This window comes from Mesoplodon mirus, assembly GCF_964341445.2.
Source record: "Mesoplodon mirus genome assembly, chromosome: 13".
Lineage (NCBI taxonomy): Eukaryota > Metazoa > Chordata > Mammalia > Artiodactyla > Ziphiidae > Mesoplodon > Mesoplodon mirus.
The window spans coordinates 66,432,495-66,572,238 of record NC_138989.1 but is presented as its reverse complement, the minus strand read 5'-3'; the positions used below and the strand labels follow the sequence as shown (position 1 = coordinate 66,572,238).

The window sequence follows — 139,744 nt, the reverse complement described above, 5'->3', positions numbered from 1 at the left end:
TCACGATGTTCTTGGCTATGTCCCTCTTTATTTTCTACCTCAAGCATTTCCATTCATTTTTCAAAATGCAGCAAATAAATCCGCTTCTATCCGAAGCCTTCCTGAATCCCTTCATTTGGGTTAGGTTTCCTTGCAAATTTCCTCCAGCAATTCTGATTCAACTGATCTACGGATAAGGTTCATGATTAGAATTTTTTAAAAATTCCTCAGATAATTTTAATATGCATCAGGGTTAAACACTATTGAGGGAGAAGAAAAGGAAGAGGGGAAGAACCAAGGAGCTGAGGATTTGCAGGTACCAACCTGAGGCTAACTGGTCTCCTTCTGAAATGTAACATTGGGAGGTATTATGGGTTGAATTGTGTACCCCACCCCTCAAATTCATATGTTGAAGTCCTAACCCCTCTACCTCAGAATGTGACCTACTTAGAGATAGGGTCTTTCAGAGGTAATCAAGTTAACTGAGGTCATTAAGTGGGCACTAATCCAGTATGACTGATTTCTTTATTAAAAGGGGGAGATTTGGACACAGATCCCTTTAAAGGGAAGATGAAGTGAAGAGACACAGGTAGAAGATAGCCAGCCACAAGCCAAGGAGAGAAGCATGGAAGGAATCCTTTCCTCACAGACCTCGGAAGGAAGCAAACCTGCCAACACTTTGATTTTAGACTTCCAGCCTCCAGAACTGTGAGACAACAGATCTCTGTTGTTTAAGCCACCCAGCCTGGCACTTTGTTATGGCAGTTCTAGCAAACCAACACAGGGCGTAACTGTAAGAAACTGCTACCGCCATGCCCTGGATTTACTGATTAGCTACAACTAAGCCTGGGTTCTTCCTGATGATGGAGCTATGTATCATTTCAAAAGACCATGAACTCGAGGATAGGTTGTTGTGTCCAATATATTCAGTTTAAGAATTGAGTGAGAATGTTCATTTAATTTTTATGTAGTAGTGTAGAGTTAAGCTTTGAGTGGAAATCTGTATTCCCAGATGATGCAAAAAAGATGAGATATTATCACAAAACAGAATACTTTATCTGCGTTTGTTATCACTAAGGCTTCAACCAAATCAAAGTTTTACCTAGAACACAGTATATTTGTTGTCTTCTTCAAACTTGATAAAACAGACTTTGGCTTTACCGGAATGCTCGTTGGAAGGCTCCCTTGCCACATGGTCACTAGATGTCAGGGAACACCATTCTTTTGAGGGCACCAGCAAAACAAAATGCAAACTTAGGGAATCATGGCCACAGATGGGCAGTCAAACTGCTCTAAAAGTTTATGAAATTAAGCTTCACTATCTTCCTTTTTAGCACTCGCTTTTTCTACTATAAAAGGAGCACATGTTTTTAATTGAAAATTTGAAAAACACAGAAGAGTATAAAGAATATAATGAAAACTCTCATTATTCCACCTGTCAGAAACAAATGTAGGGTCCACGTGCTTACTCCTAGGATAAAATGCGTAAATGTGGACCATTTCCAGCATTCTCTGTAAACACCCTCTGCTCATGGTTTCCTCTTCTCTCACTTATTATGACTTTTACCCAAACCTAACCATAATCCAAACTCTGATCCAACGTTACCTAAACCATAACCTCCCTTTTAAAAGTATAATGGCTATTTTTTGAAATTTGTTGGCACTGTGGGTGAAAGGATACATTCACCATTCATAGTACTCACCATGGATACCAAATCTTGTGACAACAGCAGCAGTAGGTACCAAACGAGGAAAATACTTTTTTAATTTTAAAACAGTCATTTTAAAATACAGGTGAAACACTGACACCTGAGGAGATGTCACAGAGAAATTCAATTTTGGTGAAATGTTTGTTCAAATCTATTGCCTGTGTTTTAAGATTGGGTTGTTTAGGTTTTCTTACTTTTGAGTTTTGGAAGCTCCATATACATTTTAGATAGACATCTTTTTTGGATATGTGTTTTTAAAATATATTCTCCCAGCCCTTCTTGTGTTTTCATTCTCTGAACAATGTCATTCATGGAGCAAAAGTTTTTGAGTTTTGATGAAGTTCAGCTTATCTATATTTTTATTTAATGGATCTTAATTTGATGTCATGTCTAAGTACTCTTTGCATAACTCCAGGTCATAAAGATTTTCTCCTATGTTTCCTTCTAGATGTTTTATAGTTTCATGTTTTATATTTAGTTGTATGGTACATTTTCAGTAACTTTGCATAAGATGTGAGGTTTGGGCTGAGGTTCTTCTTTTTTTGCATGTGGATGTCCAATTGTTCCAACATCATTTGTTGAAAAATACTATCTTTTCTCCATAGAATTGCCTTTGCATCTTTGCAAAAAATCAGTTGGCTGTATTTGAGTGAGTCTATTTCTGGACTTTCTATTCTGTTGCATTGATGTATATGTCTATCCCTTCACTAATACCATCCTGTCTTGATTACTATAGTGTCATGTCTTAAAATGAAGTCGTGTGAACCCACCAAATTTCTTCTTTTAAAAATTGTTTTGGGGTTTCCCTGGTGGCGCAGTGGTTGAGAGTCCGCCTGCCAATGCAGGGGACACTGGTTTGAGCCCTGGTCCGGGAGGATCCCACATGCAGCAGAGCTGCTGGGCCCAAGTGCCACAGCTCCTGAGCCCATGTGCCACAACTACTTAAGCCTGAGCACCTAGATCCCGTGCTCTGCAGCGAGGGAGGCCACCGCAGTAAGAAGCTCGCACACCGCGCAGCAACGAAGACCCAATGCAACCAAAAATAAATAAATTTTAAAAAATTGTTTTGGCTATTCTAGTTCCTTTGTCTCCATAAAATTTTAAAATAAATTTGTGTATATATACACCAAAAATTCTGCTGATACTTTGACTGGAATTGTGTTAAATCTGTTGCTCAACTTGGGAATGACTGACATATTAAATATACTGAATTATCTAACCCACGTACCTGACATGTTTCTCCATTTAATTACATCTTCTTTTATTTTTCTCATTAGCACTTTGTAGATTTCAGCAAAGATACAGCACATATTTTGTTAGATTTACACTATGTGTTTCATTATTTTGGAGTTATTTATTTATTTTTTTAAAGGGCTTCAAATGCTTGGCTTTTTATTTATTTGTTTGTTTATTTATTTATTTTTGGCTGTGTTGGGTCTTCATTTCTGCGCGAGGGCTTTCTCTAGTTGTGGCAAGCGGGGGCCACTCTTCATCGCAATGCACAGGCCTCTCACTATCGCGGCCTCTCTTGTTGCGGAGCACAGGCTCCAGACGTGCAGGCTCAGTAGTTGTGGCTCACAGGCCTAGTTGCTCTGCGGTACGTGGGATCCTCCCAGACCAGGGCTCGAACCCGTGTCCCTTGCATTAGCAGGCAGATTCTCAATCACTGCGCCACCAGGGAAGCCCATTTTGGAGTTATTTAACTGGTATTATTTAAATTTTTTTGCTTTCAAGTTGGTATGATGTTCATATGTTCACATGATTAATTTTGTCTGTTGACCCTTTATCTTGTAGTGTTACTAAACTACTTATAAATTATGGAAGCCTTTTTTTAAAGTTTTTTTGGATTTCCTACGTAGAAAATCATGTTGTTTGAGAACAGGGGATGTTTTCTTTCTTTCTTTCCAATCTGTATGCCTTTGACTTCTTTTTATTTTCTCATTTTACTGACTAGGCTGTAAGTATAATGTGTAACAGGAATGGTAAGAGCAGATGTTGAGCAAGTAACACCTGTTGCCTAGCAGCAACAATCCCAGGGTGTCAACCCTTCATGGTTTGCAAATGTCAGGGTAGCAGAGAAAGACATGACTCGCATAGGCGCTGGATGGAACAATGCTTTCCTCACGTAGAGAAGAGACAGAGCAAGATCAGCTTCAATAGTAAGTGTCTGTCCCTCATGGCCAGCAGGGCTTGCCCAGCAGCTGACACAAGGAAATGGTCTGCATGCACCCCTCTTGTGCTGCAGGTAAAGGAATCCATTACCTCCCCTTCAAGAACAGATATAGCAATGGGGTTGGCCAGGTGCTATAGGACACACACCCATAAGCAGAACAAAGATGTATGCATTAAGCCTGGAACGGGGAAAGATATTCCCAAGCAAAGAGATATGCCTAGCTTGGGCTGTGAGGGCTCTTTATCTCTTTGCTAGGAAATGTTCCAGGTCAAAGGCCTCTCTTATACAACTATGCAAGGGGCAAGAAGCTGCATGTGACTGCGTTTCCCAACAGCAGACATCCTTGCGTTGTTCCCAGTCTTAAGGAAAAACCATTCAGTCTTTCACTATTTAAGTGTGGTATTAGCTATAGATTTTTTTTTATGGATGCACTTTATCAGGTTAAAAAGTTGATCCTGTACCTTGTACCTTGCAACTTTGTTTAATTTGTTTATTATATCTCATATTTTATTTTTGTGAATTCTTTGGTATTTTATATATATAACATTATATCATCAAAGAATAGAGATGGTTTTACTTCTTCCTTTCTAATCTGGATGGTTTTTTTTTCTTGCCTAATAACTCTGAACTTCCAGTAGAATGTTGAAAACAGTGGTGAGAGTGGCCATTTCTTGTCTTCTTCTTGATCTTAGGTGGAAAGCTTTCAGTCTTTCACCATTTAGTATGATACTAGTTGTGGATTTTTTCAAAGCTATGCCCTTTATCATATTGAGGAAGTTTCCTTCTATTCCTAGTTTTCTGGGTGTTTTTACCACGAAAAAGTGTTAGATTTTGTCAAATGTTTTTCTTCATTAATTGAGATGAGCATTTTTTCCCCTTCATTCTATTAATGTGGCATATTACATTGGTTGGTTTTCTTTTGTTGAACCACCCTTGCATTCCTGGAGTAAGTCCCACTAGATCATGGTGTATAATTCTTTTAATATGCTGTTTAATTTAGTTTGCTAGTATTTTGTTGAGGATTTTTTGCATCTATATTTTTAAGGGATATTGGTATGTAGTTTCTTTGTGATATCTTTTTCTGTTATACTTTGGTATCAGGACTGCTGGCCTCATAAAATGAGTTATGAAGTTGTTATAGACGGAATGTGTCCCTCCTAATGTTCATATCTTGAAACTTAATCCCCATTGTAACAATATTTGGAGATGAAGCCTTTGGGAGGTGATTAGATCAAGAGGTGGTGCCCGCACAAATGGGATTAGTGCCCTTAGGCTCCAGAGAGTGCCATTGCTCCTTCCACCATGTAAGGACACGGTGTGGTGACTGTCACCTATGAACAAGGAAGCAGGCTTTCACCAGACATAGAATCTCCTGGTGCCTTGATCTTAGACTTCTCAGTCTCCAGAACTGTAAGAAATAAATTTCTGTTGTTTATGAGCCACCTAGTCTATGGTATTCTGTTGTAGCAGCACAAATAACTAAGACAGTGTTCCCTCTTCTATTTTTTGGAAGAGTTAGAGAACAATTAGTGTTAATTCTTCTTCTTCTTTTTTTTTTTTTTTTTTTTTTTTTTTTTTTTTTGCGGTACGCGGGCCTCTCACTGTTGAGGCCTCTCCCGCTGCGGAGCACAGGCTCCGGACGTGCAGGCTCAGCAGCCGTGGCTCACGGGCCCAGCCGCTCCACAGCATGTGGGATCTACCCGGGCTGGGGCAAGAACCCGTGTCCCCTTCATCAAGAGGCGGACTCCCAACCACTCCCAACCATGGAAGCCCAATTCTTCTTTTAAGTTTGGTAAAGTTCACCACTGAAACTAAGCTATTTATCATCCAAAATGGAATGTCTGGAATATCTGGCCCATGATCTATTGTGCTGTTCTGGCCCTGACCAGCTCCTGGAGGTCCTGCCCTTTCATCTGGCCTGCCGCATAGATGTTCATGACAAATTTGGAATTGACAACAATATCCTCATCACACTCAGATTTGTTATTGATTAGAAAAACAGGGTCAGGGACTTCTCTGGCGGCGCAGTGGTTAAAAATCTGCCTGCCACTGCAGGGGACATGGGTTCGAGCCCTTGTCCAGGAAGATCCCACATAACGTGGAGCAACTAAGCCCCTGCGCCACAACTACTGAGACTGTGCTAGTGAGCCACAACTACTGAAGCCCATGCGCCTAGAGACCCTGCTCCATAACGAGAGAAGCCACTGCAATGAGAAGCCTGAGCACTGCAAGGAAGAGCAGCCCCTGCTCACCGCAACTGGAGAAAGCCCTCAGGCAGCAACGAAGACCCAATGCAGCCAAAAATAAATAAAATAAATAATTTTTTTTAAGTAAAAAGAAAGAAAAACAGGGTCAGAATTGGAGTTCAGCTGACAGGAGGGGAACCAGATCAGGAATGTCTGATACACAATGGTCATGGGTGAGCATGGTGATTGTGGCAGGACTCACATTTTTTTTCCCCCTGAAAAAAGTGCCTTCATGGCTCCCTATCATCTTCAAAGGAAAGCCCAGGTTCCTTGGCATGACATACCCGTTGCCCTGGCTCCTGCCTACCTCAGCAACCAGCCTCTCTAGCCAAGAAGTTAATCCCACCCAAACAGCTGTTTCTGGAGGTTGCCACTTCTGTGAGCCTCCAACCGCACCCTACCAGTACAAGCACGCTCTTTGACACCTCTGAGTTTCTGTTCATCACGTTCTTCTGTCCAGAATATCCTTCGGCCCACAAAATTTTTTTATCCTCTGTGAATAATTCGAATCATCTTTCAAATTTTAAGTCAATAATTACCTCTGCAGGGAATCTTCCTTGATCCGTTTAGACTAGGTCATATTTTTCTGAAATTTGCATTCCTTTATTACTGATGAGCTTTTAACAATTTTATATCGTCTCTCCAACTACATCGTGAGTTTCTCATGGGAAAGGACTGTTATGGTAGTTACCATAATCGATTTCCTGAGCGTCTGCACCTTTCCATCAGAACGTGTGAGCAAGCGAGGAACGGAGCCTATGGGCGTGACCAATGGTGAGGTGAGAACTGCGCAGACTCAGCCGTTCAACCCCATAGGAAGTCGCGAGTCCTGGAGTCTTCGGTTCCCATGGAGACAGAGCCCGCTTCCGGTCTCTTACTTGGAAAGTATCCCCTCTGAGCGCAGGGCGCTGATAGGCGTCCTGCAGCGAGAGGTGTAGGGCCCCACTCCCAATGGCTATCATGGTAAAACTCGGGAGTTGGCGGGAGTGTGCGAGACCCTTAGATTTCTCCGGCTTTCCCCATCCTTAGGCCCAACCTAGAGCACCAACTGGATCGCAGTCAGGGCTCCAGTTAAGAGGGGACTGTGCTCTGGTTTACTAGGGCGGTTTGGCAGGTGAGTTCACTATGTACCCTACTCCTAAGAAATATACCCCACTAGTCAGACTTAACATATAAATTATGTCTCTGGAAAATCATCATTTGAGGTCTTGAATGTCCTTCAGTCTCCAAGATACATCGGGGAGGGGGGTCGGGGATGCTGTCCACTTGTGATAGGTTATGTCCCAAGAGACACAGGGCTGAGAGGCAGGAGATCTGGGCTCTGAGCTGGCTGTTAACCACCTTGAGAGATGGAACTAGTTCTGCATCTCTTGGAGTGTGGTCTGTGGTATGTGATGGAGCTGTGGATTTCATGCCTATGTCCCTCAGCCTTCTATGACTGCTTTATGTGACCAGTTCTACCCTGAGAGATGCTTGGCGGAACTGACCCTGCAGACCTGGAAACTGGAGGAAGGACGGGCGCTGGAAGGACTATGGTTGTGGAAGAGACCAAGGGAATGCTGCTTGCCATAGAATATTGATAATTTCTGCACAGCACTGTAGAATTGTTGGTATAAGCACCCAAATTCCTTTGTTTCTGCCTAACCAGTACAACACTCTAGTAACCCCTCCATCTGCATTTATGCAATTACAGACCTACTGATTTAGCCCCCATACTGCAATGTGTACAGTATGATGGAAGACACAGGAGGTCACAATTATCCCATGCATTGCTGGTGGGAATGTAAAACGATGCAGCCACTTTGGAAAACAGCCTTGCAGTTCATCAGATGATTAAAGATAGAGTTACCATATGATCCAGCAATTCCATTCCCAGGTATATACCCAAGAGTAATGAAAACATATGTCTATGTAAAAACTTGTACACAAATGTGCATAGCAGCAGGGGTCATAACTGCTAAAAAAGTGGAAACAACCCAAATGTCCATCAACGAATGAGTGGTAAAATATGGTATATCCAAATAATGGAATATTATTTGGCTATAAAAAGGAATGAAGTACTAATACATGCTACCACATGAACGAACCTTGAAAGTTTGCTAAGAAACCAGTCACAAAAGTCTACATATTGTATGATTTTGCTAAATTTTGCTAAGAAACCAGTCTACATATGTAGACAAAAGTCTACATATTGTATGATTCCGTTAATATGAAATGTCCAGTCTAAGCAAATCTATAGAAACAAAAAGTAAGTTAGTGATTGCTTAGGGATGGAGAGGCTGCAGGGAAGTGGGGAATGTCTGGTAATGGGTACAGACTCTCTTTTTTGAGGTGATGAAAATGTTCTAAATTGATTTTGGTAATCGTTGTACAACTGTGAATATACAAAAAAACATTGAATTGTACACCGTAAACAGGTAAATTTTATGACAGGTGAATTATATCTTAATAAAGATGTTTTCAAAAAAACAATGAGATAAATAAAATACATTGCTCATGAGACTGGTACAGCCACTCTGGAAAAGTTGGCAGTTTTAAAAAACTTACCAAATCACCCTACAATTCCAAGTAGGTACTTACTCAAGAAAAATGAAAATTTATGTTCACATAAAAAATTGTATGCAAATATTTATAGCAAGTTTATTCATAACCACCAAAACCTGAAAACAACCTAAATGCCTTTCAGTAGATACATAAAATATGGTACATTCATACAAAGAATACTAACACAATTAAAAAGAAGGAACTATTGATACATGCAACAACTTGGATGGAGTTCAAAAGTATTAATCCAAGTGAAAGAGGCCCATGTAAAAAGTTTTCTTTTATATGACATTTTGGTAAAGGTGAAATTATAAATAGTATAATTATTAACATGTTGCAGCAAAGGAGTCCCAAAAGCCCTAAAAGGAAGGGTCTGGCCCAAAGATTCTTCCTGATGGATTGAAGAAGTTGCTTGTACAATGCTGAGACTAAAAACAGTTACCTTATCAAGGAAGAGTTGTAACTAATCTTAAAATACTATAATGGTAGAAAAAAAGTCAGTGACTTCCCTCCTCTCCCGTTTTTGTCAGGTCAAAGGAAAATATTTATGAAATGAAAACAGTAACCTTTGTATTTGCCATTCTTCTTTGTAGTATTACAAATGACTTTTCAAAAAATCCTTTATGTAATGAGCAAATATAAGCACATATATTGTAAATTCATAAAGATTACATAATACATTTAAGAACAAACAGTACAATGTTTTATAGCTACATTTGTTTTTTGAAATGCAAACAAAAACACTATCCATATTAAGCTAAAACACTACGGGCTTCCCTGGTGGCGCAGTGGTTGAGAGTCCGCCTGCCAATGCAGGGGACACGGGTTCGTTCCCCGGTCTGGGAGGACCCCACATGCCGTGGAGCATCTGGGCCCGTGAGCCATGGCCGCTGAGCCTGCGTGTCCGGAGCCTGTGCTCCGCAACGGGAGAGGCCACAACAGTGAGAGGCCCACGTACCGCAAAAAAAAAACCAAAAACAAAACAAAAAAAAAACACTAAAAACTGTTCCAAACTATTTTAAAGAAATTACACAAGAATTTTTTTTTTCTTTTTGGTTCTTTGTTTTGTTTTCACACAATTCCCTGTTATGCTTGAGATCAAAAGAATGTTGGGACAATTACACTTTTTGAAACAGCACAAAGCAGAGACATAACATGGTAGCCTAAAATAAACATTCTGAAACTTGCAAACATTTGTTTTATCTTCCTAAATCATCAAGAGAAGAAAAGGGTCAGTCGGGGACATAGGAGGGAAACAAAGTCATATCACAATACTAGAAAAAAAAAGACAATCTGGCAAGTGGTGATAGTAACTTTTAATTCAGTTGTGGTGTGAAAGGTGGTGCCTGGGAGAGAATAACAATTATCACACAGCGGCCTCCAGCAGATCTCCCACTGCTGATGGGATTCCTCTATCCTAGTACTCATGGCCCACAGAAGGTAGGGAGGATGGAGGCTGACAAATGCAATCAGATACCCAAGGAAGCAGCCTCAAGTCCCCTGTCCAGGTGACACCTATCCCTGATGGGCTGCAAACTCCAGCCAGCCAGTGATGCAGGTTTTCTGACTGCTGCTTCTCCTTGTGTCACGGTCCCCAGTGATGCACTTCCTGGCTTACTGAGGTCAACCCAGTTCCCAAGCCACATGCTTTTCATGCCGCCTGTCCCCGGATCTGAACTGGTTGGGCCAGGGCTCTGTGATCTGGCTCTCCCTAGGCAGCGGCAGAGGGGTGAGTCCTTGAGGGGGATGAGAGTGGCTTGATCATGGGCTTCCGTCTTATGCCACTGTCTTGTGACTTTGTTAAATTAACATTTGTTAAGTGAAGCATAGGGTGCAGGTTGGTGACAACAGGACCACAAGAATACTTAGAGAAGTTTATTACTCACAGGTCCTGGAGAAAGTACACTTCATCTCTACAGCAGCTGTCAGGTCAAGGCAGAGTGCAAGAAGGCAGGACATGGGGGCACATGCCCTTGCTAGGGTCCCTGGGTGGAGTGCTTTGGGCTTCCCAGGCTAGGACCTGATAGGTCAATTCAAACCAGAGTTTTGGTAAGCCTCAGGAGTTCTATCTAAGGGGTGCATAAGGCATACAGGCGCTGGGAAGCGGGGGAGACTGTTGATCAAAAGAGCCGTTGGGGAAGGCATACCAGGAACTTCGGTTTGCCTGTGACTCTGTGGCTGCCATGGAGGATGTGCGCTTGCATGAGGGGGCTAGTGTCAGTTTAAGGTCCCTGCAAGCCACTTGGCCAAACAAAATGGATGAGGAGGCAGCAATACCCAGGAGTAGTAGCTCAGTTAAACTCTCTGTATGTCGACATGGGTTTCTCCGTAAGAGCGAAGGGCGCCCGGCGGCCGGCTGCAGACCTGGCCAGGAAGACGCCCGGCTCCCACCCGGTTCCCGGGGCTCGGCTGAGAGCTACCCTGCCGGTGGGTAGTGTCTGGAGGAGTCTCCCCAGTAGAGTGCCGGGCTCGGGCACAGCCCGGGCCTCCTGTCGCTGAGCCGAGGCCCCTCCAGCTCCAGGTACGCGCTGATCGCCGGGGGATGCAGGATTTCCAATATGAAGACCCATGCTCCCAAGAGCGGTTACAGACGTTGGACAAACCTGCAGAGGGCGGACGGACCTCACGCGGGACTCGAGTTCCGGGGCTCCTTGGCGGGTTGCGGAGCTCTTGGAGTGCCCGGGGTCTCCGGTTGGGGCCCTCCCGCCGATGCCAAAGCCGAGGCACCCGCAGGCAGCGGAGGGGGCCCGGCGGGGGGCGGAGCCGCGGCTGCTGTGGGAGGCGGGGAAGGGATACCTTGACCGCTACCACGACCTTCGCTCTCCTCCGCCTGATCGGGGGGGGGGGCACTCCTGCCCGCCCACCCCCATTTTAAGCCAGTACAATAAACAACAAAATAACACAAATCTTCCCGACGTGCTAAGAAAGCCCGAACTGTGCACTCCTTGTACCAGGTGCGATCTAACCAAACCTTTATACCTATTATAAGACACAATTAGTTGTATAAATTGGAGTTGTATTTAGACCTTCGAATTTGCCAAGGGGAAAGACGTACTAGAACATGATTTGCCTCCGGGCAGAACCCCGAAAATATCCAGAGAGGTGGAGGAGAGAATCTCGAAGCCTAGAGCCAAGAGGAAGTAGCTGGTCTCGGCGTTCTAGGTTCCCATGGTCACGCTGCCCACTTCCGGCCAGGCGCAGACACAGCGCCACACACCTTCCTCTCGGAGTTGGTAGCCCGGGGCAACCAGGACGCCGAACTTGAAGCACTCCTCACTGGTCGCTGCAATTTGTGACATCCTGCCAGTATGGCGGCGGCTGACGGTACCAGGGGCTCTGAAAATGTAAAGACAACTTTTTGGCTTTCTGGGGCACAGGGAGGTGAAAGGCCTGACACTCCCTACTTGGCAAACCTGGCAATTGAGGAGTTGGAGGGCAGGGAGCTGGACATGGGAAGGGAAAGGGGAAAGAAGGGAGTTAATGACCTGGGCCCTAGACCCTAGAAAGTTGTCCAGCTGCCTCCAATTCCTGGGCCCAGACTAGCCCAGCTGGACCTGCAGTCAGGGCTAATGTTAAGAGGAAAGAATGACATCCCAAGTTTCTGGATGGAGAAACTGAATATTGTTACTATGATAGTACTGCCCCAAATTGATCTACAGATTCAACGCGACCCCTATCAAAATCCCAGCTCACTTCTTTGAAAAATTAAACAAGCTGATCATAAAATTTGTATGGAAATTTAAGGAACTCAGAATAGCCAAAACAATATTTTAAAAGAATAACAAGTTGGCGGACTCACACTTCCTGCTTTCAAAACTGTCAGAGGCAAATAATCAATAAACAATCTATAATAGTGAGACCATCACTTCAAATAAAACAGTTGATGGCATTTGTTGCCAGTGATAAAATTAGAGCTTTCATATGCATGATCATTGTCAACAATACCCACAACTGCTCACATTCGGGCAACATAGCCAACTGGTAAAGGAAGCACCAGATTTGAGTCCTCACCCACACCTTGCTCTTATTTGCCATGGTTAAATTCCACTAGCCCAGTTTCCCAGAGGTAAGCATGGAAAGTAAAAGAAGAGTGAGGAGGGTTAATAATGTGGTTTGGGTCTCTTAGAGCCAGCTTGGGTCTTTTATTCCCCTACCCAACCATGAGGCTGAGCATTCTATCAAATTGGAGGCGTGCTTCCTAGAATTTCCACATTACTGCCTATCTTATTGTGTGCTTTACTGGAAACTGAGTTTTGATTGCCCACTTATTTAGTTTTTCTTTTTAGAGTCCATTACACTCAAATCAACAACGTAGATTTTCAGATTAAAATAAATAGAAAAAGGAAAGCAAATTAAACCCATAGTGATCAGAAGGAAGGATAATAAAGATTAAAGTGTAAGTTAATAAAGATGCAAAATCAAAGAGCTAGGTCTTTGAAAAGACTTGTTGTTTTTTTTCACCACATGGCTTGTGGGATCTGAGTTCCCCAACCAGGGATTGAACCCAGGCCCTTGGCAGTGAGAGCGTGGGCTCCTAACCACTGGACTGTCAGGGAATTCCCATGAAAAGATTTCTTTAATGACAAATTAGCTAGAATGACCAAGAGAAAAGTGATTCAAATTACTAAAATCAGAAACGAAATAGGAACTTTACAGAAGTAAATGATTATTTAAAAAAATAGTATAAATGATTGCCAATAAATTAGATAACTCAGTTGAAATGGACAAAATCCTAGAAAGACACAAATAACTGTAACAGAAATAGAAAATCTGAGTAGACCTATAACAAGCAAAGAGACTTAGTAATTTTAAAACTTCTCACAAAGAATAGCCCAGCCCACATGACTCCACTGGTGAATTCTACCAAATGTTTAAGGATTAAGTAATGTCAATTCTTCACAAACTCTTCAAAAAAAAATACAAGAGGAGGTAACAGTTCTAACTCATCAAAAGAGGCTAGTATTACTCTGGTACCAAAACCAGACAAAAATATCACAAGAAAATAAAGTTATAGATCAAGATTTTTTATGAATATAAAACACAATATCCTCAATAAATGACTGGCAAGTCAAATCCAGCAACATATAAATAAGATCATACACAATGATCAAGTGGGTTGTATCCCAGGAATGCAAACATGGCTTAACATAAAAAATCAATCTTTATAAATCAATATTTATAGAACATTAATCTTCTCAATAGACACAGAAAAGCATTTGACAAAATTCAACAGCCTTTCATGATTCAAAAACAAAACACTCAACACATTAGGAATAGTAGGGAACTTCCTCAACCTGATAAAAGGCATCTACAAAAAACCCCACGGCTAACATCATATAGTAGGAAAAGACTGAATACTTTCCCTCAAGACTGGAAACAAAACAAAGATGTTTACTTTATGTCTCTATAGATTTGTCTATTCTGGACATTTCATATAAATGGAATCATACAATATGTGACCATTTGTGTTTGTTTCTTTTATTTAGCAATGTTTTCAAGGTTCATGCATGTTGTATTGATAGCATGGTGTATGAGTACTTCATTCTTTTATGTAATGGTATAATATTACATTGTATAGCTATAATACATTTTGTTTATCTATTCATCAGTTGATGGACATTTCGATTGTTCCCACTTTTTGTTTATTTGTTGCTATGAACATTCATCTACAAGTTTTTGTATGGACATATGTTTTTAATTATCTTGGATAATTAATTATCTTGAATGAGTGGAATTGCCAGATCAAATGGTAGTTCTACGTTGAACTTTTGAAGGAACTGCCAAAATCTTTTCCAAAGCAGCTGCACCATTTTACACTCCCACCAATGTATGAGGGTTCCAATTAATTCTTGGGCCAAATGGTATGGCTAGAGTTGGCTGATTAGACTGGAATCTCACTGTAAGCTGAAAAGTGGCAGGAGTGGTGGGTCATCCTTGGTATCCCTAAAGGCGAGTCAAGAGTTCTATGTAGTCAATCCATCAAGAGCAGATGGGGCCAAAGTCTTTTTCTTTGTGCCCATCCCAGATGGTGGATGCACTGCAACGTCTGGTGGTGATCTGAGCAGTGCAGTTTGATGAGCAGCTTGATTACAGTCAATCTCATCAGAGAATAATCCCTTACTGTGAGTATCTACATGAGTGACCAGAAGGTCTGATTAGCAGCTGCAGTTTGTTCATGGCCCCAGAGAAGAGTGTCTTACTCTGCCAGTCTGTACTCTTAAGTGGCAGACAAAACAGTCCAAGAATCAGTAAACAAAGCAAAACAAAATGGGTTCCTGAAGGGAAGTACTGGTTGCCACTATGAAAATGCCTTTTGAGTCCTTCCCATGGAGCACAGTGACGACATCTGCTTTTGATTCTACATAGCTGACAGGTTTAACAGCAGCTGTAGCATAGTTGCCAGGTTTTCATGCAAACCTGAGACTTTCTTGGCACTGAGACTTTGATTTGCCAAACAACAGGTTATCATCGATTAAGAGAAAGCTTTGGAATCGGGATGGAAGCGCTTGTGCTATATCCTGACCTTGCACTGGTGCCAATGGCAGGGGAATTTGTCCCATAATACTTCTCTACCTGTAGCTCTACCCCAAAGGGGAGAATGTTTCCTGGAGGTTTATGAGCATTTATAGTTCAGGCATATAACACATCAATTTTGTTGTATATTTGGCAGAGGAAGCTATAGCAACAGTAGATTAATTGGCCCGGAGCCCTCACCTATATGGTAACTTTAATTTCTTTCCCCTTTTCACTGTAAGTTTTGCCCAAATTCTATCAGGACATCATGTTACATTCTGGCTGAGAGCCTGAGGATTGCTGGAGGATGGTGGAGGCTAGGCAGTAGAGGTTGGCTGGAGCAACTGGGGAGCCTTTTTTATCCTTTGGCTCCTTGCCCACTGGATGCGTCCTCCACCCCTGTGTGTCTCCCAGTGTCTGGAGAGCACCTGGGTTCCGAGGCTTGCTCTTTCTTCCTCCTCACATGCCACAGCTTAGTCCTGCAGGCCTTGGTACAATCAGCTACCCCTGTGCCTCAACCACACCCACCCCCATCCACCATGGTAGGATGATGACTTGGGCACCTGTATCCAACAAATCCAACTCAGTAAAAATTTGAGTCCTTCCTCTACCCGGAATTCCCCAGTTTACTTGACATTTTTCCTTTTAAAGCAGCTAAGGACAGAGGAAAGCAGAGATCAGGGAGGGAGAGAGTAGCTCAGCACCAGTAAGGAAGGCTTTGCATATACTTGAAGCTTCTTGCAGCTGCCCACTAATGCTAAGCATACAAACTCATAACATTTTTCGTCTACCCAAAGCTCTATATCCTCATTGCTGACGTTATTTATTTTCAGTTTTTCAATCCCCTAATTCACTACCCATAGCCTACATTGCCTTTTGACCTAGGCAACAGGGTCTGCTGTCCCATTATCCTGATGACATTGCTTTCTTCTCTTGCACTGGAGGTGAGTGAACAACCACCAAAGCACAAGTCAGGTGACTTCTTTCAATCCTACTTCTTGCTGCCCAGTCTGTAAACATTCATTAACAGGTTGGATAATGGGGGACACTTAATCCCCTGTCACAGACCACTTAGGCAAGAGCATTTGTTACTGGATCCCAGGGAGTCTTAGTGTTCACTGCCCCAAACTGTCAAGTGGATGAGCGTTCCTTAAGCACTAGTGTGGTGGTTAATGAGGTTACATGAATCACTACTATAGCTGTTCAGTTGCTTATCATGCTTTCATAGACTCAGTTGGTTAGGAGACAACAAGCCCATACACATTCAGACAATTCATTGCAGTTAGCAAAAGAACAATCATCATGATATCAATTTCCTGCATCCCTAGTCCCATGGAAAACACTAAAACAGAGGAGCCATATAATAGGTAATTAGAATGGTGGTCATTCTTTCACTGAAGAGTCAGCTGTAAACTTAAGCCAAGTGCTTCTATAACCTGCAGCCATATCCAAAGAGGAGGTGAAATGAAGTCTTGAAGTCAACTGTAACTGAGAAGGTGGATGACAAATGGTCTTCTGGCTATTTCTGTTAAGGCTGCTTGTCTCCCTTGGTTTGGGGGAATGCAGGGCGTTCTACCAAGACTCATTTACACTGCAATTAAGCTTTGCTTACTTGGCCTGTATGGAGATGTATAAGGTAAACAAGGTGCCGTGGTGTAACTATTCCCCCAAGAGACTTCAAATCTTAAACCAATCTTGCATTCCTGGGATCATTCATGGCATAAATACAGTTGCTCATGGTGTGTTATCATTTTTATAAATTGCTGGATTCAATTTTCTTATATTTTGTTAATGACTTTTTCATCTATGTAGTAAAGAATTTAACCTTGGCCAAAGAGAGGTCTGCCCTTTGCCCTCCTTGGCTTAAGGTGGTAATATCTAACTAAGCCTGTCAATGTTATTCCTCACAGGAGTGTCTTTGTTTGTCTGTGGATCTTTAGTCACTTGACAGTCAATGTGATTTAGGGTTGTGGCTGGCCATAAGTCTAACAGTGTGATCTAGGGTGAGGACTTTGGGTCACATGGTATCAGCTTGACCTCCTGAGGGGCTAAAAACTGAGATCAGGCACACGGGCAGTCAACAGTGCCTATGTAATGGAACCCCAATAAAGATTCTGGGCACCAAGGCTCAGGTGAGCTTCCCTGGTTGACAGTTCTCCATGCATATTGTCATACGTCATCCCTGGGAGCAGCTAACCCTGTCCATGATTCCTCATGGAGAGGATAACTGGAAGCTCTGAATTTGGAGCCCTCCTGGACTCTGTCCTATGACTGATTTTAATCTGTATCTTCTTCCTGTGGTAACTGTGGATATAACAACTTTCAGTGAGTTCTGTAAGTCCTTCTAGCAAATTAGTTGGGGACCCCCAGACTTGCAGTTGGTGTCAGAAGTAAGCATGGTCTTGGAGGCCCTTTAAACTCTGCCATGATGTGAGAAGTAAAGATGGTCTCTTGGAGACCATTCCTCAAATTTTGCAGCATCTATATTCATGGGGTATATTGGTCTATCATTTTCTTTTCTTGTAATGTCTTTGTCTAGTTTGGTATTAGGGAAATGACTCCTAAAAGGAATTGGGGAGTATTCCTTCCTCCGCTATTTTCTGAATGACTTTATTTAGGATTGCTATTTTTTTTCCTCCTTAAATATTTGACAGAATTTACTAGTGAAGTAATCTGGACTTGGAGTTTTCTTTGTGGGATGGTTTTTAATCAGAAACTCAAATAATTTTATATCTATATGGCTACTCAAAGTTTCTGTTTCCTCATGTGTTATTTTGGTAAATTGTCTTACTAAAGACAAGGAATTTGTCCATTTTATCTAAGCAGTCAAATATATTACATTAAGTCAGTATAAATGTGTGAATAATATTCTCTAGTCAATATCCATAGGATCTGTACTGATGGCTTTTTTTCATTCATGATTTGGGTAATTTGTTTTGTCACTTTTTTCTTAATTAAATAAATCATATTTAATTTAATAAATTATATTTCAAAAATATAGTAATTAACTATAAATTTAGTTAACTCAGTGTAATTAATTACATAATAAAATTTTAGTTTAATGAATTAAGGTGAATTTGAATTAAAATCTAAATATGTAAAATTAAATGGAATGACCTAAATTAAACCATATGAAATAAAATGTAATATACTAAATTAAACCAAAATTAAATTGAAATTAAAAAATACACAAGACATTGAATTTAATACATTAAATTAATATTAAATTGTTTGAAACCAAATTAAATTTAATAAATCCAAATTCAATTATGTTAAATTAAATTTAATTTGAGTAATTAAATTTCAGTTAAACTTGAACTATATTGCCTTAAACTTACTTTCCTACATCAAACTGTAATTAAGTTAAAATTGAATTATATAAAATTCATTAATTGATGGTAATAAAATAAATTTATCTAAGTACCTTACCAACACATATTCAACTATACTAAAGTTAATTTAATACATTAAATGAAAAACTAAATTAAAATTAAATTATATTAATTAAAATGTTACAATCCAATTAAGATTAATTCTACATTAATAAATAAAAATGAGGCAACTCTTATGCTGGATCTGAAGGTCTCTGTTTAGTGGGTTAAAAACCCCTTTGGGGAGGAGGTCACAGAACCCATGTTGTAGCCTCTGTGTCTTGGTGTCTGTGACAGTGTGGAAGAGACCATGAGTAAAAATGTTTAGGAAAGGTGAAAAAAAAATCAAGTCTAAAGCACAAATAGCAAAAAAGTTGCTACTATGTCCAGAGCCAAGAAAGCCAGAAAAACTCTCAGCCAAGGGTGAAAAATCTCATTTTCCCCAGACCCTTCTCCTCAACCTGAAAGAAAGTCATTTTGACTTTGAACATAGACATGTGGACATTTATAATAACCACAACTTCCGTATCCAGTGTGTGTGTGGAGGGGGGCAGGTGTACTGACGTTTTGTACCCCATTTGATTTTCATGGTTGCCCAGGTTAGAGCATTACACTGAAGAGATGTCCAGCTCTCTGATCTGTACATATTTTTGATTATACGTAATATAATTTTTTTAAAAAAATTTAAAATTAACTTTATAGGAGAGAATACTAAATACATGTGAAACAAGAGAACCAAAGTGGACATCACCAGGAATTGAGGAAATCTACACTCCGGTAGTGGTGGGTGTCAGCTAGGCAGCAGTAGGGATGAGATGGGGTTAAACCAAAGTGTGCTTTGTTTTGCAGAAGCTAGCCATTAATTTGCAGAAAGCTGCAGACACCAGATGTTCCAAAAAGGTTACAGTGCATTCCAGTCAACAAAATACCACAGTGAGAACAAGTAACCAAGCACCTACTTACTTGCAGTTTTGGGAAACCTAGAGTAACCTTTGCCTCATTGTAATGATCATGCCTTCCCCAGGCTTAAAACTCCCCAGGGACACAGTGCTTTTTTTTTTTTTTTTTTGCCACACCGCGTGGCATGTGGGATCCTATTTCCCCCACCAGGGATTGAACCCATGACCCCTGCATTTGAAGCGCAGAGTCTTACCAGCAGGGAAGTCCTTTTTTTTTTTTTTTGACACAGTGCTTTGAGAGCTATCTCCCTGTCTCCTTACTTGTCGCTAGTAATAAACAAGTAATAAATGCTTCTGCTTTAATTGAAACTTCTTGGTGTGTTCATTGGCTAAGCACCCCAAGTGACAGACCCATTGTGTGTGGTCAGAGGACGACTTGGTGAAGCTGGTGGTCCCTGATTTCAAAGTCTACTTTGGTCCAGCCATTCTCACCAGAGATGGTCAGGTCACCATCATTTATGGCCATCAGTTGTTGCTCTGGACTAATTCTGATGGATGAATGCTGCTGTAGAGGCTCAGAGGCTGAATCATCTTGCGAGGCCTGGCTAAGGAACTGCTGGGAGGAGTGACAGCTGGAAAGAGTGGTGGGAGGTAGCAACACAGATCATCAATAAACTATCTATATTAAAGAATAGAAGAGAGTTTTATTTGCGCCAAGATGAGGACTGGCCCAGGAGTGCAGCCTCCACCGAGGAAAAAAACACTCCAGAGAAGCATGGTTTTCAGCAGTTTTATACCATGTCAGAACAAGGAACATGTATCAGACATGACAGAGGTACATTCCTTCAAGGTTTCAACAGAGGTGTATAGTTACAAATTATCAGATACACAGTGAGTGAGCATGACCTTGGCATCTGGGACGGGAACTTTATCTTCCAAGGAATACTGGCATCGGTGTCAGAGGAAGGGAAGCATTTCTCCCTATTGTCAGAGTGGGCATGCTTTACCGTAATGGTTAAAACAAATGTACAACATATATTTGACAGACCGTAAGTCAGGCTGTTCCAGTTTACATAAAGCTCAGGCCACATCAGGTATAAGCCTGACTGGCTTCCCCAGCCCCCAATATACAAAAATTTCCTCAGTCAGAGGTAATGTGGGAGGCATATGACAAAGGGACTGCTTTCCTTCCCAGCGTAAGGCACACAGTATGCCGGCGCCGATTAGTACGTGCAGAAGGGAAAAATGATTTTACGGTGATTAATCCAGGTACTGTTCCTAAAGCGGGCCCCTTTCCCTGTGAACATCTAGGCAGTACCAGCTGCTGGCGCCGGAATCGACCGCCAAGATGGCGGCGCCCTCTCGGAAGCCGATTAGCACGCTGCCATGTGTTGCCAGTGAACGTACGGACTACGCCATCTTACGGAATCAGACTCCAAGATGGAGGCGTCCAGAAATACAGGCGTGGCCATGTTTCCTGAGAATGTATGGACTCGCCGCCGTACGGTCTCAGTAGTCAAGATGGCGGCGCCTGAGAGACTGTCGGAGCTCTAGGCGGGCGACCGACTTGTTTGTCGCGAAGCCGACGCACTGGGCCTGCGCAGTAGTAGTACGGTGCCTGGGAGGCGCGACGAAAAGCGGAAGTGCTTGTAGGCGCTTTCGTCAACGGTCGGGGACGCCGTTGAGAGGGTCTGTGAAGGCTCGTGGGTCGCTGGCGGGGTTCGTGAAGGGGTGCGCTGGAAGCGGAGAGATGGTGAGTACGAGGTCCCAGGAGGGAGTCGGCGGTAGAGGTCAGTGGGGCGGGAAATGGTGGTGTCCATCGGCAGACTCATGGGGGTTTGTGGTGAACCATAACGGGAGTCAGTGGGCAGAATGGGGCGGGGGGCTGTTTCGAGCCTTAGAATGATGGGAGTCTGATGGTCAAAATTTTTTACTCGTGTGTGAACCATCTGAGAGTTCTGTGATGAGCCATTATGGGGGTCCGTAATGGAAGTTTAGTGGTATTTCCTTGGGGGTCCGAAGGGGGGATTCTTTGTGCGGAGTGCTGAGGGGTTTGAGAAGTGTCGTACTGGGCAGTCTGGAGTGAGCCGTGATGAGTCTGTATCGGGGGATCTAGGGGGGCGGGGCTGTCTGTGAGGTCAGTAACGGAGGATCTGAGGGGAACCGTGCTGTCTTGAGACCCGGTGATGGGGGTCTGTGAGGAGCCATGACGGGGGCAAAATGTGGTGAGTGATGCGGTGTTTGTAACGAGCGGCAGCTGGCTCAGTGGGTGAATAGAGTGATGGGGTGTCAGTGGGGTAAGCGATTGGAAGTTCTGAGGCCGAGTGATAGGGGTTTATAAGCAGGCTAAGGGGGTGTTACAGCGGTGAGTGAGGGGGGGTGGTCTGTGGGGACTGTGGTGGAGAGATTTATGAGGAGCCATGGTGGGAAGTCTATTGGCAGCCGTGATGGAGCTGTGCTGGAGGGAGGAGGCATCATGATGGGGATTCTCTAAGGAGCCATGATGGGGGCTCCCACAGGAGGCGGATGCTTCAGACCCAGAGCCTCCAGATGCCGGGGAGGACAGCAAGTCAGAGAACGGGGAAAACGCGCCCATCTACTGCATCTGCCGCAAACCAGACATCAACTGCTTCATGATGTGAGCCGGGGAGCGGTGGGCGGGCTGGACACCTGGCCGGGTGGGGAGAGGCCGATGGGTCCGGCCCCTCACATCTCCCTCACTCGCCCCATCCTCCGCAGCGGCTGTGACAACTGCAATGAGTGGTTTCATGGGGACTGCATCCGGATCACTGAGAAGATGGCCAAGGCCATCCGCGAGTGGTACTGCCGGGAGTGCCGAGGTGAGGGGCCAGAGTGGACAGGGCAGGCAGCTGGGGCTGCCAGGGAGGAGGAGGAGGAGGAGCCTTAATGGGAGGGTGGTTCACGGGGAGTAGTGAGCCGCGTCTGTGGGCAGAGTGATTGTTGGTCAGTGCTAAGCCGGGATGGAGGCTCCATCGTGAGCTGTGATAGAAAGCTCCACCGGAAGGGACAGCTCTGCCCTGGAGTAGGGAGACGGAGCAGGCGGGTGGGACCGAAGAGGAGAGAAGAGGAAGAAAGAGTTCTGGGGCCATCCAAATCCCCCGGTGCCAACCCACGCCGGCTCCACCCTCTACCCCGCAGAGAAGGACCCCAAGCTGGAGATCCGCTATCGGCACAAGAAGTCACGGGAGCGGGACAGCACGGAGCGAGACGGCAGTGAGCCCCGGGATGAGGGTGGAGGGCGCAAGAGGCCTGCCCCGGATCTGGACCTGCAGCGCCGGGCGGGGTCAGGGACAGGGGTTGGGGCCATGCTTGCTCGGGGCTCTGCGTCGCCCCACAAATCCTCTCCACAGCCCCTGGTGGCCACACCCAGCCAGGTGAGTGGCCGCGATGGCTGGGCTAGGGGAGGTGATCCCGTCTCAGGCCCTGCTCGGTTCCTGAGCTCTGTTGCGGGCGCCTCTCGCTAGCATCAGCAGCAGCAGATCAAACGGTCAGCCCGTATGTGTGGTGAGTGTGAGGCCTGCCGGCGCACCGAGGACTGCGGCCACTGTGACTTCTGCCGAGACATGAAGAAGTTCGGGGGCCCCAACAAGATCCGGCAGAAGTGCCGGCTGCGTCAGTGCCAGCTTCGGGCCCGGGTGAGCATGGGCAGAGCTGGGCAGGGTCAGGTGGGGGGCCAGGATGTCTGGGAAGAGCTGATTGAGGCTAGGATGGGTGGGCCGGGTGGGGTGGGGCCTACTCGCCTACAGACAGGTGGGGAGGGACCTGGCTGGTTCAGGCGAGTGGGTCGTGACCAGATGTGCTGGGCTAGCGGGAGAGCCCCCAACCCCAGACGCGCAGGGTAGGGCCAGGCGTTCCTAGGTGGTCAGGCGTGTCAGCGCAGCTGGGGCAGGGCCGAGCATGTCCTGGCGAGGGGGGGCGGGGGGCGCTGGTGTGTCTAGGGAGGCAAGGCGGGGCTAGTTGGGGGAGTCGGGCACTTGTGGGCAGGGCGAGGGCAGGGCCCCCTCCATCCACCTGGGGCTGACCTGGGCCTTCCTCCTGCCGGCACAGGAATCGTACAAGTACTTCCCTTCCTCGGTGAGTCCAGCCCCCCAGGGCGGGCAGGGCCTGCGGGCAGGGCGGGCAGGGCCAGTCCTGAGATTCTGCCCCGCAGCTCTCGCCGGTGATGCCCTCAGAGTCCCTGCCAAGGCCTCGCCGGCCACTGCCCACCCAGCAGCAGCCACAGCCGTCGCAGAAGCTGGGGCGCATCCGCGAGGACGAGGGGGCAGTGGCATCATCAGCAGTCAAGGAGCTGCCTGAGGCTACGGCTACACCCGAGCCGCTCTCGGACGAGGACCTCCCACTGGACCCTGACCTGTACCAGGACTTCTGTGCGGGAGCCTTCGATGACCACGGCCTGGTGAGCAGACAGAGCGTCCCGTGGTGGAAGGGTAGCAGGTACAGAAGCAGAGAGTGTCTGTAATGAGGAGAGAGGAGGCAGAGCGTGTGGAAGGCTGACGTGGGGACCGAGCGCGTGGTGGGGAAGTCACGAGTGGAGCAGGCGAATCAGCGTGTGCCTCACTCACAGCCCTGGATGAGTGACACGGAGGAGTCCCCGTTCCTGGACCCTGCGCTGCGGAAGAGGGCGGTGAAAGTGAAGCACGTGAAGCGTCGGGAGAAGAAGTCTGAGAAGAAGGTGACCAAGAGGCTGCAGTGGGTGTGGGGAGGGAGGGCGAAGGTCAGGGGCTGAAGGGCTGGGCTGCAGGGGGAGACGGGGGTCCGGGGCTGACTTCAGCTGCGCCCTGCCCTGGCCCGTCGTGTCCCACAGAAGGAAGAAAGATACAAGCGGCACCGGCAGAAGCAGAAGCACAAGGACAAATGGAAACACCCAGAGCGCGCTGACGCCAAGGACCCTGCGTCGCTGCCGCAGTGCCTGGGCCCTGGCTGTGTGCGCGCTGCCCAGCCCGGCTCCAAGTATTGCTCAGACGACTGCGGCATGAAGCTGGCAGCCAAGTGAGTCATTGCTGGAGGGTTCAGGGGAGTCAGGGAGTACAGGGAGGGGCATGACCAGAGCCCTCTGTGTGTCTGCCAGTCAGTCACCATTCAGTCAACCGAGCACCCACCGGGCCATCCACCTGCTCCCCCATCCGTCTGTCTGTCCGCCCAGCCAGCTGCCCTTCAGTCACCTGGTTCCTTGTCCTTTCACCACTGAGTCACCCATCTGCTCTGTACCCTTGGGTCACACCGCTCATCTTACTGCCTTGCCTCCTTCTCTGCTCACCCACTTCACTGCCTCCCTGCAGCCGCATCTACGAGATCCTCCCCCAGCGCATCCAGCAGTGGCAGCAGAGCCCCTGCATTGCCGAGGAGCATGGCAAGAAGCTGCTCGAACGCATCCGCCGGGAGCAGCAGAGCGCCCGCACCCGCCTTCAGGAAATGGAGCGCCGATTCCACGAGCTCGAGGCCATTATCCTGCGGGCCAAACAGCAGGCCGTGCGTGAGGACGAGGAGGTGAGCGGGCGCGGGCGCAGCAGCGGCGCAGGGCCCAGTACCCGCTCTCGCCTGGCCTCATCGTCCCCTCCACCCCGTGCAGAGCAATGAGGGTGACAGCGATGACACGGACCTGCAGATCTTCTGCGTCTCCTGCGGGCACCCCATCAACCCACGTGTTGCCTTGCGCCACATGGAGCGCTGCTACGCCAAGGTCAGGGTGTCGGCCTGAGGGGGCGGACGGTGTGGGGACATCCCTGGGTCCCTGGGGGCGGGGGTGCCGTGTCGCGAGGGCATGCGGCGCACATCCACAGTCCCTCCGTTTGTGCTCACCCCTCCAGTACGAGAGCCAGACGTCCTTTGGGTCCATGTACCCGACCCGCATCGAGGGGTGAGTGTGGGCGCTGCGGGGGTTAGCGGGGCCGGGCCTGGGCGCCACCCTCCGCTTCCTCTGCTACCTTCTCTGCTCCACACCCCCAGGGCCACACGACTCTTCTGCGACGTCTACAATCCTCAGAGCAAGACATACTGCAAGCGGCTCCAGGTGCTGTGCCCCGAGCACTCCCGGGACCCCAAAGTAAGCTTTTCCCTCAGCTCTCCCCATTCCGTCCCCCTCCCTTCCCACCGGCCACACTTCTCCCTTCCTCCCTCTCCCGCTTCCCTCCTTCCTGCCGGCCCACTTGCCCTGCCTCCTCGCCCTCCGTGCCTCTCCCTGCCCTGTTGCATCCCCTCCTATTTCCCCCCGCCCGCCTCTCCTCCTCCCCTCGCCTTTCCTTCCCACCCCCCGGCCCCCACTCCTGTCCTCCTCCCAGCCTCGCCACCCCACACTCACGCCCACCCTGGTCTCCCCGCAGGTGCCAGCTGACGAGGTATGCGGGTGCCCCCTTGTACGTGACGTCTTCGAGCTCACGGGTGAGTTCTGCCGCCTGCCCAAGCGCCAGTGCAACCGCCACTACTGCTGGGAGAAGCTGCGGCGTGCCGAAGTGGACCTGGAGCGCGTGCGCGTGGTAGGTCTCGGCGCCGGATGTGTCGGGGGAGGTGGCTCGGGGAGCCCCTTGTCACTGCTCCCCCTGCTCCCCCGGCAGTGGTACAAGCTGGACGAGCTGTTTGAGCAGGAGCGCAACGTCCGCACCGCCATGACCAACCGGGCGGGCTTACTGGCCCTGATGCTGCACCAAACCATCCAGCACGACCCGCTCACGACCGACCTGCGCTCCAGCGCTGACCGCTGAGCCCCAGCGGTCCAGACGCCCTCCTGCCCTGTGGCGCGGGCGGGAGCGGCCCCGGAGCCCCCATTTGTCTGGTCTGCCATTCATGTTCCTCCCACGCTCCCTGAGTTTGTCCCTGTGCCCGTCCACCGTTTGACCGCCTGTTTGCCCTTACCCCAGGGCCTCGGAACTTCCTCACGTTCTTGTCGGTTCCTCTGCCTCTCCGTTCTCTGTGCCTGGGAGGGGCTGCAGAGTCTGCGCACCCTTGCCTCCCCCACTCTGGTTTTGTTAATAAAACTTTGATGCACCAAGAAAACTAACTATGGACAGTCTCCCAACTTTTTTCCGTTGCAGTTGCGTTCCCGCGCCCCCAGAGTGGAGTGGCATACCTGTACTCTGGAGAGGCTGCAATACAGGTGTAGGCTGCACTTATCCAGTTGGCGCCCGCTCTGTGCTCTGCAGGCTCCGCCTTGGTATGTGGGGATATGAGGTGCTGAGGGAGAGTCCAGGGACCTGCACTGTCAACCTGTCCTCTCACTGTGTGACAGTGGGTATACAGTCAGTGCTCAGTCCGTGTATGGCTGATTCATCCTTCCTGTGTGAGCTGGAGTTTTCTTATTTACTCTTATTGATGGTCTCCAGACCAGAGTTGTATGAAATGATGGACACAAGGCCCTCCTCCTTCCCCAGAAACCCCTCTCTCGGGACGTGGGTACAGCAGGAGCCCACTGGGTTTCGGTCGGGAGCACCAGCCTGTCCTCTCATTGTCAGGTGCAGTCAGCCACACAACACTACCTTTCTAGCATAGGCCTGCCCTCGCAGGCCTCCTGTTTACCTGCAGAGCAGCGCCAGCCTTCCCCTAGTGGAAGAAGCTCTGGCCATCGCCAGGCATGACTTGCCCCTAGGCGCTCTAGTGACTCCAGCGGGGAAGAGAGAACGGGACACAATAGCCCTGGGGGAGATCTTATGTTTTAAGGCAGTATAAGAAAATTTAAGCATAACATACTCCCTACCTGTATTGGGCCCTCCCCAGTGGGCAATGTGCATCTGCATTATACATTAACCAGACCTCCTCAAAGGCAGGAATGTCTTTTCAACCATAAAGATCAATTTTTTCCTTCTCGACGCCAGCAATGTTACTCCTTAGACGATAACTTTCTTAATTCTTTCCTAATTTTGTAAGGGGTCATGGTGACCTGGTGCTGCTTCCTATGTGCAGATCTGGACTATGTATCTTTGGTGAACTTTATGTAAGATGTCAGTGTGTCATTTTGATGTACGACCCTTTGTCTCAAAAACGTATATAACTTCTAACAGGCGGAATAGTCCTCAGAGTTTTCTGAACAACTCCTGTGGTTCTAATCCTCAGGTTGACTCGAATAAAATTCTCTATTTCTCCTTTAGATTGACTGTTGATTAATTTTTCATCACCATAGGTCTTATTCTGTTCAGCACCTCTAGTTGAAGTAGATATTGTTGAATATTAGGCAGAGGCTTGGAGTTGTCAACAGTCCTTTAAATAGGAGTGGCTGACACAAAGGTATATAGTGACAGGGAAACATTTTATAGGCTATACATGTTATCAATCATATTGACTTGTCGCACAAACATTGTACGTGTACTTTTAGCAGTAGAATTTAAGCGAGCAGTGATACACGCCATGCGTAGCTTGATAGCTAGGAAAAGGATAATAATGCATACAGTGAAAATAATAATCATCTGTAAAACAGCAAAGAAATTACCTAATCCTGAGGAGAGCCAAGTAAACAGATCATTAAAAGGGTCGGTTTTTTTTTTTTAATGTCATAACCATTTTGCCTCTTAAACATTTTATCCAGGAGCATCTCTACTTCTGCACAGGTATTGATATAAGTGCCTCAAGTAGTGTGAGCAATAGCACAACTCCTTGTTTAGCCAGTAGAAAATCAAAGGTAGGGACTTCCCTGGCGGTCCAGTAGTCAGGACTCCGTGCTTCCACTGCAGGGGGCACGGGTTCGATCCCCAGTCAAGGAACTAAGATCCTGCAAGTGGTGAGGCCAAACAAACAAACAAAAAAGATTAGAAAAAGAAAAGAATATCGAAGGTAACTATTATCCAATGCTACTTAGGTTAAGGAATTGAGGGATGTCTCTTGTGCTGCACTGCTTTTTGTAGTCTCTTCGGCTATTTGACCAACGGGTGGCTGACAGATTTCTGACCATATCTCTCTTTCCATGTACTCCTTCACCAGGAATCAAGATTCTCAAAAGACTTTGCCACCAAGTATCTTGGTATCCTAATAACATTGATCTCTTCTGTAATGGAGAGAGAAAGGAGATTTATCTGTCTCTTTTATATAGACAATGGGATACCATAACATCCCAATAAGCATAAATCTTCTACCTGTCAGCTCTTAAGATATTTATGTGCCCATTCTTGGGAAGGTGGGTCAATTCCAATGCCGTATATGAAGACAAAACCTGAGAATGCAAGTGACCCCAAAGTTGCAAGTCCAACCATCGGTTAAATGGCCCCCAGTAGCTATACTCTGTGACAACTTTACTAAAGAATTTTCTTTCCATCCTAAACACTGGGTCAAAAGTATAGCCAGAAGTGAAACAATAACTCTCAATGTTGACAGAGAGACAGACAGGTGGTAAATAGTACAACTGAACCAGTAGGATGGGTCTTACAGGGCTGATCTGGACTCTTGGGTTAGCTGTCTGCTACTGTTGTCGACTTCTTCTCATCCCAGCTTGGTGAAGCTTGTCTTAGTCGAAGTCAGGTGTCAGGAAGAGGGGTCACGGTCCATTTAGGAGCAGAAGCCTTTTTAAAAAATGAGAGATAGGAACCTAGGAGTTTACTCCTTTAAGCTTTGCAGCACAGGGGTTAGTACGGATACCTGATATGGCCCTTTCCAACGCAGCTGCAAAGCATCTTGTATTTATGCCTTTTCCAATGGACAAAATCTCCAGGTTGCAGTCCATGATCCATAAGGTCTTCATCTCCTGGGAGCTCACAGTGAAAGGAATGTTACCAGCTTTTCATGTTCTTTAAGTGCCTTAACGAGTCCCTGACGATAATGCAACATATCACACCCTTATGCAATGCTGGTTCATACATGCCTTCATCTGGGCACATAGGTCGTCCAGTGGTTATTTCAAAAGGACTCAGTTGCTGCTTACTAAAAGGAGTGGACCTAAGGTTGAGAAGCACCAATGGGAGAGCTTCTGGTCATGAAAGATGAAAAGCCCCTGAGAGTTTTGTCAGTTGAGTTTTGTGTTTGTTTGTGTGTGTGTTTGTTTGCGGTACGCGGGCCTCTCCCTGTTGTGGCCTCTCGCGCCGTGGAACACAGGCTCCGGACGCGCAGGCCCAGCGGCCATGGCTCACGGGCCCAGCCGTTCCGTGGCATGTGGGATCCTCCTGGACCGGGGCACGAACCCGTGTCCCCCGCATCAGCAGATGGACTCAACCGCCGCGCCACCAGGGAAGCCCGTCAATTGAGTTTTGATAGTGTTGTTAGTTCTAACAGTCCTGAAGATTGGAGGGGGGTGATAGGTGCATTAAAGATGCTGCATTATTGGCTAAATGTCCTAAATAGATTTAATTATTTATCTGGCAAAGTGAGTCCCTGGTCACTATGTAACTCAGAAGGAATTCCCCAAACAGGAATTATTATTTCCAATAGTGATTTACCTACTGTTATACCCATTGCTCTCCTGCAGGGAAAAGCTTCAACCCAGTGTGAAAACATACAGATCATCACCAAGATTATTTATATCCTCGAGGTGGTGGCATTTGGACAAAGTCCAATTGCCATACCTCAAAGGGTCCTTTAGGAAGAAGAACGTGGCCTTGTGCCCCATGAAGTGGTTTTCTGGGATTATATTTAGGACACAGAGTACAGTGAGTACATACTTTATAAGCCACCATGGGAGAATGTTTCCAAAACTATAGTTTTCCCCATAAAACCATCTTTCAGGTGCCTAATGAGTTAAAGAATATACATGCTGGAGTAACAGCCATTGTGCTCTAACAGACACTATAGGTTTTTAAAATCATGTCCAAAGCATATTTGTGTGATGGGTTCAAAAATTCCCCCTTTTTGTAGCCACATGTGTTTATCTTCTTTAGTGGCGATTTCTTGAGCCTGTGGAAGGAAATCTTTTACTGGGTTAGCAGGATTCACAGAGAGCAGTGGAAGTTCTCAAAGCTGAACAGGATGAATTTTTAAAGTTGTCTGTTTGTCTGCAGCATCAGCAAGCTCATTTCCTTTAGCTTCCTTAATGTCAGATTTGGGATGCCCCAGTGTTTTAATACTTGCCAACTGTTTTGGTAGTGGTATAGAACTACAACCTGCAGTTAAGAACTCTGCAACCTGTTTCCATTTTTCATAGGCTGCCCTGAAGTGGTTCAAAACCCTTGTTTCCATAGCATTCCAAAGTCGTGTGCCACGCCAAAGGCATAACAACTGCCAGTATATATATGGACTATCTGGGCTTTGCCTAGCTGACAAGCCTGGGTTGAGGTGATTCATTAGGCTTGCTGTGTGGACTTTGTTTCTGGTAAATAGGAGCTTTCTCTTATGTCCACTGTGGATGTTATTGCCTATCCAGCTCAGTAATGTCCCTGTTCATCCCTTAAACAGGGTCCTTCTGTGAACCTAATTAAATCAACATTATCAATAGAAATTTCTTATAAATCATACCTGGAACAAGAAGATAATCTGTTTCGTGGTTGTTTTCTTCCTGTGGTGCTGGAAGCAAAGTTGCAGGGTTAAGATTATTACATTGCTGTTCATGCCCACCCAGGGACGCTAAGAAAAAAAAAGATTATTACATTGAACTAAGGTAATATTAGGTACAGAAAGCAACAATACTTCATAAGAAGCTAGTCACCTTATAGAATAGTGCTGAGTGTGGTAAGAGTTTAGAAAAGACTCGACTGAGTGTGGGACATAAATCATTAAAGGAGACCCCATTATTATTTCTCCAATAGCCTTACATAAGAAAGCCTTTGCTGAAATAGCCCTCATACAAGGTGGAAGTCCTTTTCCTACTGAATCTAATTGCTGACTATAATATCCTATGGGTCGCGGTTTATCACCATGCTCTTGAGTCATACACCTAAAGCAGTTCCTTTAACTTCAAGTACAAAGAGAAAAAAGAGCAAGTTATAATTAGTGTGACCCAAAGCCAGTGCCTGAGTTAAGATGGATTTTAAGGTGTTTATGGCCTCTTTTCCTTTTGGCATCCACTCAATCAGATCAAGCTGGTCAGACTTAAGTAATGCATATAAAGGTTGAGAAATAAGTGGAAAATTAGGTACCCAATTGCTACAATATTCAGTCAGACCCAGAAATCCCCTCAATTGTTTCTCTTTTTGGAGAAGTGAGAAAGCTAAAATCTCTTTAATTCTTTTAGAGTTGATTAATAGTCCTTCCTTAGATATAAAGCGGCCCAAATATTTTACAACAGGTCAGCAAATTGGAGTTTATCTTTAGGCAACTTGTGTCCCTTAGAAGCTAGTTGTTGTAACAGATGGCTGGTGTCTTTCTGAGAATCCAATTCATTTCTAGAACATAAAAGCAGGGGCTTCCCGGGTGGCACAGTGGTTAAGAATCCTCCTGCCAATGCAGGGGACACTGGTTCAAGCCCTGGTCCGGGAAGATTCCCACATGCTGCGGAGCAACTCAGACCGTGTGCCACAACTACTGAAGCCCACGCACCTAAAGCCCGTGCTCCGCCACAAGAGAAGCCACCGCAATAAGAAGCCCGCGCACTGCAAAGAAGAACAGCCCCCGCTCGCCGCAACTAGAGAAAGTCCACGCACAGCAACGAAGACCCAACGCAGCCAAAAATAAATACATAAAATGAATAAATTTATTTAAAAAAAAAGAACATGAAAGCAAATCATCTACACATTGAATTAAAGTGGAGCCACCAGGAAAGTTTACGTCAGCTAAATCAGCTTTAAGCACTTGAGAAAAGTAAGTGGGGTTCTCACTATAGCCCTGTGGCATGGCAGTCCAGGTATATTGATGATTTTCCCATGTGAAGGCAAAAACGTACTGACTGTCCTTCTTTACTAGGATACTAAGGAAGGCATAAATCAATTACTGAAAAATAGCAGCTATCGGCTGGAATGACTGAGAGCAGAGTGTGTGGATTTGGGACCACAGGACAACGAGGAATCACAATGTTATTTATAGCTTTTAGATCTTGAACAAATCTCCAACCTTTCCCATTTGCCTTTCTCACCAGTAAGATAGGTGTGTGTGACAAGGACTGGTACAAGGAATTATAAGTCCCTTCTTAAGAAAGTCCTGAATAACAGGGTTTATTCCATTTAATGTCTCTGGTTTAAGTGATATTGTCAAATATTAGGTAGAGGCTTGGAGTTGTCAACAGTCCCCTTAACAGGAGTAACCAATTTAATTTTTTCAATATCTGAAGAAGAAGACGACCGTAATTCTTTAGGAACTGGCGATAACAGGTCATTCATTTTTTTCTTGGTCTGTATGAACCACTGATTTTATAACCATCTATTTTTCAGTAACTAGATTTTGCTCAGCACTAAATTTTCTAAACCTAGAAGCATTTCACCTTTTTGTGAAAAGGCAATATGAGCATTGCTGGCTTCTGAAAGGTCTCTTCCTATCAGATGAATTGGGGCACATTTTACTAGGAGAAACACAAGTTTCCCTGTGATAGTTCCTAACTGAAAGGTTAGCGACTCTGATTTTAAAATTTGCAAAGGTAAATTAGAAACCCCTACTATTTGAATTGACCTTATACTTCCAGGGAGAGGGCAATGAATAAGGGTAGGGTAAAGACCAGAGATTGTAGCCCCAGCATCTACAGTGGCCTTTGAAGTTTCCCCTCTGATTACTGTCTCAATTTCCCCTAAGGTGTTGTTGAGGAGCTGGGGGAAATGCCCTCTCATAATTGTCAGAGCACTCCTATTCCTTTTTAGTTTTGCCATGTTCCAAATTCCATTTAAATGTATGGCACTCTCATTTGAAGAGACCGTGGCTTTTGCACTAAAAACAAGTGAGGGCATTTCGTTTGGGGCCAGGGTTAGAAGAAAAGTGTTTTAATAAGGCCTCTAAGTTGCTGTAGTTGTACATTCATGACTTTAGTGACTCTTTCTTCTTTCTTTGGAAGGTTTTGGAGAGCTTCTCTGCAATAGTGACAAGCACGTTAGAATGTATTATGGCCCAGTCCAATTCATGTCTTTTAATTAGCTTTGTTATTTTTTCATCTAATCCCTCTTAAAGATTGAATTTAGAATTGGATCATTTTGATGATTTTGAAAACATTCAGGGGCCATTCCAGGGTGCTATTTGAAGGTTTTCTCAAACCTCTCAAAAAAAAAAAAAAAAGGTTCTCTGCGCTTTTAGCTTGCATTGGTGGATCATTGTTCACTCTGTTTTCTCAGGAAAAATTTGGGGGATGGCTTGGTACAAGTTACGAGCAAGTTCTCGACACCTGTGAACATCTGCATGCTCGTGCTTATGAAAATCTTCCATAGGTGTCTTCCATTCTCCCTTTTGTAGCCATACTTGGCTTTACTTTTGGATACCAGCAATTGCTCAAGCTATTACAAATCTGAGTATCCTGGCTCATGTATCCTTACAGAATGAATTCTCTAAAAAACCCTAAAGGATCTTGTAAAGGGCCTGGAAAATCCTTAGTTAAATTTTTAAGTTCAGCTCTAGTCCAGGGAGTATATATTAGTTCAGGCTCACCTCTTCCAGTAGGTTTCTCTTTAAAGGGACCTGCAATGATTTTAGGGCTCTCATTTATTCCCTGGGGTCCAGTTAATTTTTCCTTTGGAGGTGGAGGAGGAGGTAGAACAGACAAGTTGAGATATGGACAGTCAGAAAGGAGAAGGTATAAAGTTCAGAAAGGAGAGGAAGGAGGAGGGGAAAGGGATAGGGTAGCTTCTGAGCTTTTCTCCCATTTAGCAACAGTTTCTAATAATTTTCAGTTAGTTTCCTGTAAAGGTGTCATTTTATCATTACCATGCTTCAAAGCTTCTAAGTACCAAGTGAAATATGCTTCCCATCCTGTCTATGTTTTTTTTTGGGGGGGGTGTGGTACGCGGGCCTCTCACTGCTGTGGCCTCTCCCGTTGCGGAGCACAGGCTCCGGATGCGCAGGCTCAGCGGCCATGGCTCACGGGCCCAGCCGCTCTGCGGCATGTGGGATCTTCCCGGACCGGGGCATGAACCCGCGTCCCCTACATCGGCAGGCGGACTCTCAACCACTGTGTCACCAGGGAAGCCCAGTGTCTATGTAATTTTATAGCTGGCATTTTCCAATTTTGCACGCAAGTAAACTAATTTTGGTAAGTCGAATGTTCCCCGTTTTGGCCATTTAAGAGTTAAGTTAGAGCCTCGCATTTTACGAAGTTCTTGCAAGTATCGGCTCCGTACATACTGTACATGAAGCCAGCCGAAGTTCCAGTGGGTGGCTATCCATCTGGGAACTGGTCGGCTTTAGAAGCACGATTTCCCATTTTCCTTTTGTTTAATTTGTATTATGAGGTCACAATTTCTAAGGGCGCTGCAGGGTCAGAAGTGTGCTGCTTGTGAGCTTAGCTCCTCAAGGTGTCACCCTTGAGTCAGTTCAGATCTTCTGTGTCTCCGTTTCTCCTGTAAGCTGTCCAAAGTCACCATGGGGGCTTGGAGCACCATAAATTACCTAAAGTGTTAAAAGGGCGTTTCCTATGGGACTGCTACTCATTATAATGATTAATCCTCAGACACTTCCCCTAGGTTCTCAGTCACCAGAGAAGGCCTGGTGGCTGGAAGGAGCAAATGTCCGTTTTCTTCAGAGCTGAATAGGTTCAGTCTCTTGTTCTGCTATCAAACAGTTTGTTCAAACCATTTATACACAATCTTTCCAACTTGAGCCAAATTAAAAAAGACCAGCCAACCGTGTTCACTCCAGAGTTCCTTCTTGGCTTTCCCCTTCTAGGAACCTCCATCTAGCCCATTGCCTAGGAAATTCCCTCTCGGTCCCTTTTACCTGGAAATGTACCGGTACCCTGTTAAGACTATAAATCCTAAAATTTTAACAGATTGGATAAAATTCAGGATCATCATGCAAAGCAAAGAGGTCCAGATATCAGGAGAACTCACCAAAGCAACTGAGGAATACCAAAAAGCTGGTGGGGCTCAAAGGGCCAGTGCTGGTACGGAGCGCTGGTTTAGAGTAGACCCCAGGTGTCCTCTGGTGGGTGTCTCTGATATCCTGCTAACTACGCCAAGCAAATATCAACAAAAAAGTAATCAGTATCGATCTAAAGTAGAAATAGAGAATTTTATTTGAGCCAACCTGAGGATTATAACCCAGGAGACAGTCTTTCAGAAAACACTGAGGATTGTTCCACCTGTTAGAAGTTGAAGGCACAATTATATACATTTTAAGACAAAGGATCATACATTAAAATGACACACTGACATTTTATATAAGGTTCACCAAAGATACATAGAGCAGATCTCCACATACAAGGCAAGCAGTCACCATGACCCCTAACAGGATTAGGAAAGGAAAAATTAATCTTCTCTGCAGGTACACTGCTGGTGTCAGAAGAAGGAAAAAATGATTTTGCAATTAAACAGACATTCCTGCCTTTGAGGAACGCTGGTTAATGTATAATACAGATGCACATTGCCCATTAGGGAGGGCCCAACATGGACAGGGAGTATGATACACTTAAATTTTCTTATCCTACCTCAAAACATAAATTTTATTCCATCACCTGTTATTCAGGAATTTCTTTTAAAAAGGCTTATAGGGCTTCCCTAGTGGCACAGTGGTTGAGAGTCTGCCTGCCGATGCAGGGGACATGGGTTCGTGCCCCGGTCCGGGAAGATCCCACATGCCGCGGAGCGGCTGGGCCCGTGAGCCATGGCCGCGGAGCCTGCGCGTCCGGAGGCCTGTGCTCCGCAACGGGAGAGGCCACAGCAGTGAGAGGCCCGCGTACCGCAAAAAAAAAATAAATAAATAAAATAAATATATATATATATTTATTTATTTATTTATTTATTTTTAGCTGCATTGGGTCTTCGTTGCTGTGCATGGGCTTCCTCTAGCTGCGGCAAGCGGGGGCTACTCTTCATTGCGGTGCATGGACTTCTCATTGTGGTGGCTTCTCTTGTTGCAGAGCATGGCTCTAGGCACACGGGTTTCAGTAGTTGTGACATGTGGGCTCAGTAGTTGTGGATCACAGGCGCTAGAGCTCAGGCTCAGTAGTTGTGGCGCATGGGCTTAGTTGCTCCGTGGCATGTGGGATCTTCCTGGACCAGAGCTCGAACCAGTGTCCCCTGCATCAACAGGCAGATTCCTAACCACTACGCCACCAGGGAAGTCCCTAACAAATATCTTGAAGAGAAAAAGAAAAGTTGTACCAGCAACTCCCTTATGTCAAATACCATATAGATGGCTCTTGGAAAACCTGCAAGAGAAGTGACCATGTTTAATACCATGTTAGCAAAATTTCCAATTGATGAGGCTATCAATGAGAGCTCTCTTGGAAGGATCACTTGCACTCTCTCAGGTCTGTCTTCATATGTGATATTGGAATTGACCCACCTTCCCAAGAATGGACACATAAATATCTTAATAGCTGGCAGGTAGAAGGTTTATATTTATTGGGATGTTATGTTACCCCACTGTCTATATAAAAGAGACAGATGGACCTCCTTTCTCTCTCCATTATGGAATCAAGAGATCCATGTTATTAGGACACCAAGATACCTGGTAGCAAAGTCTTTTGAGAATCTTGATTCCTAGTGCAAGAGTACATGTAAAGAGAGATATGGTCAGAAATCTATCAGCCACCTCTGGTCAAATACCTGGAGTGACTGCAAAATGCATTGCAGCACAACAGACATCCCTCAGTTCCTTACCCCAAGTAGTATTGGATAATTAGAGTCACCTTCGATTTTCTACTGGCTAGCCAAGGAGGTGTTTGTGTTATTGCTCACACTACTTCTTGCACTTATATCAATACCTCTGCAGGAGTAGAAATGCTCCTGGATAAAATTTCCAAAAGGCAAAATTGTTGTAAGACTGAAAAAAAAAAAACCTTAAAAAATCTGTTTTGGTCACTCCCTACAGGACTAGGTAATTTTTAATTTTTTTCCTTGTTTTACAGATGATTATTATTTTCATTGTATGTATGATTATTCTTTTCATAGCTATACGTTACTCATGGTATGTATCATTGCTCACTTAAATTCTATTGCTAAAAGTACACGTACAATGTTTGTGCAACAAGTCAATATGATTGATAACATGTATAGCCTATAAAATGTTTCCCTGTTAGCATATATCTCTGTGTTGTTCACTACATTCAATTAACTAATTTCTCCTTTAGTTTGCTTAATTCTGAAGTTTTTGTGATAAGGAAATCAGTGTTGCCAAACCAAATGGATCTTGACATTTTAACTGCTTGGCAAGGAAGAATGCGTGCTATAATCCAGACTGAACGTTGTGTTTTCATGCCAGATCTGTCCTCTAATATAACTCATCTAATGAATCACATTAAAAATTAAATCTCTGCATTAGGGGATACCATTCCTAGTCTAGGTTACATCTTGGATAAATGGTTCAGCTCTGGGGGTTCATGGTTTAAATCTCTGCTTATGACTTTATTATTGTTGTTGGCTATGTTGATTGTGCTCTGTATCGTTTATAGAGTAATAATCTATTGTGCTTTCTGTTGCATATACGAACCTGCAAGTAAGATAATGATGTCTATAAGACTTGAAACTATTGATCATATGTATAGCTCTCTATAAAATACTGGACATACACAACGCACATAGGAGGATGACTGGACAATAATTGGCATGAGTTCTATTGAACAGCATGAGATTAGCTATGAGTCCTTGCCTGGTACTTTACTGACACATAAACCCCTGAAAGATAGAGGAAACTGGCTTATTGGGACCTGGTATTGCAGGACTGGATAGATCCAGGGCAGGTAAGACACCACCTTGGTGTCGAGGGACCAAGTATTTCATAACCTAATACTTCCTATCGAAAGATTAATGATCAAAAGTGGGAAACGATGGAATAAAATGTATGTTTTGAGGCAGGACAAGAAAATTTAAGAGTAACATACTCCCCGCCTATATTGGTCCCTCCCTAATGGGCAATGTGTATCTGCATTATACATTAACCAGACCTCCTGAAAGGCAAGAATGTCTGCTCAACCATAAAGATCATTTTTTCCTTCTTCTAATGCCAGAAATGTAACTCCTTAGAAGATTAATCTTTCTTTTCCTAATCCTGTAAGGGGTCATGATGACTTACCAATCTGGGAGCATTTGCAGCTGCACTCTGTGCTGCTAAAAGGAGTACAGGGGCATTTAGTGGGGCCAAAGCTAAAGACAGAATCTGAATACTAAGTGAGAAACACATCCACATAACGGGAACTGGTGTTTTCCCTCCCCCTGGGGTTCTCGTGACCGTCATTCCTCATGGACCATTAACCATCTGTGTCAGCAAACAGACAAACAAACAAACAAACTAAACAACATTCTTTCACTTTTCATATAAGATGAAGGCAAGGGTAAAAGTTGACAGGGAACTTATCTGGCTTGGGCACATTCCTTGTGAGTAGGCTAAAGCTCAGTCACACGGAAAGGGGAGGGGATAGGACTGCAGGCTTAAGATGGAGCTGAGAAAAATGGAGTCAGTGTGTTCAGCCACACATTTCACCCCCAACATCTATATGGCCCACACAATCTTATCTGCCATTCTTCCTTGAATACCCTAGGGCCAGATATTGGGAGGTAACCTGCATGCCTAACCCACAACAGCAATATACACAACAGCAAGCACAAAGAATCCCTGCTAGACAAGGAAGGATGCCTAACAGGGCCATGCCCCATATGCCAGGTAAGCAGGTCAACCAACGGATGAAGTCATCTGCAAAAGAAATATTCCCTACATGGTTAATAGCCTTTTTCATATGGGACGATAAATCAGTGATGTTAGATTCATAAGAGGGGCTGTAAGTGCAGCATTGTTGTTGAATTAGGACATGTTTCCCCTTGTGCCTCTGTCAACGTGTCCAGAGTCATATGGTTTTGTAAAACTACTTTCCTCATTTGTGCAGTTTCCTGATTTAGTAGAAAAATGCTTTATCTAGAATTATTTAATACAGAAGCAGTGAACTTGGCTAGGGCTTGCATTTCTAATTCAGCATGAATGCCTACATATTGAGGGAGAAAGATAGAGACCAGCCATTCACATCAGGAGAGACTATGGTTCCACCTAGTTTTGAGAGCCAGCAAGTTTGAGAGTATCTGGCAATGAGGAATAGATCTTTCTTGACAAAGAGGGAAAAGCAAGGGTATAGTGGCCAGTCCACCCATATGGGAGATAAGGCCAAAGATTGGTGCCACATATCCAGATGCACCTTTGGGTGATAAGAAAGCCCCTGCCTTAAGAATCTTATTTTCTTGACCTGTCCATTCAGTTTGTAAAACCAGGTGGACAAAAGAACAAGAGGTTGGTGGTAGCCACTCGATATGTTTATGTCTGGTGAACCAGGTGTGATTTTGTCCCTCTTTACAAAAAGGAGCAGTATGTCCCAGTTGACTGTGTTTAGCACATAACCTCCCCAAACCATCTCAGACATGATAGGCAGTGTCAAGTTTAGAGGAGTTGGGTTCAAGAACAAGCCAAGGAGAAAATACTTTTTACTATCATTACAGTCAAAGGGGGAAATGTGAGCCATGGTGACATCTAGTGTCCCCAACAGGTGTTTACCTGACATGCCCACCCATTGTCCTCATGCAATGAGGTTGAAAGGCAAAATGACCCATGCATTCCTTCAGTGCTAGACATTGGCAGCAATCGGTACACCCAACAGTCAGAGCAGTTATGGACTTCAGCATAGGTGGTGGCCCAGGACGGAAACACATTGTTGGAGGTAGGTGGCATGAATCCCAGAAGGAAAAGGCTAAGAATGATAAGCATTTGAAAGGTGTCAAGAAAGGCAAATGTTCATTCAGAAACAACACCATAGAAGTTTGGTCTCCATGTACCAGGATCACCCCAGGCTTTGGCACTTTTCCCAGAGGACAATACCAGACATTTTTTCCCTTTATATCAGAAGTGAGCAGGGAGATATTATATGTGGGACTTTTGGTAGAGCCCATAAGAGGAGCCCTACTTCAGTCCCCCATCTAATTTCAAGGAGGGGATCAACTTGTTTATGGGTAGGCCTTCTCTTAGAAAGGTTGGGGAAATACTATACCAGGGGCTACCCCTTTCCACAAAGATATAAGGATGCCAAGCCACCTGGGAGGGGGATACCATTAAAGTCTCCAATGTGGGAGGTCTTGTGACACTCTTAGGACAATATCTGTATCCTTCTAGATGGGTCGCAGTCCTCCTTCCAAGACTTGTACTTTTAAGGCCCTAGCTGATAGAGCAGGTGCAGTCAGTGTCTTATTAATAGGTGTATAGCCTGCCATAGGTTGCAGTGTTTAATAGCTGGATGGCCTCTAACAGTCGTGAAGACCATCCTCTTAAAGACCTGTCCAGAGAAATCTTCTTCAATGTCTCTTTCAGTAACCCATTAACTCTTTCTACCCACCTTGCTGCTGTTGGGTTATACAGCAGATGGAAAGTTCATAAAATCTCACAGGCTTCTGCCCATTCTTGTACATCATGTCCAGTGAAAAGGGTCCTTTGGTTGCTATCTATGTGAGTGGGGTCTCTTATACACTTTCCAACTTGGTCAAACCCCTTGACCTGTCCATTCAGTTTGTAAAGCCAGGTGGACAAAGAACAAGAGGATGGTGGTAGCCACACCGTATGCTTATGTCTGGCCAACCAGGTATGCTTTTTGTCCCTCTTTACAAAAAGGAGCAGTACGTCCCAGTTGATTATGTTTAGCACATAACCATCCCAGATTTGCTCTTTTACTAGCAAAGGATTGCATCAGACCGGAGGCGGTAATGTGTGTGTCTCTCTGATAAGGGTAGCAGGTCGATATAGTGCACTTTCCGGTGACTGGGTCAGTGGCTCCTTCACTGTGACCAGGGGTATGTCTCAGGGGTTGTTGCCGCAGGTTTCAGTGGGGGCAGTCCCAATCCCATTTTTGTCTCTTTTTAACTAGAGAGTATAGAGGTTGTATTACTAGTGCCAGATGAGGTATGAACAGATGCCAATAACCTAGTAAGACCCCCCCTCCAAAGGTTGTAATTCCTTGACCAACTGTGGAGTGGGAAAGGCTTGGATTTTATCAATAACTTCAGCCAGCATAACTTTTGTCTTACCCAACCAGACAATTCTGAAGAACTTTGCTGATTGCTCAGGTCCCTGGATCTTGTCAGCGTTTATTTCCCATCCTTGATTTTGGTTTGTGTAAATGTGTCTGTAAAGGGGCAGCTGCTTAGGAGAGGAGAGACAAGTCATCACAGGTTAACATAATGTCATCAATATAAAATAATTCCAACTCAGAGTGGGGCTTTTGCCAGATCTCCAGGTCCTGGGAGACCATACCATGACAAATTGTGGGACTATGTAAACAACCCTGAGGCAAGACCTGAAAGGTCCATTGCCTCCTGTCCCAGGTGAAGGCAAATTGATCTTGAGGGCTAGCATCCAAAGGAATTCTGAAAAATGCATTAGACACGTCAAGCATACAATAAAACATTTTCATCACAGAGATATTCTAAAATAGTAGCCTTATTGGGAACTGCCATATGGATGGGAGGGACCACCTTATTTAATTGGCTATCATCAAAGGTCATCCTCCAAGTCCTGTTGGGCTTCTTTAGCAGCCACACTGGGCTATTATAATTACTGTGGGAGTGTCTGATAACTCTCACCCTTTCTAGTTCTTTAACAGCAGCAGTAATCTCGTCATAGCCCCTAGGCAGCCTATACTGTTTGACATTAACAATACAGTGGGGTGTGGGTAAACGGACATGCATGGCCTACCAACATTGGTGTCACCACTCTGGTGTGAAGGCGACACTCTCCAGTGGTGGTGGTCAAATCTAGGTCTTGTAAAACATCAACACCTAGGATATATTCTGGTACCAGGGAAATATATATGTGGAATTGTCGGTTTGGCAAACAGACAATTTGGAAATAAAATCTGAGTTGTCTTATTTGAATAGGTTGACCCCCGTGTCTGTCTGTAGCCCATATTTCTCCCTGAAATTTAGAGGGTTTGCCATACAGCAATGTACACTCAGCTCCAGTATCTACCAATGCTAAGACTGTTTGTTTATGTGGGACCAATAAACTGTCAATTCTACATGAAGCCTCCAGTCACTCCCACACTGCATGCACTACAGGGCAACGTTGGCCCTACACCTAGTTCCTCAGTGAGAGGACAATCCACCCCTGGGGTTCTACTTTTAGCAGGGGACACTGGGATGCATTGTCACATGTTTATTGTCAGTAGAAAGAGGAGTAATTTGTTTGTCTTCTGCTAGGGACTTCCACAAAGATAACAAGACTGAATTAGGTTTTCTGTTCTTTGGTTTTGCTGTTGTTGTCATTGTTTTATCACTGTTTTCCTTTGGAGTCCCTGCTAACACTAAATCCTGCCAAAGTTGTTTGTGTGAGACCTGGGTTGGTCCTTTCCCTGCTTATTCTCCACCCTTTGTTTGTTTCCCTTTTATCTCTTTATTTTTGTCCACTTTTCTATTTCCTCCATGGAGGACTCTTTCTGTTTCACTGAGATCTGCTATAATGGCATCTACCAGAGCTATCACTTTACTGAATATAGGTGCCAGAACTGATACTAAGGTGTCATACCAAACTCCAGGAGCAGACTGTAAGATGCAGCCCTTCATACCTGAGATAAATTATTCTTCATCTGGCCCCATAAAGTTGTCTGGATATATAGCATGTCTCATTCCCAGTTCTCTAATGATGTCTTGTAGTTTTTCCATGGAGTTCCAGTGTAATGGAGGAGATGGGACTTCTCCTTTGTTAGGCCAGGCCAGCTTTACCCCAGCCCTAATCCAAGTAACCAAATCAGCTGCCATCCTCAGTTCCCTCCCATTCCAGCAGCATCTAACCTTTGTCTCAGGGCTGGCTGAGCTGTCACCAAATCCAGTTTAGGTATCTCCAGGCCATTTAGCACGATACTATCTGTTCTTCTGTCCCACAGGCAGAGTAACCATGCAGTGACTCCTTCCCTGGTCTTTTGTTTGAACCTGGCTGTCAACTCAACTACTTCTGCAGAAGAATACTCCCTCATAGTTATCTTTTGGCTAGTTGGTATCACTTCTTGGTCATCTCTGGGCTCACGGGTTGCCTGAGTGTTTGTTTGAATGAGGGGGCAAGCCCTTAGGTCATCTTCCCCTTCAACAACTATATTTCCCTTCTCAGAGAAATCATTACACCATAGATCCCATCGTTTGGGATTCCAATTTTCCTGTGAGATAATGGTCCTTACCCTGTTGGATGGTGCTACCCTTGCATTTTTGCCACTTTGCATACTATGACCTCTAGGTGTTCCTCCTGTTGTTGTACCTTTTTGGTTAGTAGGTCTGAATTAGAGAAACAAACACTCTTAGATCCTTTTCTAATGCCAGGGCCTCTTTAGTTTTCCCCTAGTTCCTGCCTGAGTCGGAGTTCTTTTTCTGCACTCAGTCACAGGGCCCAAAGCAGCAGCCATACTACTGCGGCTATAACATGTTCAATTTCCTACCTTAGCTTCTCTTTACCTACTGCTTTGGTTAGAATCTCCAGCAACCCTTATAGCATTTTGGGGGTGTCCCTGTACTCACACACCAGTCTGAAGAATTCCAAAAACTTGGCTAAGTCTACCCACATGGAAGAGGCTGGCCATCCTGGGATTTCCCCCACTGACAACAGGCTGTCTCCCAACATGGTCCCCTTACCCATGCCTATTTCATTTTTGGTCTCCTGGCTGGCTCGCCAATCCTTTGAAGGCAGGGATATTGAATAAATCCCCTGAACTGAGAAGAAACTTTGAGACTGAAGAACAAAGCAGGCCACTCCATAAAGTACAATTATGAAGTTTATTGTGGGTAAGTTACATACAGGTAGGATCTGGCAGATTTCAATCCAGAATCATTCACAGCTGCACTATATACCTCCGAATGTGGTACAGGATTATTTAAAGGGGCCAAAGCTAAGGATAGAATCTGACTAGATTGTTGGTAGTCTCAACCGGTCTGAATCGGGAAAGAAGTAGCTCCAAGTTCCTGAAAAACAACTTAAGCAACCATTACTACAGTGACCCATATGTCAGGGGTGTTATATATAAGGAAGCTAGTGGGAGTTTAGTTTAAAATCAACTAAAAGCAAACTAAAAGCAAGTGAGGCAGGTTAAATTTGGTGGGCCTACTCAGGTTAGCCCTCCGTTTCACTACTAAGGGAGAAGCATGTCCATGCCAATGGGAACCAGGGTTTTTTCTCTCCCCAGGGGTCTCATGACTATTATTCCTCACAAATCATTAACCATCTGCGTCAGCAAAAGGCATTTTTCGAATTTTCATATCAGATGAAGGCAAGGGTAAAAGTTGATAACTTCTCTGGTGCCGGTGCATTCCTTCTGAGTAGGCTAAAGCTCTGTCACAGAGAAAGGGGAGGAGGGTAGGACTGTGGGCCTATGATGGAACTGAAAAAATGGAGTCAGTGTGGTTCAGCCGCACAGCATCTTTCGCTAACTTAATGTAAAATGTCAGTGCCATTTTGATGTTTGATCCTTTGTCTCAAAGATGTACATAACTGTGCCTTCCATTTCTAATAGATGGAACAGTCCTCAGAGTTTTCCAAAACACTGTCTTTCAGATTATAATCCTCAAAATGGCTAAAATAAAATTTTCTATTTCTTCTTTAGATCGACTACTGATTAATTTTTCCGTGACAGGAGGAACGGTAGAGCACAGGTGCGACCAAGGTAACAGGTGCGAAAGGAGTGTTCTGGCACGACCCCAGCCTTCTCCGCTCCTCCCTCCCAGTTACTCCTTGTGGAGATCGCCAACCAAACGGAGACCAGGGCCAACCCCAATCCCCCTCCTCCCCTTAGGTTGGGACTGGAGAGCGCAGGCGAGAACGAGATGGACGGAGGGGCGCGAAGCGAGGTGCGCAGGCGCTGCAAGTCTCCGATGAGGCGCGAGCCTGAGTGGGACGTCGGCGCGCAAGCGCAGCAGGTCCCCTCAAAAGTGGCACGCTCCTCCACCGGACTCAACACGCAGGCGTGGAGTCTTCCCCGCTAAGCGTTCGCGCAGGCGGGGTATTAGCGCGCAGGCGTCCCGCCAGGGGGCAGAGCTCGAGCGTTGGACTCGAGCGGATATCCGGTTACTGGAGCAACGAACGGCCGCGGCGGCGGCTGCGACGGAGACAGCTATAGCTTCTGAGGAAGCGGCTACGGAGGAGGAAGAAGAGGAGCTGAGCAAGGCGAGAGCCACAGGCGGGACCCCCGCCATGGGTCAGCGGACCTAGAGCGGTGGAAGGTACCGGCCGGGAGCCGAGCTGGTGAGACAGTCGTGGGGGTGGAAATGGAGACCGCTCAGGCGGAGAATGGGGAAGAATTGAGGTTCAGAACGCTGACGGAGAGCAATGAAGGGCCCTCAGGCCGATGAGTGGGAGGAATGGCGGCGTCGGAATATTGAAGGGGAGTAATGGGGGGATTTAGGGGGAGGAAGGGGAGGAATGGGCTCAGAAGACTGACAGGTGGAAGTGTCGGGATCTTGGACGAGGACGGAGAGGAATAGGGGAGGATCCGAACGCTGAGGGCAGATATCGGGGCCTCTCAGGTTAAGGAGAGAGAAACGGGGGTTCAGAACGCTCAAGGGGAGAAATTAGGGGCTCTCAGGCTGATGACGGGGAGAAACGCGTTGGAGTGCTGACAGGGAGGCACGGGGGTCTCATATGGAGGACGAAGAAAAATAGGGGGTCAGAGCGCTGACAGTTAGGGATGGCATGGTCCTGGCCCGAGAGGAGAGGAATGGGGTGGGGGAGTTCAAACGCGGAAGGGAGAAATCAGGGTGTCTCAAGCTGATGGGAGGATGAGGACACTGAAGGGAACTTTTTAGCTGCAGAAGAGCGGAATAGGGAGGTCTGGGGGCTTGGGAAGAAATTGTGGCTTAGAGCACCGACAGAGGGAAAATAAGGTGGGCGAGGCTGTCAGCGATATGGAGGAGCTGGGGGCTCTGTGGCAGAGGACACAGAGGAAGCCGAGGCAATACTACTGAGATAGCAGGATAAGAGGACAGCAGACAGGGAAGGAATGGGAGAGTTAAAAGACTGAAAGAGAGAAATTAGTGACTCCTGGGTCAAGGAAGGGAATGAATGGGAGGTTAGGATACTGAGGGCGAGTTTGGGACCTGGGTCTGAGGACGAGTCGTATGGGGGCCTCTTGCGCTGAGGATGGGAGGACTGAGGTCTCTCAAGCTGAGGCTGGGGGGGAATCGGGGATTAGGACGCTGAGAATGAGGAATGCATTGAGGATGGGGACCCTTAGGTTGAGGATGGGGCTACCAGGTTAAGAAGCGGGGGGACTGACAAGTTCCTGGGCCCAGGACGGGGAAGAATGGAGTGGGGATGGGGGTTTTCTCTTCCTTATATTGGCCAGTTGCTTGTGGCAGGTCCTAGATCTTAAGCATTAACAGACCCGTGGGTTTGTGTGGCCTGGGGCACAACATGTTCCTCCCTAGAGCCTCAGTTTCTCCCACCGCCCCCTCCATGTTGCAGGCCGCTGCTCCTTCTTGTGGCCCCATGGCTGAGGACTGGCTGGACTGCCCGGCCCTGGGCCCTGGCTGGAAGCGCCGTGAGGTCTTTCGCAAGTCAGGTGCCACCTGTGGACGCTCAGACACCTATTACCAGAGGTACTGGGTGGGTTGTGGACAGAGTCAGGGCTTAGGGCTGAGCCTGGTTAGGCAGGGTGAAATCAGGGGGTGGGGTTAAATTATGCGTATACAGTTGATCCTTATTATTTGCAAATTCCATATTTGCAAATTTGCTTACTAAAATTTGTACCCCCAAAGTCATACTCACTGTGCTTTCATGGTCATTTGTGGATATGCACAGAGCAGCAAAAAATAAGTCGCCTGATGCGTGTGTTCCCAGCCGAGGTTGTACGAGGCTTTCTTATTTTAGCTCTTGTACTGTAAACAAGTATCCTTTTTGAGGTCTATTTAGTGTCTGTTTTTTGCATTTTTGTACTTTTTAATGGTGATTTTGCTCTTTGTAGTTGCCCTCAAGTGTAGTGTTGAAGTGCTGTCCAGTGTTCTAAGTGCAAGAAGTCGGGGATGTGCAATATGCAGAAAATACATATTAAATAAGCTTTGTTCAGGCATGAGTTGCAGTGCTGTTGGCTGTGAGTTCAATGTTAATAAATCAAAAAGGCAGTATATCTGGAAAAAGAAGAGGAAGTTTGCCAATTAGTACATGAGGCTGCTCCAGAAAGTGCTGAAGTAACATCTATAGTATCTGATGAAGCTAAGGAAAAGGTGGGAAAGTGGCTAAATTCGCGGAACCATGAGATGATGATTAAAGTGTAGTGGACAGCGTTGTGAGGCTGAAAACAAAGGACATTGACAGTTATGTTACCCAGGGTTATGAAAATGTTAAGCCTGTCTCAGCTAGTGCTGGCTGGCTCACACGTTTCAGAAGGTGATACATCGTGAAAAGTGTTAAATTTGCAAGTGAGGCAGGTTCTGCAGATAAGAGACTGTGGAAGAATTTAAAAAACACCTGATAAGTGTTATAGAGGAAAAGGGTTATGTAGAAGAGTAGGTTTTCAGTGCTGATGAGACTGGCTTGTTTTACATCGACAAAGGAACCTATATAACACAGATGGCTTCCAAAGCTCCTGGCTTTAAATCATTCAAAGGCCATGCAGTTAATTATTTGTAAGAGGACTGTATTAAGCAGGGTGTCTTTAAACAGAAACACACATAAAACAAGGTTACATACTGATCAGTTGACAGAATGTGACCAGAGGCTTACAGGAACCTAACCTGTAGTTCCATTAGGAGCAGTGGTTCTGTACTCACTAATTCAGTGTTCAAGGTGACTTTATAGAACAGATTACTGTGAATAATGAGAATTGACTGTAAATACATGAAAATACATTTTTATAAACAAGTTACATTTAAGGATTTAAGGTCTTTTAGAATATGCTAGTGATATAGTTATTAAATTTTCTGAACATTTTTTGTATGTAAGTTGTTTCCTTGGAGGAATATAGTAAAATTATACTTACAATTACATTTATTTATATGTTTATAAATAAACATATGGTGTTTTTAAAATGTTTATATGTTTATTTATATTAGTTGTACGTTTATCCACATATTTACAATTTTTATAAAACTTTCAAAATTTATAAATATAAGTGCAATGATCAAGAACTGAGAAGGCCAGAGATTTTACCCTAATTAAGGCAAGATAGCAGGTGAATGTGTCGCACTTTTGTGGATGCCTAGTAGGAGATAGGAGGCTTCCGGTTCAGAGATGAAAGACCGTTTATTACTCACAGCATTAGCAGTATCCAGTATGTCATCGTTATTGTGCCAGTTCCCCAAATGCCAGTTCCCACAGGGTGACATGAAGAGGGTAATTAATTAGCACCTACACACGCACTGGGTTGTATTGTAGGAAGGGAACCTTGAGCTTAAGGAATCCAGTCTTTTATAATGTTAGGACAGTAAGGATGCCTTCCCTTTGCTCTGGAAGGACACCCTGTCTCTTATCTTCCAAGGCTGATGCTGTACACACATCCTTGAAAAGATAGTTCATAACAAAGGATAGTCAGTGCTGCTCTTGAAAGACATGTAGAAATGTGAGAGACCTGTGGAATATTGTCTCCCAACATCAGTTACTTATACTTCGTTTTGTATGTAGTTGCATTTATTTGTTTACATATGTATTTGTATGTATAGCTATATGTACACTTATTTATATGTGTACAGTTGACCCTTGAACAATGTAGGGATTAGGGGTGCCAATCCCCTGTGCAGTCGAAAATCCACATACAACTTTTGATTCCTTAAGAACTTAACTACTGGGGACTTCCCTGGCGGTCCAGTGGTTAAGACTGCACTTCCACTGCAGGGGCATGGGTTCGATCCCTGGTGGGGGAAACTAAGATCCTGAGTGCCATGTGGCGCAGCAAAACAAACAAAAAAATTAACTAATAGCCTACTGTTGACTGGAAGCCTTACCGATAGCATAAATAGTTAACACGCATTTTGTATGTTGTATATATTATATACTGTATTCTTACAGTAAAATAAGCTAGAGAAGAGATTAAGAAAATCATAAGGGAGTTCCCTGGTGGCCTAGTGGTTAGGATTCTGGGCTTTCACTGCTGTGGCCTGGGTTCAATCCCTGGTCGGGGAACTGAGATCCTGCAAGCCGTGTGGTGCAGCCAAAATAAAAGAAAATCATAAGGAAGAAAAAGTTCATTTACAGTACTGTACTGTATTTATCAATACCATAAGTTTACATCATCTGTTTACAAGATGAATTGCTTGTCTGTCAGTACCTACATCAATATTGTCTTATATGATACAAAACATTGTAGATATTATACATATTACTAATACCAGACATCAAAAATGAAAAGATAATTGAAAAATTTACGTTTATTTACAGGTATAACAATTCATGCATTGATAACTAAGAAGGAGCAATATGATTGCTTTATGGTAGGGTACTATAATTGATACAGTTGCTTCATGGTGGCCTCACCTGTACACTAATGAATGAATTGTAAAATTTTTATGGCATACAGTATTATAATCATATTCATAATGCAGTATTGGGAACATAGTTACATTTTTAAAAACCACTTACTTGTGATGATAGGCAGTTTCCCTGATTGCCAGAGAGAGAGGCATACCATATGGTAATGTAATTCTTTGAAAGCAAAGTTATAAAACAGTAAGAAAACTAACATGTTAAGTTTATATTAAATATCACTCACCTTATGCCTGTGTAAGTATAGGCAATCCACTTCAAGTCTCACACCGATGAATACTTGGGTGATGAAATGTCTCATACAGTTCTTGCCGTACCGTTGTTAGGTTTTCACACAAAGATACTCACGCACAAACACGACAGGTAAGTATTAACGGTACAGCCTGATGATGATTTACTGTTCGTTAAGTGGAAGTGGAGCATCATAAAGGTCTTCATCTTTGTTATAAAGGTCTTCATCTTTGTTGTCTTCACATTGAGCAGGCTGAGGAGGAAGAGAAGGAGGAGGGGTTTGGCCTTGCTGAGGAGGGTGGCGGAGGTGGCAGGGAAGGCAGGAGGGCCAGGACACTCGGTGTAACTCTACAGAAGTACATTGTAATTTCTGTCCGACTTTTTTGCCTTTTCACTTTTCCAAAAATGTTTCTACACAGTACCACTCTTTCTTCCACTGTTTGCTTTAGTTTCAGTGTCCATATCATAGAAGGGTCCGTGCTGTGAAATAAGCCAAAGTGTTCTTGAATATCGGAACCCTTCTCCTAGATTGTCTAATGTCAGGTTTTTTTCTGGCACTCCTTTTTCTGCGTCCTCTTCCTCATCGTCCGGCACTGGTTCGGCAGCATTCATCTCCATCAAGTCGTCTTGTGTTAATTCCTCTGGTGTGGTGTCTGATAGCTCTTGAATCCAAGATCCATGTCTTGAAACCCTTCATCCCCTCCCCCCTTTTTGCCATATCCATAATCTCTTTCATGATATCCTTGATTGACTTGGTCGTAAATTCTGGGAAGTCATGCACGACATCTGGCCGCAGTTTTCTCCAGCAGCAGTTATTGTTTTGGGCTTGATGACTTTCACAGCTTTTTCTATAACGATGGCATCTTCAGTGGTGTAATCTTTCCAGACTTTCATGATGCTCTGTCTATGAAGGTTCTCTTCCATAGTGTTGACCGTCTTTTCTATAGAGTACTGTGTGTAATGAGCCTTAAAGGTCCTTATGACCCCCTGATCTAGAGGCTGAATTAGAGACATTGTGTTTGGGGGCAGGTGGACCACTTCGACGCCTTGGGTGTTGAATTCCTGGGGTTCTGGATGGGCAGGGGCGTGGTCCAATATCAAAAGAACTTTAACGGCTGTCCCTTACTGGCAGGGTACTTCCTGACTTCAGGGACAGAGCATCAATGGAACCAATAACAAAAAGGGTTGTCGCTGTCCAGGCCTTCTTGTACAACCAAAAGACTGGCAGCTGGGGTCTGTCTTTTCCCTTCAAGGCTCTAGGGTTAGCAACTTTATAGATAAGGGCAGTCCTGATCATAAACCTGACTGCATTTGCACAAAACAGTGGGGTTAGCCTGTCCCTTCCAGCCTTAAATCGTGTTGCTCACTTCTCTTTCTTACTAATAAATGTCGTTTCTGGCATTTTTGTGTGTGTGTGTGCAGAATAGGGCACTTTGATCTGCATTAAAAACTTGTTCAGGCACGTATCCTTTCTCCTCAGTGATTTTGTTAATGGCGTCTGGGAACTTGTCTGCTGCCCCTTGGTTGGCAGAACCCACTTCTCCTGTTATCTTGACACTTTCAAAGCCAAACCTCTTTCTACAATTATCAAACCATCCTTTGCTGGCATTAGACTCTCCGGCTTTAGAGACTTCACCTTCCTTTTGCTTTAAGCTGTCATTACAATGACTTCATTTTTTCTTGAGTTATATTGGAATTTATAGGTATGGCTTTCTTACAGCAATCCTGCCTCCACATAAGAGCTGCATTTTCAGTGCGAGATAAAAAGGTGTTTTGCAAAAAATACAAGGTTTTCGAGCTGCTGGTGTAGCTCCAGCGACGGCTTTGTGAATTTCCTTTTTTTTTTTTTTTTTTTTTTACAATAGTCCTTACAACCGGATTCATTAATCTTGAGTTGGAGGGCAACCACAGCTGCAGATCTCAGTCTATGGTTCATGTCACGCAATTCAGCTTTTTCTTGTCATGTCATGACTTTTCTCTGCTTCTTGGGCGCACTTCCAGCATCAGTGGTTACACTTTGTTATGGTCCCATGGTGTTACTCAGGGTTTATGGTATTGCGCTAAACGCGATGAAAATGACATGAGAACCACCGCAAGGGGTCGCTTTCTACTGTGATGTGCAATTTACTGGAGAAGCAGACTGCTCACTCGCCTTCCATGGCATTTTAAGCAGATACTCGCAACACCTGAGCTCACTGCAGTAGCAACAGGAGGTGGCTGTTAGATGATTATAGTGGTACAATATGAACTACCGTTAATTTTATGCAGTTATGGTATAATACTGCATCTTCATGTTTGTTTACATGTCTCTTGACTGCGAATGGGACCACATACGGTCTTTAAGTGTGTGATGAATAAGTTTAAACTTTTTATAATAGACATATGTATATTTTACGGTGGTAAAAGATAAAATAGACTAGTATCTACATATAGTTTATGCATTCATGACACACCTAACTTTTTCTTAATTTTTTCAATATTTCTAGGCTACATGGTTCATTGAGTTTTTTTAAATAGTCACAAATCTCCAAAAAATTTTCCAGTATAATTATTGAAAACAATCTCTATATAAGTGGACCTGCACAGTTTAAGCCTGTGTTATTCAAGGGCCAGCTATATTTAAAACATTGGTTTGTGTCTTATATAAGTTTTCTTGATTTGTCTATGTATTTCGTATGTAATGCTAACACAGTTACATTATGTAATGTATCTGTGTTCCTATTTGTGTTTATTTTCACTTACATAGAATACCACTATTAGCACACATTATAAATACATGCATATCTGTTTACATTTATATTACTTATTACTGTTTGTATACTTGCTGGTATTTATATGCCTTTTATCTTCCTGCTGTTCAGGGTTATTTGGGGTAGTTACTTGGTCGGGGCTCATAGGCTGATCCCAGGCTGCCTCCTGTATCCCACCAGCTCTGCAGGCCTATTCACCAGCCCAGTGGGAAGGTTGTGTGGGTGGAGTGGCAGTGGCTCCGCCTAGGTACCAACCCGTTCTGGCCCACCCCCAGCCCCACAGGAGACAGGATCCGAAGCAAAGTTGAGCTGACCCGATACCTGGGCCCTGCGTGCGATCTCACTCTCTTCGACTTCAAACAAGGCATCCTGTGCCATCCGGCTCCCAAGGTACTGTACAGTGTGGGATACCCAGGCAGGAGTGGCTGAGCCACCTAACACCCACCCGCTGACTTACATCTTCCTGCCCTTGCTCTTATCTCCAGGCCCATTCCTTGGCCATCCCCAGCAGGAAGCGGAAGAGGCCTTCGAGGCCAGCCAAGGCTCAGAAACGTGAGGTTGGACCTCCGAAGAGTGAAGTCAGGAAGGAGGCCCCAAGGGATGAGACCAAGGCTGATGCTGACACAGTCCCAGCCTCACTTCCTGCACCTGGGTGAGTGTTGGCCTCAAGTGAGCCAGGTCCACGAGGGCTGTGGTTGGGCGTGCACTCGGCCCCATGCCCATGTTTCCCATCCCAGGTGCTGTGAGAACTGTGGCATCAGCTTTTCAGGGGATGGAACCCGACGGCAGCGGCTCAAGACTCTGTGCAAGGACTGCCGAGGTGAGTGGCCCCTGGGGCACTGGGAGGTAGAGCCGGAGCAGGCTTGGCGTCAGGCTAGGACACAGGTGTCTGGCTGGAGATTGAATGGTAGATGTCAGGACGGAAGCAGTCATGAGGTCAGGTATCTGATGCTCCCTTTACATTTCTCTTCCACTCTCTCCCTCCCTGCAGCACAGAGAATTGCTTTCAACCGGGAGCAGAGGATGTTTAAGGTAAGCACGACCTGCTTCCTCCTCACAAGTGTGCAGTGGGAACAGGATGTGATAGGGGCTGGTGAGGGTCCGAAGGGACAGTGATGGGTCCACAGGGTGTCAGAGTCATTTTGTAGGGAGCCGACAGTAATGGGAGTTAATCAGTAGACACAGTGACGAGGTTCACAGGGGAGCAGTAGACATCGTTACGGCCTCAATGATGGTGGCTAATCAGTAGTTATCAGACAGCGATGAGACAAATGGGGGACGAGCAGACATGATGATGAGGGCCAGTGTGGGGTCAGCAGGCACACGAGGGGCAGTGCTCCTGGAGCCACTCTGCCTGGACCTGAGACCTTGCCCCGCCCATTCCTGGCAGCGTGTGGGCTGCGGGGAGTGTGCGGCCTGCCAGGTAACAGAAGACTGTGGGGCCTGCTCCACCTGCCTCCTGCAGTTGCCCCACGATGTGGCCTCGGGGCTGTTCTGCAAGTGTGAGCGAAGACGGTGCCTCCGGATCGTGGAAAGGGTGAGTCGGGCAGGTGGGGTGGGCCCGAGACTCACCTGCACTCCTGACCCTCAGAGCCCTGGCCCCATGCGTCACACCTCCGGCCCTCCACAGAGCCGAGGGTGTGGAGTGTGCCGGGGCTGTCAGACCCGAGAGGACTGTGGCCGTTGTCGAGTCTGCCTTCGCCCTCCCCGCCCTGGTCTCAGGCGCCAGTGGAGGTGCGTCCAGCGGCGTTGCCTGCGGGTGAGTCAGGCTGGAGGGGCCGGCGCTGGTGGGCCGCGGCAGAGCTCACTGTACCGTTACAGCTGCCGCTGCTTCCTCCCCACCTGGCCTTGCGCACCTCATGTCTTCTTTTCTCCCCCGTCCCGTGCTCACCTCCTCGGCCCCGCCTGCCTCTGTCTGCCAGCACCTTGCACACCGCCTCCGCCGCCACCATCAGCGATGTCAACGACGCCCTCCCCTAGCTGTGGCTCCCCCTGCTGTGAGTGCCCCGGCCCACCCTCTGCCTGCCTGTCCCACATGCATGCTTTCTGCACACCTCGGGGGAGGCAGGTGGTCCTGTGTCTGCCTGGTGCCACCAAGCCTAAACTGTCCTTCTGGCTTTCTCTCAGGGTAAACACGGCCGCCGCAGGGGAGGCTGCGACTCCAAGGTGGCTCCTCGGCGGCGCCCCCCCCGAACCCAGCCACTGCCTGCACTTCCGCCCTCACAGCCTCCAGAGTCTCCAGAGCTGGTGAGGCCCTGGTGGGCAGGGGGAAGGCACAACTGTAACCTCACCCACTACCTGCCCTGACCCCACCCCATTTGCCTCTGCAGCACCCCAGAGCCCTGGCCCCCTCGCCACCTGCTGAATTCATCTATTACTGTGTAGACGAGGACGAGCTAGTGAGTGGCCTCGCCCTACCTGGACAAGCCTAGACTCTCCCAGGGCACTTGGTTAACCACAAAGAAGCAGATGCTGCCATGGGCCTAATAAGGGAATAGTAAGGCACAGTGATGGGTGCTAGTGTGGGATGAGCAGACAGTGGGGTAGGCACTACTACGGGATCAACAGGTGCATTGACAGTACCTAATGTCGGATGAACCAGCACTCTAGTGGGACGAATAGAGGAAAAGCTGGCACGGTGACTGAAGTTCACGCAGGATGAGCAGACGTTGCAGGTGCAGTGATGGGAGCTAAAAGGGTGTCAGCAAAATCCTGCTGGAGACGGGGGTCAAAGACATTGTCTTGGTAGCTACTGGGGGACTAGCAGATAGAACGATGGACCCCGTGCCGGAGCAGCCACAGTCCTTGTGGTATCAAGGGCCATCCGGTGCAGTGATACTGCCTGGTGCTCGACTAGCAGACGCTGAGGTGTGACTAGTGGGGAGTCAGGCTAAGGCCAGTGTCCAGCCAGTTCCCTCCAGTGGGGCTAGTGGAGGAGTAACAGGAGCAGCCCTGTAACTGTCCTAGTGACAGCATCCCCGCCCTCTGCTCCCCAGCAGCCTTACACGAACCGTCGGCAGAACCGCAAGTGTGGGGCCTGTGCGGCCTGCCTGCGGCGGATGGACTGTGGCCACTGCGACTTCTGCTGTGATAAGCCCAAGTTCGGGGGCAGCAACCAGAAGCGCCAGAAGTGTCGTTGGCGCCAGTGCCTGCAGTTTGCTATGGTGGGTGCGGCAGGATGGGTCGGGTGGGTGGGATGAACAGTGCCAGGCCCCCTGGTGCCTGAGAGGGATGGGCCGGCCTGGTAGGTGGGTGGGGCCCGGCCAGATGGGTCTTGCAGCTTCGGAGCGGTGGGTGGGGCAAGGGGTTCGGCCAGCAATTAGCAGACCTTGTGCTGGGATAAATGAGGAATCTGGGTGGCGCTGGCATTGCCAACAGGAGACTAGCAGGCTCGGTGGCAAGGGGCTCATACCTGAGGAGGCTCTGTGCTGGGATTAACGGGGGCGGGGGAAGCGGAGTCACAGGCACATTGATCGGGGCAGGGTAGTGTGGTTGGCCATTGTACCCAGCGGCCATAACACCCCATCTCTCCTCACAGAAGCGGCTGCTGCCAAGTGTCTGGGCAGGGTCCGAGGATGGCGCCGGGCCACCCGCAACTTACCCGCGTCGAAAGAGGCCTGGCTGTGCTCGAAGGCCCCGTCTGGGTCAGACCCTGAAGCCTCCCTTGGCCACGCCCATGGCCCAGCCAGCCCGTGCCCAGACTCCAGTGAAGCAGGAAGCAGGCAGTGGCTTTGTGCTGCCCCCGCCTGGCACCGACCTCGTGTTCTTACGGGAGGGTGCAAGCAGTCCCGTGCAGGTGCCTGGCCCGGCTCCAGCCTCCACAGCAGCTCTGTTACAGGTGAGGGTCCCACCTTATCCTGCCCTTCCCGGCCCCACCCAGCCTCATGTGGGGAAGCTGGGACCAAGTCTGCTGCCATCCTCCTTCACGCAGGAGGCCCAGTGCCCTGGCCTGAGTTGGGTCGTGGCCTTACCCCAGGTGAAGCAAGAGAAGGCGGATGCCCAGGAAGACTGGACACCGGGCACAGCCATCCTGACTTCTCCTGTATTGCTGCCTGGCTGCCCCAGCAAGGTGGGGGTCAGTGATGGGTGGTCTGTGAGCAGAGTGATGGTGAGCCATGATGGTGGTTCTTTGAGCAAAGTAATAGTGTGCTGATGACAGCCTCTCACAGAATCATCCCGCCTGTCCGACAGATGCCCCACCCTCCCCAGGCACCTAGTTTTGCCTGCTTTGCTGCCCAGCTAACAGAAGAATGGAAATCTGTGAGGAATGGGAAAGGTCTGTAGGCAGAGACATGGTTTTTCTGTGCTCAAGTGTGACAGAAGTGGGATTGTCAGCGCAGTGACAGGTTGGCTGATAGAGACGCTTTCCTCAGGCCAGCCCTACCCTTCTGACCACTGCCCGTTTTCCACCTCCCCCAGGCAGTAGACCCAGGCCTGCCACCTGTGAAGCAAGAGCCACCTGACCCTGAGGAGGACAAGGAGGAGGAGAACAAGGATGACCCCACCTCTGACTTGGCCCCAGAGGAGGAGGCAGGAGGGGCTGGCACGCCCGTGGTCAGTGCTGGGGGACACCTCACTCTTCCTGACCCTGCTTTAGCCCCACCAGCCATGTTGACCCTGATGTTAATTCTTCCCCAGATCACGGAGATTTTCAGCCTGGGTGGAACCCGTCTCCGGGACACAGCAGTCTGGTTGCCAAGGTGTGCCCTCCACAGGGAGGGGTGGGGATGGGATGGGGTGGGATGCCGGTCAGATGTGGGCCCTGAGTTTTGAAAGTACACTCAGCGTTTTGGCATGGTGTAGTGGGAGGTAAAGGCCCCACACCACTGCTCTGGTCACAGTCAGCGACGGGGTATGTATAGGACCTTAGAGATTTCTCCTGAGGTCCAGGTCAGGGCTGTTCTTGAGAAGGGTTACGGGAGGTGATGGGGGGAGAGGATTTGGTGACCTGTGATGAGATTTGAAGAAAAGAAAAGGAAAGCCTTGCCCCTATATCCCTAAGAAAATCCACAGAGGTCAGGCTTAATATATAAATTCTTATTCAGAGAATCATCATTCGGGGTCTTGAAGGCCTGTGGAGTCTCCAAAAGATGAATGGGTGGGCTGGGCAGTGGTGGGTGGGCAGGAGATCTGGGTCCTAAGATGGCTTTGTGATCTGGGTCCACATACAACTGGAGTATCCTCTGTGGAAGGGGTTAGGCTGTGTTTCTTCGGCCTTTCCAGAGCCCGTTGAGGTCATTTACTGTTTCAGCTGCTGCACAGGACTGTCCCTGCAGGCGTGGCAGTGGAAGGCAGGATAGGTGCCTTTAAGGACTGGGACGGTGGGAGGAGGACAGGGGGATGCTGCCTCCTGCAGAACTGCTGACAGCCCTGAACAGAGCCCCAGACACAGGCAACATAAACCTGTTGGCCTCAACTCCTGGATTCCTTTGTTCCTGCAAACTAGTGTCTGCAGGCCAGAGACTCCTCCACCTGCACCTGGGCAAGTACTGAGGTACTGATTGCGGCCCTTCTGGGTACACTGCAGTGTGGCAGATACATCGGTGAATCAATGACCCTGGAAGGCTTATCCTTCAGGAGACACAGGATTTCTGCCTTCAGGGAGCTTATAATCCAACTGGGGCGACTTATTTCCCCTATGCGTGAAGTCATTACATGTGACCAGAGAAGGTAGTGATGTGCTTGGTGTGCTACACTGTCTGTAATGGAAGATTGTAGAAGAGAGAAAGGAAAAGTAAGGGGAAATGGAAGAGTAGGGAATGGTTTGTGATGCTCCATTTTGCACATAGGGAACCTCATTCAACATACAGACCTGCTCCCTCTTCTCTAGGTCCAAGGACCTTAAAAAACCTGGAGCTAGAAAGCAGTAGACTGGAGGCTTCTGCAGACTGTAGGACTCAAGGTGATATTTACAGACCGACTTTATGAGAGACAACACTGATCTGCTCAGAGGCTGGACCATAGATGGATTGCCAGGGCTTGTGTGGGAGTCAGTGGGAACTGGGAAAACCTACCACCAAACCAGAGGAGCAGGCCTGTTCAGTACTTTGAGCTTATAGAGGAAGTAAACAGAAAAGGAAGGAAAAGAGTAGGAAGTTGGTGCATCTGCTCCAACCAGTGCAAATCCCAAGAGCCTGAGTGTGATAAGAAGTGTGGGTATGAAGGATGGGGGAGTTGGGATGGGAGAGCGGATGTAATTAAAGCCACCTTCAGCCTAAACAAGCCATCATCATAAATAACTTTAAATACAGTTGGATGAGACCTGGCCGTGTCTCTAAACAGTACTGTGAATAAATGAGGAAAGGAACTGCTATTTGGTGAGTTCCTCCCGTGGACCTGGTTTAGTCCTCAGAAACATCTTTCTAGAAGGGCATTGGTTTTGCCCATTTTTGCAGACAGGAAAACTGAGATGCAGAGAAACTACATAACTTGTCCAGTGTCGAACAGCTAATATTGATAGAGCCTAGAATCAGACCCAGGTTGTAAAAGCCTTGTCCTAAGTTAAGCCACTAAACTGTAAACTATAACCTGTATCCAATAGTGTGTAATAACGTTATATTAACGGAAGTTTCCAGTGACCTTGAAAACAAGGTGGATTACTCTAAGCTTTATAACAAACCCCTTAACACTGCTGCCCTTAGGGTGGTTTAGGGAGCACCAAGGCATTGTGGATTGTGCCACCTTATCAGAGCACCCGTGCCTCCTGAGACTGGGTTCTTCCCAGGCCTCAGGTGCTGCATAGGATCCCTCAAACCCAAAAGGGCATCTTTCCGCATTGGCGCTGCTTGTTACCGTCACTCCCCGTCCTCAGCCAAAGCAATCTTCAGAGGTAAAGCTCCTGGCCTGGCTCATCGTTCCTCACAACTCGAATCCCCTGTCCCTTGGTGACTTTTGTGCTTGGTTTCTGCTCTCAGCCCCTATCTACTAGGAGTCTGAGTTTCACCTGCTTCAAGTCCTGCCTAAGGGCCAGTCTTGGCTCAGCCCGGCCTCACTTTCCAATTTTGCATAAAGTGCCAAGAAGATTAGCCCTTGATTCATTACTTAGTTAGCTTTACAGTGCCAGGACAGAGTGCATGCCTCCCTCCTTAAATTTTGTAGCCTATGTGCTTCGCTTGCCTTACTCTAATCCCAGCCCTGCAGCTTTAGATAATTCAGATGTAGATTAAACTTTTCTCTAGTTTAACTCGTTATATAGCCCTCTGCCACCCTCCTGTGCTTCTTCCGTTGCCTCACCCTGCCTACATCAGCCAGAGGCAAGACTGGATAATTTTATTGATACTGTTTTGCTCCCCGCCCAGGATCCAACCACTCAACCCTAGTATTCTAGTGGTATTTTGACAGTGATGTCCTAAGTGAAATTTATTTGAATAGCATTCTGATTCATGAGATAAGAATCTGGTTATTGTGTGTATGAGGATACAGTCAGAAAAGCAGCACCACTTAATATAAAGATTTTATGTGTATATGTCCATATAAATATGTATATTATGTTAAAAGATTTATTGTAGGGATTTGACCTTAGGCAGTTGTGGGAGCTGGTTGAACAGTCTCTGTAAGGCTGTTGTTTTTACATCTAATGCTGGAGCTTGAAGTCTGCAGGGCAGGCAATCGGGAAGGGAAGATGGATGTAAAGAGTGGGAGACCGAGGAGACACTGGCGCCCACGAGCACGAGCCGGAAACCACGCGGATGGCCCGGAACCCATGTCAGCCTCTCACCACCTGCAACTTCGATGATGTGGGTTTCCTGCAGAAGAAGCTGGTGCCCTTCATCACAGAGTTAAATATGCATCTGGGCCAGGAATTAGAGAAGCCGAAGGAAGATCCTGGGGAAGGTGGAGCAGCTGCGGGCCTGGCTGCAGGCCTGACTGCTGCTCCATACCAACGAGGTGAGCCAGCAGATAAATGACATGCGTGAACTGCAACAGTGCCTGGTGCCCCTGCACCAACCTTCCGAGTGCGCGGCTGCTTCACTTCTGCCCTCCAGATATCACGCAAAATGTCTCTTGTGGCCCATCCTAACCGGAAGCGTACGGGGAAGGGAGTACTGGGAAACGTAGCCTAGTCAAGGTGACACGTTACAAAGCCACCCTGCCAGGAATCAGCTCCCAAGGGTCTCACTACTCACCTGAGGATAAAGGATAACTTGATAAAGCTGCGTTGCTGAAAATGCAAAGCTGAAGACCATGGATTTCATGGTGACCCCAGCAAGTACAGAAATTCTGTCAAGCCCACCCAGAAAAAACTTGCTGGTCTCGGCTATTTTTGTGTCATTCAAGTATTGAGAACCTGGCCCATGGTAGGCACTGTATTTAATACTGGGATTCAGGAATGAAAAAGATATAGTCCATGCAGTTTTATTAAATACATCAATATGTATTTACAAATGGTGAATGGATTTCCAACTTTATCATGGAATTTAATGGTGAAAACGCAGAATTCAGGAAACTGTTGGGAGGACAGCCCTTGCGTGAACCTTGTTGGGGCACAATAGGCATTGGAAATAATATAAATAGTTTCTATCTCTATGCTGTTCTATTTTAAAATTATTTTTAAATGATTTTTATTGTCCGGTTTACTGATTTATACACTTCGTGTTTCTTTTGGAGAGTCTTGATGGTGCTTAAGTGTTGATTGACTGCCTCTGAGAAAGTGGTATAGTGGGTGGCAAGAGCAAGGTCAGGTTCTGTCCGTGGACCTTGGGTGAATCACTTCTCTTAGGCCTCCCAGGAGGTTGAGACTTGGTTGAAAGCCTCGTCTCACCGGGCTTGGCGCCTGGCCCGGCCCCTCCACCCACTGCATAGGCCCTCCAGGGGGCTCCGGCGCCCGGACCGCGGTCCTCCCACCAGGGCTCGGGAGACGCTGCCCCTCACCCGCCTGCCTGGGCGGCCCTGGGGCGTGGGCGTGGCCTCCGCTGGGTCCAGGCTTCTGTTCCCAAGCCGAGCCAGCACGGTGGGAAGCGGAATCCCCTCTTCACAAAGTGGCTCAACAGGTAAAACCGAAGCGGAATTAAATTACGGGACACGCCCAGGGTGAGGGCGCGGCAAGACGAGCTCAGGACCAACGCTGGGATGTTCAGGGCAGCCGGGTATTGCCAAGGGTCCGCTTCCCCTGTCTGTCGCTGAAAACTCCAGGCTGTAGACCTAGGAGGTTACCGACGGGCGCCCAAGGATCTCAGTGGCTTTTACCAAACCCCGCTCCTAGGCCGAGGGCGTTTTCGTCGCCTCTCTTGCCCAAGGGTGTGGTGTCAGGGTGCCTCCACCCAGACCAGCCGGCGGGCCAGGCACCCTTGGGAATCGAAGATCAAGGAACTGGCCCTCAGGACCCCGTCCAGGGAACGGAGACAACCATCTAATTTCTTTCTTTTTTTGTTTGTTTCAGGCTACGTAAACTCTTAGCAGTAAATGAAAATGAGTATTTTACCGAACTGCAATTGAAGGAAGAAGCTTTATAGGACATAAAAGACAAAATGAGAGAATTATTAAAAGAAATTTTGAAAGAGAAGAGAGACTCTGTTTTGTGGCTGAAAGCCTGAACCAGCAATTCAGGAAATGGAGTCCAAACCTAGAAACATTCTGCCTACAAAATCTGAAGTGGGCGGATTACAGATGATCAAGCAATACTAATTTACCGTAAATTGCGATCTTAAGATGGGATGCACAGTACTAGTTGTACTTTGGTTATTACACGTCAGTGACCGACTAGGTGCTGATTTTTTCTGTGTTGTGATAGTTCTATGTTCACCCCCACTATAGAAAGAGTACCAAAGTGTTATTTGGCTTTTAGCTATTAACTACCACCTTGCTCTTGACCAGAAGTACAGCTGTGGTCTCCACCTGTGCTGAGGGCCCCTTCTAGGTTTCCTGACCTGTGTTGTTTTCCTGCCTGGGATCTGGAATCTCAGAGCCCGATCACCTGCAATTCTAATCCACATCCTACCCCTGGCCCTAGTTCTTATTGTGCCCAGCCAGGTCGTGTCACTGGCGTACCAGCCCATCTGATTGCCCCCCATCCTAGGGTACCTCAAGTCTAAGCCCCGGTTTCCTGATTTTATTAACAGATTTGTCATTACTGGTTGAGTTGGCTGACAAAACAGGCTCTCTCAGCTTTAATTGTTTAGCTGTAAAATGAGGATAATACCTGCTGTTGCATCAATTTTGTAAGATATTTGTGAGGCTCAGAGGTTTTATATGTGAAAATACCTTGTAAATTCCTGTAAAGAACTACGCGACTAAGGTTGTCTTGTGATGATTTATGTCATGAAGATTAACTTAGAGATGGCCTCAAAATTTAACCTACCAACAAAATGCCCACTAACCTTTCTCATGCTTTTAGACCGATTACAAGATATAAATAGAAAAGTCAATTGGAATGTAGCTAGGTCTTCGACTTCACTTCGGGTTAAGGAGGCTCTTTTTCTGCTATTTGGTGAACCCTGGAATAAGGGAGCGAGGTCGGCGGGAGGCCTGGCCAAGGGCGGGGTGAGGACTGCGCAGACTCAGCTTTTCCACTGCCAGAGGAAGTCGTGAGTGCTGGCGTCTATGGTCACCATGGTGACAGGACCAACTTCCGCCCCACTCACCTGCCCCGATCCCCGCGAGGCGCACCATGGCAACCAGATTTCTGCTTGGCGGAATCTGGTCTCTCAGGTCGCTGTGGTTGGGGAACCGCGGCGGGCACCGCCCCCACCCTGAGGGGACTCGAAAATGTACAGCCAGCGATTTGGCATCGTACAGCGGGAGGTTAAGGGCCCCACTCCCAAAGTGGTGATCGTGGTAAGCACGGGATGTGTGTGCGGGACCGCTTTCTGCATCTCCCCCAACTCAGCGCCCAGCGCAGCCCACCCTGGCCCCCAGCAGGGGCTCTCTCGAGGGAAGCAGGTGCTTGATGCAGCAGCTTGAATTTTGAAAGAGGGAAGGATAAGGTCTCTTACCTAGCTCTCGTACTCCGTCCCTCCCTACCCCCCAACCCCCCGCGTCATATGTTTACTTTCTGTATTTGGAGAAACACCACTTTAGATCTTGAGGGTTTTCAGTCTTCCAAGACTGCTGAAAGAGGTCGTCCCCTTGCAATGCGGAGGGTGTGTCAAGGAAACGGTGCTGGGTCAGGCGGCAGGAAATCTGGGGTCTGGGCTGGCAGTGATGGAGCTGTACAGTCTTGGGCTAGTTCTACACGCCTAGGAAAATCGTCTGTGGAAGGAGTATTGGGCTGTGAGGGGTTGTGAGTGGTTATAGAGCCCTTTCTCTGCTGACTCAACCATAATAGAAGCGTCCCTGCAGGCCTGGGAATAGGAGGTTGGTTGCCTTTAAGGCAGGGGAGGTGGTAGGAGGCCAGGGGAATGCTGCGTGCTGCAGAGTTTGATAGGTCCTGCTCAGAACCCCAGACACTTGGTCCATGCACCTTTGTTTCTACACACTGGTTTCTACAGGCTAGAAAACCACGTGTAGGTAGGCAATTATAGAGGTGTTACTTGAGCCCCTGCTGGGTGCACAGCTCTGTGGAAAATACAGGGGTGAATACAGTGACCCTGGGAGGTTTACCCTTCTTTAGAAGTCTGATCCCTGCCTTCACGTTGCTTATCATCTAACTGCAGAAACAACTTGCTCATGCACAAAACCATCAAAGGTTAACACAGTAGATAATGATGTGCTATATTATCTGTGTTGGAACATTGTGGAAGAAATATCAGGGATAATGAAGGGTGCAGTTTTATTATGCTCCATAGTGCACATAGCAGTTGTCAATGCTCCCTCTTCTTTAGGTCCAGGAACTGTAGGATCTGGGTTTGGAAATCAGTAGAGTGGAGTCTTTTACAGTCTGTGCGGTTCAAGGTGATCATTATAGACAGACTGTGAGGGACAGAAATTGATGTACTTTGGGTTCTGTAGGCGAACACTGAGCTCAGGGGCTGGGCCATTGGTCAGGTGATATTACTTGTGTTGGGAACCAATAAGGATTTCTGTTCCACCAAATTACCACCAAACTGGAGAAGCAGGCCTATTGAATACTTTGTTTATAGAAGAATAAAGAGGAAAAGGAAGAGGTCAGAGCTCGTGTATCTCAGATGTCAGAGTGTGATAAGAAGTGTGGATGTTAGAGGTTGCAGAGTTGTGGTGGGAGAAGAATTAAAGCCACCAGAGATGAGACTTGGATGCTAAACAATTCCTCCAGGAGAAGGTGGTGAAAGATGAAATGTCTGAAGTAATGGAGAAGCAAAAGGAGCGGCTATTTGGTGAGTGCCTCCTAGGGACCCAGTTATTTACTTCTTGAAATAATTTTTTAGGAGGACATTTATTTTGCTCATTTTGACAGGTGAGAAAACTGAGACTTAAAAAGATTAAGTAACTTGCTCAAGATCACACAATTAGTAATCAATAGAGACCAGAATCAAACCTAGGCTGTAAGACATCATTCTTTAAGACATTAAACTGTAAACTGTAATAGTAGAAACTAATTTGAGATGTTGCAGTAACAAAAGCCTTCAGTGACCTTGAAAGTACAGAGTAGTTATTAAACCCTTTGTTCTGAATTTAGCATGGTTTAAGAGTTGCAGTGTCCTTTATGGTGGCCACTAGCCACAAATGGCTTTTGAGCACTTGAACTATGCGTAGAGTCACATATTGAAATGAGAATATTTTGGATATATTGGTTAAATAAAAATATATTATTAAAATTAATTTCCCCTGTTTCTTTTTACTTTTTAAAATACAGCTACTAGAAAATGTTATTAAATTACATATCTGGTTTATATTATATTTCTGTTAAACAGGACAGGTTTTGATTACATAATGCTAAGACTCTGCATGGATTGGCACCACCTTGTTAGAGAACTCCAGATCATACCTGTTCATCCAGAGATAAGGTCCTTCCTGACCACAAAGTCCTACACAGGATGCCCAAGCCTTAAAGGGCTTCCTAATCCCCAGCTACTGCTCAGGCTGTTTCTCACCACCCTCCACCCCCATCCCCCTCTTCAGTCAAAATGTACCTCAGAACCTGGTTCTTGCCCTGACAATCTGACAATTGATTCCTTGTGACCTTGGTGCTTGGTTCCTGTTCTCAGCCCATCTGTCTACTGGGAGCGTGAGTTCCTATGTATATCCTGCCCAGGGTGCAGTCTTGACCCAGCTCTGCTTTGTTGTCACTGAATCCGCATTCATAAAATGTTTTATGTATTAAAGAACAGTAGTTTGTTAACTAAATCTAGGCTCTAAATAATTTGAATATGAATTAGCTACTTCCCATGATGTAACCCTCAACATCGTCTTTTGTCTCCAACCTACCTCAGCTTTGTATTATCTTGTTCAGTTAATCTAGGTATATATATATATATACCCTGAGCCCTGAATCTTTTCATGAAGCTGTCTTCAAATGTTGATTTTCTTTCCCTAGGAGATTCCCTTACCAAGTCCCAGTGCCAGTATTCTGGTAATCCTGACAGTACTGTTCTAAGTGTAAATGATCAGATTGACTCTGCCACAGGAGTTAAAAGTTTTGTTACTGTGAATCAGCACACCAGAGTCTCACTACTCACCTAAGGATGATTTGATAAAACTGGCCGAAAATACAAAGCTCAAGACCATGGATTTCATGGTGGCCCAGGAGGAGCAGGAATAACATCAAGCCCACCCATAAACATTGTTTCATTCATTCATCTTTCCCATTCATATTGAGAACCTGATGCTGGTAGGCATGTTCATTGCTAGGAATACAGAAATGAAAAAGATATAGTCCATATGATTTTATTAAATGTGTCAATATGTATTCACAATGATGTATGCATTTCCAGCTTCCTGGTGGAAGTTTGTATAAAATGAACATATTTACAGAAATTCAATTTACCCCAAAATGTCAGGAGCACAGCTCTTAGATTAAACTTCTGGGCACAATAGAAATAGGAAAAAAGTTCTACCACTAGGGTTTTTTTTTTCCCCCTTTTCCTTCTTTCCCTCCCTCCCTTTCTATCTTCCTTACTTCCTTCTTAGTAAAGGGTTTTTCATTGTCACAACTCATTATATATTGATATATCCTTATACTTAGATAGTAGTCTCTTAATTGAAAGAATTTTTATGTTGGTAACTATGTTGTCCACCCCTGAGAAACAATGTGGGATAGTTGGTGGCAAGATCAAGGTCAGGAATTAGAAGACCTCTAATTCTTGTTCTATCCAGGCCTGCCCTAACTATTTAAAGCACTTTGAGCAAATAACTTATCTATTGTTAAGTTATAACTTATCTAGATAATCCAGAGATTATCTAGTCAATTATCTATTGACTAGATAATCTCTGGAGCCCTGTTCAAATTTTTAACTTTATAATTCCATGAACTTTTACTCAAATGGCATTTGAGAAATACTTGAGACTGATTTGATGACATCTTAGGTATAGGTTCAAAGAATCAAACAAATTACATCTTAGGTACCTAAGTTGTTTGCAGTTGTAGAAGGATGTATTAGTTTTATATACCAAGTTTTGATTAATATGAGTATTGGTGGAGGTCATGATTAATTGAAAATATGCAATTGATTTTGGGTCTGTCATAAGTGATAGTTGCTATTTGTTTTCAGAGAGCCAAGCCTCCCAAAGGCCAAGGGGCTGAGCATCATCTGGAAAGACTCCGACGCAGCCATCAGAAGCATCATGCTGTTTTGGCTTCCATTAAGTCAAACGAGCGGGATCGCTTGAAAGCTGAGTGGGACCAGCACAATGACCGCAAGTTTGTGGACAGTCTTGTGAAAGCAAGAGTCAAGGATGCCATGCAAGGGTTTATCATCAATACTGAAGAAAGACGAAATAAGTAAGGCTCATAAACCAGCTGATCCAGACTCTGAAACATTCCTAAAACCGCAGTTTGAGATTGATCAGTCAAAAATCAAGTGAATTTTTACAGTAAGGATCATGGCTGAACTATGCATATTCCTACCAAACCAATAGCTATTGCTTGTTTCTATTTTCACTTGTGATAACCTATGTTTGATAGAAAGCAAAAGAACATATTGTTTCAAATTTCTTTATTTTTAATTAAAATCTGCTCATTTTGCTTTTTTGTTGAAGATATACATTACGTATCTCATCTGTATGTGATCAGATAAAACATGGAATAGATTACTATCTTTATTGCTTTAAATGGCAACTAGTCTTATTTTATGGAATACTGTAATGATATTTCCTTCTTACAAAATTTATGACTGAACGTGTACTTCTGAAATCAGATTTAACAAAATAAAAATCAGTTAGTGAAATGGTACATGTGGCATGATAGTTTTAATTTCCTTTTCTGTTGTCATTTTGTTTTGTGAACTTAGGTTACGTGAACTTTTAGCATCAGAAGAAAATGAATATTTTATTGAAATGCAATTGAAAGAAGAAACAATTGAGGAGAAAAAAGATAGAATGAGAGATAAAATCAGATTATTAAGAGAGAAGAAAGAAAAAGAGAGACAGGATTTTGTGGCTGAAAAGCTAGACCAGCAATTCAGGTAATGATATCAGAAAAACACACACACAGAATCTGAAGTTGGTATATTAAAAATTATTTAGGAAAACTATCTAAAGTGTAGCCTTAAGAGGGTATACACAGTAGTTGTACCTTTAAGTCTTGTTAATTATATATACATCATTGCATAATGCAGATACTGAGGAGTTTTGTTTGTTTTGAGGTGAGAATGCATAAGATTCACTCTCTTAGCGTATTTCAAGTATATAATACAGTATTATTGCCTGTAGTCACCATACTGTACATTAGATCCCCAAAACTTATTCATTCATTTTATAACGGAAAATTTATATCCTTTGACCAATATGTTCAGATTTCTCCCACCCTATAACCCCTGAGAACCAGCTTTCTACTCTCTGTTTCTATATGTTCAACTTTTTTTTGTTAGATTCCACATTTAGTGAGATCATACAGTACTTGTCTTTGTCTGGCTTATTTCACTTAGTATTATATCCTCCAGGTTCATCCATGTTGTCTCAAATGGCAGAATTTTCTTTTTTTTTTTTTTTTTTTGCTACACGGGCCTCTCATTGTTGTGGCCTCTCCCGTTGCGGGGCACAGGCTCCGGACGCGCAGGCCCAGCAGCCACGGCTCACGGGCCCAGCCGCTCCACAGCATGTGGGATCTTCCCAGACCGGGGCACGAACCCGCGTCCCCTGCATCGACAGGCAGACTCCTAACCACTGCGCCACCAGGGAAGCCCAGAATTTTCTTTTTTATGCTGAATAATATTCCATTTCGTACTTTCTTTATCCATTCATATGTCAATGGACACTTAGTTTGTTTCCATATGGTAGTTCTGGTTTTAATTTTTTGAGGGATCTCCATACTGTTTTTCAGAACGGTGATACCAATTTATACTCCCACCAACAGTGTACAAAGGTGTCCTTTTCTCTACATCCTTGCTGACACTTTTCACCTCTTTTTTATAATGGCCATCTGAACAGGTGTGGGGTGATATCTCATTGTGGTTCTGATTTGCATTTTTCTGGTGATTAGTGATGTTTTCACATACTTGTTGGCTATTTGTATGTCTTCTTGGAAAAATGTCTATTCAGGACTTTGGCTCATTTTTTTTAGTCAGATTATTTGGTTTTTTTTTTTTTTGCTATTGAGTTAAATGAGTTTCTTATGTATTTTAGATATTAACCCTTTAACAGATATATGGTTTGAAAATATCCTCTCCCATTCTGTAGGTTGCCTTTTAATTTTGTTGATTGTTTCCATTGCTTTGCAGAAGCTTTTTAATTGGATATAGTCCTACTGGTTTATTTTTCATTTTGTTGCCTTTGCTTTTAGTGTCATATCCGAAAAATCTTTGTCAAGACCAGTGTCAAGGAGCTTTTTCCCTATGTTTTCTTCTATGTGTTTTACAGTTTCAGGTCTTATGTTTAAATTTTTAATCCATTTTGAGTTAATTTTTTTTTTTTTTTTTTTTTTTTTTGCGGTACGCGGGCCTCTCACTGTTGTGGCCTCTCCCATTGCGGAGCACAGGCTCTGGACGTACAGGCTCAGCAGCCATGGCTCACGGGCCTAGCCTCTCCGCGGCATGTGGGATCTTCCCAGACCGGGGCACGAACCCGTGTCCCCTGCATCGGCAGGCGGACTCTCAACCACTGCACCACCAGGGAAGCCCTTGAGTTAATTTTTTTGAATGGTGTCTATAGGGATGCAATTTCATTCTTTTGCATGTAGATATCCAGTTTTACCAAGACTGTTTATTGAAGAGACTATCCTTTCCTCATTGTGTGTTCTTGGTCTCCTTGTAAAAGATTGGTTGACCATATATGCCTGGATTTATTTCTGGGCCCTCTATTCTGTTCCACTGGTCTATGCATCTGTATTTATGCAGCTACCATACTGTTTTGATTAGGATAGCTTTGTAATATAGTTGGAAATCAAGTGTGTGATGCTTCCAGCTTTGTTCTTCTTTCTCAAGATTGCTTTGGCTATTCAGGGTCTTTTGTAATTCAGTCCGAATTTGGGGATTTTTCTTTTTCTGTTTCTGTGAAAATGCCATTGGAATTTGAATAAAGATTGCATTGAACCTGTAGATCACTTGGCATAGTATGGACTTTTAAAAAAAATTAATTAATTAATTAATTTAATTTTGTTTATTTATCTTTAGCTGCGTTGGGTCTTCGTTGCTGCGTGCGGGCTTTCTCTAGTTGCGGTGAGCGGGGGCTACTCTTCATTGTGGTGTGCAGGCTTCTCATTGTGGTGGCTTCTCTTGTTGCGGAGCATGGGCTCTAGGGTGGACGGGCTTCAGTAATTGTGGCTCACGGGCTTAGTTGCTCCACGGCATGTGGGATCTTCCCAGACCAGGGCTCGAACCCGTCTCCTGCATTGGCAGGTGGATTCTTAACCACTGTGCCACCAGGGAAGCCCCAGTATGGACATTTTTAAAATATTAATTCTTCCAACCCAAGGGTCAAAGGATATCTTTCCATTTATTTGAGTCTTCAGTTTCTTTCATCAGTGTCTTATAATTTTCAGTGTACGGATCTTTAACCTCCTTGGTTAAATTTATTCTTTCATATTTTATTGCTTTTGAAGCTATTGCAAAAGGGATTGTTTTCTTAATTTCTCTTTCAGGTAGTTCATTATTAGTGTAAAAAATGCAACTGATTTTGTTTGTTGATTTCAAATCCTATAGCTTTACTGAATTCGTTGATTAGTTCTAACAGTTTTTGATGGAATCTTTAGGGTTTTCTATATGCAAGATCATGTCATCTGCAAACAGATAATTTTACTTCTTCCTTTTCATTTTGGATGTCTTTTATTTCTTTTTCTTGCCTAATTGCTCTGGCTAGGATTTCCAGTACTGTGTTGAATACAAATGGCAAGAGTGGGCACCCTTGTCTTATCCCTGATTTTAGAGGAAAAGCCTTCAGTTTTCTATTTTTGAGCATGATGTTAGCTGTGCACTTGTTATACATGGCCTTTATTGTGTTGAGCTACATTCCTTCTATACATAATTTGTTGAGAGTTTCTTTTTATCGTGAATTTGTCAAACCTTTTTCTGTATTAAGATGATCATATAATTTTTATCCTTCATTCTGTTAATGTGGTATATCACATTTATTGATTTGCATATGTTGAACCATCCTTGCATCCCAAGGATAAATTCCTCTTGATCATGGTATCTGCTTCTTTTAATGTGCTGTTAAATTTGCCGTGCTAGTATTATATTGAGGATTTTTGCATCTGTGTTATTCAGGGATATTGGAAGCGTTTTCTCTTCTTCAATTTTTTTGGAGGATTTGAGAAAGATGGGTATTAATTCTTCTTTAAATATTTGGTAGAACTCACCAGTGAAAGCATCTGGTCCTGGACTTTTCTTTATTGGTAGATTTTTGATTACTGATTCAATCTCCTTACTCATTATTGGTCTTTTCAGATTTTCTATTTCGTCATGATTTAGCCTTGGTAGTTTATATGTGTCTAGGAATTTATCCATTTTTTAGATTATCTAATTTGTTTGCATATAATTGTTCATAACAGTCTCTCATGATCCCTTGTATTACTGCAGTATCAGTTGTAATGTTTCCTCTTTCATTTCTGATTTTATTTATTCAAACCTTCTCTCTTTTTTCCTTAGCTAGTCCAGCTAAATGTTGTCAATTTTGTTTATCTTTTCAAAAAACCAGCTTTAGTTTCATTGATATGTTTTATCATTTTTCTAGTCTCTATTTCATTTATTTCTGCCCTCATCTTTGTTATTTTCTTCCTTCTGCTTACTTTGGGCTTAGTTTGTTCTTTTTATAGTTCCTTGAGGTTTAAAGTCAGGTTGTTTATTTGAGATCTTTCTTTTCTCTTAATATAGGTGTTTATTGCTATAAACTTCCCTCTTAAAGCTGCTTTTGTTGCATCCCATAAGTTTGGGTATGTTGTATTTCTGTTTTCATTTAAGATATTTTTTGATTTCCGTTTTCATTTCTTCTTTGACCCATTGGTTATTCAGGAGTGTGTTGTTTAATTTCCACTATTTGTTGATTTTCCAGCTTTCTTCTGGTGTTTGGTTTCTAGTTTTATGCCGTTGTGGTCAGAAAAGATACTTATATGATTTTAATCTTTTTAAATCTGTTAAGACCTTTTTGTGACCTAGCATGTGATCTGTCCTGGAGAATGTTCCATGTGTACTTGAGGAGATCGTGTATTCTGCTGCTATTAGATGGAATGTTCTGTGTATGTCTGTTAGGTGCATTTGATCTAAAGTATGGTTCAATCCAGTGTTTCCTTACTGATTTTCTGTCTGGATGATCTATGCACTGTTGAAAGTGGAGTATTGAAGTTCCCTACTATTACTGCACTGCTGTCTGTTTCTACTTTGATATCTGTTAATATTTGCTTAACATATTTGAGTGCTCTCATGTTGGGTGCATATATAGCTGACCCCTTGAACAACACAGATATGAACTGTGCAGGTCCACTTAAATGTAGTTTTTTCAATAAATGCAGTACTACATGATCTGGGATTAGTTGAATTCGCAGATGTGGAACCAGGGATGTGGAGAGCTGACTACAGGACTTGAGCATCTGTGGGTTTTGGTATCTGTAGCAGGTCCTCAAACAAATCCCCTGCGGATACCAAGGGATGAATCTATATTTATAATTGTTATATCCTCTTGATGAATTGACCCTTTTATCATTATATAATGACTTTCTTTCTCTCTTATTACAGCTTTTGAGTTAAAGTGTATTTTGTCTAACATAAGTGTAGCTACCTCTGCTCTCTTTTGGTTTCTACTTGCATGAAATATCTTTTTCGATCCCTTCACCTTAAAGATATGTGTATCCTTAAAGCTGAAGCAAGTCTCTTGGAAGCAGCATATTGTTGGATCTTGTTTTTTTATCCATTCGGACATGCTGACTAGATAATTTCAAATTGCCTGGCTTTGAGTTCTCAGGTTTCATCCTCTGTTTTGTTTGTTCACGCCTGATGTTGATGCTGTCTCTTGGATTTTTCATTTCATTCATTGTATTCTTCAGCTCTGGAACTTCTGTTTGGTTCTTTTTGATGATTCTATCTCTGTTGAATTTCTCATTTTGTTCCTGTGTTGTTTTCCTGATTTTGTTGCATTGTCTATCTGTGTTCTCTTGTAGCTTGCCAGCCTTCCTTAAAACAATTGTTTGGAATTCTTCATCAGGTAACTTGTAGAACTTTATTTCTTTAGGATTGGTTATTAGAAAATCATCATGTTCCTTTGTTGGTGTATGTTTCCTTGATTTTTCATATGCTTCGAAGTCTTGTGTTGCTGTCTTTGCATTTAAAGAAGTATTTACCTCCTCCAGTTTTTACTAGCTGGCCTCAGGAAAGAAATACTGTCACCAATCAGCCCAGCTAGGGATTCTGAGACCTTTCTCAGACCTTTTCTATAGATGCACCTGCTCCACACTTCTTGTTCTCTCGAGTGTATGTAAAACATAGCCTCACATCCTGTCTTTGGCAGGATCTGGATTCTCCCTACTGGCTGCTAGAGGAGAAGATGCTGTAAGGGGCAAAGGGGACACTGGGAAGTGAATTTCAATGGACCATTAATATATTTTCCACTCTCTAGTAAATGTTTTTTGACACAGTAATAAAAATGAGGTTTCATAAGTGGTTTGTGCTCTTAAAATGCATATTAATTTGGTAACAATTTTTACAGATTTCATAGAGATCTTATATAACTAAGTATACAACTTCAAGTTGTATAACTTGCTAGTTAGAATTTTTGAAGAAACAGTTATATCCTGCAACAATATACACTAGCCCCCCTTATCCATCCCCAGTAAATGTCTGAAACCGGGGCGAGTACCAAATTCTGTATATACTATGTTTTTTCCAGTACATACAGACCTGTGATAAAGTTTAATTTATAAATTAGACACAGTCAGAGATTAACAACAATAATGAAATGGAACAGTTGTAACAATATACTGTAATAAAATTCGTGAATGTGGTCTATCTCTCTGTCTCAAAATATCTTATTGTACTGTACTCACCCTTCTTGTGATGATGTGAGATGATAAAATGTCTATGTGATAAGTAAGATGAAGTGAAGTGAATGATGTAGACGTTGTGATGTAGCATTAGGCTACTGGCCTTCTGACCACACGTCAGAAGCAGGATCACCTGCTTCGAGTGATCTTGGATCATTGATCAATGACGATGTTGATGGTTGATGTCAGGAGCAGAAAATGTTGACGGTTGGAGATCCCAAGTGGGTGCCAAATTTCATTACGCTACTTAGAACAGAGTACAATTGAAAAACTTATGAATTGTTTATTTCTGGAGTTTTCCATTTAATGTTTTCAGACCACAGTTGATTGTGTGTAATAGAAACTGTAGAAAGTGAAATGGTGGATAAGGGAGACTACCATAATTCATTTGAAATCCAACTGTTTTCAGTGTTTTTAATGTAATACCACCAACTCTTTAATACAGAACAGCAAATATAGTTTTAATTCATTATAAGGGTGAAGGGGCGGTGTTAAATTTTGATCAAGGATGCTAAATCAGGCCCCATTACTGAAAATATAATTGAGGCTTTAATGTATACATAAAGTGAGATGAAATTTTTCCTCTTCCTCTCCTTTCCCCTCCTCTTCCTTTTAGTATTCCATTGTGTGAATATACCACAGTTTATTCATCTTCCAGGTTATAGGCATTTCAGTCACTTCCAGTTTATTCTTTTTTTTTCCAGCCAACAATTATTTATTGAACACCTACTGTGTGCTGGGCACTGGGGATACAACAGGGCATAATAAGCTAGACAGCATTACCGGCTCCTGGGGCAAACAGTCAGTCTAAGGGGGAAGCCAAGCTTAAGGTCAGCCAACGGCAGCACAGAATGCTAAAGGCCCAGATGGGGGCACACAGGGTACTGTGGGTACCAGGCAAGGACAAGGCAGGGAAGACTTCCCAGGGGAGGTGACACCTCAGCTCAGCCCTGAGGGATAAGTAGAAATTAGGTAGGAAAAAGAAGAAACAAGGGAAGGTAATTCCAAGTAGAGAAATGAGTTTGGAAAGATCTAGAAGGGAAAGAAAGTTTATATTTCAGGAAATATAAGAAGGTGGGTATGCTGGAGTACATTCTCATTTAAAGGAGAATGGGGGAGAGGCAAGAAATGAGTCTAGAGCGAGCAGGGCCAGAACATGACCTTGGTACATCGGATCTCCTATTTGGTCTCATTTCTTCATTCATAAGACCTTGAGCTGGCCAGAGCTAAGTGAGAACACAGAAGAGAAGAAAGTCTTTGGAAGCTGCAATACTCTAGACAGATGGACACTGTCCTAACTTGGAAAACGATCATGATAATTAAAGACTCATGGCTACATTGGGCATAGAATCGATAAGCTGTGAGATTGGATGTGAGGGGTTCACAGGCAGGAAGGAAGCAAGAACAACATGCTGGTTTCTAACTTGTAGGCTTGGGTGGCTGGTGGTGCCATGTGGCGGGGGGCAGGGTGTGTGTGGCAAGTTTGTGGGGCGATGATGTTCATGGACAGTGGAGCCTCTGGGACATCCCAGTGGCGATGTACAATGGACAATCACATGAACAGGCCTGGAGTCTAAGACAGAGGTCCAGGCCAGAGACAGATTTGCGGCCAACAGCATGCAGAGGTGGTTGAAAGCCCAGGAAACTGAAACTGCCCCGGGGGAGGGTGTACAGAGGGAAAAGCTGTAGAAGGATATGCCCAAGGAGCCCTGGGACCTCCCCCCCGCACTGTACACTGGGTGGGTGGGCAGAGCTCAGCAGGGGGTCTGGACTGGGCCAGGGTTCCTGAAGGGCACATTACGGTTCCTGAGGAGGTGGCCTTATCCTTGTCTGCTGTGATCCTCAGTCAGCCAAGGCCAAGTTTGTGGCCTGCAGTCCCTCCGTCTCCTGGCAGAGGCTGTGCTCCACTGTATCACATGCAGCATCTTGTTCACCAAACCCTTCCTTTTCATTCGACTGTCTTTGAAATTTTCGGGCAGAACGAGTGTGTCAATCTCTTCCAAGATCTTCATAAACTGCTCGATTGTGGCTTTTACTCTCCTGTCGAGTTTGCAGAGAGCTTCAGCTTGCAAATCCTTGGCCAGAAAACCCTGCTGGATTCCAGTACGCTCTTTACTCAACTCTTCCAGTTGGTCAGCTATCTTCTCCACAGACTTCTCCAAATCTTTCAACTTCTTTATTTCAACTTCTTCCTCTGGACTGTTCTTTTTCCCAATTAACGTGACCCGGCAACCATTTTGTATTCCAAGTGCTGACAATGGCGTCTCCATTTCCTTCAGAGATTTTCCCTTAAATATGAGTTTCTGAAAAGGCAGCGGGACCCCTGTGGCCTTTTCAACAACCTGGGCCAGGTTTTGGACAATTGGTTCACTACAGCCCTCTTGCGGGATAACTTGAAGATCGTGCTTCTCATTGCTGTGGGTGACGGTTACACTGAGCCCGGCTGCCGCCATTCCCTCGCTCCGGGCCACCTCTTCGCTCCGGGCCGAGCGAGGCCGTGCTTTCTTCTTCACCCGCGGCCTGCAAGCGCAGGCGGCGGCGCCCCTGGTGGATCCGGCCTGCCCTCTGGTCACACTCCGGACGGCTGATCGCTGGGAGGGAGGCGGACCGCGCTCGCCTGGGGGCACCGACTGACGCGGCTCCCGGCCCAGCCGAGGGGCGCGCCGCCGGGGGCCCAGCCGCTCCCGGTCGCCTCGCGATCTCCGAGCGCCGCCGCGCTCCGCCAGACCTGCACTAGTTGCCCACCCCCCAGTTTATTCTTATAAATAACGCTGCTGTGGACATTCTTGTATGTGTCTTCTGGTGGACAAGCACATTCATTTCTTTTAGGTATATTCAGTGGCATACCTAGAATATTTGACACCCTCGAACGGGTCATTTTTATTGCTCCAAGTCTTCTAAACAGCAAAATTATTTTCAGTAATAATAATGAAATGAAATGAAATGAATAACAGTGACAAGATAACCAGTGATTTAAAATTTTTTTATTTTTAAATAATTATATATTCACAGAAATTGCAAAGATAGTACAAAAATCTCATGTATTCTTACAGTCCCAGTTTCCCCCAATGGTTATATCTTATGTAACTCTAACACAATATCCTACAAGGAAACTGACATTGGTATAATGTATGTATATAATTCTGTGCCATTTTATCACATGTGTAGATCCATCTACTCCCCCACCATAGTCGAGATACAGAACTGTTCCATCACCTTAAAGGTCTCCCTTGTGCTCCCCTTTATAGTCACAGCCACCACTGTCACCCCCATCATTCCTAACCTCAGGCAACTTCTAATCCCTTTTCCGTCTCCATAATTTCATCATTTCAAGAATTTTATATAAATGGAATCATACAATATGTGATCTTTCGAAATTGGCTCTTTTCAGTTAATGAATTGCCTTTGAGGTTCATCCAAACTGCTGCATGTATCAGTAGTTTGTCCTTTTTATTGCTGAGTAGTATTCCATTGCATGGATGTACTTAAGTTTCTATAAACCATTCACTTATTGATTGTTTCTAGTTTTTAACTATTATAAATGAATCTGATATGAACATTTGTGTGAACATAAGTTTTCCTTTCTCTAGGATAATTGCCATATGCTGGGTCTTATATGTATGCTTAATTTTGTAAGAAACTGACAAATTTTTTCCAGTGTGGCTGTACGATTTTATATTTCTACCAGTAATGTGTAAAAGATGAAGTTTTTCCATATCTTTGCCAGCTTTTCATACTGTCACTGTTAGAGCACAGGTGTGTAATGATATCTCATTGCCACCTTTATTGGCATTTCCCTAATGGGTGGTATTGTTGTACAACTTTTCATATGCTTATTTGCCATGTGTACATTCAATTCGGTGAAGTGTCTCTTCATATCTTTTCCCGCTTTCTAATTGGATTAGCTGTTAAGTTTTGAAAATTCTTTGTATATTCCAGATATGAGTCCTTTGTAGGATATGTGGTTTAGAAATATTTTTTCCTAGTCTATAGCTTGTTTTTTTTTTTTTTCCTCTTAGGGGTGTCTTTCACAGAGAAAAAGTTGGTACATCATGAAAAAAACTTTTTTAATCCCCTACCCCTGTATTGCCTTTCCCCCCTTCCCTCTCCCCACTGGGAACCAATAGTTTGTTCTCTATATCTGTGAGTCTGCTTCTTTTTTGTTATATTCATTAGTTTCTTGTATTTTTTTGGATTCCACATGTAAGTGATATCATACGGTATTTGTATTTCTCTATTTGACATATTTCACTTAGCATAATGCTCTCCAAGTCCATCCATGTTGCTGCAAATGGCAAAATTTCATTCTTTTTTATGGCTGAGTAGTATTCCATTGTATATATATATATACCATATTTTCTTTATCCATTCATCTGTTAATGGACACTTAGGTTGCTTCCATATCTTGACAGTTATAAATACTGTTACTATGAACGTTGTGGTGTGTGTGTCTTTTTGAATTAGTGTTTGTTTTTTGTTTTTGGATATGTACCCAGGACTGGAATTGCTGGGTCATATGGTAGTTCTATTTTTACTTTTTAGAGAAACCTTCATGCTGTTTTCCACAGTGGCTGCACTAATTTACATTGCTACCAATAATGCAACATTGTTGCCAACATTGTTATTTATGTTCTTTTTGATGATAGCCATTCTTTTTTTTTAAACATCTTTATTGGAGTGTAATTGCTTTACAATGTTGTGTGAGTTTCTGCTGTATAAGAAAGTGAATCAGCTATACGTATACATATATCCCTATATCCCCCCCCCTTGCATCTCCCTCCCACCCTCGGTATCCCACCCATCTAGGTGGTCACAAAGCACTGAGCTGATCTCCCTGTGCTATGCAGCTGCTTCCCACTAGCTATCTATTTTACATTTGGTAGTGTATATATGTCCATGCCCTTCTCTCATTTCGTCCCAGCTTACCCTTCCCCCTCCCTGTGTCCTCAAGTCCATTCTCTACGTCTACGTCTTTATTCCTGTCCTGCCACTAGTTTCTTCAGAACCTTTTTTTTTTAGATTCCATATATATGTGTTAGCATACAGTACTTGTTTTTCTCTTTCTGACTTACTTCACTCTGTATGACAGACTCTAGGTCCATCCACCTCACTACAAATAACTCAATTTCATTTCTTTTTATAGCTAATATTCCACTGTATATATGTGCCACCTCTTCTTTATCCATTCATCTGTCGATGGACACTTAGGTTGCTTCCATGTCCTGGCTATTCTAAACAGTGCTGCAGTGAACATTGTGGTACATGACCCTTTTGGAATTATGGTTTTCTCTGGGTATATGCCCAGTAGTGGGATTGCTGGGTCATATGGTAGTTCTATTTGTAGTTTTTTAAGGAACCTCCATACTGTTCTCCATAGTGGCTGTATCCATTTACATTCCCAACAACAGTGCAAGAGGGTTCCCTTTTCTCCACACCCTCTCCAGCATTTATTGTTTGTAGATTTTTTGATGATGTCCATTCTGACCGGTGTGAGGTGATACCTCATTGTAGTTATGATTTACATTTCTCTAATGATTAGTGATGTTGAGCATTCTTTCATGTGTTTGTTGGCAATCTGTATATCTTCTTTGGAAAATGTCTATTTAGGTCTTCTGCCCATTTTTGCATTGGTTGTTTCTTTTTTTGATATTGAGCTGCTTGTAAATTGTGGAGATTAATCCTTTGTCAGTTGCTGCATTCGCAAATATTTTCTCCCATTCTGAGGGTTGTCTTTTGGTCTTGTTTATGGTTTCCTTTGCTGTGCAAAAGTTTTTAAGTTTCATTAGGTACCATTTCTTTATTTTTGTTTTTATTTCCATTTCTCTAGGAGGTGGGTCAAAAAGGATCTTGCTGCGATTTATGTCATGGAGTGTTCTGCCTGTGTTTTCCTCTAAGAGTTTGATAGTGTCTGGCCTTACATTTAGGTCTTTAATCCATTTTGAGCTTACTTTTGTGTATGGTGTTAGGGAGTGTTCTAATATCATACTTTTACATGTAGCTGTCCAGTTTTCCCAGCGCCACTTATTGAAGAGGCTGTCTTTTCTCCTCTGTATATTCTTGCCTCCTTTATCAAAGATAAGGTGACCATATGTGCGTGGGTTTATCTCTGGGCTTTCTATCCTGTTCCATTGATCTATATTTCTGTTTTTGTGCCAGTACCATACTGTCTTGATTACTGCAGCTTTGTCGTATAGTCTGAAGTCAGGGAGCCTGATTCCTCCAGCTCCATTTTTTGTTCTCAAGATTGCTTTGGCTATTCGGGGTCTTTTGTGTTTCCATACAAATTGTGAAATTTTTTGTTCTAGTTCTGTGAAAAATGCCAGTGGTAGTTTGATAGGGATTGCATTGAATCTGCAGATTGCTTTGGGTAGTAGGGTCATTTTCACAATGTTGATTCTTCCAATCCAAAAACATGGTGTATCTCTCCATCTATTTGTATCATCTTTAATTTCTTTCATCAGTGTCTTATAATTTTCTGCATACAGGTCTTTTGTCTCCTTAGGTAGGTTTATTCCTAGATATTTTATTCTTTTTGTTGCAATGGTAAATGGGAGTGTTTTCTTAATTTCACTTTCAGATTTTTCATCATTAGTGTATAGGAATGCCAGAGATTTCTGTGCATTAATTTTGTATCCTGCTACTTTACCAAATTCGTTGATTAGCTCTAGTAGTTTCCTGGTAGCATCTTTAGGGTTCTCTATATAGAGTATCATGTCATCTGCAAACAGTGACAGCTTTACTTCTTCTTTTCCAATTTGGATTCCTTTTATTTGTTTCTCTTCGCTGATTCCTGTGGCTAAAACTTCCAAAACTATATTGAATAATAGTGGTGAGAATGGACAACCTTGTCTTGTTCCTGATCTTGGAGAAAATGCTTTCAGTTTTTCACCATTGAGAACAATGTTGGCTGTGGGTTTGTCATTCGTGGCCTTTATTATGTTGAGGTAAGTTCCCTCTATGCCGACTTTCTGGAGGGTTTTTATCATAAATGGGTGTTGAATTTTGTTGAAAGCTTTTCCTGCATCTATTGAGAGGATCATTTGGTTTTTTTCCTTCAATTTGTTAATATGGTGTATCACATTGATTGATTTGAGTATATTGAAGAATACTTGCATTCCTGGGATAAACCCCACTTGATCATGATGTATGATCCTTTTAATGTGCTTTTGGATTCTGTTTGCTAGTATTTTTTTAACATCTTTATTGGAGTATAATTGCTTTACAATGGTGTGTTACTTTCTGCTTTACAACAAAGTGAATCAGTTATACATATACATATGTTCCCATATCTCTTCCCTCTTGAGTCTCCCTCCCTCCCACCCTCCCTATTGCACCCCTCTAGGTCGTCACAAACCAGCTAGCTGATCTCCCTGTGCCATGCGGCTGCTTCCCACTAGCTATCCACCCTACGTTTGGTAGTGTATATATGTCCATGCCACTCTTTCACTTTGTCACAGCTTACCCTTCCCCCTCCCCATATCCTCAAGTCCATGCTCTATTCCCATCCTACCCCTATGCTCTTCATGATATTTTTTTTCTTAGATTCTATATATATGTGTAAGCATACAGTATTTGTTTTTCTCCTTCTGACTTACTTCAATCTGTATGACAGACTCTAGGTCCATCCAACTCACTACAGATAACTCAATTTCATTTCTTTTTATGGCTGAGTAATATGCCATTGTATATATGTGCCACATCTTCTTTATCCATTCATCTGTTGATGGACAGTTAGGCTGCTTCCATGTCCTGGCTATCGTAAACAGAGCTGCAGTGAACATTGTGGTACATGACTCTTTTTGAATTATGGTTTTCTCAGGGTATATGCCCAGTAGTGGGATTGCTGGGTCATATGGTAGTTCTATTTGTAGTTTTTTAGGGAACCTGCATACTGTTCTCCGTAGTGGCTGTATCCATTTACATTCCCAACAACAGTGCAAGAGGGTTCCCTTTTCTCCACACCCTCTCCAGCATTTATTGTTTGTAGATATTTTCATGATGGCCATTCTGACCGGTATGAGATGATATCTCCTTGTAGTTTTGATTTGCTTTTCTCTAATGATTAATGATGTTGAGCATTCTTTCATGTGTTTCTTGGCAATCTGTATATCTTCTTTGGAGAAATGTCTATTTAGGTCTTCTGCCAATTTTTGGATTGGGTTGTTTGTTTTTTGTTATTGAGCTGCATGTGCTTCTTGTAAATTTTGGAGATTAATCCTTTGTCAGTTGCTGCATTTGCAAATATTTTCTCCCATTCTGAGGGTTGTCTTTCATCTTGTTTACGGTTTCCTTTGTTGTGCAAAAGCTTTTAAGTTTCATTAGGTCCCATTTGTTTGTTATTGTTTTTATTTCCATTTCTCAAGGCAGTGGGTCAAAAAGGATCTTGCTGCAATTTATGTCATGGAGTGTTCTGCCTATGTTTTCCTCTAAGAGTTTGATAGTGTCTGGCCTTTCATTTAGGTCTTTAATCCATTTTGAGCTTACTTTTGTGTATGGTGTTAGGGAGTGTTCTAATATCATACTTTTACATGTAGCTGTCCAGTTTTCCCATTGCCACTTATTGAAGAGGCTGTCTTTTCTCCGCTGTATATTCTTGCCTCCTTTATCAAAGATAAGGTGACCATATGTGCGTGGGTTTATCTCTGGGCTTTCTGTCCTGTTCCATTGATCTATATTTCTGTTTTTGTGCCAGTACCATACTGTCTTGATTACTGTAGCTTTGTCATATAGTCTGAGGTCAGGGAGCCTGATTCCTCCAGCTCCTTTTTTTGTTCTCAAGATTGCTTTGGTTATTTGGGGTCTTTTGTGTTTCCATACAAATTGTGAAATTTTTTTCTTGTAGTTCTGTAAAAAATGCCAGTGGTAGTTTGATAGGGATTGCATTGAATCTGTAGATTGCTTTGAGTAGTAGAGTCATTTTCACAATGTTGATTCTTCCAATCCAAAAACATGGTATATCTCTCCATCTATTTGTATCATCTTTAATTTCTTTCATCAGTGTCTTATAATTTTCTGCATACAGGTCTTTTGTCTCCTTAGGTAGGTTTATTCCTAGATATTTTATTCTTTTTGTTGCAGTGGTAAATGCGCGTGTTTTCTTAATTTCGCTTTCAGATTTTTCATCATTAGTGTATAAGAATGCCAGAGATTCCTGTGCATTAATTTTGTATCCTGGGGCTTCCCTGGTTGCACAGTGTTTGGGAGTCCGCCTGCCAATGCAGGGGACACGGTTCGTGCCCCGGTCTGGGAAGATCCCACATGCCATGGAGCGGCTAGGCCCATGAGCCATGGCTGCTGAGCCTGCGCGTCCAGAGCCTGTGCTCCACAATGGCAGAGGCCACACAGTGAGAGGCCCGCATACTGCAAACAAACAAACAAACACTTTGTATCCTGCTACTTTACCAAATTCATTGATTAGCTCTAGTAGTTTTCTGGTAGCATCTTTAGGATGCTGTATGTATAGTATCATGTCATCTGCAAACAGTGACAGCTTTACTACTTCTTTTCCAATTTCGATTCCTTTTATTTCTTTTTCTTCTCTGATTGCTGTGGCTAGAACTTCCAAAACTATGTTGAATAAGAGTGGTGAGAGTGGGCAACCTTGTCTTCTTCCTGATCTTAGTGGAAAAGGTTTCAGTTTTTCACCATTGAGGACACTGTAGGCTGTGGGTTTGTCATATATGGCCTTTATTATGTTGAGGAAAGTTCCCTCTATGCCTACTTTCTGCAGGGTTTTTATAATAAATGGGTGTTGAATTTTGTCGAAAGCTTTCTCTGCATCTATTGAGATGATCATATGGTTTTTCTCCTTCCTTTTGTTAATATGGTGTATCACGTTGATTGATTTGCATATATTGAAGAATCCTTGCATTCCTGAGATAAACCCCACTTGATCATGGTGTATGATCCTCTTAATGTTCCGTTGGAATTTGTTTGCTAGTATTTTGTTGAGGATTTTTGCATCTATGTTCATCAGTGATATTGGCCTGTAGTTTTCTTTCTTTGTGACATCTTTGTCTGGTTTTGGTATCAGGGTGATGGTGGCCTCGTAGAATGAGTTTGGGAGTGTTCCTCCCTCTGCTATATTTTGGAGGAGTTTGAGAAGGATCAGTGTTAGCTCTTCTCTAAATGTTTGATAGAATTCACCTGTGAAGCCATCTGGTCCTGGGCTTTTGTTTTTTGGAAGATTTTTAATCACAGTTTCAATTTCAGTGCTTGTGATTGGTCTGTTCATATTTTCTATTTCTTCCTGGTTCAGTCTCGGAAGGTTGTGGTTTTCTAAGAATTTGTCCATAATTCCATGTTGTCCATATTATCATCATATAGTTGCTTGTCGTAATCTCTCATGATCCTTTGCATTTCTGCAGTGTCAGTTGTTACTTCTCCTTTTTCATTTCTAATTGTGTTTATTTGAGTCTTCTCCCTTTTTTTGTTGATGAGTCTGGCTAATATTTTATCAATTTTGTTTATCTTCTCAAAGAACCAGCTTTTAGTTTTATTGATCTTGAGATCATCTCCTTCTTTTCTATTTCGTTTATTTCTGTTCTGATCTTTATGATTTCTTTCTTTCTGCTGACTTTGGGGTTTTATTGTTCTTCTTTCTCTCATTGCTTTAAGTGTAAAGTTACGTTGTTTATTTGAGGTGTTTCTTGTTTCTTAAGGTAGGATTGTATTACTATAAACTTCCCTCTTAGAATAGATTTTGCTGCATCCCATAAGTTTTGGGTCATCGTGTTTTCATTGTAATTTGTTTCCAGGTATTTTTTATTTCCTCTTTGATTTCTTCAGTGATCTCTTGGTTTTTTAGTAGTGTATTGTTTAGCCTCCATGTGTTTGTATTTTTTACAGATATTTTCCTGTAATTGATATCTAGTCTCATAGCGTTGTGGTCAGAAATGATACTTGATACTATTTCAATTTTTTAAAATTTACCAAGGATTGATTTGTGACCCAAGATATAATCTATCCTGGAGAATGTTCCATGAATACTTGAGAAGAGAGTGTATGCTGTTGTTTTTGGCTGGAATGTCCTATAAAATATCAATTAAGTCCATCTGTTTAATGTATCATTTCAAGCTTGTGTTTCCTTATTTATTTTCATTTTGGCTGATCTGTCCATTGGTGAAAGTGGGGTGTTAAAATCCCCTACTATGATTGTGTTACTGTTGATTTCCCCTTTTATGGCTGTTAACATTTGCCTTGTGTATTAAGGTGCTCCTATGTTGGGTCCACAAATATTTACAATTGTTATATCTTCTTCTTGGATGGATCCCTTGATCATTATGTAGTGTCCTTCTTTGTCTCTTGTAATAGTCTTTATTTTAAAGTCTATTTTTTCTGATATGAGAATTGCTACTCCAGCTTTCTTTTGATTTCCTTTTGCATGGAATATCTTTATCCATCCTCTCACTTTCAGTCTGTGTGTGTCGCTAGGTTTTAAGTGAGTCTCTTGTAGACAATATATATATGGGTCTTGTTTGGTATCCATTCAGCCAGTCTATGTCTTTTGGTTGGAGCATTTAATCCATTTACATTTAAGTTAGTTATTGATATGTATGTTCCTGTTACCATTTTGTTAATTGTTTTGGGTTTGTTATTTTAGATCTTTTCCTTCTCTTGTGTTTCCTGCCTAGAGAAGTTCCTTTAGCATTTGTTGTAAAGCTGGTTTGATGGTGCTGAATTCTCTTGGTGTTTGCTTGTCTGTAAATGTTTTAATTTCTCCGTTGAATCTGAGTGAGGTCCTGGCCGGATAGAGTAATCTTAGTTGTAGGTTTTTCCCTTTCATCACTTTGAATATGTCCTGCGTGTCCCTTCTGGCTTGCAGAGTTTCTGCTGAAAGATCAGGTGTTATCCTTATAGGGATTCCCTTGTATGTTATTTGTTGCTTTTCCCTTGCTGCTTTTTTTTTTTTTTTTTTTGCAGTACGCGGGCCTCTCACTGTTGTGGCCTCTCCCGTCGTGGAGCACAGGCTCCAGACGTGCAGGCTCAGCAGCCATGGCTCACGGGCCTAGCCGCTCTGCAGCATGTGGGATCTTCCCGGAGCGGGGCACGAACCTGTTTCCCCTGCATCAGCAGGTGGACTCTCAACCACTGCGCCACCGGGGAAGCCCCCCTTACTGCTTTTAATGTTTTTTCTTTTATTTAATTTTTGATAGTTTGATTAATATGTGTCTTGGCATGTTTCTCCTTGGAATTATCCCATATGGGACTCTGTGCTTCCTGGACTTGATTAACTATTTCCTTTCCCATATAGGGAAGTTTTCAACTATAATCTCTTCAAATAGTTTCTCTGTCCCTTTCTTCTTCTCTTCTTCTTCTGGATCCCCTCTAATTTGAATGTTGGTGTATTTAGTGTTGTCCCAGAGGTCTCTGAGACTGTCCTCAGTTGTTTTCATTCTTTTTTCTTTATTCTGCTCTGCAGTAGTTATTTCCACTATTTTATCTTCCAGGTTACTTATCCATTCTTCTGCCTCAATTATTCTGCTACTGATTCTTTCTAGAGAATTTTTAATTTCATTTATTGTGTTGTTCATCATTGTTTGTTTGGTCTTTATTTCTTCTAGGTCCTTCTTATACGTTTCTTGTATTTTCTCCTTCTATTTCCAAGATTTTGGATCATCTTTATTATCATTACTGTGAATTCTTTTTCAGGTAGACTGCCCATTTTCTCTTCATTTGTTTGGCCTGGTGGATTTTTACCTTGCTCCTTCCTCTGCTGTGTGTTTCTCTGTCTTCTTATTTTGCTTGACTTACTGTGTTTTGGTGTCTCCTTTACACAGGCTGCAGGTTCGTAGTTCCTGTTGTTTTTGTTGTCTGCCCCCAGTGGCTAAGGTTGGTTCAGTCGGTTTTGTAGGCTTCGTGGTGGAGGGGACTAGTGCCTGTGTTCTGGTGGATGAGCCTGGATCTTGTCTTTCTGGTGGGCAGGACTGCATCCGGTTGTGTGTTTTGCGTCATCTGTGAACTTAGTATGATTTTAGGCAGCCTCTCTGCTAATGGGTGTGGTTGTGTTCCTGTCTTGCTAGTTGTTTGGCATAAGGTGTCTAGCACTGTTGCTTCCTGGTCATTGAGTGACGCTGGGTCTTAGCATTGAGATGGAGATCTCTGGGAGAGCTTTTGCTGTTTGATATTATGTGAAGCCAGGAGGTCTCTGGTGGACCAACGTCCTGAACTCGGCTCTCCCACTTCAGAGGCACAGGCCTCACACCTGGCCGGAGCTCCAAGACCCTGTGAACCACATGGCTTAGATGAAAAGGGAGAAAAGAAAGAAAGAAAGAAGGATGGAAGGAAGGAAGGAAGGAAGGAAGGAAGGAAAGGAAGGAAGGAAGGAAGGGAGGAAGAAAGAAAGAAAATAAAGTTATTAAAATAAATTTTTTAATTATTAAAAATTAAAAAGTAATTTAAAAAAGAAATAAATACAGAAGAGAGCAACCAAACTAAAAAACAAATCCACCAATGATAAAAGTGCTAAAAACTATACTAAAAGAAAAAAAAGGACAGACAGAACCCTAGGACAAATGGTAAAAGCAAAGCTATACAGATGAAATCATACAAAGAATCATACACATACACACTCACAAAAAGAGAAAAAGGAAATATATATATATATATATATATATATATATATATATATGAAGAAAAGGAAGCGAGCCACCAAATCAATCAACAAACCTACCAATGATAATAAACTCTAAATACTAAACTAACGTAAACATAAAACCAGATACGAATTACATGCAGGAAGCAAACTCCAAGTCTACAGTTGCTCCCAAAGTCCACCGCCTCAATTTTGGGATGGTTCATTGTCTGTTCAGGTATTCCACAGATGCAGGGTACATCAAGTTGATTGTGGAGGTTTAATCCGCTGCTCCTGAGGCTGCTGGGAGAAATTTCCCTTTCTCTATTTCGTTCGCACAGCTCCTGGGGTTCAGCTTTGGATTTGGCCCCGCCTCTGTGTGTAGGGTGCCTGAGGGCGTCTTTTCTTTACCCAGACAGGACAGGGTTGAAGTAGCAGCTGATTCGGGGGCTCTTGCTCACTGAGGCCGGGGAGAGGGAGGGGTATGGAATGCGGGGCAAGCCTGCGGCGGCAGAGGCTGTCATGACGTTGCAGCAGCCTGAGGTGCACCGTGTGCTTTCCCGGGGAAGTTGTCCCTGGATCACGGGACCCTGGCTGTGGTGGGCTGCACAGGCTCCCGGGATGGGAGGTGTGGATAGTGACCTGTGCTTGCACACAGGCTTCTTGGTGGCTGCAGCAGCAGCCTTAGCATTTTATGCCTGTCTCTGGGGTCCATGCTGATAGCCACAGCTTGCGCCCGTCTGTGGAACTCGTTTAGGCGGTGCTCTAAATCCCCTCTCCTCATGCACCCCGAAACAATGGTCTCTTGCCTCTTAGGAAGTTTCAGACTTTTTCCCGGACTCCCTCCCAGCTAGCTGTGGTGCACTAGCCCCTTCAGACTGTGTTCACGCAGCCAACCCCAGTTATCTCCCTGGGATCCGACCTCCAAAGCCCGAGCCTCAGCTCCCAGCCCGCACCTACCCTGGCAAGTGAGCAGACAAGACTCTCAGACTGTTGAATGCTAGTCAGCACCCATCCTCTGTGCTGGAATCTCTCTGCTTTGCCCTCTGCACCCCTGTTGCTGTGCTCTTCTCCGTGGCTCTGAAGCTTCCCGCCTCTGCCACCTGTCTCCGCCAGTGAAGGGGCTTCCTAGTGTGTGGAAACTTTTCCCCCTTCACAGCTCCCTCCCAGAGGTGCAGGTCCTGTCCCTATTCTTTTGTCTGTTTTTTCTTCTTTCTTTTGCCCTACCCAGGTACGTGGGGAGCTTCTTGCCTTTGCGGAGGTCTGAGGTCTTCTGCCAGCATTCAGTACATGTTCTGTAGAAGTTGTTCCACATGTAGATGTATTTCTGATGTATTTGTGGGGAGGAAGGTGATCTCCACGTCTTACTCCTCTGCCAGCTTGAAGGTCTCCCCTGATGATAGCCATTCTGACAGGTGCAAGGTGATATCTCATTGTGGTTTTGTTTCTTTCTTTCTTTTTTTTTTTTTTGGCCATGCCTCATGCCTTGTGGGATCTTAATTCTCCGACCAGGGATTGAACCTGGGCCCTTGGCAGTGAAAGCATGGAGTGCTAACCACTGGACCACCAGGGAATCCCCTCATTGTGGTTTTGATTTGCATTTCCCTGATGATTAACCATGCTGAGCATCTTTTCATATGCTTTTTGGCCATTTGCATATCCTCTTTGGAGAAATGTCTTCAGTTCTTCTGCCCATTTTTTAATCGGGCTTTTTTTTTCTTTTCTTTTGATGTTGAATTTTATGAACTGTTTATATATGTTGGATATTAACCCCTTATCAGTCATATCATTTGCAAATATTTTCTCCTGTTCAGTAGGTTGTCTTTTCATTTTGTTGATGGTTTATTTTGCTGTGCAAAAGCTTTTAAGTTTAATTGGGTCCCGTTTGTTTATTTTTGCTTTTATTTCCCTTGTTTTAGGAGACAGATCCAAATAAATATTGGTATGGTTTATGTCAAGGAGTCTTTTGTCTATGTTTTCCTCTAGGAGTTTTATGGTATCCACTCTTACATTTAGATCTTTAATCCATTTTGAGCTTACTTTTATATATGATGTTAGAGAATGTTCTGATTTCATTATTCTACATGTAGCTGTCCAGTTTTCCCAATACTTATTGAAGAGACTGTATTTTCTCCATTGTATATTCTTGCCTCCTTTGTCATAGATTAATTTACCATAAGTTCATGGGTTTATTTCTGGGCTCTCTATTCTGTTCCATTGATCTGTGTGTCTGTTTTTGTGCCAGTACCATACTGTTGTGATTACTGTAGCTTTGTGGTATAGTTTGAAGTCAGGGAGCATGGTTTCTCCAGCTGTATTCTTCTTTCTCAAGATTGCTTTAGTTATTTGGGGTCTTTTGTGTTTCCATACAGATTTTAAAATTATTTGTTCTATTTCTGTGAAAGATGCCATTGGTATTTTGATAGGGGTTGCATTGAATTTGTAGATTGCCTTGGGTGTGGTATGATCCTTTTTTAACAATATTAATTATTCCAATCCAAGAACACCGTGTATCTTTCCATTTCATTGTGTCATCTTCAATTCCATTCATTAGAGTCTTTTAGCATTCCAAGTACAGGTCTTTTACCTCCTTAGGTAGGTTTATTCCTAGGTATTTTATTCTTTTTGATGTGATGGTAAATGGGATTGTTTCCTTAATTTCTCTTTATGATAATTTGTTGTTAGTGTATAGAAATGCAACATATTTCTGATATTAATTTTGTATCCTGCAACTTTACCAAATTCACCAATGAGCTCTAGTAGTTTTCTGGTGGTGTCTGTAGGATTTTTCTATGTATAGTATCATGTCATCTGCAAACAGTTTTACTTCTTTGTTTCCAATTAGAATTTCTTTTATTTCTTTTTCTTCTCTGATTGCTGTGCCTAGGACTTCCAAACTGTTGAATAAAAGTGGTGAGAGTGGGCATTCTTGTCTTATTCCTGAACTTAGTGGAAATGCTTTCAGTTTTTCACTGTTGAGTATGATGTTAGCTGTGGGTTTGTCATACATGGCCTTTATCATGTTGAGGTATGTTCCCTCTGTGCCCCAGATTTCTTTTTAAATGTACACAGTGATTGGACCCCAGATTAAGGAAGGAATTTTTTTGGCTTTTTAGTATTTTGTGGTGTTTTTATTAAATGAATATCCTAGGTTGTGTGGTCAGAACACTTGATGATATAATGAAGTACCAAGGAACTCCAGGACCAGACTGCCAGGTCTTCAGTCCCTGCTTTACTACATATTGAATGTATGAAATTACGTAAGATACTTAACAGCTCTGTGCCTTCATTTCCTCATCTGTAAACTGGGGATAAAATAATAATAATAATTAGCTTACAATAGTGTTTGTTGCAACATTTGTTGTTATGAAGATCATAAGAGTTCAGACATGTAAAGTGCTTAGAACAGTGCCTGGTAAATAGTAAGCACTTAATAACTGTTGCTAATAATATTACTACTCCTGGCTCTGTGGCTTGGAAAGATACTTAGGCTCCCTGAGTTTCTACTTCTTTCTTTCTTTTCTTTTATTATTATTTTTTATTTAATTATTTTTGGCTGCGTTTGGTCTTCGTTGCTGTGCGTGGGCTTTCTCTAGTTGCGGTGAGCAAGGGCTACTCTTCATTACAATGTGCGTGCTTCTCATTGCAGTGGCTTATCTTGTGCTGGAGCATGGGCTTTGGGTCCACGGGCTTCAGTAGTTATGGCACATGGGCTCAGTAGTTGTGGCTCAAGGCTCTAGAGTGCAGGCTCAATAGTTGTGGCACATGGGCTTAGTTGATCCACAGCATGTAGGATCTTCCCAGACCAGGGCTCGAACCCGTGTCCCCTGAATTGGCAGGAGGGTTCTTAACCACTGCACCACCAGGGAAGTCCCTCTTTTTTAAAAATATTTATTTATTTACTTGGCTGCACCGGGTCTTAGTTGTGGCATGTGGTATCTTCATTGCCACATGCAGCATCTTTAGTTGCAGCACATGGGATCTTTTAGTTGTGGCATGCAGGACCTAGTTCCCTGACCAGGGATTGAACCCAGATCCCCTGCATTGGGAGTGTGGAGTCTTAACCCCTGGACCACCAGGGAAGTGCCAGGTTTCGATTTCTTTAACTCTAAAATTGGGATAATACTTGTTGCCCCATCTAAGTTATAAGGCACTTATGAGGATGAAATAAGATTTTATGTGTGAAAGTACCATGTGAAGCACTGACAAAAAGTTTTCCTCTTATTAATGATTATTATCATTAAAATAGATAGATATTCTATTTGATGTTTTTAGCTCATCTATTTTAATTTTAATTTTTGCATATAAATAATTTATATGATATAGTTACATATTAATAACCTCATATAATTTATAAGCAATGTTGTGGGTGCTTAGAAGTTTTTTTACTGAAAGACATACGTAATCAAAAAAGCTTGAAGACCTACTGATCTAAAGGAATGTTTATGATATGAGCTCATTCATGTAGTGTTAACACATTATTGACTGGGGAATTTTTGCATAAACTAATGCCTGTGGCCAAAGATTTGTTTTGTAAGTGAATATTGAAACACCCACGTTTGAGTAAATATCAACAACTTTTTTTGCACTTAATGTATTTATTTGAAACTTTGTACATGTCTTACGAAAGCATTCTAATATTTCGTTAGAGTGTGATAGGCCCTAGCAGGCACCTCGGTGCAGGGGAACAGAACATCTATTACAAATATACCATGTTTCACTGCACTTTCCCCTGGAAGAGCAGACTCTACACTTTCTGGTGACATTTTTTTTTTTTTTTAGTCCTGTGGATATTATTTCCTCTAGAATATGTTATTTTATTTTACTTGACAGTTGACAAGGTAGATCTTTGCAGGGGGCTCTTTTAGAAATTCCACAAGAAGGACCAGGTGTGGGACTACCACTACATTCACCAGAATGCTCAGTTACCAATTCTCTAGCTACTGCTAACAAATATTGCTTGTAAGTCATTTTATTCTGTGCATTAAAGCTACAATAAAATTTAAACACATTGAATAAACTGCAATTACTCAAATAGAAACCCACTTTCTTATACCATTTTTGAGTTTTTCAGAGGATATTGAAGTTTTCCAGGCATTGATTGGATCGATCAACTCCTTATATATTTATTATACTCTATTAGACAAGTGGGCTTAGTTATCTGATGGCCACTCCTCCTGTCTTCCTTTCCTGTAGATGCTATGGAGTCGTCATGAATAGCTGTCACCATGCGGACTAACCTCTTGTCTTTCCATATAAGAAGGATCACTCCTCCCTTCCATAAGAATGTCATTTCTCCCCTCTGTAGATTTTTAGATTTATCCTTTAATTGGTTTGGTAGACCACGATTATCTCTTATAGTCACACAAACTCTGGTTTTATTTTTCAACGATATTTCAGATGTGGACACAGTGTTGTAATAATTGTTTTGGTAAATATGGTGCCATGAACTAAGATAAGGTTGTAGGACTGAAACTGTTTCTTGAAGTTTCTTTTCTTCACCCATGTAAATCTCAAGGTTGCATATATATCCAGTTTCACTTTTGCTAACCATCCTGACCAAAATTCCATATTTTGTAAGTTTTCCGGGATTATAGGTTTTGAATCTGAGTCGTCCTCTCCACTTTATCATTGCCTCATCAAATGATAGCTCTTGTTTGAGTGTATAGATCAATTGAAATTTTGGTAGAAAATAACCCAAAAGAGGCTTAACTTTTGAAATTCTGTCTGCAGGAAGTGGAGTTTCCAAGTTATCGTTAAAGTGAAGAAATGTCATTATTTGTTCAAACCTTCTTCTCGTCATAATCTTTGGAAAGATAGGTTTCAAGTAAGGGATCAACCGACTATTCTTTCCAGTGTGACTTTCTTATTTGTCCCATCAAAATTATTAATCCAAGAAACTTCTTCAGTCACTATTGGTTACATCAGTCCATTTTAAAGCCTTACCATATTTTTATATGATTTTTCATTCTGTTGGTGATACAAGTTTGTTTGAGAAGCGACCAACTTGAAAAAGTCATTACCAAACATTAATTCTGTTATTTTGCTAATACTGTGAGGGTTATTACATTCAATAGTTGTACCTGACACACCTCTAAAGCCTTCTAGTTTTTGTGAAATGTTGCCCTCAGCCCACTCTTCTGTAGAAGCAAAGGAGCATTCTCTAGCACCGTGCGTTTCATTTTCGCTTTCCGTATCAGAATCGATCCCTGTGGTTTGTTGTCTTTTTGTGGGTCTACTATCCACGTCACCTGACTCAGAACTGTTTTCTGAAGAAGTATCCTCTTCTGAGACACTAGCATATCTGTCGCTCGGACAGTCAGAGAGAAAGTAGCTGCATAACATTCACCGAACAATTCTTCTCCTTCACTCAACATTTCGCGGTGCGGTATCTTTGAAAATTTTATGGTAATAAACTTGCATTTATAATATACACAGGGTTGGAACAAAAACCTAACTAAGCAACATGTGAATGATAACGACAATCATAAGTTGTGATCCATGTTAAGCTGTAACAACTTCGCATGGTGCTGTTAATTGTATCTCTCTCTAAAACCATATTGATACGTCTCTGGTCAATAATGTTCAGGTAACAAAAGATGTATTAATACATCTCTGGTCAATAATGTGTTAATTCTGGAGTTCTCGGCAGCATGTATCATCAACTGCCTTAAGAACGTCTTTGTACTCTTAGATTTCACATTAAGGAAGGAATCACCTTAAGAAAATCATTAGCAATAAACGGAAAGAGCTACAGAAACAATGTTCATTGCACCATTGTAATAAAAGTTAGACATAACCTATATGTTCATCAAATAGGGGGATGTTTAAGTAAACTGTGATATGTTTATAGGCTGTAGCCTCTGTTATGCAGCTTAGTAAACTATACTAAAGTTCTAAGGTTAGGAATTGTTTTAAAGAATATTTCACGAGGAAGCATTAGGTGGGAAAATTAAGATACAAGGAGATATAGATATGCAGAATAACTCCAGTTCTAGTAAAAATGCACATACATAAGACTGGAAAGAAATATATTAACATGCTAATAGTGATTATCTCCTGATAGTAGGATTACGTGTTATATTTAGTGTCTTCATACTTTTCTATATTTTCTAGTTTTTCTGCAATGAACATGTATTAGTTTTATACTTAGGAAGAAAGAGTTGAGTTTAAATAAGAATTAAAAAATATAAGCCATACTTATTATCCTTAGGCTTTAGATTTCCATTAATTGAATACCTTTGTTAGAGTATGAATCATAGGATTGGGAAGGACTTTAATAAGTTATCATGGCCAATTCTGAGAATTTCACTGATGAATTTCAGACAGCTGAATTAGTTTTTTTTAAATGTTAAAGTGTATTTTGGGGGTTTCATTTTGTGTGATACTGACCACTTGCAATAAGAGTTTAGACCTCATCCTTTCTTTCAATCTTAACAACTCGAATTTCTTTAAAAGTTCTTTATTGAGCCCATTCTCCAAACTTTAGCTTCTTGGTGTAGAATTTGATTTAGAAACCAGGAAGACTTGATGGTTATAAAAAACATTGCCTTCTGTCACAGGTTCTCAAACTTGGCTCTATGTCAGAACCATCTGAGGAGCTTTTAAAAAATACAGATGTGTTAAATATTCTGATTTAACAAGTCTGGTCTGGGAGGGGGTAGGGAGGAAGGGGAGAGTAGGGTTTTGAAAATATTGCTAAATAATTTCACAGCTCTTAAATTAAAAATGGGCTCAATCAAGAACATTTGAAGAAATTTAAATTACTGAGGCTGAAAGAAAGGATGAGGTCCAAACACTTACTGAAAGAGCATTTCTTCTTGAATGGTGACACAAGCCTGGTTGTGAAAAGGCAACAAGAGGGCTGTCTTCTCAACTCTGGCAGAAACCCCTTCAGTGGGTGTGTGACCTGCCAGGAATCCAGATGCAATGGGGAAACATCACCATGATATGCTAACTCTATCCTTGGGTCTTTTCTTGGATGTACATGCAGAGTCTCTTTCTACCAAAGCCTTAATCTACTTGTAATGTTGCAGGGACTCGTCCCTCTTCTATTTCCTCTATAGTAATAATAGTAGTTACCATTTACTGAGTTCCTGTTACCTACTAGGTATTTATATCCATCTATCTCTGATCCTTACCAGAACCTTGAAAGTCAGTTCTTTCACAGATATAGAAACAGGCTCAGATAGATCGAGTTTTTGATCTAAGGTCACATAGGAAATATCAAAACCAGATTTCAAAGCCTGCTCTGCTTGCCTCCAGTGCCTGTACTTTGTCTGTGGCGTCATGGTGCCTGCCTCCTTGCTGCTCCCTTCTGTGTTCCCGGTGCTCAGATGGCCTACATCCAGGTCTTTAACTTTCTTACTTCAGTGTCTGACTGTGCAGATTTGTGCCTAAAGAAAGCAATGTCTTAGGAAAGGCTGGGTTTCTTTTTTAAATTGTCCTTTCAGGGAACGCTGTGAGGAGCTCCGTGTTGAGTTGTGCTGTATCCATCAGAAGGCAGTGAGCAAGGATCAGAAAGCACAGATAGCATTTAAGGAGGAGCTGAAAAGGCAGAAGCTGGTGGAAGAGCAGATGTTCTTCAAGCTCTGGGAGGAAGACCGACTGGCCAAAGAGAAGCGAGAAGCCGAAGAGGCGAGGAGACAGAGAGAGCTGGTGGAGAACACACGGCTGGGGCTGAATGCCCAGATCACCAGCATCCAGGCGCAAAGGCAGGCAGCACGGCGGCTGAAGGAGGAGGAGGCGCGCCTTGTGGTGGGTCTTTTGAAATGCTTGTGGTAGGACGATGAACTCAGTGGCTAGAATACACAGTTTGCCCGCCTGCTACTGTAGTTTGCCTGATGGCCAAGGCTCGTTCACAGAGCAACAGACCATGGTCAGAGCCTTGGATTCCAAGACCCAGCTGACAGTGCCATCTCATTGTATAGGGCAAGTTACTTCACTACTGTGATTTTTTCCTCATCTACAAAATGAGGCAAAGGGCACTTGTCTTTGTTGTGAGGATGAAATGGGATAATCATCAGCAGTGCCAATGAAGCCTAGTGGCAATTTGGCAACATCCCCCCATTCTTTGATATGGATAATTGATAGTTTCCAAATCCTATATAAAGTGCTTATACAACAGCCACAGTGACCCCCCAGACCACCAGCATCAATAATATTGTTCCTACAAGATCACTACCCCTAGTATATACAAATTAGAGTTGTCAATGGAAATGTGTGCAAGCACTCAAAAAGGTAGCAATTTTATACGCCTTCAACATCTGATACTTTAATACCACTAAATTTAGGAAGATGGTAACATTTTCCTGGGAAATCCCAAGTATTGAAATTTGAAACCATAAGAAACATCAAAGGTAAGGTACATGCAGAGCCCAGAAATCTTCTCTGGGTTTAAGATTGTTTTATTTTGAAGAGTTTAGTAGAAGATCTCTAAGAAAATCAACATAGTGGCCCCCAAATGGCCTTATATATACCCCCTCCTCTGGTGTAAGATACTTAGTGAGCCAGTTTTACTCACAACACTTCTGACACCAAATGAGTGGGTTTTTTTCTCACGTCAGACAATACTCTGATGCTCTGCAGACACTGATTAGGTGTCCTACAATTTGATTCAGTTCTGATACTATCTGGAGTTAGTGTCAGACTCCATAAGTTGAAGGGCTTAGTCCCACAAGACTGCCCTCACTTCAGATACCCATCACAAGTAGTGGGTCCCTAGGTTACCCACACTTCTGTCCAGCTTGGCTACAAAGTCCAAGGTTCTCATGACTCCCCCTCAGTTTCAGTAATTCACTAAAACAGCTCATAGAACTTAGGAAAGTGCTTTACTTACCATTACCAGCTTATTGTAAGGTATACAACTCAGAGATGGTCAAATGGAAGAGATGCATAGGGGAAGGTATGTGGGGTGGTACACAGAGCTTCCAGGCCCCCACCACCTTGATGCGTTCAATCCAGGAACTCTCTGGACCTCGTCATTTGGGGGTTTATGGAGGTTTCATCACATGGGCGTGATTGATTAATTCAATCGCCATTGGTGATTGAACTCAATCTCTGGCCCCTCTTCCCTCCCTGGAGGTCAAGGGGTGGAGCTAAAGTTCCAACCCTCCGATCACATGGTTTGGTCTTTCTAGTTATCATCTCCCATCCTGAAGCTATCTAGGGGGTCCAGCCACTGGTCATCTCATTAGGCTACAAAAGATAATCTTATCACTTTGGAGATTCCAAGGGTGTTAGGAGCTATGTGCCAGGAACCAGGGGCAAAGACAAAATATTTATTTTTTATAGCACACCTAGCTATCTCTATTTCTACCTTACTTAAAAAAAATTTTTTTTTGGAAATAACTTTAACAAGGAGTTGCCAAAAATATTAGAGTTTCTGTGTACCTTTACATAACCAAATATTATATAGAGAGACTTATAAAGACTTATACTGGTATAGTACTTTCAACTAAAGTTACTCCCTTATTTAACTAAACTAAAAAACCCTTCTTTGGATTTCACCAGCTTTTACATGCACTCTTTGGAGGAAGAGGTATAGTTCTATGAAATTTTACCATATATAACCACTACATTCATGTAACCGCTACTGAATCAGGATACAGAATTGTTCCGTCATCCAAAGAAACTCCTTCCAGCTACTCCTTTATTGTTATAACCTCTGTCAAAGACAATTCAATTAACAATCAAGTTAAGAAGAAAAAGAGAATTTTATTCAAGCCAAACTAAGGATTATAATACAAGAGACAGACTCTCAGAAGCTCTGAGAATTGTTCCACCTGTTAGTAGTTGAAGGCACAGTCATATACATTTTCAAGACAGAGGATCATACATCAAAATGACACACTGACATTTTACATAAGTTCACCAAAGATACATAGTCCGGGTAAGCATGTACAAAGCAAGCACTAAGTCACCATGACCCCTTACAGAGTTGGGAAAGAATATTAATCTTCTATAAAGTTCTACTGCTGGCGTCAGAAGAAAGAAAAAAAAATTGATCTTTGCCATGAAGTAGGCATTCCCATCTTTGAGGAGGTCTGGTTAATGTATAATGGAGATGCACACTGCACTGTAAAGGGGGAGGGAGGAGGCCCAAACGGACAGAGAGAGAGAGAATTTTTTTTTTTTTTTTTTTGCCGTACACGGGCCTCTCACTGTTGTGGCCTCTCCCTTTGCGGAGCACAGGCTCCGGACGCACAGGCTCAGTGGCCATGGCTCCGTGGCTTGTGGGATCTTCCTGGACCGGGGCACGAACCCGTGTCCCCTGCATCGGCAGGCGGACTCTCAACCACTGCGCCACCAGGGAAGCCCGAGAGAGAATTTTATGTTTACATTTTCGTCCTACCTTAAAATATAAATTTTATTTCAACCCTAACCCCTGGGAGCCACTGATGGGTTCTTTATCTCTATTATTTTGTAATTTCAAGAATGTTATTCCACCCTTTTTAATGTTATAATTATAACATTTGTTATAACAGTAATGTCATATTAAATAATAATATGAACATTTTCAAATGCACAGAAGTGGAGAGTACAATGATCATACTCATGTACTGATCTCCCAGTTTCAGCAGCTGTTGCATTTTGACATGTTTATTTCCTATATTCTACCCCCTTCTGTTTTTGTTTTAAAATATGTCCCAGGGACTTCCCTGGTGGTCCAGTGGTAAAGAATCCACCTTACAATGCAGGGGATGCAGGTTCAATCCCTGGTCAAGGAACTAAGATCCTACATGCCGCAGGGCAACTAAGCCCGCGTGCCACAACTACTGAGCTCACGTGCCTCAGCTAGAGCCCGCATGCCGCAAACTACATAGCCCACGTGCTCTGGAACCCAAGCACAACAACTAGAGAAGAGAAAATCCACACACCGCAACTAGAGAGAAGCCCGCATACCACAACAAAGAGCCCGCACGCTACAATGAAAGATCCCGTGTGCCTCAGCGAAGATCCTGTGGGCCACAGCTAAGACCCGACGCAGCCAAAAAAATATATGTGTGTGTGTGTGTGTGTGTGTCTGTGTGTGTATATATATATATATATATATATATATATATATCCCAGACATGTCATTTCTCCCTTAAATACATCTCAAGTATGCATCTCAACAACGTGATTAAGGACATTTTCTTATAAAATGCCAATATCAAACCTAAAAAAAATTAATAATAATTCATTGTTATCTAAAATCAGCGTCAAATTTCCATCACTGTCTTAAGTTATTTGACACTTAAATCAGGATCCAAACATTGTTGTCCTCTTATAAGTCTCTTTTAGAATGAGTCACTGTTTCTTATTCAAATCTGGTCACATTTGAGATTGAAAGGGGTGCATTTAATTCAGTACATAAGCGCAACAGTGTAAAATCAGAACTATCCTGGGGAAACTAAGACATAGTAAACTGCTTTTAGGTCTCTTAGTTTTGAGCAGTTCTCTCCCCATACCATCTTTACCTGCTTCATGGTCTGATTTGGCTGATTGCTGCCTCCTGGTATAGTCAACCTTACTTTTTAAAAGGTGTGGCCTGGAACTTCCCTTGTGGTCCAGTGGCTAAGACTCCACACTCTCACTGCAGGGGCCCCGGGTTTGATCCCAGGTCGGGGAACTAGATCCCACATGCCACAAGTAAAAGTTTGCATGCCGCAACTGAAGATCCCGCATGCCGCAACGAATGTCCTGCACGTGGCAACTAAGACCTGGTGCAGCCAAATAAGTAAATGAATGAAAAATAAATAAATAAATAAAAGTGTGGCCTGCTATCCCACTGGCTTTCATGTTTGATATCCATCATTTTTCCTTAAATATTGCAGAGCATTTTAACTTTTATTGTCTCATTTGACCCTCACAATTCAGTGTGGATTTACTCTCATGACATTAATGGAAAAGTCTAGCATATAACTTCCCTCTCACAAGCCAGAAATCGTGGCAGTCATGGCTGTTGTGAGTCTCAGTTAGATCAAGTCAATTGGGGATTGTATCCCTCCTCACTATAAATGTGTCATCTCCTGTCCCCGCTGGGCAAGGACTTATCCCTCCAGGAGAGTGCAAATGCCTTTGACAGGAGGATTAATGCCTCAGTTTATACCAAACTCACAGCACCCAACAGCAGTGGCACCCCAGTTAAAACTGATTAGTCAGGCAGTTAAGCTAGCCAGGAGGGTCAGATAGATAAGAAAATGAGAGGAATGGGGGAGAGCTTTTAAAGAACAAAATGCTTAATTTACTTGTGTATATTTAGCTGATGTGGACATCTCCATTTCTGGACTCTTATTGCTGGTTAATAATGTATCCAAATCTAGATGTGCAGATGTGCATAGAAGACTAAAGTCTGGAAGGTCAATACACCAAAACGTTGAGAATGGTAGTGGGTGAATGGGTATTAAGAATAAAAGTGATTTATCCTTATACTTTTCTGCATTTTGAACACCACAACTATTTATTACTTTATAATCACACACAGACAGCAATTTCACAAAGCCATATTGCTGATTCAGCAATGAAAAGGCAAGTTTTATTTCTTATAGTACCTTTTCACCCAGGAGTGTGTGTTTCCAAGAAACCGTTTATTCTCACCTCTTAAATGAAATGCATTAACTTCTTTGCTTTGTCCAACTGTACTGACGCAGTATCTTCACTATTGTTCTACCATAGGAAAATGACAAAGCACAGGTGAAACTTGAGAATGAACAGGATAAGCTAAAGAAACAGAAGACAAAACAGGAAATAAGGGCTACTTTGCAAAAAGCCCTCCAAGAGAAGATGGAGCATATTCAGCAGGAATACAGAGAAGATCAGGACTTGAACATGAAGCTCATGCAAAGCGCCCTTCAAAACTTACAGGAAGAGGCTGATAAAAAGAAGCAAAAAAGAGTAAGACATTTATTCAGTGCCTACTGTGTGCTGGATGAGGTTCCTTGTTGAGCTCTCAGTCTTATGGGAGCCAGCCATGTGTAGAATAAAGCATAACTGCTACTGTAAGTGTGGTCCACGAACCAACAGCATTAGCATCATCTGGGAGGATGTTAGAAATAGAAATTCATAGGCTTCAGACTCAGAATCTCCAAATTCGGATCTTGGCCGGGACAAGAAACCTGTTTTAACAAGCTCTCCCAGGTGATTCTGATGCTCACTAAAATTTGAGAACTCCTACTCTATAATATGGTGTTAGTACTGTGATAGCAGGATGGGATCGCAGGAAGTGGAATGACTAAGTATGTCCAGAAGTTGAGGAAGACATCACTGAGAAAGTGGTGTTCAAGTTGTACTTTGAAGGATATGTAGTTTTGACAGGCAAAGAAAGTAGAGAAAATCATTCCAGTGTTTATTTAGCTGTTTCTTTAAAATTTGTATTGAACTCTTTAGGGTGTTGTTCTTTTCCTAAAGGTACTATGATTTGTTTTGTTTTGTTTTGATAGACTTTATTTTTTAGAGCAGTTTTAGGTTCACCGCAAAATTGAGCAAAAAGTACAGAAACTTCCCATATACCCCCTGCCCCAACACATGCCTAGCCTTCCCCATTCTCAACATCCTCCACCAGAGGGTACATTTGTTATAATCGATGAACCTACATTGACATATTATCACCCAAAGTCCATAGTTTACATTAGGGTCCATTCTTTGGTGTTGTAGATCTATAGGTTTGGACAAACATATGATGACATTTATCCACCATGAGAGTATTATACAGAGTGATTTCACTAGGCTAAAAATCCTCTGTGCTCCATCTGTTCATCCCTTCCTCCACCCCAAACCCCTGGAAACCACTGATATTTTTACTGTCTCCATAGTTTTGCCTTTTCCAGAATGTCATATCATTGGAATCATATAGTATGTAGCCTTTTCAGATTGGCTTCTTTCACTAACTAATATGCATTTAACTTCCCTCCATATCTTTTCATGGCTTGATAGCTCATTTACTTTTAGCACTGAATCTATTCCATTGTGTGGATGTACTACAGTGTATTTATCCAGTCACCTTCTGAAGGACATCCTTGGTTGCTTCCAGGTTTTGGTGATTATGAATAAAGTTATTGTGTACATTCTTAGGCAGGTTTTTGTGTGAACATAACCTTTGGGTAGATATCATTTGGGTAAATATCAACATAACCTTTGGGTAAATATCATTTGGGTAAGTATCAAGAAGAGTTATTGCTGGATCATATGGTAAGAGTATGTGTAGTTTTGTAAGAACAGCCAAACTGTCTTCCAAAGTGTCTATACCATTTCGCATTCCCACCAGCAGTGAATGAGAGTTCCTATTGCTCAGCATCCTTGTCAGTATTTCGTGTTATCAGTGTTCTGGACTTCAGCCATTCTAATAGGTGCGTAGTGACATATCATTGTTGTTTAATTTTAATTTCCCTAATGTCATGTGATATAGAGCATTAAGGATTCTGAACCCAATTCCAATGTGTAGAGTGGTATCCAAGCAATGCTTGGGACACGAGCTGGGTATCCTACAATTCCATTCAATTCTGGCACTATCTACCCAGAGATAGCATCGGATTCCACAGGGAAAGCGCTCGGTTCTATAAGTCTGCCCTCTACTTCAGTTGCCAGTCGCAAGCCCAGATGGTTACCTGTGCTCCTGACCAACTGGCTACAGACTGGAAGTTCCAATGATCCCCCTCAAACTCAGGATGCCAATTGCAAATCCAAGTTGTTACTTGACAGACTGGCTGTAAATCAGAGGTTCCCATGACCCCCTCCTTGAGTTCAATTGATTGGCTAGAGCAGCTCACAGAACTCAGGAAACCAGTTTGCTCACTAGATTACCAACTTATTACAGAGTATATTAAAGGATACAAATAAATAGCCAGATGAAGAGACATATAGGGTGAGGTCCTGAACAAAGGAGCTTCTGTCCTCATGAAGTTTGGGGCCTGGCATGGTGGAAGTGTTCTGGTTCCCCAATTCTGAACCCTCTCCTTTGGGGTTTTTTTTTTTTTTAGATTTTTTTTTATTAGTTTCTGCTTTATAACAAAGTGAATCAGTCATACATATACATCCATTCCCACATCCCTTCCCTCATGCATCTCCCTCCCTCCCACCCTCCCCATCCCACCCCTCCAGGCGGTCACAAAGCACCGAGCTGATCTCCCCGTGCTCTGCGGCTGCTTCCCACTATCTATCTACCTCACGTTTGGTAGTGTATACATGTCCATGCCTCTCTTTCGCTTTGTCACAGCTTACACTTCCCCCTCCCCATATCCTCAAGTCCATTCTCAAGTAGGTCTGTGTCTTTATTCCCGTTTTACCCCTAGGTTCTTCATGACATTTTTTTTTAAATTCCATCTATATGTGTTAGCATACGGTATTTGTCTTTCTCTTTCTGACTTACTTCACTCTGTATGACAGACTCTAGGTCTATCCACCTCATTACAAATAGCTCAGTTTCATTTCTTTTTATGGCTGAGTAATATTCCATTGTATATATGTGCCACATCTTCTTTATCCATTCATCCGATGATGGACATTTAGGTTGTTTCCAGCTCCGGGCTATTGTGAATAGAGCTGCAATGAACATTTTGGTAGATGTCTCTTTTTGAATTATGGTTTTCTCAGGGTATATGCCTAGTAGTGGGATTGCTGGGTCATATGGTAGTTCTATTTTTAGTTTTCTAAGGAACCTCCATAGTGTTCTCCATAGTGGATGTACCAATTCACATTCCCACCAGCAGTGCAAGAGTGTTCCCTTTTCTCCACACCCTCTCCAGCATTTATTGTTTCTAGATTTCTTGATGATGGCCATTCTGACTGGTGTGAGATGATATCTCATTGTAGTTTTGATTTGCATTTCTCTGATGATTAATGATGTTGAGCATTCTTTCATGTGTTTGTTGGCAGTCGGTATATCTTCTTTGGAGAAATGCCTATTTAAGTCTTCTGCCCATTTTTGGATTGGGTTGTTTGTTTTTTTGCTATTGAGCTGCATGAGCTGTTTATAAATTTTGGAGATTAATCCTTTGTCAGTTACTTCATTTGCAAATATTTTCTCCCATTCTGAGGGTTCTCTTTTGGTCTTGTTTATGGTTTCCTTTGCTGTGCAAAAGCTTTGAAGTTTCATTAGGTCCCATTTGTTTATCTTTGTTTTTATTTCCATTTCTCTAGGAGGTGGGTCCAAAAGGATCTTGCTGCAATTTATGTCATAGAGTGTTCTGCCTATGTTTTCCTCTAAGAGTTTGATAGTTTCTGGCCTTACATTTAGGTCTTTAATCCATTTTGAGCTTATTTTTGTGTATGGTGTTAGGGAATGATCTAATCTCATACTTTTACATGTCCCTGTCCAGTTTTCCCAGCACCACTTATTGAAGAGGCTGTCCTTTCTCCACTGTACATTCCTGCCTCCTTTATCAAAGATAAGTTGACCATATGTGCGTGGGTTTATCTCTGGGCTTTCTATCCTGTTCCATTGATCTATCTTTCTGTTTTTATGCCAGTACCACACTGTCTTGATTACTGTAGCTTTGTAGTATAGTCTGAAGTCAGGGAGCCTGATTCCTCCAGCTCCGTTTTTCGTTCTCAAGATTGCTTTGGCTATTCGGGGTCTTTTGTTTTTCCAAACAAATTTTGAAATTATTTGTTCTAGTTCTGTGAAAAATGCCAGTGGTAGTTTGATAGGGATTGCATTGAATCTGTAGATTGCTTTGGGTAGTAGAGTCATTTTCACAATATTGATTCTTCCAATCCAGGAGCATGGTATATCTCTCCATCTATTTGTATCATCTTTAATTTCTTTCATCAGTGTCTTATAATTTTCTGCATACAGGTCTTTTGTCTCCTTAGGTAGGTTTATTCCTAGATTTTTTTTTTTTTTTTTTTTTTGCGGTATGCGGGCCTCTCACTGTTGTGGCCTCTCCCGTTGCGGAGCACAGGCTCCGGATGCGCAGGCCCAGCGGCCATGGCTCACGGGCCCAGCCGCTCCGCGGCATATGGGATCCTCCCAGACCGGGGCACGAACCCGTATCCCCTGCATCGGCAGGCGGATTCTCAACCACTGCGCCACCAGGGAGGCCCTATTCCTAGATATTTTATTCTTTTTGTTGCAATGGTAAATGGGAGTGTTTTCTTGATTTCATTTTCAGATTTTTCATCATTAGTGTACAGGAATGCCAGAGATTTCTGTGCATTAATTTTGTATCCTGCTACTTTACCAAATTCATTGATTAGCTCTAGTAGTTTTCTGGTAGCATCTTTAGGATTCTCTATGTATAGTATCATGTCATCTGTAAACAGTGACAGCTTTACTTCTTCTTTTCCAATTTATTTCCTTTTCTTCTCTGATTGCTGTGGCTAGAACTTCCAAAACTAGGTTGAATAAGAGTGGTGAGAGTAGGCAGCCTTGTCTTGTTCCTGATCTTAGTGGAAATGGTTTCAGTTTTTCACCATTGAGGACAATGTTGGCTGTGGGTTTGTCATATATGGCCTTTATTATGTTGAGGAAAGTTCCCTCTATGCCTACTTTCTGCAGGGTTTTTATCATAAATGGGTGTTGAATTTTGTCGAAAGCTTTCTCTGCATCTATTGAGATGACCATATGGTTTTTCTCCTTCAACTTGTTAATATGGTGTATCACATTGATTGATTTGCATATATTGAAGAATCCTTGCATTCCTGGAATAAACCCCACTTGATCATGGTGTATGATCCTTTTAATGTGCTGTTGGATTCTGTTTGCTAGTATTTTGTTGAGGATTTTTGCATCTATGTTCATCAGTGATATTGGCCTGTAGTTTTCTTTCTTTGTGACATCCTTGCCTGGTTTTGGTATCAAGGTGATGGTGGCTTCATAGAATGAGTTTGGGAGTGTTCCTTCCTCTGATATTGTTTGGAAGAGTTTGAGAAGGATGGGTGTCAGCTCTTCTCTAAATGTTTGATAGAATTCACCTGTGAAGCCATCTGGTCCTGGGCTTTTGTTTGTTGCAAGATTTTTCATCACAGTTTCAATTTCAGTGCTTGTGATTGGTCTATTCATATTTTCTATTTCTTCCTGAGTCAGTCTTGGCAGGTTGTGCATTTCTAAGAATTTGTCCATTTCTTCCAGGTTGTCCATTTTATTGGCATAGAGTTGCTTGTAGTAATCTCTCATGATCTTTTGTATTTCTGCAGTGTCAGTTGTTACTTCTCCTTTTTCATTTCTAATTCTATTGAGTCTTCTCCCTTCTTTTCTTGATGAGTCTGGCTAATGGTTTGTCAATTTTGTTTATCTTCTCAAAGAACCAGCTTTTAGTTTTATTGATCTTTGCTATGGTTTCCTTCATTTCTTTTTCATTTATTTCTGATCTGATCTTTATGATTTCTTTCCTTCTGCTAACTTTGGGGGTTTCTTGTTCTTCTTTCTCTAATTGCTTTAGGTGCAGGGTCAGGTTGTTTACTCGAGATGTTTCCTGTTTCTTAAGGTGGGATTGTATTGCTATAAACTTCCCCCTTAGAACTGCTTTTGCTGCGTCATAGGTTTTGGGTCGTCGTGTCTCCATTGTCATTTGTTTCTAGGTATTTTTTAATTTCCTCTTTGATTTCTTCAGTGATCACTTCGTTATTGAGTAGTGTATTGTTTAGCCTCCATGTGTTTGTATTTTTTGCAGAACTTTTCCTGTAATTGATGTCTAGTCTCATAGCATTGTGGTCAGAAAAGATACTTGATACAATTTCAATTTTCTTAAATTTACCAAGGCTTGACTTGTGACCCAAGATATGATCTATCGTGAAGAACGTTCCATGAGCACTTGAGAAAAATGTGTATTCTGTTGTTTTTGGATGGAATGTCCTATAAATATCAACTAAGTCCATCTTGTTTAATGTATCATTTAAAGCTTCTGTTTCCTTATTTATTTTCATTTTGGATGATCTGTCCATTGGTGAAAGTGGGGTGTTAAAGTCTCCTACTATGATTGTGTTACTGTCGATTTCCCCTTTTATGGCTGTTAGTATTTACCTTATGTATTGAGGCGCTCCTACGTTGGGTGCATAAATATTTACAATTGTTATATCTTCTTCTTGGGTCGATCCCTTTATCGTTATGTAGTGTCCTTCTTTGTCTCTTCTAATAGTCTTTATTTTAAAGTCTATTTTGTCTGATATAAGAATTGCTACTCCAGCTTTCTTTTGATTTCCATTTGCATGGAATGTCTTTTTCCATCCCCTTACTTTCAATCTGTATGTGTCTCTAGGTCTGAAGTGGGTCTCTTGTAGACAGCATATATATGGGTCTTGTTTTTGTATCCATTCAGCCACTCTGTGTCTTTTGGTGGGAGCATTTAGTCCATTTACATTTAAGGTAATTATTGATATGTATGTTCCTATTCCCATTTCCTTAATTGCTTTGGGTTCGTTATTGTAGGTATATTCCTTCTGCTGTGTTTCTTGCCTAGAGAAGTTCCTTTAGCATTTGTTGTAAAGCTGGTTTGGTGGTGCTGAACTCTCTCAGCTTTTGCTTGTCTGTAAAGGTTTTAATTTCTCCATCAAATCTGAATGAGATCCTTGCTGGGTAGAGTAATCTTGGTTGCAGGTTTCTCTCCTTCATCACTTTAATTATGTCCTGCCACTCCCTTCTGGCTTGTAGAGTTTCTGCTGAGAGATCAGCTGTTAACCTGATGGGGATTCCCTTGTGTGTTATTTGTTGTTTTTCCCTTGCTGCTTTTAATATGATTTCTTTGTGTTTAATTTTTGACAGTTTGATTAATATGTGTCTTGGCGTATTCCTCCTTGGATTTATTCTGTATGGGACTCTCTGTGCCTCCTGGACTTGATTAACTATTTCCTTTCCCATATTAGGGAAGTTTTCAACTATAATCTCTTCAAATATTTTCTCAGTCCCTTTCTTTTTCTCTTCTTCTTCTGGAACCCCTATAATTCGAATGTTGGTGCATTTAATGTTGTCCCAGAGGTCTCTGAGACTGTCCTCTGTTCTTTTCATTCTTCTTTATTTTGCTCTGCATCAGTTATTTCCACGATTTTATCTTCCACCTCACTTATCCGTTCTTCTGCCTCAGTTATTCTGCTATTGATCCCATCTAGAGTATTTTTCATTTCATTTATTGTGTTTTTAATCGATGCTTGATTCATCTTTAGTTCTTCTAGGTCCTTGTTAACTGTTTCTTGCATTTTGTCTATTCTATTTCCAAGATTTTGGATCTTGGAAATAGAATCTTGGATCAGCTTTACTATCATTATTCTGAATTCTTTTTCAGGTAGACTGCCTATTACCTCTTCATTTGTTAGGTCTGGTAGGTTTTTATCTTGCTCCTTCACCTGCTGTGTGTTTTTCTGCCTTCTCATTTTGCTTATGTTACTGTGTTTGGGGTCTCCTTTTTGCAGGCTGCAGATTCGTAGTTCCCGTTGTTTTTGGTGTCTGTCCCCCGTGGCTAAGCTTGTTTCAGTAGGTTGTGTAGGCTTCCTGGTGGGGGGGACTAATGCCTGTGTTCTGGTGGTTGAGGCTCGATCTTGTCTTTCTGGTGGACAGGTCCACGTCTGGTGGTGTGTTTTGGGGTGCCTGTGGCCTTATTACGTTTTTAGGTAGCCTCTCTGCTAACGGGTGGGGTTGTGTTCCTGCCTTGCTAGTTGCTTGGCATAGGGTGACCAGCACTGTAGCTTGCTGGTCGTTGACTGAAGCTGGGTGCTGGTGTTGAGATGGAGATCTCTGGGAGATTTTCGCTGCTTGATATTATGTGGAGCTGGGAGGTCTCTTGTGGACCCGTGTCCTGAAGTTGGCTCTCCCACTTCAGAGGCACAGCACTGACTCCTGGCTGCAGCACCAAGAGCCTTTCATCCACCCAGCTCAGAATAACAGGGAGAAAAAGCAGAAAGAAAGAATTAGTAGAAGAAAGAAAGAGAGAGGGAAGGAAAGGAAGAAGGGAAGAAAGGAAGGAAGGAAGGAAGAAAGAAAGGAGGGAGGGAGGAAGGATGGAAAGAGAGAAGGAAAGAAAGGAGGGAGGGAGGGAGGAATGAAAGCAAAAGGAAGAGTGAATGGAAGAAGGGAGGGAGGGAGGGAGGAAGGAAGGAAAGAAAGAAAGACAGGAGGGAGGGAGGAAGGAAAGAAAAAGAAAGTGGAAAGAAGGGTGGGAGGGAGGGAGGGAGGAAAGAAAAAGAAAGAAGGAAAGGAGTGGAGGGAGGGAGGGAGGAAGGGAAGGTAGGAAAAAAGGAAAGAGCAGGTAAAGTAAAATAGAATAAAGTATGAAATATAGTAGCGTTATTAAAATTAAAAAGTAATTATTGAAAAAAAAAACGGACAGATAGAACCCTGGGACATATGGTGGAAGCAAAGCTATACAGAGAGAATCTTACACAGAAGATTACACATACACATTCACAAAAAGAGAGCAGGGGGAAAAATCAAAAATCTTGCTCTCCAAGTCCACCTCCTCAATTTGGGATAATTCGTTGTAAAAAGAGGAAAAGGGCGAGAAGTCTGAAATCTTGCTCTCTAAGTCCACCTCCTTAATTTGGGATAATTCGTTGTAAAAAGAGGAAAAGGGGTGAAAGTCTTAAATCTTGTCCTCAAAGTCCACTTCCTCAATTTGGGATGATTCGCTGTCCATTCATGCACTCCACAGACGCAGGGCACATCAAATGGGCCGTGGAGCTTTAATCCGCTGCCTCCGAGGCTGCACAGAGAGATTTCCCTGTCTCTGCTCTCACAGCTCCCGGGTCTCAGCCTTGGACCTGGCCCCGCCTCTGCGTGTAGGTCGCTGGAGGGCGTCCGTTCTTCGCTCAGACAGGACGGGTTTAAAGGAGCCGCTGATTCGGGGGCTCTGGCTCACTCAGGCAGAGGGGAGGGAGGGGCGCGCAGTGTGGGGCGGGCCTGCGGCGGCAGAGGTCGGCGTGACGTTGCAGCAGACAGAGGCGCTCCGTGCGCTTTCCCGGGAAAGCCGTCCCCGGGTCCCCCGGCAGTGGCGGGGTGCACAGGCCCCCCGGAAGGCGGGGCGGACAGTGACCCGCGCTCGCACACAGGCCCCGCTGCGGTGGCGGCAGCAGCAGCCCCAGCGTCCCACGCCCGTCTCCGAGGTCCGCGCCTTTAGCCGCGGCTCGCGCCTGTCTCTGGCGCTTCCCCAAGCAGCCCTCTTAATGCCCTCTCTTTGCGCACCAGGAAACAAAAGGGAAGAAAAAGCCTCTTGCCTCTTCGGCAGCTCCAGACCCTTTCCCCGGACTCCCTCCGGGCTAGCCGTGGTGCACTAACCCCTTCAGGCTCTCTTCCTGCCGCCAGCCCCAGTCCTCTCCCTGCGCTCCGACTGAAAGCCGATACCCGAGCCTCAGCTCCCAGCCCCGCCCGCCCCCGGCGGCCAAGCAGACAAGCCTCTCGGGCTGGTGTGTGCCTGAGGGCACCGATCCTCTGTGCCGGAATCTCTCCGCTTTGCCCTCCACACCCCTGTTGCTGTGCTCTCCTCCGCTACTCCGAAGCTTTCCCCCTCCGCCACCTGCAGTCTCCGCCCGCGAAGGGGCTTGTAGTGTGTGGAAACCTTTCCTCCTTCACGGCTCCCTCCCACTGGTGCACGTCCCGTCCCTATCCTATTGTCTCTGTTTATTCTTTTTTTCTTTTTCCCTACCCAGGTATGTGGGGAGTTTCTTGCCTTTTGGGGGGTCTGAGGTCTTCTGTCAGCGTTCAGTAGGTGTTCTGTAGGAGTTGTTCCACGTGTAGATGAATTTCTGATGTATCTGTGGGGAGGAAGGTGATCTCCGCGTCTTACTCTTCCGCCATCTTCCTCCGGGGTCCCTTCCCTTTCGAGTCGGGCCCTGACAAAGGTTCTCCTGCGGGGTGTTGTTCACGTCAATGAGGAGGAGACGGAGTCAGGTTCAGAAGCAAAGGAAAGCCTTGTTCTTTGATCAAAGAACGGAGAGGTGCGAGCTTGTGCTCGAGAACACACGTTCCCCCGGAAAAAGCCTCCTTTGGGGTTTTTATGTAGGCTTCATTACATAGGCATGATTGGTTAAGTCATTGGCCATCAGTGATTGATTTCACCCTCCAAACCTTCTCCCCTCCCAACCTTCTCCCCTCCCCAGAGGTCAGGGAACTGGGACTGAAAGTTCCAACCCTCTAATCACATGGTTGGTTCTCCTGGCAACCAGAGGTGTGGTCCAAAAGTCACCTCATTAACAGAACAAAAGACAACTTTGTTGCTCTCATCACTTAGGAAATTCTAAGGGTTTTAGGAGCTCTGTGCCAGAAACGGGGATGAAGACCAAATATATATTTCTTATTATAAATCATAATATCACAAGCATCTTTTTATATGTTTCTCATCGGTATATTTTTGATGAGGTGCCTGTTAAGATCGTTGGCTCATTTTTTGAGTTGTTTGTTTTCTTCTTGTTGAGTTTTAAGAGTTCTTTGTATATTTTATCGTGAAAGCACCCTTCCTACCATCTTGTAGCTTATTCTTTGTCTTTGGATGTAGAATATCTCTTCTGGTAGGTCCCAGTCTTTTTTTTTTTTTTTTTTGCGGTACGCGGGCCTCTCACTGTTGTGGCCTCTCCCGTTGCGGAGCACAGGCTCTGGACGCGCAGGCTCAGGAGCCATGGCTCATGGGCCCAGCTGCTCCACGGCATGTGGGATCTTCCTGGACCAGGGCACGAACCCGTGTCCCCTGCATCGGCAGGCAGACTCTCAACCACTGCCCACCAGGGAAGCCTGGTCCCAGTCTTTTTTGTTAATGGTTGTTCAGCAGTTAGTTGTGATTTTTGTGTTTTCGTGACAGGAGGGGAGCTCAGGTCCTTCTGTTCCACCATCTTGTCTACAATGCTCTCTGTATATTTTAGATAACAGTCCGCTATCAGATAAGTTTTTAGCAAATATTTTCTCCCAGTCTGTGACTTGTCTTTCATTCTCTTGATCAGAGCTTTCATAGAGCAAAATTTTTAATTTTAATGAAGTCTAGCTTATCTATTCTTTCTTTCATGGATTGTGCCTTTGCTATTGTATCTAAAAGCTTATCACCAAACCCAAGGTCACCTAGATTTTCTCCTTTGTTATCTTCTAGGAGTTTTATATTTTATGTTTAGATCTTTGGTCCATTTTGAGTTAATTTTTGTAAAGGTGTAAGGTCTGTTTCTAGATTCTTTTTTTTTTTTTTTGGCATGTAGATATCCAGTTGTTCTAGCACAATTTGTTGAAGAGATTCTCTTAACTCCATTGTATAGCCTTTCCTTCCTAGTCAAAGATCAGTTGACTATATTTATATGAGTCCATTTTGGGGCTCTATGTTCTTTTCTATTGATCTATTGATCTATTCTTTCACCAATTCCATACCGTCTTGATTACTATAGTAAGTCCTAAAGTTGGGCAGGGTCAGTCCTCTGACTTTGATCTTGTCCTTAAATACTGAGTTGACCAATTTGGGTCTTTAGCCTCTTCATATAAATTTTAGAATCAGTTTGTTGATTTCCACAAAATAATTTGCTGGAATTTTTTTTTAATTACATTGAATCTATAGGTCAAGAATGGGAGAACTGACATTCTGACAATATTGAGTATTCCTATTCATGAACATGGACTATCTCTCTATTTAGTTCTTTGACTTTTCTCATCAGCTTTGTGCTTTTCCTCATATAGATCTTGTACATATTTTGTTAGATTTGTACCTATGTATTTCATTTTTGGGGTGCTAATGTAAATGGTATTGTGTTTTTAATTTCAATTTCTACTTCATTGCTGGTATATAGGAAATAAGTTGACTTTTGTATGTTAACCTTGTATCCTGTAATCTTGCTTTAATTGCTTATTAGCTCCAGGAGTTTTTTATCGGTTCCTTCAGATTTTCTACATAGACAACCAAGTTATCTGTGAAAAAAGACCAGCTTTATTTCGTTCTTCCCAATCAATATACCTTTCATTTCCTATTCTTGTCTTACTGTTTAAGCTAGGACTTTCAGTATAATGTGAAAAAGAGTGCTGAGAGGGGGCATCCTTACCTTGTACCTGATTTTAGTGGGAAAGCTTCTAGTTTTTCATCATTAACTATGATGTTAGTTGTAGGCTTTTTGTAGATATTCATTATCAAATTGAGGAATTCTCCCCCTTATTCCTGGTTTACTGAGAGGTTTTCTTTTTTTATTTTAACATGAGTGGGTGTTGGATTCTGCCAAATTTTTTTCTGCATTAATTGATATGATTATGTGGTTCTTCTTCTTTAGCCTGTTGATATGATGGATTACATTAATTGATTTTTGAATGGTGAACCATCCTTGCTACCTAGGGTAAACTTTTGTCATGTTGTATAATTCTTTTTATACCTTGTTGGATTCAATTTACTACTATTTTGTTGAGGATTTTTGCATCTTTGTTTATAAGAGAGATTAATGTATAGTTATTTTTAATAATATCTTTTTCTGCTTTTGGTATTAAGGTAATTCTGGATTCATAGGATGAGTTAGGAAGTATTCTTTCTGGTTCTGTCTTGTGAAAGAGATTGTAGAGACTTGGTATTATTTCTTCCTTAAATGCTTGGTAGAATTCACCAGTGAACTCATCTGTGACTGGTGCTTTCTGTTTCAGAAAGTTAATTATTAATTCACTTTCTTTAATAATAGATATAGGCCAATTCAGACTGTCCTTTTCTTCTTGTGTCAATTTTGGCAGATTGTGTCTTTCAAAGAAGTGGTTGATTTCCTTTAGGGTATCAAATTTTGGGGTATACAGTTGTTCATAGTATTTCTTTCTTACCCTTTTAATGACTCTTGTATTTGTACATGTAGTGATGTCCCCTCTTTCATTTCTGATATTATTAATTTTGGTCATCTCCTTTCGTAGTTAGCCTGCCTAGAGGCTTATCGATTTTATTGGTCTTCTCAAAGAACTAGTTTTTGCTTTCATTGATTTTCTCTTTGATTTCCTGTTTTCAATTTCATTGATTTCTCCTCTAGTTTTTATTTCTTTTCTTCTGCCTACTGTGGATTTAATTTGCCTTTTTTTCTAGTTTCCTAAGGGGGAAGTTTAGATTATTGATTTAAAAAAAAATTTTAAGACCTTTATTGGAGTATAATTGCTTTAGAATGGTGTGTTAGTTTCTGCTTCATAACAAAGTGAATCAGTTATACATATGTCCCCATATCTCTTCCCTCTTGCATCTCCCTCCCTCCCACACTCCCTATCCCACCCCTCTAGGTGGTCACGTAGCACCAAGCTGATCTCCCTGTGCTATGTAGCCGCTTCCCACTAGCTATCTATTTTACGTTTGGTAGTGTATATATGTCCATACCACTCTCTCACTTTGTCCCAGCTTACCATTCCTCCTCCCTGTATCCTCAAGTCCATTCTCTAGTAGATCTGCGTCTTTATTCCTGTCTTGCCCCTAGGTTCTTCATGACCTTTTTTTTCTTTTTTTTAGATTCCATATATATATATATGTTAGCAGACGGTATTTGTTTTTCTCTTTCTGACTTACTTCACTCCGTATGACAGACTCTAGGTCCATCCAACTCACTACAAATAACTCAATTTCGTTTCTTTTAATGGCTGAGTAATATTCCATTGTATATATGTGCCACATCTTCTTTATCCATTCATCTGTTAATGGAAACTTAGGTTGCTTCCATGTCCTGGCTATTGTAAATAGAGCTGCAATGAACAATCTGGTACATGACTCTTTTTGAATAATGGTTTTCTCAGGGTATACACCCAGTAGTGGGATTGCTGGGTCGTATGGTAGTTCTATTTTTAGTTTTTTTAAGGAACCTCCATACTGTTCTCCATAGTGGTTGTATGAATTTACATTCCCACCAACAGTACAAGAGGGTTCCCTTTTCTCCACACCCTCTCCAGCATTTATTGTTTGTAGATTTTTTGATGATGGCTATTCTGACTGGTGTGAGATGATATGTCATTGTAGTTTTGATTTGCATTTCTCTAATGATTAATGATGTTGAGCATTCTTTCATGTGTTTGTTGGCAATCTGTATATCTTCTTTGGAGAAATGTCTATTTAGGTCTTCTGTCCATTTTTGGATTCGGTTGTTTGTTTTTTTGATATTGAGGTACATGAGCTGCTTGTAAATTGTGGAGATTAATCCTTTGTTAGTTGCTTCATTTGCAAATATTTTCTCCCATTCTGAGGGTTGTGTTTTCATCTTGTTTATGGTTTCCTTTGCTGTGCAAAAACATTTAAGTTTCATTAGGTTCCATTTGTTTATTTTTGTTTTTATTTCCATTTCACTAGGCGGTGTTTCAAAAACGATCTTGCTGTGATTTATGTCATAGAGTATTCTGCCTATGTTTTCCTCTAAGAGTTTGATAGTGTCTGGCCTTACATTTAGGTCTTTAATCCATTTTGAGTTTATTTTTGTGTATGGTGTTAGGGAGTGTTCTCATTTCATTCTTTTCCATGTAGCTGTGCAGTTTTCCCAGCACCACTTATTGAAGAGGCTGTCTTTTTTCCACTGTATATTCTTGCCTCCTTCATCAAAGATAAGGTGACCATATGTGTGTGGGTTTATCTCTGGGCTTTCTATCCTGCTCCATTGATCTATACTCCTCTTTTGTGCCAGTACCATAATGTCTTGATTACTGTAGCTTTGTAGTATCATCTGATATCTGGGAGCCAAATTCCTCCAGCTCCATTTTTCTTTCTCAAGATTCCTTTGGCTGTTCGGGGTCTTTTGTATTTCCATACAAATTGTGAAATTTTTTGTTCTAGTTCTGTGAAAAATGCCAGTGGTAGTTTGATAGGGATTCCATTGAAACTATAGATTGCTTTCGGTAGTAGTCATTTTCACAATGTTGATTCTTCCAATCCAACAACATGGTGTATCTCTCCATCTATTTGTATCATCTTTAATTTCTTACATCAGTGTCTTATAATTTTCTGCATACAGGTCTTTTGTCTCCTTAGGTAGGTTTATTCCTAGATATTTTATTCTTTTTGTTGCAGTGGGAAATGGGAGTGTTTCCTTAATTTCACTTTCAGATATTTCATCATTAGTGTATATGAATGCAAGAGATTTTTGTGCGTTAATTTTGTATCCTGCTACTTTACCAAATTCATTGATTAGCTCTAGTTGTTTTCTGGTAGCATCTTTAGGATTCTCTATGTATAGTATCATGTCATCTGCAAACAGTGACAGCTTTACTTGTTTTCTGAGTTGGATTCCTTTTATTTCTTTTCTTCTCTGATTGCTGTGGCTACAACTTCCAAAACTATGTTGAATAAGAGTGGTGAGAGTGGGCAACCTTGTCTTGTTCCTGATCTTAGTGGAAATGGTTTCAGTTTTTCACCATTGAGGACGATGTTGGCCATGGGTTTGTCATATATGGCCTTTATTATGTTGAGGAAAGTTCCCTCTATGCCTAGTTTCTGCAGGGTTTTTATAATAAATTGGTGTTGTATTTTGGCGAAAGCTTTCTCTGCATCTATTAGATGATCATATGGATTTTCTCCTTCAATTTCTTAATATGGTGTATCACATTGATTGATTTGCATATATTGAAGAATCCTTGCATTCCTGGGATAAACCCCACTTGATCATGTTGTATGATCCTTTTAATGTGCTGTTGGATTCTGTTTGCTAGTATTTTGTTGAGGATTTTTGCATCTATGTTCATCAGTGATATTGGCCTGTAGTTTTCTTTCTTTGTGACATCCTTGCCTGGTTTTGGTATCAAGGTGATGGTGGCTTCATAGAATGAGTTTGGGAGTGTTCCTTCCTCTGATATTGTTTGGAAGAGTTTGAGAAGGATGGGTGTTAGCTCTTCTCTAAATGTTTGATAGAATTCACCTGTGAAGCCATCTGGTCCTGGGCTTTTGTTTGTTGCAAGATTTTTCATCACAGTTTCAATTTCAGTGCTTGTGATTGGTCTCTTCATATTTTCTATTTCTTCCTGATTTAGTCTTGGAAGGTTGCACATTTCTAAGAATTTGTCCATTTCTTCCAGGTTGTACATATTATCGGCATAGAGTTGCTTGTAGTAATCTCTCATGATCCTTTGTATTTCTTTCTGATTCTATTGATTTGAGTCTTCTCCCTTTTTTCTTGATGAGTCTGGCTAATGGTTTATCAATTTTGTTTATCTTCTCACCAACCAGCTTTTAGTTTTATTGATCTTTGCTATCGTTTGCTTCATTTCTTTTTCATTTATTTCTGATCTGATCTTTATGATTTCTTTCCTTCTGCTAACTTTGGGTTATTTTTGTTCTTCTTTCTCTAATTGCTTTTGGTGTAAGGTTAGGTTGTTAATTTGAGATGTATCTTGTTTCTTAAGGTAGGATTTTATTGCTATACACATCCCTCTTAGAACTGCTTTTGCTGCATCCCATAGGTTTTTGGGTAGTCGTGTTTTCATTGTCATTTGTTTCTAGGTATTTTTTGATTTCCTCTTTGATGTCTTCAGTGATCTCTTGGTTATTTAGTAGTGTATTGTTTAGCCTTCATATGTTTGTAGTTTTTACATATTTTTTCCTGTAATTGATATCTAATCTCATAGCGTTGTGGTCAGAAAAGATGCTTGATACGATTTCAATTTTCTTAAATTTACCAAGGCTTGATTTGTGACCCAAGATATGATCTATCCTGGAGAATGTTCCATGAGCACTTGAGAAAAATGTGTATTCTGTTGTTTTTGGATGGAATGTCCTATAAATATCAATCAATTCCATCTTGTTTACTGTATCATTTAAAGCTTGTGTTTCCTTATTTATTTTCATTTTGGATGATCTGTCCATTGGTGAAAGTGGGGTGTTAAAGTCCCCTACTATGATTTTGTTACTGTTGATTTCCCCTTTTATGGCTGTTAGTATTTGCCTTATGTATTGAGGTGCTCCTATGTTGGGTGCATAAATATATACTGTTGTTATGTCTTCTTCGTGGATTGATCCCTTGATCATTATGTAGTGTCCTTCTTTGTCTCTTGTAATATTCTTTCTTTTAAAGTCTATTTTGTCTGATATGAGAATTGCTGCTCCAGCTTTCTTTTGCTTTCTTTTTGCGTGGAATATCTTTTTCCATCCCCTCACTTTCAGTATGTATGTGTCCCTAGGTGTGAAGTGGGTCTCTTGTAGAGAGCATATATACGTGTCTCGTTTTTGTATGCATTCAGCCAGTCTATGTCTTTTGGTTGGAGCATTTAATCCATTTACATTTAAGGTAATTATCGATACGTATGTTCCTATTACCATTTTGTTAATTGTTTTGGGTGTGTTATTGTAGGTCTTTTCATTCTCTTGTGTTCCCTGCCTAGAGAAGTTCCTTTAGCATTTGTTGTAAAACTGGTTTGGTGGTGCTGAATTCTCTTAGCTTTTGCTTGTCTGTAAAGGTTTTAATTTCTCCGTCAAATTGGAATGAGATCCTTGCTGGGTAGACTAATCTTGATTGTAGGATTTTCTCTTTCATCACTTTAAATATGTCCTGCCAGTCCCTTCTGGCTTGCAGAGTTTCTGCTGAAAGATCAGCTGGGGGGACCAGCAGAAGATGGAGGAATAGTAAGATGTGGAGATCACCTTTCTCCCCACAGATACATCAGAAATACATTTACACGTGGAACCTCTCCTATAGAGCACCTACTGAACGCTTGCAGAAGACCTCAGACCTCCAAAAAGGCAAGAAACTCCCCACGTACCTGGCTATTGGAAAAGAAAAAACAGAGAGAAAAGAATAGGGCCGGGACCTGCACCAGTGGGAGGGAGCTGTGAAGGAGGAAAGGTTTCCACAACTAGGAAGCCCCTTCACAGGCGGAGACTGTGGGTGGCAGAGGGGGTAAGCTTCGGAGCCACAGAGGAGAGCGCAGCAACAGGGGCATGGAGGGCTAAGCAGAGAGATTCCCACACGGAGGATGGGTGCCAACCAGCACTCACCAGCCTGAAAGGCTTGTCTGCTCACCCACTGGGGCAGGCGGGCGCTGGGGGCTGAGCTCGGGCTTCGCTTTGATCGCAGGGAGAGGACTGGGGTGGGCTGTGTGAACACAGCCTGAAGGGGGTAGTGCACCACGGCTAGCCGGGAGGGAGTCTGGGAAAAACTCTGGACCTGCCGAAGAGGCAAGAGACTTTTTCTTCCCTCTTTGTTTCCTGGTGCATGAGGAGAGGGGATTAAGAGCACTGCTTAAAGGAGCTCCAGAGATGGGCGCGAGCTGCGGCTATTAGTGCAAACCCCAGAGATGGGCATGATATGCTAAGACTGCTGCTGCAGCCACCAAGAAGCCTGTGAGCAAACACAGATCACTGTCCACACTGCCCCTCCCAGGAGCCTGTGCAGCCCACCACTGCCAGGGTCCCGCGATCCAGGGACAACTTCCCCAGGAGTACACATGGAGCGCATCAGGCTGGTGCAACGTAATGGCGGCCTCTGCCACCACAGGCTCGCCCTGCATCCATACCCCTCCTTTCCCCCAGCCTGAGTGAGCCAGAGCCCCTGAATCAGCTCCTCCTTTAACCCCGTCCTGTCTGAACGAAGAACTGATGCCCTCAGGCAACCTACATATAGAGGCGGCGCCAAATCCAAAGCCGAACCCCGGGAGCTGTGCAAACAAAGAAGAGAAAGGGAAATTTCTCCCAGCAGACTCAGAAGTAGCAGATTAAAGCTCCACAATCTACTTGATGTACCTGCATCTGTGGAATACCTGAATAGACAACGAATCATCCCAAATTGAAGAAGTGGAATTTGGGAGCAACATATATTATTTTTTCCCCTTTTCCTCTTTTTGTGCATGTGTATGTGTATGCTTCTGTGTGAGATTTTGTCTGTATAGCTTTGCTTTCACCATTTGTCCTAGGATTCTGTCTGTCCATTCTTTTTTTTTTTTTACTTAAAAATTTTTTTTCATAATAATTATTTTTTATTTTAATAACTTTATTTTATTTTATCCTAATTTATTTTATTTTATACTCTTTCTTTCTCTCTCTCTCTCTCTCTCTCTCTCTCTCTCTCTCTTTCTTTCTTTCTAGTTTTTCTCCCTTTTATTCTGAGTCGTGTGGATGAAAGGCTCTTGGTGCTCCAGCCAGGAGTCAGTGCTGTGCCTCTGAAGTGGGAGAGCCAACTTCAGGACACTGGTCCACAAGAGACCTCCCACCTCCATGTAATATCAAATGGTGAAAATCTCCCAGAGATCTCGATCTCAACACCAAGACCCAGCTTCACGCAATGACCAGCATGCTACAGTGCTGGACACCCTATGCCAAACAGCTAGCAAGACAGGAACACAGCCCCATCCATTAGCAGAGAGGCTGCCTAAAATCATAATAAGGCCACAGACACCCCAAAACACACCACCAGACGTGGACCTGCCCACCAGAAAGACAAGATCCAGCCTCATCCACCAGAACACAGGCAGTAGTCCCCTCCACCAGGAAGCCTACACAACCCACTGAATCAACCTTAGCCATGGGGGACAGACACCAAAAACAATGGGAACTACAAACCTGCAGCCTGCCTGAAGGAGACCCCAAACACAGTAAGATAAGCAAAATAAGAAGACAGAAAAACACACAGCAGATGAAGGAGCAAGGTAAAAACCCACCAGACCTAACAAATGAAGAGGAAATAGGCAGTCTACCTGAAAAAGAACTCAGAATAATGATAGTAAAGATGATCCAAAGTCTTGGAAATAGAAAAGAGAAAATGCAAGAAACATTTAACAAGGACCTAGAAGAACTAAAGAGGAAACAAGCAATGGTGAACAACACAATAAATGAAATTAAAAATACTCTAGAAGGGATCAATAGCACAATAACTGAGGTAGAAGAACGGATAAGTGACCTGGAGGGTAAAATAGTGGAAATAACTACGGCAGAGCAGAATAAAGAAAAAAGAATGAAAAGAACTGCGGACAGTCTCAGAGACCTCTGGGACAACATTAAACATACAACATTCGAATTATAGGGGCCCCAGAAGAAGAAGAGAAAAAGAAAGGGACTGAGAAAATATTTGAAGAGATTATAGTTGAAAACTTCCCTAATATGGGAAAGGAAATACTTTATCAAGTCCAGGAAGCACAGAGAGTCCCATACAGGATAAATCCAAGGAGAAACATGCCAAGACACATACTAATCAAACTATCAAAAATTAAATACAAAGAAAACATTAAAAGCAACAAGGGGAAAACAACATATAACACACAAGGGAATCCCCATAGGTTAACAGCTGATCTTTCAGCAGAAACTCTGCAAGCCAGAAAGGAGTGGACATATTTAAAGTGATGAAGGAGAAAAACCTACAACTAAGATTACTCTACCCAGCAAGGATCTCATTCAGATTTGATGGAGAAATTAAAACCTTTACAGACAAGCAAAAGCTGAGAGCGTTCAGCACCACCAAACCAGCTATACAACAAACGCTAAAGGAACTTCTCTAGGCAAGAAACACAAGAGAAGGAAAAGACCTACAATAACAAACCCAAAACAATTAAGAAAATGGGAATAGGAACATACATATTGATAATTACCTTAAATGTAAATGGATTAAATGCTCCCACCAAAAGACACAGACTGGCTGAGTGGATACAAAAACAAGACCTGTATATATGCTGTCTACAAGAGACCCACTTCAGACCTAGGAACACATACAGACTGAAGGTGAGGGGATGGAAAAAGATATACCATGCAAATGGAAATCAAAAGAAAGCTGGAGCAGCAATTCTCATATCAGACAAAATAGACTTTAAAATAAAGACTATTATAAGAGACAAAGAAGGACACTACATAATGATCAAGGGATCCATCCAAGAAGAAGATATAACAATTGTAAATATTTATGCACCCAACATAGGAGCACCTCAATACATAAGGCAAATACTAACAGCCATAAAAGGGGAAATTGACAGTAACACAATCATAGTAGGGAACTTTAACACCCCACTTTCACCAATGGACAGATCATCCAAAATGAAAATAAATAAGGAAACACAAGCTTTAAATGATACATTAAACAAGATGGACTTAATTGATATTTATAGGACATTCCATCCAAAAACAACAGAATACACATTTTTCTCAAGTGCTCATGGAACATTCTCCAGGATAGATCATATCTTGGGTCACAAATCAAGCCTTGCTAAATTTAAGAAAATTGAAATTGTATCGAGTATCTTTTCCAACCACAACACTATGAGACTAGATATCAATTACAGGAAAACATCTGTAAAAAATACAAACACATGGAGGCTAAACAATACACTACTTAATAACCAAGGGATCACTGAAGAAATCAGGGAGGAAATCAAAAAATACCTAGAAACAAATGACAATGAAAACACGACTACCCAAAACCTATGGGATGCAGCAAAAGCAGTTCTAAGAGGGATGTTTATAGAAATACAATCCTACCTTAAGAAACAGGAAGCATCTCAAATAAACAACCTGACCTTGCACTTAATGCAATTAGAGAAAGAAGAACCAAAAAAACCCAAAGTTAGCAGAAGAAAAGAAATCATAAAGACCAGCTCAGGAATAAATGAAAAAGATATGCAGCAAATGATACCAAAGATCAATAAAAATAAAAGCTGGTTCTTTGAGAAGATAAACAAAATTGATAAACCATTAGCCAGACTCATAAAAAAAAAAGGGAGAAAACTCAAATGAATAGAATTAGAAAGGAAAAGGGAGAAGTAACAACTTACACTGCAGAAATACAAAGGATCATGAGAGATTACTACAAGCAACTCTATGCCAATAAAATGGACAACCTGGAAGAAATGGACAAATTCTTAGAAATGTGCAAACTTCCAAGACTAAATCAGGAAGAAATAGAAAATATGAACAGACCAATCACAAGCACTGAAATTGAAACTGTGATTAAAAATCTTCCAACAAACAAAAGCCCAGGACCAGATGGCTTCACAGGCGAATTCTATCAAACATTTAGAGAAGAGCTAAAACCTATCCTTCTATCAGATTTAGCCCTTTTCTGAAGGTGCCATTTCCATTTTAACAGTGAGGCCTCAATGGCTGTGCCGAGCCTCTGCCAGGTTGAACCCCTCACAAAGTGGAGGAACATGGCCTTGTAATTTGGGGGGGGGACGCCCTGTATGAAGAATTATCTGCATTTGGGGTCAATTAGGGCCTCTTCAGGATTGGAGGTGAAATCTAGGTCATCTGGGTTGCTCTGTTCAAAGAAGTGATAGATCCATTGACCCATACCAGTCTTACAGAGAGGGAGTCAGGCCTCATCTAGTGTTTTCCATTGGCTTTGAACCTTTGTGGTAATAACCGCAGTAGAAGGGTGATCTCAGTGTCAAGCGTTAAAAATCCAAGTAAACAGGGGAAGGGATTCTCTTTCTATACCTTTAGGGCTAGTGCCTTTGGGTTTGGACTCTCCCTGGTCATTGGAAGCGTCAGTTATGATGTTGCCCTTTTCCCACATGGAAGGCTAGAGGTTGCCCAGAGTTGGGTATTTCCCTTCCCCCAGGTCAGTGAGGCTCTGATAAAACCCCTACAGGTTAGGCTCTGGTTAAATGCTTTCTCCTGAGGGCAAACCTTATTAAGAAGAATAGAATGCTCTGGTGTATTTCAGAATGGTTCATTTTCCCCTCCCCTTGCCCTAAGCATGAGGGGATTTTTCTCTGATATTTACTGTAAGAACCTGAGGTATGGTTTTGTGAGTTTACAGGAGGTAAAACTCACAAAAGTGTAGGGTCCCCCTGGATGATTGGGTCCCCTTAGAGTTTTTAACTCAGAGCGGTGCAAACTGAGCCTCCAGCCAATCTCATTGTGTTTTCAATTTGCATTTCCAGAATAGCTAATGATGTTGACCAACTTTTAATGTGCTTATTCGCCATCTGTATATCCTCTTCAACCAAATGTCTTCTGATATCTTTTGCCCATTTTCTAATTGGATTGCTTATTTGATTTTTCCCTTTCTTTCTCTTTCTTTCTTTCTTACTGTTTTTGCTATTGAGCTTTTTCTTCTCAATTGGATCTTTTTTTATTAATTTCTTAACAGCTTCATTAAGGTATCATTCATAAAACATACAATTCACCCATTTAAAGTGTACATTTCAATGGATTTTAGTGCAACCATCACCACAGTTGATTTTAGAACATTTTTATTAGCCCACTTTCCCTCTTCTCCCTCCACCCCCAATCCTAAGCAGCTACTAATAGACTTTCTGTCTCTATTGATTCCCTATTCTGGACTTTCATATGAATGAAATCATATACTATGGGATCTTCTGACTGGTTTCTTTGACTCAGCATAATGTTTTCAAGGCTTATCCATGTTGTAACCTGTATGAGTAGTTTATGCCTTTATACAGCTGAATAATATGTCAATGTATGGATATACCACATTTTGTTCATACATTTGTCAGTTGATGGACATTTGAGTTGCTTCTACTTTTTTGCTATTATGAATAATGCTAACGTGAACATTCATATGTGAATTTTTGTTTGGACATATATTTTTGTTTGTCTTGGGCATACACCTAGGAGTAGAATTACTGACTATGTTTAAGCTTGTGAGTGATCACCAAATTGTTTTTCAAAGTGGCTTCACTGTTTTACATTCTCACACACTTAGGAGGGTTCTGATTTTTCCACATGCTTGTTAACATTTGTTATTGTCTGTCTTTTTTATTTTAACCATCCTAGTTTGTCTAAAGTAGTATGTCACTGTGGCTTTCATCTGCATTTCCCTAATGACTAATAATGTTGAGCCTCTTTTTCTGTGCATATTGGCCATTTATATATCTTCCTTGGAGTAATCTATCTAAAGGCTACTGAAGTCTTAAGAAGTATATTCAAGTTATTTGCCCAGTTTTTAACTGGGTTGTCTTTTTATTATTGAGTTGTAGGAGCTCTTTTTATGTTCTAGACACAAATCCCTTATCAGATAAGCGATCTGTAAATATTTTTCTCATTCTGTGGGTTGCCTTTTCACTCTTGATGGTGTCTGTTGAAGTACAAGAGTTTTAAATTTTGATGAAGTAAAATTTATCTATATTTTCTGTTGTTACTTGTGCTTTTTGGTGTCATATCTAAAACACTCCTATTACCCCAAGGTCATGAAGATGTCCTGTTTTCTTCTTAAAGTTTTATAGTTTTAGCTCTTACATTTAGGCCTTTGATCCATTTTTTAAAAGATTTTTTTTGGTGTGGAGCATTTTTAAAGTCTTTATTGAATTTGTTACAATATTATTTCTGTTTTATGTTTTGGTTTTTTTTGGCTGCGAGGCATGTGGGATCTTAGCTCCCCGACTAGGGATTGAACCCACACCCCCTGCATGGGAAGGTGAAGTCTTAACCACTGGACTGCCAGAGAAGTACCTGCCTTTGATCCATTTTGAGTTAACTTTTGTATATGGTATGAGTTAGAGGCCTAACTTCCTTTTGCATGTGGATATCCAGTTGTCGCAGCACCATTTGTTGAAGAGACTATTTTTCCTCTATTGAATTGTCTTGGCACTCTTGTCAAAAATCAATTGACAGTAAATGTGAAGGTTTATTTTGGACTGTCAGTTCTATTCCATTAATCTATATATCCATTCCTAGGCCAATATCATGTCTTGATCACTATAGATTTGTAGTAAGCTTGAAATCAGGAAATGTGAATTTTCCAACTTTGTTCTTCTTTTTCAAATTGTTTTGGCTATTCCAGCTCCCTTGAATTTCCATTTGAATTTAGGATCAGCTTGTCAATTTCTGCAAAAAAACCAACTGGGATTTTGATAGGGATTATTTTGAATTTATAGACCAATTTGGGAATAATTGCCATTTTAACAATATTGTCTTCTGATCCATGAACATTGGATATCTTTCCATTTATTTAGGTCTTCTTTAATTTTTTTCAGTAATGCTTCTTAGTTTTCAGAGTATAAGGTTTGCACTTCTTTTGTGAAAGTATTCCCCAAAGTATGAAACTATGTATACAAGCCATTCTGAGGACGTAGCTACACCCTCAGGTCTTGCTAGTTCTACCTCAAATCTGTGATATTCTCAAAAGAGATCAGAGATTGGATCGAACAACACAAATATAATACCATGAAAGACAGAAGCCAACTGAAATTACCTGTGTTATAAAGCCTAGTTCACTGCCTTAGCTGCACAGTCAAATCACCTGGGGAGCTTAAAAGCTATCCATTAGATAGGAATCTCAAGGGGTGAGACTTAGTACTTTTTAAAGCTCCCCAGGTGATTTCAAAGTGTAACTAATATTGACATTTGCTGTTGTAAATTATCAACTAACTCATCTTCTAGTCAGAGACAGTGCTGTAATAATAATAGTGCCTTATTTTATCAGGTTGATATTTCATCTACCTAAATTAAAATAAATGAAAATAAAGTATAATTGAAAATTATTTGGGAACTTCTTTGACAAACAATTTGAGAAAATATTTGAATTACTATTTGAACTGTTCAAAAATGTGTTATAAAACATTTCAAACAGATGCAAAGAATAGTACAATGAACCCCCACGCGTCAATTTCCTAACTTCAACAACCATCAACCAATAGCTATTCTTGTTTCATCTGTCCCTCCCACCCATTCCCCACTGTCACCCGAATTTTTTAAAATTTATTTATTTATTTATTTATTTATTTATTTATGGCTGCATTGGGTCTTCGTTGCTGCATGCGGGCTTTCTCTAGTTGCAGCGAGTGGGGGCTACTCTTCGTTGTGGTGCGCGAGTTTTTCATTGCAGTGGCTTCTCTTGTTGTGGAGCACAGGCTCTAGGCGCATGGGCTTCAGTAGTTGTGGCACGTGGGCTCAGTAGTTGGGGCTTGTGGGCTTTAGAGCACAGGCTCCATATCTGTGGCGCATGGCCTTAGTTGCTCCGTGGCATGTGGGACCTTCCCGGACCAGTGATCGAACCCATGTCCCCTGCATTGGCAGGCGGATTCTTAATCAGTGCGCCACCAGGGAAGCCCCACCCCGAACATTTTTAAGTAAATCCTAGAAATAATATTTTACAATATCTGTAAATGTTTCAGTATGTAATTCTGAAATATTGGAATTGTAGCTCTAAAAGATTATTTTAAAACTTATCCTCTATATCATTATTGCACCTAAAAGCTTTAACAACATGAGGTAATTTTTATGTTATGTAGGAAGATATGATAAGAGAACAGAAGATATATCATCAGTACTTGGCACAGCGGCGTGAGGAAGAAAAAGCTCAGGAGAAAGAACTGGACAGAATATTAGAGAAAGAGAAGGAGAAGAAGTTTGCTGAGAAGGACAAGGAGCTGAGACTTGAAAAGGAGGCAAGAAAACAACTTTTGAGTGAGGTCATGTGTACAAGAAAACTGCAAGTTCAAGAAAAGTGTAAGGAAATGAATTATAATTATATTATATTTGGGCCTTAATTCAATTTAAGTAGCAACCAAAATATTTATTAAATAAGTATTATGTGTGAAATACCATGAAGAATGTAAAAAGGATTAAGGCAAGATCCCTGCTTTGCAGGGACCTTACCTAATTGAATACTTGAATATCTTTCTGCAGGTGTCTCCATACGTCCATGCCTGCATGCATTTGCTTGGGTAGTTTTCTCTCCCTATGATACTTTTGATCTTGAGAAATCCTGGACATCCTTCAAGGCCAACTCAAATATCTCATTCCTTGAGAGGCCCTCCGTGTTCCTCTATTCATAATAAATCTTCTTTCTGGGGTTCTCACCATTGCTTGTTCACAGCTCTTAGCATACCACTGAATTCCCTCAGCTTTAGTGCTTGGTCACAGAAGGAAATATTTGTTGAGAGGATTTCTATACCCAGATGTAAACATTTACTAGTAGGGTACTATGGACTTCACACTAGCTGTCTTTGCAAGAGAAAGCTCATCTTGGTTCCACTGATTAATTCTCCACTCCAGGAATTATAATGGCAGTTGAAAACTGTTAAGCCAGTATTAGATGGAGTTTTAAGAAATGAGAAGAAAGCTTCTATGATAAAACGATTTCTGTATTCTCCCATGATAAATGTTTTAGAATATATTGAGAAAACATGGAAAATTTAAGTATTGGGAACCATTTATAAACAAGGAAATAAAATCAACCATAATGCACCACCCAGGAATAGCTACTGTTCACAACTTCCTGTATTTCCTTCGAGTATTTTTATTATGTATGTCATTTCCCCTCACAAATTAGGATCTTGTTGTATATATTTTTTTACAGCCTGAATTTCCCACTTATCATAAACATTTTCCAGGTTATTTTTCTTCTGTTGTAAGATTTGTAATGCTGCCTAGAAATCCATTATAAAAATGGACCATAATTTATTTTACCTAAACACAGCTAATGGACCTTCAGCTTGTTTTGAATCTTTTTCCTCCTGTGTTAGCATTGGAGGTTACTATCTCTGTACATAGGTTTTTTGGCTCATATATAATTAAGATAAATTCCTGTAAATGGATTTGGGACCAAAGATATGTACATTTTAGATGTATATTGCCTGGTTTTATTTATTCTTTTGTGAACTCTGTTCTCTTTGTCATTTTTTTACCTACTGGGTTAAGTTTTCCTTATTTAATTTATAAGAGACTTACATACTGGTTTTCCAATACTTATTTTGTAATAAATAAAATCCCCTATTAATATAAATGGCAATAGAACTGTTTGTCCTCAAGAAGGGAAAGGTGAGAAGTGTTCAAACAGTGGTAATCTGGTATGAAAAAGGCTGATCATAGATTTCAATGACAAATGATTAAGAGAAAATTTCTATAGATTGCAGCACATATGAATCTAAACCCTATTATTTCCTTAATGGAGATGACTACTTCTACCTTATTAAGCTAAGATCCAGCCCAGTGATTCTAAGCTCTGCCTTTCTAAAGACAATATGGCATCGATGCCCCGAAAGATGTCAGCAAGTCTTTTCTGAAAAAGTCATTCAGCAAAAATTACTTTTGTCTTTCTTAGTGCAACGAAAAGCAAAAGAACAGGAAGAACGTGCTATGGAACAGGAACGCATAAATGAAGGTCTTAAAGAGCTTAACCATGAAGAGAGGGAGGATTTTACAAGGTATGATTTTGTTTTCTTTATTATTACTAACTAACCAAAAACAGGAGATTTTTAGCATAGAGGACAATGTGCCATAATTCATGTATTATTGATGTTATTTTACATCAGTCTTACATTTGTCCTAAAAGCTCAATTCAGTTTATAAAATTTCATATAAAAATAAGCAACAACCATTTTGGTAAAATTAAATTCTGTACATTGTGTAACTCTGATTATACACATTAGGTATTAAACTAGATAAACATCTTAAAAAATAAAACAAATTAGAAACAATTTTTATAAAGTAGGCACCAACCCTAAATCGTAATGAAATAAGTTTTTTCCCCCATGAAATAAACCCGTAAATACAGCGTGACCTAATTAGTTAGATTAACAGAAATGGCTTATGAGGTTATGATTCCATGCAAATGTCCCAGGAAGATTTTTTGTAGCCTCGCTGAGCTGGAAAACTGAAGTGCTGTGGGTGCTTTGAGATGTACCACTTCCCTCCTCAGGCAGGTGTCCCTCTGATCACCATAATCAGGCTCAGGTAGAGAAAACTGGCTGATGCCTCCTTGCAGCCTTTCACAGATCATAGCAGTCCCTTCCCACCGATGACTATGACACCCAATTCAGGTGACCAGTGTGGTGGAGAAAGAGGACCTGGCTCCTCTAATTGCCGGTCACCCTCCCTGTCCCTAGGGCCTGTTCCCCGGCTCACCCACATCTGGTGCATAGAAATAAGCTCTCTTCTTTATAGGAAGAGTATGGTTTATATACCTGAGCCTATTGTTACTTTGGGGGCACTACCAACAATATCTGGCCTACCCTACTGACTTCCTCTACTTGTTCTGCTCTGGAGGTCCTTCCTTCTCACTTTTGAAAAGTCTGTTGTTGGAGATGTGAGGGGAATTTAATGAAGAACAACTCTCTTCCCTACCCAACTTTTATTTTTTTCTTATTTTAACCTCTTTATTGGAGTATAATTGCTTTACAATGGTGTGTTAGTTTCTGCTATATCATAACGTGAATCAGCTCTATGTATACATATATCCCCACATCTCCTCCCTCTTGCGTCTCTCCCCCCCCTCCCTATCCCACCCCTCTTGGTGGTCACAGAGCACCTAGCTGATCTCCCTGTGCTATGTGGCTGCTTCCCACTACCTATTTTACATTTCGTAGTGTATATATGTACATGCCACTCTCTCACTTCATCCCAGCTTACCCTTCCCCCTCCCCGTGTCCTCAAGTCCATTCTCTACGTCTGCGTCTTTATTCCTGTCCTGCCCCTAGGTTCTACTTCACTCTGTATGACAGACTCTAGGTCCATCCACCTCACTACAAATAACTCAATTTTGTTTCTTTTTATGGCTGAGTAATATTCCATTGTATATATGTGCCACAACTTCTTTATCCATTCATCTGTCGATGGACACTTAAGTTGCTTCCATGTCCTGGTTATTATAAACAGAGCTGAAATGAACATTGTGGTACATGAGTCTATTTTCTCTTTTATCAGTTTTGCTTCAGAATGTATTTATTTAGGTTTATAAAATATTAAATATATTTATAATATATGTAAATATATATTTTTAATCTGAAATTCAAATTTAACCCTGTGTCCTGTTTTTTTTTAACACCTTTATTGGAGTATAATTGCTTTGCAATGGTTTGTTAGTTTCTGCTGTATAACAAAGTGAACCAGCTATACATAAACACACATCCCATATCTCCTCCCTCTTGCGTCTCCCTCCCACCCTCCCTCTCCCACCCCTCTAGGTGGTCACAAAGCATGGAGCTGATCTCCCTGTGCTATGCAGCTGCTTTCCACTAGCTATCTATTTTACATTTGCTAGTGTATATATGTCCAGTTCACTCTCTCACTCCATCCCAGCTTACCCTTCCCCCTCCCCGTGTCCTCAAGTCCATTCTCTACGTCTGAGTCTTTATTCCTGTCCTTCCCCTAGGTTCTTCAGAAGCCCTTTTTTTTTTTTTAGATTCCATATTTTGTGTTAGCATATGGTATTTGTTTTTCTCTTTCTGACTTACTTCACTCTGTATGACAGACACTAGGGCCATCCACCTCACTACAGATAACTCAATTTTGTTTCTTTTTATGGCTGAGTAATATTCCATTGTATATATGTGCCACATCTTCTTTATCCATACATCGGTCGATGGACACTGAGGTTCTTCCATGTCCTGGCTATTGTAAATAGAGCTGCAATGAACAATGTGGTACATGACTCTTTTTGAATTATGGTTTTCTCAGGGTATATGTCCAGTAGTGGGAATGCTGGGCCATACGGTAGTACTATTTTTAGTTTATTAAGGAACCTCCATACTGTTCTCCATAGTGGCTGTATCAATTTACATTCCCACCAACAGTGCAAGAGGCTTCCCTTTTCTCCACACCCTCTCCAGCATTTATTGTTCGTAGATTTTTTGATGATGGCCATTCTGACCGGTGTGAGGTGATACCTCATTGTAGTTTTGGTTTGCATGTCTCTAATGATTAGTGATGTTGAGCATCCTTTCATGTGTTTTTTGGCAATCTGTATATCTTCTTTGGAGAAATGTCTATTTAGATCTTCTGCCCATTTTTGTATTGGGATGTTTGTTTCTTTGTTATGGAGTTGCATGAGCTGCTTGTAAATTTTAGAGGTTAATCTTTTGTCAGTTGCTTCATTTGCAAATATTTTCTCCCATTGTGAGGGCTGTCCTTTCGTCTTGTTTATGTTTTCGTTTGCTGTGCAAAAGCTTTTAGGTTTCATTAGGTCCCATTTGTTTATTTTTGTTTCTATTTCCATTTCTCTAGGAGGTGGGTCAAAAAGGATCTTGCTGTGATTTATGTCATAGTGTTTTTCCTATGTTTTCCTCTAAGAGTTTTACAGTGTCTGCCCTTACATTTAGGTCTTTAATCCATTTTGAGTTTATTTTTGTGTATAGTGTTAGGGAGTGTTCTAATTTCATTCCTTTACATGTAGCTGTCTAGATCCCAGCACCACTTATTGAAGAGACTGTCTTTTCTCCATTGTATATTCTTGCCTCCTTTATCAAAAATAAGGTGACCATGTGTGCATGTGTTTATCTCTGGGCTTTCCATCCTGTTCCATTGACCTATATTTCTGTTTTTTTGCCAGTACCATACTGTCTTGATTACTGTAGCTTTGTAGTACAGTCTGAAGTCAGGGAGCCTGATTCCTCCAGCTCCATTTTTCTTTACAAGATTGCTTTGGCTATTTGGAGTCTTTTGTTTTCCATACAAATTGTGAAATATTTTGTTTTGGTTCTGTGAAAAATGCCAGTGGTACTTTGATAGGGATTGCATTGAATCTGTAGATTGCTTTGGGTAGTATAGTCATTTTCAATGTTGATTCTTCCAATCTGAGAACATGGTATATCTCTCCACCTGTTTGTAGCATCTTTATTTTCTTTCATCAGTGTCTTATAGTTTTCTGTATACCGGTCTTTTGTCTCCTTAGGTAGGTTTATTCCTAGGTATTTTGTTCTTTTGTTGCAGTGGTAAATGGCAGTGTTTCCTTAATTTCTCTTTCTGATTTTTCATCACTAGTGTATAGGAATGCAAGAGATTTCTGTGCATTAATTTTGTATCCTGCTACTTTACCAAATTCATTGATTAGCTCTAGTAGTTTTCTGGTAGCATCTTTAGGATTCTCTATCATGTCATCTGCAAACAGTGACAGCTTTACTTCTTCTTTTCTGATTTGGATTCCTTTTATTTCTTTTTCTTCTCTGATTGCTGTGGCTAAAATTTCCAAAACAATGTTGAATAATAATGGTGAGAGTGAACAAACTTGTCTTGTTCCTGATCTTAGTGGAAATGCTTTCAGTTTTTCACCATTGAGGACGATGTTGGCTGTGGGTTTGTCATATATGACCTTTATTGTGTTGAGGTAAGTTCCCTCTATGCCTAATTTCTGGAGGGTTTTTATCATAAATGGATGTTGGATTTTGTCAAACGCATATTCTGCATCTATTGAGAGGATCATATGAATTTTCTCCTTCAATTTGTTAATATGGTGTATCACATTGATTGATTTGCGTATATTGAAGAATCCTTTCATTCCCGGGATAAACCCCACTTGATTATGATGTATGATCCTTTTAATGTGCTGTTGGATTCTGTTTGCTAGTATTTTGTTGAGGATTTTTGCATCTATGTTCATCAGTGATATTGGCGTGTATTTTTCTTTCTTTGTGACATCTTTGTCTGGTTTTGGTATCAGGGTGATGGTGGCCCTTAGAATGAGTTTGGGAGTGTTCCTCCCTCTGCTATATTTTGGAAGAGTTTGAGAAGGATAGGTGTTAGCTCTTCTCTAAATGTTTGATAGAATTCGCCTGTGAAGCCATCTGGTCCTGGACTTTTGTTTTTTGGAAGATTTTTAATCACAGTTTCAATTTCAGTGCTTGTGATTGGTCTGTTTAGATTTTGTATTTCTTCCTGGTTCAGTCTCACAAGGTTGTGCTTTTCTAAGAATTTGTCCATTTCTTCCAGGTTGTCCATTTTATTGGCATATAGTTGCTTGTAGTAACCTCACATGATCCTTTGTATTTCTGCAGTGTCAGTTGTTACTTCTCCTTTTTCCTTTGTAATTCTATTGATTTGAGTCTTCTCCCTTTTTATCTTGATGAGTCTGGGTAATGGTTTATCAATTTTGTTTATCTTCTCAAATAACCAGCTTTTAGTTTTATTGATCTTTGCTATGGTTTCCTTCATTTCTTTTTCATTTATTTCTGATCTGACGTTTATGATTTCTTTCCTTCTGCTAACTTTGGGGGTTTTCTGTTCTTCTTCTCTGATTGTTTTAGGTGTAAGTTTACATTGTTTATTTGAGATGTTTCTTGTTTCTTGAGGTAGGATTGTATTGCTATAAACTTCCTTCTTAGAACTGCTTTTGCTGCATCCCATAGGATTTGGGTCATTGTGTTTTCATTTTCATTTGTCTCTAGGTATTTTTTGATTACCTCTTTGATTTCTTCAGTGATCTCTAGGTTATTACGTTGTGTATTGTTTAGCCTCCATGTGTTTGTATTTTTTACAGATTTTTTCCTGTAATTGATATCTAGTCTCATAGCGTTGTGGTCAGAAAAGATTCTTGATAAAATTTCAATGTTTTAAAATTTACCGAAGCTTGATTTGTGTCCCAAGATATGATCTATCCTGGAGAATGTTCCATGAGCACTTGAGAAGAAAGTGTATTCTGTTGTTTTTCGATGGAGTGTCGTATAAATATCAATTAAGTCCATCTTGTTTAATGTATCATTTTATGCTTGTGTTTCCTTATTCATTTTCATTTTGGATGATCTATCCATTAGTGAAAGTGGGGTGTTAAAGTCACCTACTTTGATTGTGTTACTGTCGATTTCCCCTTTTATGGCTGTATTTGCCATATGTATTGAGGTGCTCCTCTGTTGGGTACATAAATATTTACAATTGTTATATCTTCTTCTTGGTTTGATCCCTTAATCATTATGTAGTGTCCTTCTTTTTCTCTTGTAATAGTCTTTATTTTAAAGTCTATATTTTCTGATAATGGGAATTGCTACTCCAGCTTTCTTTTGATTTCCATTTGCATGGAATATCTTTTTCCATCCCCTCACTTTCAGTCTGTATGTGTCCCTAGATCTGAAGTTGGTCTCTTGTTGACAGCATATATATGGGTCTTGTTTTTATATCCATTCAGCTAATCTATGTCTTTTGGTTGGAGCATTTAATCCATTTACATTTTAGGTAGTTATCGATATGTATGTTCCTATTACCATTTTGTTAATTGTTTTGGGTTTGTTATTGTAGGTCTTTTCCTTCTCTTGTGTTTCCTGCCTAGGGAAGTTACTTTAGCATTTGTTGTAAAGCTGGTTTGGTGGTGCTGAATTCTCTTAGCTTTTGCTTGTCTGTAAAGGTTTTAATTTCTCCATTGAATCCTAATGAAATTCTTGCTGGATAGAGTAATCTTGGTTGTAGGTTTTTCCCTTTCATCACTTTAAATATGTCTTGCCACTCCCATCTGGCTTTCTGAGTTTCTGCTGAAAGATCAGGGGTTAACCTTATGGGGATTCCCTTGTATGTTATTTGTTACTTTTCCATGCTGCTTTTAATATTTTTTCTTTGAATTTAATTTTTGATAGTTTGATTAATATGTGTCTTGGCATGTTTCTCCTTGGAATTATTCTCTATCGGACTCTTTGAGCTTCCTGGACTTGATTGGCTATTTCCTTTTCCATGTTAGGGAAGTTTTCAACTATAGTCTCTTCAAATATTTTCTCAGTCCCTTTCTTTTTCTCTTCTTCTTCTGGGACCCCTATAATTCAAATGTTGGTGCATTTCATGTTGTCCCAGAGGTCTCTGAGACTGTCCTCAATTCTTTTCATTCTTTTTTCTTTATTCTGCTCTGCGGTAGTTATTTCCAGTGTTTTATCTTCCAGGTCACTTATCCGTTCTTCTGCCTCAGTTATTCTGCTATTGATTCCTTCTAGAGAATTTTTAATTTCATTAATTGTGTTGTTCATCACTGTTTATTTGCTCTTTAGTTCTTCTAGGTCCTTGTTAAACATTTTTGTATTTTCTCCATTCTATTTCCAAGATTTTGGATCATCTTAACTATTATTACTCTGAAATCTTTTTCAGGTAGACTGCCTATTTCCTCTTCACTTTTTTGGTTTGGTGGGTTTTTTCCTTGCTCCTTCATCTGCTGTGTATTTCTCTGTCTTCTCATTTTGCTTAACTTACTGTGTTTGGGATCTCCTTTTCACAGGCTGCAGGTTCGTAGTTCCCGTTGTTTTTGGTGTCTGTCTGCAGTGGCTAAGGTTGTTTCAGTGGGTTGTGTAGGCCTCCTAGTGGAGGGGTTGGTGCCTGTGTTCTGGTGGATGAGCCTGGATCTTGTCTTTTTGATGGGCAGGACTGCGTCCTGTGGTGTGTTTTGGGGTGTTTGTGACCTTATTATGATTTTAGGCATCCTCTTTACTAATAGGTGGGGTTTTGTTCCTGTCTTGCTAGTTGTTTGGCATGGGGTGTCCAGCACTTGAGGTTGCTGGTCATTGAGTGGAGCTGGGTCTTAGCGTTGAGATGGAGATCTCTGGGAGAGCTCTCGCCAATTGATATTACGTGGGGCCGGGAGGTCTCTGGTGGACCAATGTCCTGAACTTGGCTCTCCCACCTCAGAGGTTCAGGCCTGACACCCGGCAGGAGCACCAAGACCCTGTTAGCCACACAACAGCTGTGCAAACTTGGGCAGCCTATTTTCTTCTCTGGGCCTCAGTTTCTCCATCTCCAAACTCTGGAACTCCACACTCCAGAGGCCCTCCTTTCAACGTGCTGCCTCTCCCCTTCTGTGCAGGTCCTAAGCCCCTGCCCAACTTTTGAATCAACTGAGAAATAAGAAAAGTAGTGTGAGCAGAAGGTATTACAGTTACCTATTGGTGTATAACAGCACACCCCCAAATTTGTGGTTTAAAGTGAGTTATGATTATGTTTCATGATTCTGTGGTTGACAAGGCTCAGCTGGGTGGTTCTTGCTTGGGGTCTCTCATCTGGTTCAAGTCAGATGCTGGCTGGGGCTACATTCATGTGAAGGCTCAGCTGGAATGCACACCTAAGATACCTATTCATATAGCTTGTAGCGTGTGCTGACTCTGCCTGGGGATCTCATCTGGTATTACCAGCCAGAACACCTACACATGGCGTCTCCATGTGGCTTGGGGTTCTTACAGTGTGGTGGCTGGTTTGTTTTTTTTTTTTTTTTTTTTGCTGTACGCGGGCCTCTCACTGCTGTGGCCTCTCCCGTTGCGGAGCACAGGTTCCGGACGCGCAGGCTCAGCGGCCATGGCTCGCGGGCCCAGCCGCTCCGCGGCATGTGGGATCTTCCGGGATCGGGGCACGAACATGTGTCCCCTGCATCGGCAGGCGGACTCTCAACCACTGCGCCACCAGGGAAGCCCATGGTGGCTGGTTTTGAGAGGGATAGTTCCAACAGCAAGCATTCCAGGAGACAGGAAGAACAAGCTGCCAGGCCAGTTAAGGACTACATCTAGGACTGCTATAGCATCACTTCTGTCATATTCTACTGGTCATACAAAGCAGCCACAGGGCCCATCTCGATTCAGTGGGATGGAGAAATGAGCTCCACCTCTTGATAGGGGGGTAGAGGTTCACATTGCAGAAGAGCATGTGGGAGGGGGCGATATCACTGTGGCCGTCTTTGGAAAATGGAATCTGCCACACAGAGGCGTATGCATGCTGTAATCTCTATTTCTGATAAAGTCTTATATTAATAATGTGGCTTCTAGATTGTAAAATGGTAAAACTGCTATGGAAAACAATGTGAAGTTTCCTCAAAAAATTAAAAAGAGAAATACCATATGATCCAGTAATCCCACTCCTGGGTATAAATCCAAAATAAATGAAAGCAGGACCTTAAAGAGATGTTTGTATACTTATGTTCATAGCACCACTATCCACAATAGCCAAGGTGGAAAGAACCCAAATGTCCATTAACAGGTGAATGGATAAGCAAAGTGTGGTATGTACATACAGTGGAATATTATTCAGCCTTAAAATGGAAGGAAATCCTTTCAGATACTACAGCATGGATGAACCTTGAGGACATGCTAAGTAAAATAAACCAGTCACAAAAAGACAGATGCTGTATGATTTCACTTACTTGAGGTACCTAGAATAGTCAAATTCATAAAGACAGCAAGTAGAATGGTGGTTACCAAGGGCTGGTGGGAGGGGACAAAAAAGTGTTGTTGTTTAATGGGTATAGAGTGTCAGATTTGCAAGACGAAAATGTTCTGGAGATCTGCTTCACAACAATATGAATATACTTAACACTACTGAACTGTACACTTAAAAATGGTTAAGATGGTAAATTTTACATTATGTGTTTTTTACCACAGTAAAAAAAATCACTGTAAATTTTAAAATGTGGCTTATGTATTTTAACTGTGGCTTATATATGGAGGAAATCATCTAGTTAATACTGAACAGAATGAGTCAACTTACCCACCCGGTCACCAGCAACCCACCCAGTCACCAGCAGTGCCAGACCACTGCAGGCCTCCCCTGCAGGGAGAGTATGCCCCCTTTGATATAGAAAGCAGACAAGAAATAGGCAGAACAACTTGTTCCGTTTTACCTTCTTCCTTGGAGGGGAGTGAGAGGGGATGGAGACAGGCCAAGGGCTCTCTCCACATAGCAGTCAATATTTTGAATGAAGAAGAGACATTCCCTCACTAAAATCAATTTTTCTTCTAAGGTTGCCTAAGGTTCTAAGGTTGTCTTAATTATTATTGGATAATAAACACATTATTGAATTTTTCATCTATTTCTTCCCCACTCACCCTGATTTTAATGGGAATTCTAATTTGACTTTGAAAATTACATTTTAAGTGTAATGGCCTACATAAATCCAAATACTTACTTTGACAGTTTTATACTTTGACATTTCTGATACTTTAGACGCTCGAGTTTAGCCCAGGAGTACAGGAAGCAACTTCAGATGCAAATACACTCCCAACAGCAGGCCTGTGAAGTAGAGAAGGAGGAGGAACGCCGAGAGTTTGAAGCAGGGATGACAGCAGAGAAGAATTTCCAGGACAAGATCCAGGAGATCCTGTCCACCCATCAAGTGCTGCCCCAAAATATTCATCCCATGCGGAGAGCATGCCCTAATAAACTTACACCATAGTTTCATAAACATCAACCTAGTTTTTCTCAGTCTTTTACTATTTTAAACTATAGCATGCTTGTATATCCCTTTTAACTCATGGATAAACTGTTCTTTTACACTCTGAGTTTGCATAATTATATGCCACGAAATTTTCTTCTTACAAATTAAACTGTTCCTTTTTGAGATTTCATAGACTGACAAATCTGAATGATCTACTTCCTATCACATAGTTATTTTCCTTATTTATCTCCATGCCTCCCTTTCTTGTTCATTTATTAATAGCTTCACTTTATTCCATCCATCTGCCAATATGCCCATTTC

General features: G+C 42.6%; 3 protein-coding genes and 1 pseudogene across 5 annotated transcripts; 3 read left to right on the top strand and 1 right to left on the bottom strand.

Annotated features, from left to right (window-relative positions):
* The first annotated feature begins 20,978 nt into the window (after positions 1 to 20,978).
* On the top strand, positions 20,979 to 26,445 carry CXXC1 (CXXC finger protein 1). The gene is made up of 15 exons (XM_082640203.1): positions 20,979 to 21,187; positions 21,954 to 22,072; positions 22,174 to 22,274; positions 22,594 to 22,829; positions 22,920 to 23,090; positions 23,503 to 23,529; positions 23,606 to 23,851; positions 24,020 to 24,127; positions 24,260 to 24,444; positions 24,735 to 24,942; positions 25,025 to 25,135; positions 25,263 to 25,312; positions 25,402 to 25,498; positions 25,776 to 25,928; positions 26,007 to 26,445. Exons 1-15 carry the CDS (start codon positions 21,185 to 21,187, stop codon positions 26,151 to 26,153), a joined length of 1,962 nt encoding a protein of 653 aa, XP_082496329.1. The 5' UTR covers positions 20,979 to 21,184; the 3' UTR covers positions 26,154 to 26,445.
* Positions 26,446 to 45,195: 18,750 nt separating this feature from the next.
* On the top strand, positions 45,196 to 63,052 carry MBD1 (methyl-CpG binding domain protein 1). The gene is given in 19 exon segments (XM_082640986.1): positions 45,196 to 45,612; positions 46,831 to 46,964; positions 53,099 to 53,213; positions 53,309 to 53,475; positions 53,561 to 53,643; positions 53,815 to 53,855; positions 54,214 to 54,360; positions 54,454 to 54,582; positions 54,746 to 54,820; positions 54,951 to 55,070; positions 55,154 to 55,222; positions 55,820 to 55,987; positions 56,362 to 56,661; positions 56,755 to 56,892; positions 57,243 to 57,377; positions 57,462 to 57,523; positions 60,423 to 60,453; positions 60,455 to 60,710; positions 62,203 to 63,052. Coding segments are annotated over 18 exon segments (2,163 nt in total). The 5' UTR covers positions 45,196 to 45,612; positions 46,831 to 46,854; the 3' UTR covers positions 62,220 to 63,052.
* Positions 63,053 to 63,156: 104 nt separating this feature from the next.
* Positions 63,157 to 139,518, top strand: CFAP53 (cilia and flagella associated protein 53). 2 transcript variants are annotated; one of them, XM_082640987.1, is made up of 8 exons: positions 63,157 to 63,596; positions 67,388 to 67,617; positions 68,126 to 68,299; positions 96,328 to 96,631; positions 101,534 to 101,752; positions 127,836 to 128,052; positions 129,650 to 129,752; positions 139,213 to 139,518. In XM_082640987.1, exons 1-8 carry the CDS (start codon positions 63,528 to 63,530, stop codon positions 139,439 to 139,441), a joined length of 1,545 nt encoding a protein of 514 aa, XP_082497113.1. In that variant the 5' UTR covers positions 63,157 to 63,527; the 3' UTR covers positions 139,442 to 139,518. The 2 variants fall into 2 exon arrangements, with proteins under 2 accessions (XP_082497113.1, XP_082497114.1); XM_082640988.1 differs by lacking the exon at positions 63,157 to 63,596 and adding an exon at positions 63,718 to 65,053.
* LOC309815158 (BAG family molecular chaperone regulator 1-like) lies at positions 76,144 to 96,165 on the bottom strand (annotated as a pseudogene). Its single transcript has 2 exons — positions 96,016 to 96,165; positions 76,144 to 77,042 (listed from the first exon to the last, which is right to left on the bottom strand). The product of its transcript is annotated as a BAG family molecular chaperone regulator 1-like (transcript).
* Positions 139,519 to 139,744: the final 226 nt, after the last annotated feature.

Bases quoted from the DNA above. Each gene is read 5' to 3' on its own strand.
- CXXC1 (XM_082640203.1), top strand. The intron at 24,128-24,259 runs GTGACCAAGAGG...CGTGTCCCACAG, and splicing joins AGAAGAAGTCTGAGAAGAAG to AAGGAAGAAAGATACAAGCG. The intron at 25,499-25,775 runs GTAAGCTTTTCC...GTCTCCCCGCAG, and splicing joins AGCACTCCCGGGACCCCAAA to GTGCCAGCTGACGAGGTATG.
- CFAP53 (XM_082640987.1), top strand. From the start codon at position 63,528: ATGTACAGCCAGCGATTTGGCATCGTACAGCGGGAGGTTAAGGGCCCC. The intron at 68,300-96,327 runs GTAATGATATCA...TTGTCCTTTCAG, and splicing joins AAGCTAGACCAGCAATTCAG to GGAACGCTGTGAGGAGCTCC. The intron at 128,053-129,649 runs GTAAGGAAATGA...TGTCTTTCTTAG, and splicing joins ACTGCAAGTTCAAGAAAAGT to TGCAACGAAAAGCAAAAGAA.